Consider the following 144,179-nt stretch of genomic DNA (forward strand, 5'->3'; position numbering starts at 1 on the left):
TTAAATACTCCTGTGTTTTATTATTATTTTAATTTTTTAAATGTATTTGCTAGCAGAGACAGAGACAGAGAGAGATCGGATATGAATATGGGCTGCAAACGTGAACTCCAAATGCATGTGCCTTTTTTTTTTTTTTTGGTTTTTCGAGGTAGGGTCTTACTCTAGCCAGGCTGACCTGAAATTCATCTCAGGCTGGCCTTAAACTGACAGCGATCCTCCTACCTCTGCCCCCCAAGTGCTGGGATGAAAGGCGTGTGCCACCATGTCTGGGTGCATGAGCCACTTTCTGCATCTGGCTTTACATGGGTACTGAGGAATCAAACCTGGGTCATTAGACTTTTCAAGCTAGTACCTTAGCCACTGAGAAATCTCTCCAGCCATATTTTGTTTGTTTGTTTTTAAAGATAGGGTCTCACTCTAGCCCAGGTTTACCTGGAACTCACTATGTAGTCTCAGGCTGGCCTTGAACTCACAGTGATCTCCTATCTATGCCTCCTGAGTACTGGGATTAAAGGCTTGAGTCACCATACCCAGCTGTGTTTTTGTTTAAATATTTATTATTATTGTTATTTAATTTAGAGAGAGTGAGAGAGAAGGGGAGAGAGAAAATTGGCGCACCAGGGCCTCAGCCACTGAAATTGAACTCCAGACACTTGCACCACCTAGTGGGCATGTGCGACCTTGTTCTTGCCTCACCTTTGTACATCTGGCTTACATGGGATCTAGAGAGTCGAACATGAGTCCTTCGGCTTTGCAGGCAAGCACCTTAACTGCTAAGCCATCTCTCCAGCCCCCAGCTGTGTTTTTAATTTTATTCCCCTTCTTATATTTATCTGATTTTTATTTATTTTTAAAATATATTTATTTATTTATGGCGAGAGAGACAGGAAAAGAAAGATAGAATGGGAGTTCCAAAGCTATTTTGTGCATCTGGCTTTATATGAGTACTGGGGATTTGAACCTGGGCAGAACCTAGGCTGGCAGGCTTTTGTAAGCAAGCATCTTCAACCACTAAGCCATCTTCCTACCCTCTACTTTTTTTAATTATTCATTTGAGAGAGAGATAAAGAATGAGCACACCAGGGCCTCCTGTCACTGCAAATGAACTCCAGGCACTGTTATCACTTTATGAGGCTGGCTTTACATGGGTGCTAGAGAATTGAACCTGGGCTATCACGTATTACAAACAAGCACCTTTAATCATTGAGCAATCTCTCCAGCCCTAATTAAAAATAATTATATTTCTTTATTTGAAAGAGAGGCAGATAGAAATAGTCAGAGAAGGAGAGTGAATATGGGTGTCTCAGGGTTTCCTTCCACTGCGAACAAACTGCAGACACATGCACCACTTTGTGCATCTGGCTTTCCGTGGGTACTGGGGAATTAGCCCAGGCTGTTAGGCTTTGCAAGTAAGTGCCTTTAAGTGCTAAGCCATCTCTCCAGCCCTCTTAATTTTGTTTTTGAACTCTTTCATTATTGAGAAGACTTGTTGCATGATTTTTGGTCAAAAGAACAGGATCTTAGTTCTGCCTGTTGCCCTGGATGGAGGTTTGACATTCTAAACTGCCTAAAAGATTAAGATCACAAAGACATGCTACTGACCTTTCTTTGAGTGTTAATCCGGGACTGGAGAGATGGCTCAGCAGTTAAAGGCGCTTATTTGCAAAGCCTGACAGCCTTGGCTAATTTCCCAGTACCCATGTAAAGCCAGTTGCTCAAAGTGGTGCATGGGCCTGCAGTTCGTTCACAGTAGCAGGAGGCTCCAGGACACCCATATTCACTCTCTTTCTCTGCCTCTCTCTCTAATAAGTAAATTTTATATATATATATATATTTTTTTTTTAAGAGTTAATCTCAATGAGCCTGTCAATCACATGGATAGGAAAACACCTCTCAGGGAAGCTGTAACTTTAAGAAACATGATACAAGTGAAGGCGTGTTGAGAAGAAGGGAGGAATATCTATCCCCTTAAAGAGACGTGTATTTATATAACCCAGAAGCTGTTGCCCTGATGTAATGCCTGTTCCAGGATTCTCACTGTTAAGCCTGCCTGCTTTTCTGAGTTCCAACTCAGAAAGTGTAACACCTCCCATGCCATTTTTATCTCCCATTTTTTGGATATCAGCCCAAATCCTAAACTTGCTTGTTCTGATATTCTCATTTTTCCCCCCTCTCTCTCTCTTTTGAATACTTCACATCCTTGTGCAGCTGCTTATAGACTTCCACTGTCAAACCTGCCTCTTTCTTAGCCCCCTAACCCAGAAAGCATGGTTTTACCTCTCTTATCCAGCTCCTTTCTCCTTGCAACTGCCAAGGTCTCCAGTTTGCCTGACCTGTTGCTTTTTCTCTCCAACTCTAATAAAATGCCACTTCAGTTTCCTTCTGAGTCCATTTTAAAATTCTTTTATCTAGGAGACTTGAAACCCACAAAAGGGACCCTGTGTTCCCTGGTAACGGAACCAACAGGGGTGTGCAAAGAGAGCCAGTGGCGGGGGGCATGGGAGAGGGCAGTAAGGGAGGGGAATAAATAAGAACCAAGTATAATGACACACACATATGAAGATGGCATGACAAAACCTACTACTTTCGATGCTAACCTAAAAACTCAAAAAACGGAACATAAGTTTAAGGTTGCCACACTTCATAGGCAAGAAAGACAAAACAAAATTGTCTTGAGTATACTTGAAGAGTTGAAGGATAATACAGAGAAGCAAACCAGAAAAACAATATATAAACAAGTTAGAATATCAATAAAGAGTAATAAATTATATAAAAACAACCAAAAATGTGGGGCTGGCTCAGTCAGTAAAGTGTTTCCACATAAGCATAAGGACCTAAGTTCGGATCCCCAGTAATCATGTAAAAGCTGGGCATGGTGGAAAGTGCTTGTAATCCCAGTGCTGGCGAGGCTGAGACAGGAGGATCCTAAGGGTTTGCTGGCTAGTTTGTAGCAGCTCCAGGTTCACTGAAGGACCCTGTCTCAAAAAATAAGGTGCAGAGTTATTCAGGAAGACAAGCGGTATTGGCCTCTGCTGCACCCCTGCACATGCACATGTGAACACACATCTACAAACATATACACATACGCACACCACATATGCACATGCAATACAAACAAACAACAACAACAAAAACAACAACAACAAAAACCCAAAGAGGCAAGAAGCTGAGGATATGGTTCAGGAGTGGAGCATTCACTTAAAACCAAATGAACTCTGAAGCTGAAAAGGACACTAACTGAATTCACCGGAGGGTTCAGTGGTAGACTTAAACAGGTAGAACAAAGAATCCGCAACCTTGAAAACTGGTCGTTTGAAATTATTCAGTCTAAAGCACAGAAATTTTGTTTTAATCAGCAGAGCCTAATGACCCAGGATTCAATCAAGTATATTGGTATACATATCATGAGAGTTCCAGAAAGAGAAGAGAAAGAAAAAGGCAAGTGCTTATTTGAAGAGATGACTGAAAACTTTCAGATTTGAGAAGATAGATCAAAATTATCAATTTGCTGAGCGTGGTGGCGCATGCCTTTAATCCCAGCACTCAGGAGGCAGAGGTAGGAGGATCATCGTGAGTTCGAGGCCACCCTGAGACTACATAGTGAATTCCAGGTCAGCTTGGGCCAGAGTGAGACCCTACCTCCAAAAAACAAAGAAAAAAAAATTATCAATTTAAAAGCTCAAACATCCCCAAGGAGAATGGCTTACCCTTGGTAAGAATGTCACCTGATCTCCCTGCAGAAAGTTTGTAGTCCGCAGGCAGTGGAATGATGTGTTCAAAATGCTGAAAGAAGGTCTGGAGAGGTGGCTTAGCGGTTAAGGCACTTGCCTGTAAAGCCTAATGACCCGTGTTTGATTCCCTGGTACCCATGTAAAGTCAGATGCACAAAGTGGCACATGGACCTGGAGTTCATTTGTAGTAGATAGAGGCCCTGGCATGGCCATTCTTTCTCTCTCCTTGAAAAATAAATATATTTTTTAAAGGCTTTAAAGTGCTGAAAGAAAAACTCCTATAAGATAAGGATTCTGTATCCAGCAAAATTGTCTTCAAACATTGAGAAGAGGACTGGAGAGATGGCTTAGTGGTTAAGGTGCTTGCCTGCAAAGCCTAAGGACCCAGGTTCATTTCTCCAGGTCTCACATAAACCAGATACACAAGGTGGTGCATGCATCTAGAGTTCAGTTGCAGTGGCTAGAGGTCCTGGTATACCCACTCTCTCTCTCTCTCCCCCTCTTTCTGTTTTTAATAAGTAAATAAAAATAAATCTTCAAGACAAAATGGGGAAGAAATTAAGATATCTCACAATAAGTGAAAGTTAAGGAAATCATTATCACTAGAGAGAGAGAGAGAGAATGGGCCTGGTAGGGCCTCCAGCTACTGCAAACAAATTCTAGAAGCATGTGCCTCCTTGTGCATCTGGTTGACATAGGTCCTGGGGAATTGAACCTGTGTCCTTTGGCTTTGCAGTCAAACACCTTAACCACTAAGCCATCTCTCCAGATCCCTTCTATCTTTTTTTTATTTTTTTAATTAGGGGTGTGTGTCAGGTTCTTTTACCATTGTGCCAGATGCATGCACCACTTTGAAACTTTGCATTCAGCTTCATGCAGATACTAAGAATTAAACTTGGCCCCCCGCAGGCTTTGGAAGCAAGCTCTTTAACTGCTGAGCCATCTCCTCAGCTGCACCCCACTAGTTGTATCTTTTATAAAACAAAACTAGTTATGAGTATAGTGCTTTCCTGAGTTCTGTGAGTCATTTTGGCAAATTATCAAACCTGGGAAGCAGGTTATAGGAGCTGCCCGGAGTCTCAAGTGAAGGTAGGCCAGATGTGGTAGCTCATGCTTTAATCTTAGCACATGGGAGGCTGAGGTAGGAGGAGTGCATTGAAGTGAAGGCCAGTCTGAGGCTACAGAGTGAGATCCAGGTCAGCCTAGGCTAGAGTGAAACACTGCCTGGAAAAAAAAAAAGTAAATAAGTAAAGTAAAGGTAGTCTGTGTAACTAAGCCTTTAACTAACAGAATCCTAAGTTCAAGTCTTAGCTCTGCCATACCAGCTGTGTGACCTTGAATAATATTGTAATTAAACATAGAATTATGGGTACCTCTTCCTTATGCTGATGTTTTTTTCTTTTGGCTGTATACCCAATAGTGGAATTTTATCATATGTTGCACTGGCTACCTTTCTCATTACTGCAACAAAATACCTGACAAGAGTAGCATAAAAATGCTGGGCTGGAGAGATGGCTTAGGGGTTAAGGCACTTTCCTGTGAAGCCAACACCCAGGTTCATTCTCCAGGACCCATATAAGCCAGATACACAAGGTGGTGCATGCGTCTCAAGTTCATTTGCAGTGGCTGGAGTCCCTGGTGTGCCCATTCTTCTCTATCTGTGTCTTCCTCACTCTCTCAAATTCATAAATAAATAAAACTCCATGTCTACCATACTACCAGTGGTCCTGTCTCTTTTCATTCCTGCATAAGCCCCGGGCCACTTCGTCAGGCAAACTTTTGCTCAGGCTGCTGGGCTGTCATGAAACACCATCATTTCATCCTTTCTCAGCAGCTATGCTTTGTAACTGCACACTTACATGTGTGATGCATCGCATGGCGTTGCTTTTGTTAAGAAACTGTCTGCTCTAAGCAGGCAGAGACAGTCTGATTTACTGATGTCTTAGCACTTAGCCCAGTGTCTGGAACATGGTGGGTACCCTACAAAATCTGTTAAGGAATGAGGGTGAGTACCAGATCTTGCAAACATGTTACTGTGAGTGAACAGTATCTGCTTAATATCTAAGGCTTCCACGTTGCTCAAGAAAAGGCATTCATGATCATTTCAGCCAGCTTTCCTTTTTTGTTTGGTATTTATTTACTTATTTAAGACAGAAAGGCAAGGCTGGGCATGTTGGTACACAGCTTTCATCCCAGCACTCGAGAGGTAGAGGTAGGAGGATCACCATGAGTTCAGGCCACCCTGAGACTACATAATGAATTCCAGGTCAGCCTGGGCTAGAGTAAAACTTGACCTAAAGAAAAAAAAGAAAGAGCTGACAAATACTTTTAGCAATGTGGCAGGATACAAAATAAACACACAGAAATCAGTAGCTTTCCTATATACTAACAACAAACATGCAAACATGCAGACGATAAAATCAGGGAATCTCTCCCACTCACAATTGCCTCAAAACAAATAAATAAATAAAGTACCTTGGAATAAACCTAACCAAGAAAGAGAAGGATCTCTACAATAAAAACTTGAAAACACTCAAGTGAGAAATTGCAGAAGACACTAGAAAGTGGAAAGACATTCTGTGTTCTTGGATTGGGAGAATCAATAATGTGAAAATGTCAATCTTTCCCAAAGCAATCTATACATTTAATACAATCCCCATTAAAATTTCAATGGTATTCTTCACAGAAATAGAAAAAACAATCCTAAAATTCATTTGGAAGTGCGCGCGCGCGCGCGCGCACACACACACACACACACACACACAGAAACTCAAATAGCCAAAACAATTTTAAGCAACAAAAATAAGGCTGGTGGTATCACCATACTGAATTTTAAGCTGTATTACAAAGCCATAGTAACAAAAACAGCATGGCACTGGCACAGACAGACATGTAGATCAATGGAACAGAATAGAGGACCCAAATGTTAATTCAGGTAGCTACAGCCATCTGGTTTTCAACCAAAATGACAAAAAAAAAAAGAAAAAAAAGTCATTGGAGAAAATACAGCCTCTTCAACAAATAGTGCTAGAAAACTGGACATCTTTATGTAGAAGGATGAAAATAGATCCTTGCCTCTCTCCATGCAGAAGAATCAAGTCCACATGGGTCAGGGACCTTAATACCAGACCTGAAACTCTGAAACTGAGAAAGGAAAAAGTAGGGGAGTCAGGTGTGGCAGCACACGCCTTTAATCCCAGCACTTGGGAGGCAAAGGTGGGATTGCTGTGAGTTCAAGGCCACCCTGAAATTACATAGTGAATTCCAGTTCAGCCTGGTGTAGAGTGAGACCCTACCTAAAAAAAAAAAAAAGAAAGTAGGGAAACCCTTCAACATATTAGCATTGGCAATGACTTTCTGAATATAACCCCAAATTGCTCAGGAAATAAAATCACTAATCCACCACTGGAATCTCATGAAATTACAAAGCTTTTGTACAGCAAAGGATACTGTGAATAGAGCAAACAGGCAACCTACAGAATGGGAGAAAATTTTTGCCAACTATACATCTGACAGAGGATTAATATCCAGAATATACACAGAATTAAAAAAACAATAAGAAATCAAACAACCCAATTAAAAAATGTGCTATAGCCAGGTGTGGTGGTACCTGCCTTTAATCCCACTACTTGGGAGGCAGAGGTAGGAGGATTGCCATGAGTCCTAAGCCACCCTGAAATTATATAGTGAATTCCAGGTCAACCTGGACTAGAGTGAAAAACCTACCTCGAAAAACCAAAATAAATAAATAAATAAATAAATAAATAAATAAATAAATAAAAATGAGCTATAGAACTAAACAGAGAATTCCTAAAAGAAGAAATACAGATGGAATATAAATATTTTAAAAGGTGTTCTACATCCTTAGCCTTCAGGGAAATGTAAACTAAAACTACTTTGAGATACCATTTCACTGCTGTCAGAATGGCTATCATCAAGAAAACAAATGACAATAAGTGTTGGTAAGGATGCAGAAAAAGGGGAACCCAGTCAGGCATGGTGGCACATGCCTTTAATCTCAGCACTCAGGAGGCAGAGATAGGAGGATTGAGGGCACCCTAAGAATACAGTGTGAGTTCCAGGTCAGCCTGGGCTAACTGTGAGATCCTACCTCAAAAAAAAAAAAAAAAAACTAAAAACTAAACTTAAACTAAAAAAATGGGCTGGAGTAATGGCTTAGTAGTTAAGCGCTTGCCTGTGAAGCCTCGGGACCCTGGTTCAAGGCTCAATTCCCCAGAACCCACGTTAGCCAGATGCACAAGGGGGTGCACGCATCTGGAGTTTGTGTGCAGTGGCTGGAGGCCCTGGCACACCTGTTCTCTCTCTATATATATCTATCTACCTCTTTCTCTGTCTGTCACTTTCAAATAAATAAAAATAAATAAAAACATTTGAAAAAAAGAAAAAGAAGGAAAGAAAGAAAAAGAGAAAAGGGGGCTGGAGAGATGGCATAGCAGTAAAGGCGCTTGCCTGCAAAGCCAAAGACCTTGGTTCAATTCCCCAGGACCCCCCATGTAAGCCAGATGCACAAGGTGGCGCATGCATCTGGAGTTCATTTGCAGTGCCTGGAAGCCCTGGCATGCCCATTTTCTCTCTGTCTCTCTCTTACTCTGCCTCTTTCCCTTCCTCAAATAAATAAATAAAAATAAAGTATTGGGCTGGGAAGATGGTTTAGTGGTTAAAATGTTTGCCTGTGAAGCCTAAGGACCCAAGTTCAATTCTCCAGGTCCCACATAAGCCAGATGCTCATAGTGGCACATGCACCTGGAGTTCGTTTGCAGTGGCTAGAAGCCCTGGAGTGCCCATTCTCTTTCTCTCTCCCTCTGTGACTGTAATAAATAAGTAAAAATAAAATAAAATATTAAGGTGGACATGGTAGCATGCACCTTTAATCCCAGCACTTGGGCAGCAGAGATAGTACGATCACTGTGAGTTCAAGGCCACCCTGAGACTACACAGTGAATTCTAGGTCAGCCTGGATGTGAAACCCTACCTTGAAAAACCAAAAAAAAAAAAAAAAAAAAAAAGGGAGGGGGGAACACCTTCTATGCTATTGGTGAGAATGTGCTCTGGTATAGCCATTGTGGAAATCAGTGTGGAGGTTCTTGAGACAGCTAAAAATAGATTTACCATGTGACGCAGCTATAGCACTCCTAGGCATATATCCTAAGGATTCTTCTATTTTACAGATACTTACACAGCTATGTTTAATGCTGCTCTATTCACAGTAGCTAGGAAATGGAACCAGTCTAGATGTCCCTCAACTGATGAGAGGATAATAAAGATGTGGTACATCTATCTACACAATGGAGTTCTATTCAGTGGTATGGAAAAATGAAATTATGAAATTTCCAGGGAAATGGATGGATCTGGAAAGGATTATACTAATCTGAGGTAACCCAGGCCCAGAAAGCCAAACATCGCAGGTTCTCACTCATATGTGGATCCTAGCTACAAATGTTTTGACTTGTGTGTGAACTGGAACCAAAAATCAGTAGCAGAGGCTAGTAAGCTAGAAAAAGGCTATAAGAGAGGGAGGAGAGGGAAGGACTTAAGGGGATGGTATTGTATATATTGTATATAATATATACAGTATATTATATATATTGTAAGTGGAAGAACAGATTATAGGGAGTGGAATGGCCTTAGCAAGGCCAGGGGAAGAGATTGAGTAAGAAGGGTGGAGGAGGGTCAATCAAAATTCAAGATATTCTGAATAAGACATGAAAGCCTACTTTTTGGGATAACGGCACATCCAGAAGCCATAGAGTGTTACAAGAGAATTTTCAGTGCCAGGGATGGGTTCCAGTGAGCTTTGGCCAGGGAGGTCCCTGTTGCCTCCAAAACATTACAGGTTATTGCCAGTGTTCTTAGTTTCCCACCAAAAAACAGATGGTAAAACCTTATTTCTGAAGACTCCACATGCCTGGGCCAAAAGGTCACTGAGAAATCAAGCTGGTGCTGACCTGCAAACCTTCTCCCTGTAGACCAGCCAACTGTAAGCTGGAAAAAACCTGCACTGCATGCAGCCCTGTGGAAGACAGAAGCCATCAGCAGTGAAAAAACAGTGGACACCAGAAGCCTCAAGTTTGGCCAGACAGGCCAAATGACTAAACAGGCACAACAGTGGCATGTCTGCTCTGGGAGAAACCAACTGCTCTCTAATTGGACTGGAGGTCTGCTCCATGGGAGGGAATACATGCCTGGTACTGAAAACCTAATCAAAAGCCTATGGCAGGGAGGTCATGAGCCTTAGGAGTATAAAGCCTGTGCTTGTCTTGCTAAATGTATATATTATGCTCACCAAATTGCCCCAAAAGCACTGCATTTAATGTTCATATTCATATATTAATACTACTCTCACTTTTGGTTAGAGAAGCTTCTCTTCAGATGGTGGTGACCACTGGGATGATCCAAAAGGCAACATAGTGCTGAGAAGAAGGGATGGAGGAATGTCCAGTACTGAAACATCTCTATCACACCCTCCAAGGCTCAGGGTCCATTGCAGAGGTGGTGAAAAGAATGTAAGAGCCAAAGGAAGGGTAGGACTGCTTACAATGCAACTGTCCAGACAGAAGTTGGCCTTGATACCTTCACAAGACCCTCATAATAGGAGAAAAAGATGATGACATCAAAATAAAAGAGAGTCTAATGGAGACAGTGAGGGGATATGATGGAAAGTGGTGTGTGAAGGGGAAAGTGGGGGAGGGAGGGAATTATCATGGTTTATTGTCTGTAAGTATAGAAGTTTCCAATAAAAATATATACATTAAAGAGAGAGAGAGAGAGAGGGGATGGGTGTGCCAGAGCCTCAAGCCACTGTAAATGAACTCCAGACGCATGCATCACCTAGTGCATCTGGCTTTACATGGGTACCCGGGTCCTTAGGCTTTGCAGGCTAGGGCCTTAACTGCTGAGCTATCTCTCCAGCCTGGTTTCTTTCTTTCTTCCTTTTTTTTTTTTTTTTTTTTGGTGTGTGTGTATGTGGTAGGGTCTTACTCTAGCCTAGGCTAACCTGGAACTCAATCTGTAGTCCCAGGCTGACCTTGAACTCACAGTGATCCTCCTACCCCTACCTCTCAAGTGCTGGGATTAAAAGTGTGGACCACAGCTGGAGAGATGGCTTAGCAGTTAAGCGCTTGCCTGTGAAGCCTAAGGACCCCAGTTCGAGTCTCGATTTCCCGGGACCCACATTAGCCAGATGCACAAGGGGGTGCACGCGTCTCTCTGTCACTCTCAATAAGTAAATTAAAAAAAATTTTTTTTTTTTAAAGTGTGCACCACCACACCTAGCCTCAGCCAGCTTTTATCTTCAATGTTTTGGATCTTGCTTCTAACAGCCCTTGACTGGTATAGCACAGTAAAAGCAAAGTTCATGCTATTGCCCCCATCACCATGACAATTACCATGAAGAAATTTTACAAAGGCTTAGGGCATTGCCATTGCAATCGGCAGTTCAAATTTCCAAACTCAGAGTTGCGTAAGACTGGTCCCTGTTTATGTTTGTGTGTTGGGGGTATGGTTAGGAAGCATAATTCCTACTCTACATTCTACACCTGAGCCTCTGTAAAGTACAAATAATATTGCTTATCCTTTTGCACAAGAAAGTGCTTTGCTCATAACAGGTTGTTCACAAGTCGTTTTTGTGGTTTTTTTTGGTCAGCCTCCCTCCCCTGCTAGGGACTGAGTCCTAAGACTCAAGAATGCTAGCCAGGCCTTCTATCACTAAGACACTCCCCTCGAGCCTGGGAACTTTCTTACACAATCTCAGAGAGAGACATTGGCACTGGACGTGTTCAGAACAATAACTACTTGGGTGTTTTTGTTGTTATTGTTGTATTTTGTATTTTGCAATAATGACGTGGAAGTCCATGTAAGAGGACAACATACTGTGTGTTCTTTTTCTTAGTTGTGGAAATAACCCTGTGTTCACTGCTCAAAGCCTTCTCTCCCACCTCCCTGGTCCCTGCTGATTGACTGATACAGTGACTTAAAGGACAGCAGGAGGCTGGCCTAGTGGCAAACTCCTTTAATCCCAGCACTCAGGAGGCTCTGGTAGGAGGATTTCCATGTGTTCGAGGCCACCCTGAGACTACAGAGTGAATTCCAGGTCAGCCTGGGCTAGAGTGTGACCCTACCTTGAAAACTGGAAAAAGAAAAAAAAAAAAAAAAAGGACAGTGAGAAATGCATTTACACCATGTAAAGGTCAAAGTCAGGTAAGGCTGTGTTTGTGCGGCAGCGAAGTACTCAGAGAAGCCAAACCTACTGGAGAGTCTTGGACACAGAGACTAAATGCCTGGCTATCGAGACAAAGGCAGGGAAGGAGGCCTTGTGGACACAGGTGCTTGGGGTGGAACTACTGAGTAGAAAGCCAAACAACTTTTCAGGGCCCTTGGGATTTCAAGCTAGTGCTAACATAGGAACACTCAGCGACATCTTTGGTTTGTTTCCCTAACATCCCCTCCCTTTCACTGGTAATCGATTTATTTAATCAAAGCATTGTTAGTCTTTTGACAAGGATCGAAGCTTTGGCTTTTTATAAAGTTTCCTCCTTGAACTTTCTCCAGAACTTCATGAGGAAGGTGCTGTTATCCCCTTTTCACACATGGGAGACTAGGGTTAGAAAAGCTAAATAAGGGCTGGAAAGATGGCTTAGCAGTGAAGGCACTTGCCTGAAGAGCCAAAGGACCTCGGTTCAATTCCCCAGGACCCACGTAAGCCAGATGCACAAGGTAGTGCATGCATCTGGAGTTCGTTTGCAGTGGCTGGAAACCCTGGCATGCCCATTCTCTCTCTCTGCCTTCCCCCCTCTCTCAAATAAATAAATAAAAATAAAATTTTAAAAATGTGTTTCTTTAAAAAAAAAAAAAAGAAAGAAAAGCTAAATAAAGGGCTGAAGAGATGGCTTAGCAGTTAAGGCCCCTGCTTATGAAGCCTAAGGACATGAGTTTGATTCCCCAATGCTCACTTAAAGCCAGATGCACAAAGTGATGCATGTGTCTGGAGTTTGTTTGCAGTGGCTAGATGCCCTGGCATGCCCTTCTCTCTATCTGCCTCTCACTCTCTCTCAATTATAATAAATTTTTTATCTTAAGAAAAAGGTAAGTCAGCCGGGCATGGTGGTGCATGCCTTTAATCCCAGCACTCGTTGTGAGTTTGAGGCCAACCTAAGACTAGTGAATTCCAAGTCAGCCTGGGCTAGGGTGAGACCCTACCCAGAAAAACTAAAACAAACAAAAATGCTGTCATATGCTCCAGGTCAGATTTATAGTGTCTGTATGCAGCTATGCACATGCCATGCAGTCACTAGTTTGCATCCGGCTTTATGTGGGTGCTGGGGAGCTAAACCCAGACCAACAGGCTTTGTGAGCAAGCACCTTTATCTGTTGAGCCATCTCCCTAGATCCCTCTCCCCAACTTTCACAATCCTAATGTGAGTGCTTGTTGAAGTGTTAAGCTCTAGGCTGTTCTGCCTGAAAATTCTCAGACTCACAGGATTTCCTAGACAGGAAGGGACAAGAGAAGCCATTTAACTCAGTTTATTTTCCATATGAGGAGTCTGGTGCCAAAAGACAGAAAGCGACTCCTCTCCATTCTGTCACGGGTGTTCAACTTGTGGCATTCTAGGTGCATGTATCCCAGGATAATTATGAATGTGACCCAGTACATTTGTAGATGACACCAAACATGTTGTGATATCAAAAGAGTGGACTTGGAAATTACCATGGGATGATATTGTTTACAATTATGGAAGTTGTCGATTAAAAAAAAGAGTGGACTGGACACTCCTGCTAGATGTTAGTGTCTCAATTAGACCAGATATCTTCCATTCCTATCGTTGCATCAAATTCCACACCACCACCTAGTCTTTGCCCCACCTGCACCAGGGGACTTGTTTGCTGGATATCTTTGTCTATAATCTCCATGTACTAAACACTCATCAACAAATGTTTACTGAGTGCCTATCCTGTGCCAAAAACTATTAGGAGGAGTTGTGAATGCGATTTGAAAGAAAACAAAACAAAAAACCGGGCCTGGTGGCGCATGCCTTTAACCCCAGCCCTCGGTTGGAAGAGGTAAGAGAATTGCGGTGAGTTCGAGGCCACCCTGAGAATACAGAGTGACTTCCAGGTCAACCTGGGCTACAGTGACACCCTACCTCGAAAAAAAAAAAAAACAAAAAAAACAAAAAGCAAGAACAACAACAAAACCCACCGCTTTTGCCCACCTGAGCTTAGGAGAGTGGGAGAGGGTGCGAGTTTATGGTCATAAGTCAGTGCAAAGGGTCTAAATAAGAAAAATTCCTATGCTAGGAAGAAAATAAAACGGGAGTAACAGAAGTGGGGATGGGCTTCAGATACAGTAGTCAGGAAAAAAAAAAAAAACCTTACCATCTTGGTGTGTGGTCTTACCTCCCAAAAACTCTAGAGGTTTTCTTGTTGACAAGAACACTGAAAGTGAGAAAGGGTCAGGGTGGCATAATCAGGTCCCAGAGGCCTAACTAACCTCTACTTTCTACCAGCTGTCCTTGTGCGGCTCGTGGGGGCACCACATGGACCCGGCTGATGAAACTCGCAAAGAAGACTGCACCATCCCGCTGCTTGCAGGTGTTGGGAGGTGCAGTGAAAGATACAGGGTGGGCGTCCAGGGAGAAGCGGCAAATACCTGAAAGCTCGTAAAATCTGCAGGGAAAGACACCCTCCCCAAGCCCTGGCCGACCCTTCCAGGGTCTCCATTGAGCCCGCGCCTAGCCTAGGGCCGAGCAGATAGCCGCTCCCGCCCCCTGCCAGGTCCCCGCCTGAGCCTGCGCTATGCCCTATGGGACATGTAGTTCATCCTGCTCCTCGTGACTGCTTTGGAATAGCCGGAACAAACTACAAAGCCCAGAAGCCATTGCGCAGGCCCGAGGTGGAGTCCCGGGCGGTGGGTGTGCGAGCTGGAGGCGGGGAGTTGCGGACGCCGGGAGCCGGGATGCGGTTGCAGGCGCCGGAGCCCGGGAGCAGTTTGGGCGCGTGGTAGCTGGGCGCAGCGCGAGCGGCCGGGCGGCGACAGGCACGTTGCACGCGCACTCGGGGCGCAGCCTTTGCAGAAGCCGGTTGTGGCAGCGCTTTGGTGCTGCAGTGGCGCGGTGATGGGTCCGAGTCACCCGGGGATGGGTACCCAACCCCGGAGCTAGGCTGGCACCCTCCTCGCCCAGAGTCCTTGGCTAGGTCTTACAAGGGGGACGGGTTTCCACCTTGGGCTGTGCGCGACGTGCCTGTTCTCTCTCTTTCTGTGCCAAGGTTTCCTCCGGCAAGCAGGCAGGCAGGCAGGCGCGCGATGCAGCGGGCGGCGGGGCTGGTCCGGCGGGGCTGCCGCCCCCGAGCCCCCGGCCCCTGGGGCCGTCGCCAGAGCAGCGCGGCCGCCGAGGCCTCGGCGGTGCTCAAGGTGCGGCCTGAGCGCAGCCCGCGGGAGCGCATCCTCACCCTGGAGTCCATGAACCCGCAGGTGAAGGCGGTGGAGTACGCCGTGCGCGGACCCATCGTGCTCAAAGCCGGCGAGATCGAGATGGAGCTGCAGAGAGTGAGCGCGGGGCCCTGGGGCGGGAGGGCCGGGAGGATAGGGGGCGCTGGCTGCCGGAAGACCCCTCCCTCCCCCAAATAAAGCCTCTTCCAGAGGGTCCTCCAGCCGGACCCTCCACCCCTGCAGCCAGCGAATCCGTTCTGCCACACTGGGCTAGGACGAGAGAACGCCCTCGTCCCGCCTGTCACCCACAGTGTCCAGCACCTGGCATAAATTGCGGCCTTCTGACGGCTCACTTGTTGGACTGCATGTACTCAGTGACCGAGCCGCCGGTGTGGCCAGGCACTGCACGTCCCTTATGTGTCTTTCGCTTTGCGGGCCAAGAGCCACTGGAAGGAGGAAAACAGGCGAATAAAGAAAGAGGCTAGAGTTTCACGTAATAAATAAGCGAACCTAAGTAAAGAGAAGTCGTGGGGGGTTGTGGGATGAGCTGCTGAATGGGGCAGTGAGAGAGAAACCCTGTTAGGTAGAAGAGGCTGTGAGGCTAATGTGGTCCTGAAACCTTGTTTTCTCAAGCTGAGGCCTATTGGGTCTTTGTAGTTCATGATTTCCTTACAAGAGTGGGATGGTGGAGGAGGGCCCAGTAGAAGGCCTTCTTTTTAGGTACCTCCAGAACCTTGATTGTTCAGCAACTTATGTCCACCAACTATGGACAAAGTGTTGGGCCTGGGACTTGATCTTGGTGATTGCCGAGATCTCGGATTGAGTTCATAGCTGTTGTAAGAATTGTAGGGTGGTTTTTACGGCCCACTACTAGTGTGGTCTGGGTGGAAGGTGCTACATGCCCTTGGATGATACTGAGATTTTTGTTTTGAAACAAGGTCTGGGCTGGTCTTGAACTCTTCATCCTCTTGGCTCCACCTACCATGTGTTGGGATTATAAAATCTATAGACATGCAAACCATTCCTGCTAAAATAGTCAGCTCTAATTTGTGTGGAATTTGGAAGGCAGAGTCAAGAAGGGCTATCTAAAAGGGGATTTGTAAGAAGCCAATGAGAGTTACCCAAATAGCTCTGACCCAGAATGTGGATGGAGGGAGGGTTTCATCTTTTTGCTCCTCTCGAGTAAGGTGGTCTCTTAGTGTTCGTGAAAAGATGCGAGGAAGCCTCAGGGGCTCTTATTTCCATGGATAGTTTAATGAGAGCTTGCCTCATCAGGACACTCAGTTCTGCTGACTCAAAATAATGAGCTGGACAAGTCAGAGTCCAGTGTCCATTGCTGACTACTTGCAGGGCTAAGTTTAAAGCTTGGCTCAGAGGAGGCTGCCTCCATTTCTGTGTCTGCCTGGCCCACAGGTAAGCCAGCAGCAGACAAACATGTTTTTGCAGCTCTTCTCATTGTTGACGTCTGGCAGGTTGCAGCTGTCCCTTCTTGAGGCAGCAGTCTCCGCTAAGACAGCGCTGGGATTAAAGTGTTCCCTGTTTATCGGTCACAGCTGATTTCCCTGGTTCCAGAGTTGGGAGTGATACCAGGAATTATCTTTTCCTTCTGCTAAATGGCAACTTCCGTGTTGGCTCAGTGAAGTCAGAGTAAAGAAAAAGGACCCTGTCTTCGCTTTCAGGGAGCTGACTGCAATATTGTTAGGCTAGCCTCCCCTCCTCCAATTCATTAAGGTTTTAAAACAGCCCAAGAAAATGTGAGAACATTCCAAGAGGAGGCAGTACTGTGAGCAAAGGCAGAGTTGGAAAGTTGGTGCTCTCAACAGAATTCTTTGTGACAGAGGGAGGTAGGTGCTATAGAGAAGGGTGAACTGGAGTTTTGTGTAGCAGGCTTGGGACTTTATGGTTTATCTGGACATGGGGAGCCAGGAAGGGTTTCCTGCAGGGGTGTAGCTCAGTGATTCTAAATAGATAAACTGCCTGGTCACTGGGCTGGAGTCATCCTCTGACTTCCATGACAGATGCTCCACACCCAGGTGTCTGACCGTGGAGCTAGCTGAGAAGTTCTTTCTGTATACCTCCATTCTCTAGTGCCTTCATTCAACTACTCATTCTCAGTGAGTCTCAATAGTTCTTCTGTAGATGCCGGACATGTGGCCCTGACCTGGCTAGCATAGCCTCCCTTAAGTCTTTCATTCTTTGGAGACAGCCCCTATTCACTTAACCATCTTTAAACAAGGTTACTTCTGAAAGCCATATCTACCTGTTGTTTATTCTCTCAAAAATGTATTTTGGGGGCTGGAAAGATGGCTTAGTGGTTAAGTGCTTGCCTGTGAAGCCTAAGGACCCCGGTTCGAGGCTCAATTTCTAGGACCCATGTAAGCCAGATGCATCTGGAGTCCATTTGCAGTGGCTGGAGACCCTGGCACACCCATTCTCTCTCTATCTGCTTCTTTCTCTCTGTCTGTCACTCTCAAATAAATTAATAGAAATACAGAAAAAATGTAAAAAAAAATGTATTTGGGGGGATGGAGAGATGGCTTAGTAGTTAAGGCACTTGCTTGCAAAGCCAAAGGACCCAGGTTTAACTCCCCAGGACCCACATAAGCCAGATGCACAAGGGGGCACATACATCTGGAGTTTGTTTGCAGTGGCTGGAGGCCCTGGCACACCCTTTCTCTCTCTCTCTCTCTCTCTCTCTCTCTCTCTCTCTCTCTCCCTGCCTGTTTCTGTATCTCTCTCTCAAATAAATAAATAAAAATAACTGTTTTTCTTGTTTTGTTTTTTCGAGGTAGGGTCTCACTCTAGCCCAGGCTGACCTGGAATTCACTATGGAGTCTCAGGGTGGCCTTGAACTTGCAGCAATCCTCCTACCTCTGTCTCCCAAGTGCTGGGATTAAAGGCGTGTGCCACCACACCCGGCTAAAATATTTTTTAAAATGTATTTCTTAGCCAGGCATAGTAGCCCACGCCTTTAATCCCAGCACTGCGAGGGGTGTGTGCAGAGGTAGGAGGATTACCATGAGTTTGAGGTCACCCTGGGACTACATAGTGAATTCCAGGTCAGCCTGGGCTAGAGCGAGACCCTACCTCCAAAAACAAAAACAAAATGTATTTCTTGGGGATGGAGAGATTTCTTAGTGGATAAGGCGCTTGCCTACAAAGACTAAGGACCCAAGTTCAATTCTCCAGTACCCACCTAAAGCCAAAAGCACAAAGTGGTACATGTGTCTGGAGTTTATTTACTCTGGCTGGAAGCCCTGACATTTCCCCTTCTCTATTCTCTCACTCAAATAAATAAAATGTACTTCTTTAATATATATAATGTATATATATATATTATATATAAATATTATATTATATATAATATATATTATATTATATATAAATATTATATTATATTATAAATATAAATATTATATACATAATATGTGTGTGAGGGTGGGCATATGCATCCCACAGTAAAGTGTGGAGGTCACAGGACAAGCAACTTTTGGTTTGGTCCTGTCTTTCTACTTCATTTGAGGTAGGATCCCTTTTAATGTTCCTTTTATGAGTTTCCAGGAAATTCTTCTGTCTTCACCTTTCTTCTTGCTGTAGGTGCCTTGGGATTACACAACCCCTCCACAGCTTCCAGCTTTATTTATTATTTATTTGAAAGAGAAAGAGAATCCTCTAGCCATTGCACACAAACTCCAGAGGCATGTGCCACCATATGCGTCCAGCGTACGTGGGTACTGGGGAATTAAACCTGGGTCCTTAGGTTTCATAGGCAAGCACCTTAACAACGAAGCCATTTCTCTAGCCCAAGCTTTTTTTTTTTTTTTTTTTTTTTTTTGGTTTTCCGAGGTAGGGTTTCACTCTAGCCCAGGCTGACCTGGAATTCACTATGGAGTCTCAGAGTGGCCTCGAACTCATGGCAATCCTCCTACCTCTGCCTCCCAAATGCTAGGATTAAAGGCATGCGCCACCACGCCCAGCTTAAAACATATATATATTTTTTAATTTGCAAGGAGAGAATGAATATGGGTGTGATAGGGTCTTTTCCCAATGCAAACAAATTCCAATTGCATTTGCCATTTTGTGCATCTGGCTTTATGTGGGTACTGGGGAATTGAACCCAGGTGTCAGGCTCTGCAAGCAAGTGCCTTTGACCACTGATCCATCTCTCCAGCCCCACTTTCCAGCTTTTTGTATGGGCTCTGAGGACTGAACTAGGTAGTCAGGCTTGGGTAATGAGCACTTTTTTCACTAAGTCATTGCTACAGCCCTTCAATTATTTCATTTATTTGTTTGCTTATTTTTGGCTTGCTTTGATTGTGCATAGGTTTGGTGTTTTGAACTGTAGTGATCCAAGTTGAACTAATGTTCTCTAAGTGGTTCGCTCTGATAAGAGACTGAAGAAAAAAAAAATTGTTAATTTGCAAGGGGAGGGAAGAGGATGAATATGGGCATGCCAGGGCCTCCAACTGCTGCACACAAACTCCAGATACATGTGCCACTTTGTGCATCTGGCTTTATGTGGGTACTGGAGACTTAAGCTCAGGTTGTCAGGCTTTGAGGCAAGTGCCTTAACCACTGAATCATTTCTCCAGCCCTCATAAGAGATTTGTATGGAAAAGGAAGGCTTGAGACAAATCTCATGTATTCTGTGAGCCTCGGTTTCGCTAGTTTGTGAAAGCAGGGAAATAGCCTGGCTGGCCCAGGGTTCCTCCTTGCCCTAAGCTTTGTACCTCTGAATATGTCCTAGGGAATCTAAAAATGACCTCCGGGGGTACCAGGACCTTTATGCTGCCTTATGGAATTGTTTCAGCAGATACTGTGCAAACAGTACTGCTGAACACATTGCTCTGGTGTTTGACTTTGGGGTGGCTGGCAGGGCTTGGTCCCGTGATTTTCTTTTTCTTTTTCTTTTTTTTTTTTTTTAGCCTCTCTGATAGGACAGCCTGAAGGAAGAGGGGAGGTGGCTAACGGATATGAAGGGAGCGTTCTCCTTCAGTTCAGGTTGTTTGCGTTCAGAGAGGCCCTGTTTCTCCCTGGCAGCAACTCTACCAGAGGGAAAACCATCTTAGCTTTCCAGAATCTGGTACTCATTGGGAACAGCTCTTTTAAAATAAGCTGCAATTAAAAGAGTTTTAAAAAGATCTGACAGTTTCTCAACCTACTTCTTTTTCCCCTTGCTCTTTTGAGGGTGGGAATCAGGACTTGGCACCATGGAGACAAAGGAATGGCTTTGCTTTTCCCGTTGTAAAAGTGCACACAAGCCGGGTTTGGTGGCTCATGCCTGTAGTTGCAGCTACTTGGGAAACGGAGACAGGAAGGGGATCACTTGAGTCCAGGAGTTCAGGGCCAGCCTGGGCAACATAGTGAGAACCCCCTCCCTCCATGTCAGAAACATGAAAACAAAAGTTTACACAGGGCGGAACATTCAGAACCAGAAAAGACCGATTATGGTCCCTTTCAGCATGTGTTGCATGTAAACACAGACCAAAAAAATAAAAATAAAAAAAATAGTGTGCTAGCCCATGGCTACACGTAGCCAGGATCTAAGGCTGATCACTGGATGAACTAAGCACAGTTAGTAGAATCTTGTTGGTCATTTTCAGACTTCTGAGGCTACTTGAAAATATGGGAAATGGTGTAATAAATAAGGAAAATTGTAGTCAGTCTTGACAGGATCAATGGTGTACCCACTCACCCTTCTCCAGTTGAGTCATTGTAGACTTGTATCCTGGGCTCTGTTTTTAGGTGCAGTGGGCATCAGGCAAGCATTTACAATACAGTAACCTCAGTTTACTGTTCTTAAAAATGGGGCCAGTGTATTTCTTCAAAAACTAGTTTAGTTTTAGTGGAAATCCTTTGAACAACTAGAAGCTAATTAAAATTGTTGAGCCTTTGTTCTCATCCCTGTGTGGTAAGCTTGGTGTTCCAACTACTCTGGAGGCTGGGCAGGAGAATCACTTGAATTCAGGAGTTCCAGACCAACCTGAGCAATATAATATAGCAAGATCCCTCACTTGGCTAATAAGACTTACTTGGGGATAAGAAGTGCTGAGAACCCCTCTTTTCTTTCCTACTCCCACAGTCCTGTGGCTCTATGAACACACGGAGGGGTTTCCTGAGTCCTGCTTCTATCAGTTATGTATCTGTTTGGAGATCATTTAGTTTTTTAAGATTTTTAACTTTTTATTTATTTAAAATATTTTATTTTTGTTTATTTAGTAGAGACAGAGAGGGGGAGAGAGAGAGAGAGAGAGTGAGAATGGGCACTCCAGGACCCCTGGCCACTGCAGATGAACTCCAGATACATGTCCATGAGCATCTGGCTTATGTGGGACCTGGAGAATTGAACCCAGGTCCCTAGGCTTCGCAGGCATGCACCTTAACTGCTAAGCCATCTCTCTAGCTCAAGATTTTTTAAATTTTTATTTTATTCATTAGAGCCAGAGAGAGAGAGAAAGAGAATGGGCATGCCGGGGCCTCTAGCCACTGCAAATATATATTTTTATGGCTTAATTATATTTTACCAAATACGTACTCTAGAATTTCGTTACCTTTTCATTTGTTGACCTATACATAAGTGATCCCATATCTAGTCCCGAGGGCTGGGAGGTCTCATTATCCCCACTGGGTGTACCTACTAGCCCTGGATAAGTCATTATGGGCAGGAATTTTCCCCCTGGCTTGCCTTGGTGTTTCCCAACCCATGAAGCCCTTATCTGCCCAGAACTCCTCTGAGTGTTTGCTCTTGGCTAAGTATGGCAGTCCCTCTTGTCCATTCAAGGAGCCAGTTTCCTATCTCCTCAAGGTCATCTGTCATAGCAAAGTGTCTGAGGTCTATAGGCACAAAGACCCAAGAAGTGGGGTGCTCGATGTTCCCAGGCTTAATGGAGGCAGGCCCTGAATTGGCTGAGTAGTGCCAGGGAGAGGGCATCCAAAGCTGTGTTCTAGGCGTTATTCTCCCCTCAATTGGGCTGGCCCAGAGCCCAGGCCCGCAGCTGTGTGCTGGGTCCTGGCCTTCACAGCTGTGACAGATTTACTCCTTACTGAAGAATGGGCTCTGCCCACACCCCAGAAGTCACTGGTACTCAGCTAGCTATCTGGAGGCCTGTGAGCTGTGGTGTTTGAAAGACAGACTGAGGGCCCCCAGCCTGTGCCAGAGAATGGATTGATTGGCTTGCCTTTGTATGTAGCAACTTGGGAGCTACCTCCTACTCTCACCACCTTCTTGGCTCCCCTCTGTGGGATGAGCCTTGGGGTCCCACCCCTGTCTCTCCTTTTCTCGCCCCTGGCCCAGTCTGGTGCAGTAGGCGTTACCACCAGCCTTGGTCTGTAGACACTGGATTACTTCTTGTTGTCCCAGGAATCCTGCTCCATATTGGCCATCCCAGAGATCTTAGGGGACAGAGACAAGGCTTTACTTGGGCCCTGAAGATCCAAGGTGGTTTCCAGTGTTCCTTCCTTAGCCTGTCTTGAGTATCTAGTCAGTTAGGGGTCCTAAACTAGGGCCAGAAAGAAACCTGTTTGCTTATGTTTCTCAAGTCCACTGTGTTTCGCTCATGATGTGTACTGCTGATTCAGTGCCAGAGCCAAAGAACTGTAGCTTTACAACTTGGATTCAGGGAAAGCACCGTGGAAATGCGGAAGTGTCAAGGTCTTCCTCTCCTTACCTCTCTTCCTCCACAGTGACATCCAGGGCTCCTTCTTGGGCTCACTGTGCACTCGGTTAAGCTGTTTGACACTGTTTACCTCACATTAGTTGAGCCACCCTGGGGGGTCCTTGAACCTGCTGAAACCAGAAGCTGACTCTGGATTAACCAGGGAGCTGTGAGGCCTGCTTCGTGTTCCTGTTAACCTTCTTAGCAGCTGAGGTGTTTTTCTCAAGCTAGCCTCTCTGTGATCCTGGTTCTGTGCTCAGCTCGTTGCCCAGGCAGTGGACTCCGTTTCGCTCTTGCACCTTTCAGACTTGTCACTTTGAAAAAGCAAACAAACATGCTGGGGCTGGGAGATAGCTCAGTGGGTAAGAGCTTGCTGTGCAAGCACGAGGCCTGATTTGCCCTGAGTTCAATTCCTTAGCTCCCGTAGCTGGGTGTTGCCATGCATACCTTATAACCCTAGCCCCATGGGGTAGCAGCTCTGGCTTAGTGAGATTCTCTGTCTTAAGGAAATGCATGGGTAAGCAATAGAGGAAGAGGCCCAAGTTCTCCTCTGCTCTGGCCTCCCGACACTCACAAGGTGTGATCTTCTACACCCCCACCACACACACACATACACACAAAAATACAGCAAACATAAGAGTTAGCTCAGATGTTATATGCTTCAAAGACAGGGTTACAAGATAACAGTGCCAAGTTACCAAGGATGTGTGTCTTCTGGAGGGAGAACTCAGTGTCTGAGCTGTGCTTATGGGCAGGAAGCAGAGGAGTCTCCCAGAGTCCCTTTCTCTGACATTTTTTTTTAATTTTTTAAATTCTTATTAGCATTTTCCATGATTATTAAAAAAAATCCCATGGTAAGTCCCTCCTTCCCCACCCCCCGTCTCTGACATTTTTTATATTTTGCTTCTGACTCCTGTTATCCTATTACATTTGTCCCACGCCATTTTTATATATTTTCAAGGAGAATGAGAGAATGGGCATTCCAGGGCCCCTAGCTGCTGCAGACAAACTCGACACATGAGCCACTTTGTGCATCCAGCTTTACGTGGGTACTGGGGAATTGAATCCTGGTTGTCAGGCTTTGTAAGCAAGTGCCACTGAGCCATCTCTCCAGACTCTTGCCATTATTCTAGACATCCCTGTAAATTGATAGTTCGTAGACCTGTAGCTGTCCCAGGAGAGCTCTAGTGACTTGAGTATAAAATGTCCCTCATAGGCTCCTGTGTTGGAATACATGATCCTCAGCTCGTGGTGCTGTTCAGGATGGCTGTGAAGCCTTCAGGAGGAGGAGCCTTGCCTCAGGAAGTGTGTCAGTAGGGGCTGGGCCTTGAGTTGGGTTTTTTTCCTTTGCCTATCCTCAACTGCTGTTAGCGCTCCACTTCCCAACTCTGGTGAGGTGTGTCACAGGGGCTTTTCCCCTCTGTAGCTTGCCATGCATTTTCCTGCCACGATGAAGCTTCTCGTTGGAACCGTAAGCTGAAATAAACCCTTTCCTTCCAGAAGCTGCTTCTGGTGTGGTATTTTGGTTCCAGTAAGGAAAAAGTAACTGACTCAAGAGCTCTTCCAGTTTGTCTGGAAGGTGGGAAGCAGTGGAAAGTAAGCAGTTAAGAACCATCTTGGTTTCTGGCTTCCTGGGTTCAAATCTAAGTACTTGTTATTTGTCAGTTATGTGACATTTTGAAGGCTCTTTTTTCCTCACTTATAAAATGAGGTTAATAGTAGTTCTTCCTTGTGGAACTGGTTGTTAAGGTTAAATAGAAGCAGGCATGTCAAAGGCTTGGCACTATGCTTGACACTTCAGTAATCCTCAAAATAAGGCTGCTTATTAATGCCCATTGGGAGCACTGCTTGGCCCCAGGAAGGTAGGGTTTGAGAGCTTTTAAGCATGTGTCACCTTCTCTTTCTTCAGGGTATCAAAAAACCATTTACTGAGGTCATCCGAGCCAACATCGGGGATGCCCATGCTATGGGCCAGCAGCCAATCACCTTCCTTCGGCAGGTGAGCCAACCCTCAAGGAATAGGGGCTTCTGGGAGCAGGGAACTGGAGGAACGAGCCCAGCAAGCACTAGGATTCTTCAAGGAGGTGGTATGCAAGCAGCAGCCCCTTAGGGCCTGTTGTCCGTTGTTTCTCTCCTTTAGCTCTTCTCCTTCTCCAAGGTTGTCAAGAATTCCTACCCCACCTCACCCCTCAAAAAAGAAAAGAAAAAAATAAGCCGGGCATGGTGGCACATGCTTTTAATCTTTAATGGGATGGCAGAGGTAGGAGGATCACCATGAGTTCGAGGCCACCTGAGACTACATAGTGAATTCCAGGTCAGCCTGGGCAAGAGCAAAACCCTACCTTGAAAAAACAAAACAAAAATTCCTAAACCCCTTTTGGGGTTGCTGTGGCATGGGGAAGCCCAGAAAGTTTCTTCTGCAGTATTAGGCCTGGAATACTGAATTAAGAGCTTCTCTGGGTAGAAGAACTGGCCCAGTTTTAGACCAAAATAAGTCCTGTGGGGGCTGGAGAGGTGGCTTAGTAGTTAAGTTGCTTGCTTGTGAAGCCTAAGGACCCAAGTTTGATTCCCCAATCCCCATGTAAGCCATATGCACAAGAAAGTCCTGTGTGTGGTTAAAGTTCACAAACTAGGACAAAAGGAATGAGTGCTAAGCAGTGTACTTCCTTGCAGAAGGAGAAGTACCCCCACCTTGTTCTTTGAGGGCAAGAGCTGTTGGGGGCTGGGGACCTCAGCCCCTAAGTAGTGGAGGAGAGCATCTGGGGCTGCCCTTGGTCTGAGGAATGTCCTGGAGTCACTTCTGCTGACTTCAGAAGTGCCAGCCTCCGTGGATAGGATTCCCTGAGCTGAGCCTGGGATGCGGAGAGGGAAGAGACCAAACAATGACTCTTCCAGAGAAGTGGAGACAGGGAGGGGTCCAGGTCCCTGATCAACACAGGCTTTGGCGGGGATGGGCTGAATGCAGACCTTCCAGACACTCACCTGGGGCTCAGATCTTAAACAGACTCCATCAGAACTTACCTTGACCAGCTGTCAGACTCTTGCTCAAAACCAGCCCCGCCCTGGGCCATAGTGGGCTTAGCCTGTCCTGCATGCTGCTGGCCACTTCTAGCCTTCACTTGTCTCCACTGATCTTCACAGGTGGTTCTGAGGGGAGGGCGGGTCGTTGTTTATTGTGCAGAGGAAGGAAACCTGGCTGCTGGCAGAGGCTGTGTCTTGACCCGCCTTACTGCGCCTGACGTGGCTCCTTAGTTGCCAGTTTCAGAGTTGCCCCGCGAGCTGGGCTCTACTGCCACCTTTGCCCTTTGCCCTCATGTCCTTGCTTAATCTTCTTAATCTGTGTACTTAGGGTGATTTTGTGTCATAGGGGGGAACAGCCCCAGCTTTCAGATGTGAAAGGGGATGAGGAAGAGGAGCCCAGCAGAGGAGCAGGGTGGGAAGGGGCTCATGCTGTGGACGCGCAGGGGTCTTTCAGCCTCACCACTTTGCCGCTCAACCTGGCCTAGCCGCTGCTTAGGAGACCCCCTCAGTTCTTGTGACTCTGGATATGTGGGCCCACTCCTTCATGAATGAGGGGCTAGGTTTTAGAGAGACCTCACACTCTGCCGTGCCTCCTCCTCTGGTACTTTACTGTTGGGTCCAGGTCGCGGTGTATACTGGTCACTAGCACCTCCTCTTCTGCTGCAGTGAGCCAGCGCCTCCCCTCCCGTGAGCCCCCGCAGGCCCCGCCCGCATGGAGAGACGGGCTGCAGCATAGTCCTTGGAGCGGTCATCTTCCCACCATCCCGGTGTCTTCCGTGCTTGGGGTGTGAGCTGCAAACTCAACCTTCACTCTCCTCCTTTAGGTGATGGCACTGTGCACCTACCCAAACCTGTTGGACAGCCCCAACTTTCCAGAAGATGCTAAGAAACGAGCCCGGCGGATCCTCCAGGCGTGTGGAGGGAACAGCTTAGGTGAGGCCCAAAAATGAACGTGGCTTCCCAGGAAGGGCCTGGGTCCCATCCGTAAGCAAAACTGTGTTAAGTGTATGTGGCGTAGCTGACAGGTAGAGTCTGCAGGTGAATACGACTCCATGCTGTTACCCTCTTGATTACCAAGTTGATAGCATATGTAGCATCTTTTAGTGGATATGGCACTTCGTGCAAGTGCCCACATTCTGCTGGATTTGAGTTTTATAGGTGGGCAGAAGGCTTAGCCCAGTGACCGGGAGGCTGCGTGGTAGGGCTGTGCCCAACTTTGCCCAGCCTTTCTACCCCTCTCTGGCATTGTCTGAGAAGCGGCTGTTCCTTGCTGGGGAAGAGAAACTCCACCCATCCCTCTGGCCCCCTTTCCTGTGGATTTGTTCATTCTAACTCTTGCCTGTTACCCCTCCCCCTCTCTACTGTGCTCTAGTCACCCCCACTCCACTCTCCTTTGTGGAGAGCCCATGCCCACCTGTCTGCCTCCTGGTAGAGCACCTGGCACCACAGAGCTCCTTGGGAGGCGGTCCTGGGATACGTGAAAATGATATTCTCTCTCTCCTTCCGCTGCTTAGAATTCAGCCCTTTGCCTCGGGCTCTTTGTTCTCATCTCTTTTTCTTTCTTCTGCTTATTCCCCCAGCCCCCCCCCCCCCATTTCTTCTCCCAGCGCCTACACAGTGAATCTCAATCGGAAACCAGTTGTTCTTAAAGCTTTCTTAGGACATGTGTCCCAATGTTCTTAAACCTAGAGCCAAGAGCAAGCAGGGCTTTCTGTAGCTTGCTCAGCCAGAGAGCAGTCCCTTTGGCCTTGGTCCCTGCCTTCACCTGTCCCCCTTTCTGCTCTGTCCATGATTGCAGGACTCGCAGTGACCTTTTGCCTATGGTCACCCTTCCAGCCCTGTCCGTCTGGGTACTGTCTTAGTGGTGGCCCTGTGAGGAAGGGACCAGCACCCCTGGCTTCCCTGCCAGCCTGGATGAGGGGCAGAGCAGAAAGCAGCCCATTGTCCCGAGGCTCCTCTTCCTCCTGCCTCCCTAGGGCCTCCACAGAGGAAAAGACGCCATCTCCAGAAAGCCCAGTGGGGAGGCAGGGCAGGGGAGTTTGCCTTACGTGTTGCTGATGTCAGGAGGAGAGGGAGGGGCCCTTGGTTTCACTTACTAAACAAAGCTGCAGGTTTTTGTACCTCTGGGTCAGCCAGGGATGAGCTATGAGGTATGGAGTCCCTTCTAGCAGGAGACCAGCTGGTCATAAGGGTTTTGTGACCTGCGCTGGATTTTGTCTCAGAACTCACGTTCAGAGCCTCACCCTTAGACTAGGAAGTGTTTTCTCCTCACCTGGATTTGCATATGTGCAGGGCGTCATGTTAGTTGTGGAGAAACCTCGCCTTTATAAGGACACAGCCAGGCTCTGACCACTACAGAGGGTGGGCAGTGTGTGGTCCTTCCTATGACAGGGTTGTTAGGGTGTCACTGTCTGTGGGCTAAACCTTGGGAAGCCCAAGCCATTTTCTGCCATAGAAGTAGAAGGGAATGGAACTTGCCACTGTGTCTTAGGACCACGCTGACTTGAGTGGGAATTATTAAATACAAGCATGAAGTCATAAAGCTCAGCCAGGACATGGTTTTCCCATGTTCTTTCAAATTCTCTCCTTACTGGGGATTCCTTTATTGTCAGTTTGACAAGCAATTCAGTTCTCAGGTTGACGGGGAAACCCAGTATGTTTGTTGTCTGGAGAGGTGGGGTTTGTATGCCCTTGCTTAGCCCCGTTTGGAGCACACAGCCCCTAACAGGATACTGGCCCCATCACTGAGGGATATATGACTGAGGAGCATGGAGTTTCTGTGCTTGGGAAATGTATATCAAATTTGGTAGAAGTAAACATTAGAAATAATTCATATGAAGTGTGTGTGTGTGTATGATTCCCATTTTTTATAATTTATTGGACCAAATTAAGTTGTAGGATTACATCAGGGAATTTTAAAAACTTGTTTGAAAAAGAGGAGAGGCAGATAGAGTATGGGAGCATCAGCCTCCAGCCACTGCAAAGAAACTCCAGACACATGCGCCACTTTCTGTGTCTGGCTTAAGTGGGTCCTGGGGAATCAAACCTGGGTCACTAGGCTTCACAGGCAAGTGTCTTAACCACTAAGCCTTCTCCAATCCCTGATCTTTTTTGCTTTTTTTAAAAAATATTTTATTTATTTATTTGATAGAGGTGGAGAGAAAGAGAGAGGGAGAGAATGGGTGCGCCAGGATCTCCAGCTACTGCAAACGAACTCCAGATGCATGCACCCCCTTGTGCATCTGGCTAACATGGGTCCTGGGGAATCAGGCCTCGAACCAGGGTCCTTAGGCTTCACAGGCAAACGCTTAACTGCTAAGCCATCTCTCCAGTCCTTGAAGGGGATCTTAAGAGGACAAGCACATGGGGGAGATGTGGGAGGGAGAGCCTGCAGATGCATACCAGACAGGGAGTAAGTAGCCTGGGCAAGGGCCCGTGAGGTTTGGGAACTGAGTGTGATACAGAGGAGGGATGGAGTGTGGCAGTATTGAGGGAGGCTGGGGCATTTGGCAGTGATGGGCTAGTTTATGGACCCTGGAAGGTAGGTTGGAAGTCACTCATGGAAGTGGGTTTTAAGCAGGTGTGATGGTTAATCTCTGGTTGTCAACTTGACAGGCTTTAGAGTCACCATGGAAACAAATCTCTTGGCTATCTCTTAGGGACTTTCTAGGTCAGGTTAATTAAGGTGGGAAGGCCCATCCTAACTATAGACAGTGCCATTCCATGGGCTGGGATTCTAAAAAGGAAAAAGTGAGCTGAGTATAAGCATTCCTCATCTTCTGCTTCCTCACTGAGGACTGAACATTCTAGCTGCTTCATGCTTTGCCACCACACCTTCCTTCTCCTAATGGACTTCATCCCCCGGGACTGCAAGTTGAAATAAACTCTTCCTTCTTTCTTTCCATCAGCTGCTGCTTGTCAGCTATTTAGTCACAGCAAGGAGAGAGTAACTAATCAGCAGTTATTGTAACAGAGTGGGCCCCCAGTGGTGGGCTAGATGCTTTAGAGGAGCTGTATAGGAACAGGTAGCAGTCCCTGCACTCAAGGAACTTAGCATGGATGGAGAGGCCAGGTTTCTTCCCTGTAAAATAACAGGAGAAACTCCAGGCTGGGAGTGGAGCAGAGTCTTTGAGGCCGGCCGGCCCTCTGAAGACTAACTAGGAATGCGCCTTGAGGGATCAGTGTGGTTTGGAGAATAACTAAAGACAAAAAGAAACCCAGGGCCCCCTGGGAAAGCAGGATGACTGTCACCTACAGAAGCAGAAAGCTTGGGAATCCAAGGAAGCCACTGGGCTCGAGGCAAGAAGGGGAGACCTGGCTGGTGTGGGGTGGCCAAACTGTGGAGGGGAGAACATTGAGAGAAAGCAGATAGAAAAGGGACCTAAGGTTGGTGAACATGGGCACGCAGAGATAGCACATGAGTTACCTAACAGGCAGGCTTTCTCTAATACCAGCGTTTTCATGTACATTCCCCCTTGTAGTAAAATATATCTATCTATCTGAGGGCTGGAGTGGTTAAGGCTCTTGCCTGCAAAGCCAAAGGTCTCAGGTCCTGTTCTCCAGTACCCACTTATATAAAGCCAGATGCACAGGCTGGCGCACATGTCTGGAGTTTGTTTGCAGTAGCTGGAGGCCCTGGCTTGCCCATTCTCTCTCTTTCTGTCTCTGTCTCATAAATAAATATATAAATACATACATAAATAAAATATTTTAAAAGTACCCGAAATTTATTAGAATATGAGAAACATGTATGGTGGCTCACACCTTTAAGCCCCACACTTAGGAGGCTCAGGTAAGAGGGTCACAGTGAGTTCCAGGCCAGCCCGGGCTAGAGTGAAACCTTGTCTTAACCCCACTGCCCCCCACACACCAAAAGAATACTTGAATTTTTGTTGAAAACAGTGTAAGAGAAGCCCCTGTACTCACCATCCAGAGTTGACCCATGTTGGTGTGTGCTGCTGGGTGCCCCCTGGGTGCCATGCCTGGGCTGGTAAGTGCTAAGGCCCCAGAGAATAATCTGCCCTTAGTCTTACAAAGATGGGTTTTCTTTAAATTCAGTGGAAACATGCCTCTGACCCTCGGTGCCCTGGTTCACTTACTTAGAGAATTCTCCTTCCTAGTGTGACACAAAAGAAATGTGCCCTGTTTCCAGCTTCATTTTTTCTTTTATTTGTTTATTTACTTAGTGTTATTTATTTCGGTTTTTCGAGGTAGAGTCTCACTCAAGCCCAGGCTGACCTGGAATCCACTATGTAGTCTCAGGATAGCCTTCCCATGGTGCTCTTCCTATCTCTGCCTCCCATGTGCTAGGATTAAAGGTGTGCACCACCACACCTGGCCCTACATTTAACTTATTAAATTATTTGAGAGAGAGAGAAAGAATATTACTTATTTTCATGTGTGTGTGTATGGGTATGAGCCTCTAGCCACTGCAAATGAACTCCAGACACATGCGCCACCTTGTGCATCTGGCTTACGTGGGTACTGGAGAATCGAACCTGGGTCCTTTGGCTTTGCCAGCGAGTGCTTAACTGCTAAGCCATCTCTCCAGCCCCAGCTTCACTAAAAAAGTGGGGGGGGGGGCTGGAGAGAGAGCTCAGCAGTTAAGGCGCTTGCCTGCAAAGACTAACAACCTTGGTTCAATTGTCCAGTACCCATGAAAAGCCAGATGCACAAAGTAGACAGGATGCCAGTCTTGTTCAGCTAACTACAGCTGCTGTGGGTTCACAAGTGCAGCGGAAGACAGCATTCTGCAGCGCTCTCTCCATCCTCCGGCTCTTACGTTCCCTCGGCCCCTTTTGTTCTGTTCCCCGAGCCTTGGGGACTGTTAGAGGCATTCCATTTAGGACTGAACACTTCAGAGTCACTTACTCTCAGCACTTGACAGTTAGGACTCTCTGTAGCAACTGCCACCCCCTGCAAAATAGCTGTCTTGTTTTTATTCATTCCGGGATCCCTGCCCATGGAATGATGCCACCCACAGTTAGGGTGGTTCTTCCCACCTTAATGTAATCTAGAAACTCCCTCACAGAAACGCCCTGGGATTTGTCTCCTCGGTGATTCTGGAGCCTGTCAGGTTGGCAATCGAGACTAAGCCTCACAAGTCCACCTCTTGTTAACCTGGCATCCAAACATATCACTTTCTTAAAAAAAATATATTTATTTATTTATTTGAGAGAGGAAAGAGAGTGTATGAGAGAGAGAATGGGTGTGCCAGGCCCTCCAGCCACTGCAAAAGAACTCCCGATGCATGCATCCCCTTGTCCATCCAGTTTACGTGGGTCCTAGAGAATTGAACTGGGATCCTTTGGCTTCGTAGGCAAGTGCCTTAACTGTTAAGCCATCTCTCCAGCTCCAAACATTTCACTTTTAAGCATACCTTCCACCTCTTGTCCATCTCTCTCTCTCTCTCTCTCTCTCTCTCTTTTTTTTTTTTTTTTTTTTTTTTTTTGAGGTAGGGTCTCCCTCTAGCCCAGGCTGACCTGGAATTCACTATGTAGTCTCAGGGTGGCCTCAAACTCCCAGCAATCCTTTCACCTCGGCCTCCCAAGCAGTAGGATTAAAGGTTTGTGCCACCACTCCTGGCTTCATGCCCATCTCTTAATGCAAATGCATTCAGTCTAACTTCAAAAGTTTCCATAGTCCAAAGTTCCAGGACTGGGAAAGTGGCTCATTGATTAAAGGCACTTGCTTGTAAAGCCTGCCAGCCTGGGTTCAATTCCAAAGCTACCCACATAAGCTGGATGCACAAAGTGATATATGTGTCTGGTGTTCATTTGCAGTGGCAAGAGACCCATTCCTGTACACACACATGAAAATAAATAATGAATAAAAATTTTTAAGTCCATAGCTGCTTCTTTTTTTTTCTTTTTTAAATAATTGATTTATTTATGACAGAGAGAGAGAGTGTAGACACACCAGGACCTCCAGCCACTGCAGATGAACTCCAGGTGCATGTGCCACCTTGTGTTTCTGGCTTACAGGGGTCCTGGGAAATAGAACCAAGGTCCTTTGGCTTTGCAGGCAAATGCCTTAACCACTAAGCCATCTCCCCAGCCCCATAGTTTCTTCTAATACTCGATTTACTGAGAGCCCCTGTGAAATTAAAAACAAGGGCTGGGAAGATGGCTCAGAGGTTAATGACGCTTACTTGCAAAGCCATCTGTCTGGGTTCACTTCCCCAGTACCCACTTAAAAAACCAGATGCACAAAGTGGCACATGTCTGGAGTTCATCTGCAGTGAAATTAAAAGGACAAGTCATGGACTGGAAGAATAGCTTAACAGTTAAGGCCTTAGGCCTGTGAAGCCGAAGGACCCAGGGTCGATTCCCCAGTACCCACATAAGCCAGAGGCATAAGGTGGCACATGCATCTGGAGTTCATTTGCAGCGGTTGGGGGCTGTGGCGTGGGCATTCCCTTCCTACCTTTCTCCACCCACCCCCTCGAATTAAATACATAAATAATATATATATATTTTTTTTTTGAAAAAAGGCAAGTCACATACTTCCAACATACAATGGCAGAGTAAACACATTCCAAAGGGAAGGAAGTCCCACTTGAAATATTCAGGCTTAGCAAAGAAGACTGGACCAAGACCCAGCCGTGCAAGCCCCAATTCTCACCGCTCTCTGTCCAGCATCTGGAGCTTGGGATGGAATCACCCGGGATCTCGAGGCCTGGGGCAGTCCCACCTCTTCAGCTCTGCTGACCGCAGCAGTGCTCCTCTCCCTTAGACTTCTCCCCCGCTTGCCCTGGCTTTCTTGGCATCTCCAACATCCTGGGGTCTCTACTACAATTTAGGGTTCACACTTTGTGCAGTGGCCAGTCAGGGGACTGTGACCCTGCCACTCATTGCTTGGCCTCAGTGACACTCTGAAACCATGTAACTTCACCTCCACAAAGGAACTCACACCAGTCAAGTGCCGCGGATGGCTCCTCCAAACTCTTTTTTAGTCAGAACCCTCCCCCCTGCTTATCACTGTTCTTTTAGTGTTGCCTGGTTGTAAATTTCATATAAATAACATTCTGACCTTAACCCTAAATGCCAGCCTAAGGCTATTCTTGACGTGGGGCAGAGTTGAGGGAACATGGCCAGCAGCCTCAGCCTCTCTGGTTGGCATCGCTTAGAGCTGTCTGTGAGTTACTTGGGAGCACAGATATCAGCTTGTTTTCTCAAGCTTTATGGAACCATGTGTAGGAAATTAATAGAGGCACAGAAATCCCAGATCTAATGGATTCTGTTCTTACAAAACATGGCTAAATCCCAGGTTATGGGTACTGTTTGTCTGGCAAGAAGCCAGGGCTCTGGGTAATGCTTAATGGATAGTAAGTACTTAGTGAACATTGAGTGGAAGGAAGGACTAGATGGATGTGTGAATAGATGGGTGGGTGGGTGGGTGAAACCCAGGTAAGTGGTTAAGCAGCTTACTACAGTTCCAGAGCCCAGAGCAGTAGGAGTCAGGTCCCACCGTAGAGCACCCACTCCCCAGCTGTCCTTGTCCTTAGTCATACGTATGTCACGTGGATTTTGTGGAGCCAGATATCCTGCCTTTAGACGCTCTCTTGCTTCTTTCACAGGATCTTACAGTGCTAGTCAAGGTGTCAACTGTATCCGTGAAGATGTGGCGGCCTTTATCACCAGGAGAGACGGCGTGCCTGCAGACCCAGACAACATTTACCTGACCACCGGAGCCAGCGACGGCATTTCTGTATGTGTGACGGGGGGCCCGTTCTTACCCAGTGTTCACCCGTATGAAGGTCAGCCTTGCATGTTAGGGCCCAATGTTTGAACTGACTAGCATGGAAACGGGCCTGTTGGGAAGTATGGGTCGCCCTCTGGTCCCCCCACCTAGTAGCCTGTAGTCTGGTTTTTAGTCTTCCTGAGCCTGGATACTGCAGTAGCCTCCATTTCCCTCCAGGGGACACACGGCAGGTCCGACTTGAGGGGAGCCGCGGGAACTCTTACCGTGCCCATTGGCCTTTTCAGTACTTGGCATGCACCGGTGTTCCTCGTGGGCCAGGCTTTGTGCTGGGGGCTGGGCTCGGAGAACTCAGGGAACCAAGTTCGTCACTTGTCCTCAGCTTGCACATCAGGGCTGGGACAGAACAGCATGAGCACCAGCCAAATGATAGTCACCTGGCCAGCTTTCAGTTTCTGTTCTAGGGCACAAGGGAGGACCAAAGCAGGAACAGCGGGGACTGTGGCCTTGCGGGCTTCTCTGAGAAAAGCTGGTGCCGTGCAGGAATGGACTGGGGAAGGTGGGAGGAGTGTTCTCCAAGCTGAAGATCAGTGCGTCACACAAAGACCAGAAGCCGGGAGGAGGCTTAGTGTTTTTAAATGGAACTGGGGTGGGTAAGCACACGTAGGGAGAGACAGTTACCAGAAAGATTGCTGGAGAGGCAGGGGATGGCTTGGCCCTGAAGAGACTAAGATACCACACTAAGGATTTAGGTCATCCTAAGAGCAACAGGGAACTACTGAGGCCTCATTCGAGGGGGCAGGGGGCACATGATTCAATTAATATTTTCTTAAAAAATTTCTTTTTAATTTATTTTATTTGAGATAGAAAGAGGCAGAGAGAGAATGGACATACCAGGGCCTCTTTCCACTGCCAACGAACTTCAGATGCACGTGCCACCTTTTGCATGTGGTTTTACCTGGGTGCTGGGGAATTAAACCTGGGCCCTTAGGCTTTGCAGGCAAAGGCCTCAGCCACTAAGCCATTTCTCCAGCCCTCAGCTAATATTCTTAAGTTAACCTTTGGCTTAGCCAGGAAGAGCCTGCTAGATGTGATCAGAATTTAGAAGGTGAAAGAAGGCAGGTTTGATTCACCAGTACTCAAGTAAAGCCAGATGTGCAAGGTGGTATCTGCATCTGGAGTTCATTTGCAATGGTGGGAGGATCTAGCATGCTCTCGCTTGAGCTTGCTCACACTCACTCTCGAATAAATAAATACATATTTTTTTCTTTTTTTTAAAGGAAGGTGAAAAAAGAGGTGGCTAGGCTAGGGTCCGCAGTGACTTGGGAGCAAGTGGACTAGCAGCAATGGTTATGTCACTGAAGGAACATGAAAATCTGGGCTTGGAGGACTTGTGGCTTGTCTCCCTCTTTCCCTCTCTTCTTCCCCTCCCTCCTTTTCAATGCTGAGGATCAAACTCAGTATGCTAGGCAAATGCTGTACCACTTAGCTACACACACCCAGGCTCTCCATTTGCTTTTGGCATGCGCCTCCCGGGCCCTGGCCCCATGCCAGGTGCAATGCTATCAACTCATTAAAAAAAAATTATTTGGGGCTGGTGAGATGGCTTAGCGGTTAAGGCACTTACCTGCAAATCTTAAGGACTAATTTGATTCTCCACATCCCATGTAAGCCAGATGCACAAGATGATGCAAGCACGCAAGGTTGCACGTGTGCACAAGGCGGTGCACACCTCTGGAGTTCGATTATAGTGGCTGGAGGCCCTGGCGTGTCAATTCTCTCTCACTCTCTTGCATTAAAAAAAAAGGCCAGTCTATTGGGCTTGGCTCAAAAAAAAAAAAAAAATTGTGTGTGTGTGTAGATGTGCTCATAGTATGACAAGCATGTGGAGGTCAGAGAGCAACCTTAGCTCCTCTACTACATTCTACTTTGGGCTGACACAGGGCACAGGGTCTCTGTTGTTTTGATATTAGGAAGGCCAGACTAGCCGGCCTGGCCAATGAGCTTCTCAGGATTTTCCTCACTCGGCCTCCAACTGCTGTAGGCATTGGGATTTACAGATGCAGGAGCTACTTTGCATCTGGCTGTATGTGGCTGCTGGTGATCTGTAATCTGGTTGGCAGGCTGGTGGAACAAGCGCCTGTAACCACTGAGGCCCCTCTCCAGCCCTCATTGGGAATGTCTCTGTTTTCTCACCTCACAGGCTATTTTTGTTTGTTTGTTTGTTTTGTTTTGCTTTGGTTATTTTTGTGGTGGTGGTTGTTTTCCAAGGTAGGGTCTCACTCTAGCCCAGGCCGACCTGGAACTCTCTGTAGTTCCAGGCTGGCCTCCAATTCACAGCGATCCTCCTACCTTTGCCTCCTGAGTGCTTGGATTAAAGGCATGTACCACCATATTTATTTATCTGCAAGCTGAGAGAGGGAGAGAGAGTGTGTGTGTGTCAGGGCCTCTAGCCTTTGCAAATGAACTCCAGATGCATAAGCCACTTTGTGTAACTGGCTTTATGTGGGTACTGGGGAATCGAACCCAGGTTGTTGGGCTTTAAAGACAAGTGCCTTAACAACTGAGCCATTTCTCCAGCCCCCTTGTTTTTGATATTGCGTGCTTATTTGTTTTCATATGATTTTTCAAAAATATTTATTTATTTATTTGACAGAGAAAGAGGCAGAGAGAGAGAAAGAGAATGGGTGCGCCACTGCAAACAATCTCCAGACACATGTGCCCCTTGTGCATCTGACTAACACGGGTCCTGGGGAAGCAAACCTGAGTCCTTTGGCTTTGCAGTCAAACACCTTAACCACTAAGCCATCCCTCCAGTCCTCATTTGATTTTTTTAAGTCAAGATCCAGGCTATAGTCCAGGCTGACCTAGAACTTACTCTGTAGCCCAGAACGATCTCCACAGTGATCCTCCCACCTCTGTGATGGGATTCATGTCATGAGCCACTACACCTAGATCGAGTGTTCTGTTTCTCAAAGCCTTTGGAGTCAATATATTAAACCCTTACTGGAGTCCATAAGGAAATGAGCCTACAGCCATTTAGGTGGTCTGCACACTGTTCAATCTGGTGGCATTCTGGCCGTAAGCAATTGAGCCTGAGATAGACCCTATGTTTCTGGGTAAGACAGAGGCTCTCCCTGCTGAGGAATTTGGTTTATGTCAGTGAATTACTGCCACCTTCATCAACACCCACCGGATTCCACAGTTTGCTTTCTCAGGAATCCTACAAACGTGCATTGTGCTCTGCTTGAAAAGGGACCGAAGCGCCACCTGGTGGATTAGTGTTTCAATGGTCTCCTATTCAGTAGTCTTTCCTGCCATGAGCTACTAACACAAGAGTCTTGGCCTGGAGAGATGGCTCAGTGGTTTAGGCACGTGCTTGCAGGGCCTAACAACCTGAGCTTGATCCCCCAGTACCCACGTAAAGCCAGATGCACAAAGTGGTGCATGCATCCGGAGTTTGTTTGCATTGGCTAGAGGCTCTGGTGCACTCTCTGCCTCTCACAGTCTCTCTCTCTCTTGCTCCTTATAAATAAAATAAAACAGTCTAAAAACAATCTAAATGAGAGTTTCAGGATGGGGTCAGACTAATTCTGGAGCAGGACAAGCTTGGATACTGCTGTTGTAGAGTCTGTTGGGTTGGTGTTTTGAGACAGGGCCTCACAGTGGTAGTCCATGCTGCCCTCAAACTTGTGATTCTTCTGCCTTAGCTTCCCAAGTGCTGAGATAAGAGATGTGTGCTACCACCCCCAGCATAGTGTTGAGTCTTTTAAGTACATGCCATGCATGGTGCTAGGAACTATGAATAAATAAATAAATACACACATAATTTTTTTGAGGCAAGCCCAACAGACTGGGCTTTTTTCTTTTTTAAATGTGCGTGAGAGAGAATTTGTGTGCCAGGGCCTCCAGCCATTGCAATTGAACTCCAAATGTGTGCGCCACCTGTGTGCATGTGTGACCTTGCACGCTTGTATCATTTTGTGTGTCTGACTGATATGGGATCTGAAGTCAAATATGGGTACTTAGGCTTCACAGGCCAGCACCTTAACTGCTAAGCCATCTCTCCAGCCCTATAGTTTTCTTATTTGTATATAGTTTTCTTATCTGTATATTTGCATGGGAGGGACAAAATGGGCATGCCAGAGCTTCTTGCTGCTGCAAACAAATGCCAGGTGCACACATGCCACTTTGTTCACCTGTGTACTGCGACCTTTAAAATGTTCTATTTTGCTTACTGTTTCCAGCAGCCCTCATGTTAGAGATGAGGAGAGAGACTCGGGAAGGTGCAGCAGCTTGTGTGGGGTTTTACTGAAAGTAGGCATTGGGGCCGCTGGCGAGCTGGGCTGGTCAGGCTTGTCCGCTCGTCGGCTCCTGAAGGATTAGGAGTGGCGGGGACGCTGCAGATGTGACTTCTCGGTTTTGCAGACCATCCTGAAGCTCCTCGTCTCCGGGGGTGGAAAGTCTCGGACAGGTGTGATGATCCCCATCCCACAGTATCCACTGTACTCCGCGGTCATATCCGAGCTTGACGCCATCCAAGTGAACTACTACCTGGACGAGGACAACTGCTGGGCCCTGAATGTGGACGAGCTCCGGAGGGCAGTGCGGGAAGCCAAAGACCACTGTGACCCCAAGGTGCTCTGCATCATCAACCCCGGAAACCCCACAGGTGTGGACTTGACTCTCTCGCCACTTTCCTAGGGTATGGGGGTGCCCAGAGTACTGGACATCTGGCCACTAAAGAGTTAAAAACGGCAAGGTCCTTTTGTCCCAGTTTCCCAATCCAATTCCCGATTTGCTAATAGCCATGAAACTTGGCTCAGGCCCTCTCAAGATGTGAACATTCTTGAGTGGTGGGGTGTGTGTGTGTTTTCTAGGCAGGACTTCATTCTAGCCCAAACTGGCCTGGAACTCACTCTAGCCCATATTGCCCTTAAATTTGCCTTGATCCTCCTACCTCAGTGTCCCTCCTGAGTGGTGAGATCAAAGGCATGCACCACCACACCCAACTACCTGGGTTGTATTATTATCAAAAACAGTTTTTATTTTTTATTTTTGTTCTCCTTTCGTCTACAGAGACTTGCCTTCTTGGTATTAGTCACACACAAACTGTCACCATTAATCCTGGGCTTCATTTCACCTTTATTTCCACTTGTTTTTCTGAACGGGGTTTGTACAGTATTGGTATTGGTTGCTGTGTACCTTGAGGCCTGAGAAGGAAATGCCATATTAAAAACAAAAGCAAGCAAGCCAAGCCGGGCATGGGGCATGGTGACACACACCTTTAATCCCAGCACTCAGGAGGCAGAGGTAGGATTTCCTGCTGTGAGTTCAAGGCCACCCTGAGACTCCATAGTGAATTACAGGTCAGCCTGAGCTAAAGTGTGACACTACCTCGAAAAAACAAAACAAAACAAAAATAAAAGGGCAACAACAAAAAAGCAAGCCCAGTGAGGTGCACACACCTTTAATCCCAGCACTTGGGAGGCAGAAGGAGGAGGATTGCTATGAGTTCAAGGCTACCCTGAGACTACATAGTGAATTTCAGGTCAGCCTGGGCTAGACCAAGACTCTACCTTGAATAAACAAAAACAAAATTCAAAACTAAAAAGCAAACCAAAAAAGTGTATTTCTAGAACTTCTAAAGCACCCTGAATTTTACTTATTTTTCTTTTTTTTAAAAAAAAGTTTACAGTCTTGCCTGTTTTGACTTTTGGGCCACTGTCTTCATGAGCCTCTAGAGGTATTTGGATGCAGAGAACAAGGGCTCCTCTCTCCTTCTTTGTCTAGAGAGATTGGTTTGGGGCCAAAACGCATTAGAGTTGATTGTGGAATCGGCTTCTCCGGAACATCAAATGATGCCTCAGTCAGCTGAAAGTCCCACTCTATGTCCTGAATGCAGAAAAGAGGTGCAGCTGGTGGCAGCACTGACTCATTTACCCAGTGCCTTGGGGGAGGGATTAAGATTCTGCCCAGGATGCAGTAGGAAGTTGACAAAGAGCTGGGTTCTCAATGTGGGCTGTACATCAGAACCACAAAGTGAGCTTTGGGTGGGGGAAAAAAATCTCAGGCCAGACCACACTTCAGGCTCTGGGGACAAGGCCCAGACACCAGTGTTCTGTGCAGCTGATGAGAACTACTTCCAACATTAGCTCATTGAAATAACAGGGCGAGCCCCATGCACCAGTATTTTGATGACTGGGGTAAAGGGTTGGAGAATTTGTATGTCTAGAAGGTTCCTAGGTGTCCTTGTGCTGCAGTAGAAAGTCATGTGATATAAAGAGTCTGCTTTTTGGGTTGGGGTTTTTGTTTGTTTTTTTTCCTTTGGAGGTAGGGTCTCACTCTAGCCCAGTCTGACCTGGAATTCACTATGTAGTCTCAGGCTAGCCTTGAACTCATAGCAGTCCTACCTCTGCCTCCCTAGTGCTGGGATTAAAAGCAGGCGCCAGCACACCTGGCTTCAGAGTCTACTTTGGAGCACCTTCACCTCCCCCCACCTTTTTTGGGGTTTTGGTTTTGGTGTGGTTTTTGAGACAGGGTCTTACTATGTAACCCTGGCTGGCTGGGTACTCACTATATAGCCCAGGCTAGCCTCCCGCTCACTGGAGTCCTCCCTCTTCAGCCTCTGAGTGCTGCGATTTCAAGCCTGTACCACTGGTTTTAGAGTGAATACTTTCTGCGCAGGTGTTGACATAAACCTTTCCACTTACCTGTCTGGGAAAGAAATACCTGCACCAGAGACCTTCCTTCCTATTCTAGGTACTGGTGTTATGTGAATGTATATTAATGTAAGTAATGTTTACAGTGACTTTATAAGTGGGCTGACTCTGGCTTGCCTTGACAATGGGAAATAGAAACTTCCCCAACCATATACTGTAGTCAGCTAAAGATGTCTAATGCACTGGGCTGTGTTTTTAACTTTATTTTTATTAGGCAGAGAGAGGGAGAAAGAGAATGGGCATTTCAGGGCCTCCAACCAGTGCAAATGAACTCCAGATGCATGCGCCCCCTTGTGCATCTGGCTTATGTGGGTCCTGGATCCTTTGGCTTTGCAGGCAAATGCCTTCACCGCTAAGCCATCTCTCCACCCCCACCTGCCAATTCTTAAACAAGTAATCGCTGGGGCTCTGATAGGCCAATTTTATGTTTGTTTGCTTGTTTGTTGACAACATTAGGTCAGCAAGCAAGCTTGTAATCCTCCTGCCTCATTCTCCCCAATGCTGGAGTTACAGGTGTGTGTTTCAACACCTGGACTGGCCAGTCTGTGTTTCTAGCCTCCTGCTCATAAGACAGTTGTAGGCTGTCACAGAAGTGAGGAGGCATAGTCGGCTTGTGAGGAATTTCCTTGGCCCAACCTCTGTAATTGAGTATTTGAGGCCTGTGTCAAAACCATTACCTTATGTCTTCCCGAGCTGAGCCCCTCTAAAACTGTATGTGATTTCCCTTTAGCACTGTCATGTTTGTCTTCAGTGTCTCCATGGCTGTGCCTTAAGTGACTGCTGAATCCCAGGCACCCGGGAGACGTGCCCGTGCCGACCAAGTTTGCGTCATTGCTAGTATCTACATTCCCTGGCTCTCTCACTTCCTCTACCAGGGCAGAGGCTTTTGAGGCTCTGGGCCTTCCTCAGTTTCTCTTTGGGCTCTCCTCAGCATTTATGACTTTTTTTTTTTTTTTTTTTTTTGCATGTTTTGGTGCTCAAACCTTTGCTTGTATTCTAATAGGATATGGTTGTAGGATCAGTCTTGTGACCAGGAGAGTTTGCAGTTAGGTTCTGCCCAGGAGGGTTGCCAGCCCCTTTTTGTCTCAGAACAGTGGCTGGTTGCATGGACACACCAGGGCTTGCCATTCTCCTGGAGTCCCAGAGCCCCAAGCTTGCTTCTTTTGAAACCCAGTTGGCACTTGATTGGCAGGGGAAAAGTCAGTCCCTTAGTAATGGTATTGGTTCATTGCTAAAGTAGTGCAAGGAGAAGTACTGGCCAAATGATTATAAAATGCATGCATATATTTTTGCCCAGGCATTTTTTTCCTTATCACCTAGGCAAGAAAATACTTATAGTAAAAAGGCAACATATTCTCCATACTCTGCATTTAGACATCTGTGTGTGCATAAATAGTACATATATATATATATGTCTGTGTATATATACATGCATAAACATAGTACACACAGATACTCTCCACATGGCCTTTTTAAAGAAAATGCAAGCTTGGTGGTAGTGCTTTTTCAGACATTGCTGGTGCCACACTCTAAGCAGGTCTTAGAAAATACTGGGAGCCGGGCGTGGTGGCACACGCCTTTAATCCCAGCACTCGGGAGATAGAGGTAGGAGGATCACCGTGAGTTCAAGGCCACCTTGAGAGTCCATAGTGAATTCCAGGTCAGCCTGGGCTAGAGTGAGACCCTACCTTGAAAAACCACCAAAAAAAAAAAAATACTGGGGCAAGTCCCATTGCTACCTTCTTGCCTTTCACCACTTGTACTTACGGAGTGTCCTGTGAGCAGCTGGCTCAGTGTCCAGCAGTCTGCACACATGTCTGTGACATGGTTGGCCCTGCGGAAGGGGGATGGAGCCAAGAAGTGCAGTGTGCTCCTCGTCTCCATGGTCTCTGGTGAGGCTCAGCTCTCCTGTGGTAACAGCAGACAGGAGACACCAACATGGCTGCCAGGCTCACTTATTCGGCAAGCGTTGATGAAGCGCATGCTGAGTACCAGCTGCATGGGTAGATGATGGGTTGGCATGGGTCTGTGCTGGCTGTCTGGATGCAGACAACCCCAGTGTCTCTCTGGTAACTCACCTAGTTACTGTAGCAGCCAGTGCAGTTCTTTCGGCTGCTTGCTACTGGTGCACAATATGGTCAGACATGTGACTTGACCGAACTGCTTTTAATGTGTGTGTGTGTGTGTGTGTGTGTGTGTGTGCGCGCGCGCACGCGCGCGCGTTAGGCTGTCTTGCTACTGCAGTCAAAGGCCCATCTGGCTTACTGTGTGTGGCTGGGGAATTGAACACAGGATAGAGTTGAACCTGGATCAGTAAGCTTTGCAACCAAGCAAGCAAGCACCTTTAACCACTGAGTTACCTTCCCAGCCCCTTAACTATTTTTTATTTGTTTAGTTTTTTTTTTTTGTTTTGTTTTGTTCTGTTTTGTTTTTGTTTTTCTAGGTAGGGTCTCACTCTTGCCCAGGCTGACCTGGAATTCACTCTGTAGTCTCAGGGTGGCCTCGAACTCACAGCGATCCTCCTACCTCTGCCTCCCAAGTGCTGGGATTAAAGGGGTTAAAGGCGTGCGCCACCATGCCTGGCTAGTATTTTTTTTCTTTTTGGTGTTTTGTTTTTTTTTTTTTGAAGCAGGATGTCACTCTCACCCAGGCTGACCCGAAACTCACTATGTAGCTCAGACTGGCCTTGAACTCACAGTGATCCTCCTACCTCAGCTTCCCAAGTGCTGGGATTTTAAGTGTGAATTAGCAGGCCCGGCAACATAACACGTCCAGTTTTATTTTTCTCCTCTTTGTGCTGACCCTTCCGTGCCTTTCTGTCCTCCAGATTAGACTAGCATTGGCAAATTCACACCCCGCCTAGCAGAATTAGAAGAAAATCGGGTGTGAACCAGGGCTCCGTCTGCTTGCCTGATTTGAGTTAGGCAGGGGCTAGCCCTCTAGGCAGTTAAGAGGGTGATGACACTCCTGTAGAGCAACAGGAAGGGGGTCTCCTTGGATCTTGAGGGAAGCACAGAACACGTAAGCGAGTCCGGGTGGGATTCTGACCTGGGGGCAATTTAAATAGCATTACAACCTACATTTTGGTTTTCTTGGGGATTTTGTAGGCCAGGTACAAAGCAGAAAGTGCATAGAAGATGTGATTCACTTTGCCTGGGAAGAGAAGCTCTTTCTCCTGGCTGACGAGGTAAGAGCAGTCCCAGAGATGGGTGGGCTGAGCTCAGAGAGGGGAGGGGGCAAGCTTTCTAACTCAGGCTGTCCTCAAACTCATAGCAGTTCTCCCGCTTCAGTTCCCAGAGTGGTGAGTTAACAGGAGTGAGTCACCATGTACAGTTAGGTATGAAAATTATAATACAAATCACCTTAAACTCAGGGAATAAAAAAAAGATGGTAGAGTTACAAGTGTATGGCTAGAACGAGGGACTCAGCATATCTTTCAGATTCTGTTTTCCCTTCTTCTGTGTTGGCCTCTTACACAGGCCTGTTGTCTTCCCAACCTAGAAAGGGGCTTTTCATCCTTGTAGCCACAACAGAGGTCTCAGAGTTGCACCTCACTGGTTCTGCTTGAGTCATACTCTTTTATTATTTTTATTTATTTATTTGCAAACAGAGAGAGACGAGAGACCGAGCCCTGGGCATGCCAGGGCCTCTAGCCACTGCAAATAAATTTGAGATGCATATGCCACCTTGTACGTTGGACTTCACGTGGGCACTGGGGAATTGAACTGAGTTGTTAGGTTTTGCAGGCAAGCACCTTAACTGCTAAGCCATTTCTCCAGCGCTGCATTCTTATTTTTAAATTTATTTTTATTTATTTATTTATTTGAGAGAGAGAGAGAGAATATGGGTGCACCAGGGCCTTTAGCCACTGCATTTGAATTCCAGACGCATGTGCCACCTTGTGCATTGGGCCTATGTGGGTACTGGGGAATCGAACCTTGGTCCATAGGCTTCCTAGGCAAGTACTTTTACTGCTAAGCCATCTCTTCGGCCCTCATATATTTTTTGTATATTTTCAAGAGAAAGAGAGAACATGGGCACACAAGGGCCTCTTGTTGCCGTACCCAAACTCCAGACATGTGCCACTTTATGCATCTGGCTTAAAATGGGTACTGGGGAATTGAACCTCAGGCCATGAGGCTTTGTGAGCAAGCGCCTTTAACTGCTGGCCTATCCTGCCAGCTCTTGAGTCATATTCTGATTGCTGGACCAGTTGTGACCCAGGGGTTGCAACATGCGAATTGGTCAAGCCCCAGCAAGGTGTGAGCTTTCTGCCCTGTCCTTCCCAAACTTCCTAATGGAAAACGGGGAAGGTTATTTTCTGAGGGAAAAAAATCAAGGGACTCCCCAGGGAAGGGAGTGTGACTGCCCTGTGGCAGAAATGACTGATGTTCACTACTGATGAGGATGTGGTTCTGTGCCTCCCAGAGTTTCATGTGTTCTATCGCATTTAGTTCTTCAGAGCCTTTGAGGATCTTAATCTCGTAGCTATAGCTTTTTCTTTTCTTTTCTTTTTTTGAGGTAGGGTCTCGCTCTAGCCCAGGCTGACCTGGAACTCACTCTGTAGTCCTAGGCTGGTCTCGAGCTCACAGCAGTCCCCCTACGATTCTGCTTTCAAAGTGCTGGGATTAAGGATGTGCACCACGATGCCTGGTAGCTGTAGCTTCTTGAACCCCAATTCTGAAGACAGGGTCTGCTTGTTCTTTCCTACTTTACAGGGAAGAAATTGAGGGCTCACCACATGCAGTTCTCATCTTACGTCCACGTCTGTATCTGCTGGATAGCTGTGGCTTCTAGCACCACATTCATTGCTTTGCTCTTTAGCGTCCCCACCGGATACCCATGCTGACACGTGGCAGCATTAACATAAATGGGTGTAAAACTCTTCTAAAAGAGAAGAGGCAGCAAAGAGACCCAGTTCACTAGTTTCCCCACTGAGAGTGGGAGGAGGAAAAGGGCAACAGCACATAGACCGAAGATGAGCTGATCTAGAAAGTCCATTTCCCTCGTCTGCAACATGACTGTGGAAAGTTAACCTAAAAAGTCAAAGTAAGAGGCCGGGCATGGTGGTGCACACCTTTAACATTTTAATTAATTAATTAATTTATTTATTTGAGAGAATGAGCATACCAGAGCCTCCAGCCACTGCAAATGAACTCCAGATGCATGCTCCACTTTGTGCATTTGGCTTACGTGGGTCCTTGGGAATCAAGCCTCAAACCAGGGTCCTTAGGCTTCACAGGCAAACGCTTAACTTCTAAGCCCTCTCTCCAATCCCTTGTGCACACCTTTAATCCCAGCACTCGGGAGACAGAGGTATGTAGGAGGATTGTCTTGAATTCAAAGCCACCTTGAAGACTACGTCGTAAATTTCAGGTCAGCCTGGGCTAGAGTGAGACCCTGCCTGGGGGGGGGGGGGTCAAAGTAAGGCCACTTGTGGGCTGTGAGTGATTTGGGCAAGAACAAAACAGATGTGGCGTCTACTCTGGCAGTAAGTAGAAAACAACACAACGTAATACCACACGGGGTAAGTGTTATAAAAGTAATTCAACATAGTCAACTCCTAAAACTGGGAGGTCAGAAAACAGGAGCCTTAACTACTATTGCTGTTCATGTAATTAAAGGAAATACTGTGCTTTAGGAGAAAAGTTTTGCTTAGGAATATATGAGTCTTCAATGTCCACAGTGGTCTGAATAGTTAGGAAGGCAGCCTAGAGAGTGAGTGGAGGGCGAATATGGGAAATGTAAGGGGTGCTTCTGAGCTGTCTTAAACTGAGCATTCAGTCTGAGACCTCTCCATGCCTATTCTGGAAGGTTCCTGCAGGTATCTTCTCGCTTGTCTGTGGAAGTGGCATTGGAGGCTGGGTTGCTTGGTTGGTTCCAGCAACCTATACCTGACTACAGACTAGTCTTGAGCACGTGCGCCCCACTGTGGGCTCTGAACCTGGAGCTACCCTCAACAGCAGCCTGCAGGAGGTCAGCCTTCTCCAAAGGCCTTGCGGTGACTGTCCCCGTTGTATCCACCATGCAGGTCTACCAGGATAATGTCTACTCTCCAGACTGCAGATTCCACTCCTTCAAGAAGGTGCTGTATGAGATGGGCCCCGAGTACTCGAGCAACGTGGAGCTTGCTTCCTTCTACTCCACTTCCAAAGGCTACATGGGCGAGTACGTTGACCTCCACCCACTCACTGCCTGCTGCCTCTCGGCCTGGCAGGTCCCAGTGCTACGTCCTCCTCTCTGCCTGTTCCTTGGCTCTATCCTGTGGTCCGTCCATATAGCTGAAAAGAATGCAGTCCTTATCATTGGCTGCTGCGCACCTCAGAATCAAGAGGAGGCAGGCTTCACTCCTCCACCTGAGTCTAGTGGCATGAGAACTGACTTCACGAGAGACTCAGGTGAAATAGGGTCATATTCATAATGAAGCAGACTGCGCACAAATGATGGAAACGAAAATGAGGAGCTGCCAGAGCAGCTTCCAGCACTTGGCATCACTGTGCCCAATCGCTGATATTAACTGAAGTCGGAAAGACTCAAGCAGGGGAGGTTGAGTACACACATGCCATCAGGCTGCTGGCCTGAGTGTAAGGCTGCCCTAGCACTGGGTGGCTCAAAGGGCCAGCTTTGATCGTGCGTCTGTTAATTGGATATTTATGAAGCACTTACTGAGATCTCAGCACTGAGGACCTCTGTCCTTACAGAGCTGATGTGCTAGTAAGGAGTGAGGCCATAGATTAAGAGCAAAGTCACGAGAGAGATGGAGAACAGGGATCAGAAAAGAGGTTAAAAAAAAAAGTAAAAGAAAAGAAAACACAGGATGGGCTGAGGTTGTAGGCATAAAGTTGGGGAGGAAGGAACATATGTGGGAAAAGAGGGCTCTGGACGGAAGGAGTGGCACATTGAAAGACGGGGGGGGGGGGAGGTCGCTGGAGAGATGATGCGCTGGTTAAAGGCACTTGCTTGCAAATCTTCATGGTCCAGGTTCAGTACTCCACTACCCAGATGCACAAAGTGGCCCATGCATCTAGAGTTCATTTGCACTGCCACACCCTGCTGCACCAGTTCTCTCTCTCCTTGCAACTAAGATATTTCAAGAAAGACCCTAGTGGTCAACAAGTGTTGGTGGGATGTTGAAGGAACAGTGTGGAGGCTGGAAAGGACGAGCAAGGAAGAAAGTGGTAGAAAAGGAGACCAAAGTCCTAACAGGATAGGTCCTCTGGGATACTTGGGTTACTTTTTCTGTTTTTTTTTTTTTTTTTTTTTTTGAGGTACAGGGTCTCACTCTAGCTCAGGCTAACCTGGAATTCACTGTGCAGTCTCAGGGTGGCCTCAAACCCCTGGCTACTTTAATTTTTTTTTTTTAATATATTTTGGAAACCAGGCGTGGTGGCACACACCTTTAATCCCAGCCCTTGGGAGGCAGAGGTAGGAGGATTGCCATGAGTTCAAGGCCACCCTGAGACTACAGAGTGAATTCCAGGTCAGCCTGAGCTAGAGTGAGACCCTATCTTGGGGGGAGGGATATATATATGGCTGGAGAGATGGGGTGAGGTGCTTGCCTATGAAGCCTAAGGACTCATGTTCTACTCTCCAGGTCCCACATAAGCCAGACACACAGTGACACAAGGGGGCGCACATGTCTGGCGTTTGATTGCAGTGGCTGGAGGCCCTAGCACACCAAGTCTCTCTCTCTCTCTCATAAGAATAAGGGCCAGTCTGTTGGGTTTGCCTCAAAAATATATATATAAATATATTTTCATTCATTTGAGACAGAGAGAAAGAGGTAGGGCATTCCAGGGTCTCTAGCCACTGCAAGTGAATTCTAGATGCACTGGCTTATGTAGGTACTGGGAAATCAGACTTGGGTCCTTAGGCTTCATAGGTGAGCCCTTTAGCCACTAGCCATCTCTCCACCCCCTACTTTTCTTTTTGGTTTTTTCGAGGTAGGGTCTCCCTCTAGCCCAGGCTGACCTGGAATTCACTCTGTAGTCTCAGGGTGGTCTTGAACTCATGGTGATCCTCCTACCTCTGCCTCCCGAGTGCTGGGATTAAAGGTGTGTGCCACTATGCCCAGCTCCTATTTTTCATTTTTGCTGAAAGTGGGATGGAAGCAGAAGTGTGGCTTTGTCTGATCAGGCCCCTGCTTGCTCTGCAGTAGGTAGGGCAGCCTTGGGGATTCATATCAGGAGGCCTTTACTGTTACCTGGATGAGCTGTTGTGGACCTCAGTAGCGATGGCAGGAAGAGCCAAAATACGTTTGAAAGTGGAGTTGAGAGGAAGGGTGGATTTGCCATCAGGAGGTGGGAAAGGCCTGGGGAGAGAGAGCCGAGTTTGCCTTTGGACGTGTTACATTACAAGTGTCTGTCTGATGTTCACATACAGACAGGCGTGAGTCGAAGTCGCAGCTGGCATCCAGCTGGAGACTTAAATTTGGGAGATGTCAGCCTGGAGATCTTAACATGGAGTGAGTGTGGGGACGAGGCCAAGAACTGGGCCCCTACTGCTCAGAGGTTTGGAGGAAAGGAAGAGCCTCCAGAGGAGACAGAAGGAAAGATGGATTATTTTCTACCAAGGGTGTCATTCCCAGTGTTGGAGTTCGATGTCAACATAGGGACGATGCCCATTTGGTAGCCTGGAAGTAAAAAGAGATTTTGGCCAGGTCAAGGGAGCTAGATCTCTTTAGGTTGGTTGCTCTTCTCTTTATTTGATGTGAGGAGGAATCTGTTTATGCTCTGGATGGCAGTGCTGGAGCCTTGCTCTTTTCTATGAAGTTCGTTCTCTAAACAAATCTGTTCTCTGTTCATTTTTCAAACTCAGCATTTTTTTTTTCTTAGTTTATTTGAATTGTGTGCATGCGTGCGTGCATGTATGTGTGTGTCAGGGCCTCTTGTCACTGCAAATGAACATACTCTTGTACCATTTTTTTTTTTATCTGGCTTACTTGGGTGGTTTATGATTGGTTCCTGGGTTGGCAGGCTTTGCAAGCAAGCATCTTTGACGACTGATTATCTTCCAAGCACCTCCAAAGTATTTTTGTTGTTGTTGTTGTTGTTGCTTTTTGGTCTTGGTTTTGGTTTTTCGAGTTAGGGTCTCACTCCAGCTCAGGCTGACTTGGAATTCACTATATAGTCTCAGGGTGGCCTCGACCTCACAGTGATCCTCCTACCTCTGCCACCTGAGCACTGGGATCAAAGTTGTGTGCCACCACACCTGGCTGAAAGTGGGTTTTTTTTTTTTGTTTGTTTGTTTGTTTTGTTTTTCAAGGTGTGGTCTCTTTCTAGCCCAGGCTGACTTGGAATTCTCTATGGAATCTTAGCTGGCCTCAAACTTACAATGATCCTTCTACCTCTGTGTTGCAATCAGGTTCACATTGCTGGTAGAAATCACCCAACCAAGAGCAGCTTGTGGGGGGAAAATGAGGTTTATTTTGGCATACAGGCTCAAGGGGAAAGCTCCATGATGGCAGGGAAAACAATGGCATGAGCAGAGGGTGGACCATAGCAATAGGAGAGTGTGCCAAACACTGTGATGGGGAACTGGCTATAACACCCTAAGCCTACCCCCAACAGTACACTGCCTCCTGAAGGCATTAATTCCCAAATCTCCATCAGCTGGGAACCTAGCATTCACAACACCTAAGTTTATGAATCAAACCACCACATTCTGCCTCCTGAGTACTAGGATTAAAGGCGTGAGCCCCATACCCAGCTTTATTTTTGGTGGTGGGTGTTTGTGTTTGTGAGAGAGAGAATTGGCACACCAGAGCCTTCTAGCCACTGCAATCATTAAACTCCAGACACATGTGCCACCTTGTGCTCATGCATGACCTTGTGCATCTGGTTTACATGGGCTCTGGAGAGTCAAATCTGGGTCCTTAGGCTTATCAGGCAAGCACCTTAGCTGCTAAGCCATCTCTCCAGCCCTCCAAAGTGTTCTGTTGAGCATCCCATCATGTCAGATGCTCTGAAGCTGGAGGACACAGAGGAAGATGAGACCCTGTGTCAAGGTGCTTGTGTTTCTCTTGTCATCAGTCTGAAGATTGGTAGTCACAGACAAAAGAGCTCTGATAATAAAAGATAGTTTTTTGTTGTTGTTTGCTATTTGTTTTATATTATTTTTAGAGAGAGAGAGAATTGACACACCAGGGTCTCAGCCACTGAAATTGAACTCCAGATGCTTGTGCCACCTAGTGGACATGTGTGACTTTGTGCTTGCCTCGCCTTTGTTCATCTGGTTTATGTGGGATCTGGAGAGAGGTCAAACATGGGTCCTTAGTCTTTGCAGGCAAGTGCCTGCAAAGCCAAAGGACCAAGATTTGATTCTCCGCTACCTACATACTCGCATGCATCTCCAGGTGGTTTGCAGTGGCTAGAAGCCCTGGCATGCCCATTCTTTCTCTCTCTCTCTTTTTTTTTTTTTTCTTCAAGGTAGGTTCTCACGCTATAGTGTCCAGGCTGACCTGGAACTCACTATATAGTCTCGAACTCTCAGTGATCCTCCTACCTCGGCCTGCCCATTCTCTCTATCAGCCTCCCCCTCAAATTAAGTAAGTAAATAAAATAAATACTTTAAAAAAAATCCATATTAGCTGGGCACGGTGGTGTATGCCTTTAATCTCAGCACTTGAGAGGCAGAGGTAAGAGGATCACTGTAAGTTCAAGGCCAGCCTGGGGCTACAGAATGAGTGCCAGGTCAGCCTGGGCTAGAGTGAGACCCTACCTTGAAAAAAAAAATCCATATTGCCGAAAAGCCCATGGTTTGAGTTGCATCACCGGGATTGAAGATGGGAGAGCATGTGTTTAGCATGTTCAGGGCTCTGAGTTCCACACACAACCCAAACCAAAATCACAGAGAAAACTGATGTGACTGGAACCATTTCTCTGTACTTTTGTTTTCCTTCTTAGCTTTGCTCTCCTTCAGGTTGGACAATAGCAAAAATAGCAGCAAAAGTTGTTCCAGCAGTATCATCGTTCTGATTCCCATTAGCACTAATGAGCCCGTGCTCACTTCTGGAGGCTGCGCAGTGGGGTGCTGGCGGTGAATCTGGGGCTCACCTTGCAGGCAGAGGCTAGTGTATGAGTTGGGTTTCAGGCGAAGTTGCTATAACAAAACATCCCCGAATACTTGTGGTTTAGGCAAGGTAGAAGTGTATCTGTCTTTGATATCATGGTTCAAAGTTAGCAGGAAGACTAGAGTGGACTGTGCTTCGTGAGGTCATCCAAGGACTGGGGCAGGTGACTGTCCCTTCTCAACATCTGATGTCCACTGCTAGGAGACTGGTGCTGTGCTGTCTCTGTCGCTCAGGAAATGGGAAAGAGGACGGGGAATGCTTGTTTTTCCTTGTAAGCATGTGAATTTGTACACACCCCTTCTGTTTACCTTCCTTTGGCAACAACTCAGTCATACCTGTCATTTAATGCTAAGGGTGAGGTGTTAGGGAATCAGGCCAACTAGTAACTAGTGGGTGTGTGTCCTCTTCTCAACTTTGTAGGTGTGGCTACAGAGGGGGCTACATGGAGGTGATCAACCTGCACCCTGAAATCAAGGGTCAGCTGGTGAAGCTGCTCTCGGTGCGTCTCTGCCCACCAGTGTCTGGACAGGCCGCCATGGACATCGTTGTGAACCCCCCCGTGCCAGGAGAGGAGTCCTTTGAGCAGTTCATCAGGGTGAGTCTGCCGTCAGGATCATGGTGAATTCCAGCTGTGTCTCCTGATGGCCATACATCTGCTGGTGTATGTGGGGGGCGGTTCCCTTTCATCCTCCAGAGAGTGCGCGTGGTCCTCCTGGTGCCCGAACCACACCCGCACACGTCAAGTCTGAGATGGCAGCAGGTGTGCTTTGAAGTGGGGACCATGGCTGGTATGGAGGGCTCCTCCTTGCTTACCTGTGAGCATCATGGATGGGTGGGCACCCACAGGGAGAGCCTTGTGTCCTGCAGAGATTCTATTACCAAGCTGACAGGAACCCTCACTGGATCATGGACCCTAGAAGTCATCACCTAGCTGGTACAGGCTCACACCTTTCTGTTTTGGACACATGGTGTCATAGCCTAGGCTGTCTTTGAACTCTAGATCCTCCTGCCCTGGCTTCCTCAATGCTGGGTTTATAGGCATGCACCACCATACCTTCCTCCTCTTCTAAATACAGTAAGATAATATAAAGAGTTGCTAATTTTTACTTATTCTATATTTATTTATTTTATTCAAGATAGGGTCTCACTGTAACTTAGGCTGACCAGGCATTCACTGTGTAGTCCCAGGCTGGCCTTGAACTCACAGCTATCCTCCTTCTGCCTCCTTGGTGCTGGGATTAAAGGCATATGCCACCATGCCTGGCACAAGTTGCTGTTTTGAAATATCTGGTCCTGTGGCTCCAGTGAGGGATATGCACAGTGTTATGGCGCCATCTTCATCCATCCATCCTAGGAGCTTTTCATTAGCTCAAGAGGAAACTTCAATCCTAGTAAATAAGTCCCCACTCTCCCATTCACCCAACTCCTGGCAATCATCATTCTCCATTCTGTCTCTGTGAAGTTCCTTACTCCAAGATGCCTCACATACGTGGAATTCTATCATGTCTGATGTTTTGTGATTGGTTTATTTCACTTGGCACACCTTCCATGTTTGCCCATGACATGCAGAGAACATTAGCGGTCTCTTCAGGACTGAAGACGGTCACGTGTCACTGCACACTGTGGTTATTTGTTTATCAGCAGGCCCCCTCTTCATCTCATGTGAGGCAGAATTTGCAAAAACCTTATGTGGCTCTTCTCTGTATTTGGACACTTGTCTAGCTCTGCACTGCCTACTTTGCCTGGGTCTGTGTCCACACACACACACACATAAATACTAACCATGAAGGACAAGGGCGGTTCCCAGATGAAATAGTGGTATTTGTCTCCAGGAGGTCCTGGAATTCGTAGAAGTGGTCACAGGGTGTTCACACACTGCCAGGTCCATTCAGATTAATGGGTGCATAAAAGGACTGATTTTTCTCATTTCTCAGGAATGAGTGCAAGAATAGACTCCACGACATAGGTTATTTGGGACACAGGCCCTGTGGTGTGAACATCCCGTGTATTCATTTGCCCCAAGGTACATGGTAGGGGGAAAAAAGTCCCTGTAGAAGATTTAATCATGCTCCCATAATCCACCATTGGTAGTGCATGTACACGCACGCACGCACGCGCTCATCTTTTGTCATTCTGTCAGCATTGAAAGAGCAGCCTCCCAGTGGTAAATTCCTAGCCTTGTCCATAGATACTGACCCCTGCGTTTTTTGTCCCTCAACAGGAGAAGGAATCCGTCCTGGGTAATCTGGCCAAGAAGGCAAAGCTGACAGAAGATCTGTTTAACCAAGTCCCAGGAATCCATTGCAACCCCTTGCAGGGAGCCATGTATGCCTTTCCTCGGATCCTCATCCCTACCAAGGCTGTGGAGGCAGCTCAGGTCAGTGTGCTGGGCTGGCTGGCTGGCTGGCTGGGTTCCCTTGAGCTATGGGTCATGGGCAGATTTTTGCTTTGAGGAAAAAAGCAGCACTGGCCTTCGGGGTTCTGAACTCTATTTAAAGACAACAGGCTCTCAGAGTCTCAGCCACAGCAGTGTGTGGTGACGGGGCATTATACAAGGCCAACCCCGGACTCCAGTCTGGACTCTGTTAGCACTGGTGCTCTGAAAAGAAGGACCCAGGAGTAAGGTGACGTCGACCCGGGGGAAGCAGCAGGGCCCCTCACCTTCCCCAGCCACTCTGCCCCAGAGTAGCGCTTTCTAAGATTGAATATACCCAGGGTCTCGTGAAAGTGTCCCTTGTGGTTCATGAAGTCTGCAAGGAGCAGAATTCTGTGTTTCCAACAAGGTCGTGGATGTTGCTGCAGACCTCACTTTGAGTATCAAGGGGAGAGCAGTCTTTCTGAAAGTGGTGTCCTCACTCCATCCCAGAATCCGCTGGCTCCTTTGTTAAAACCTTCAGAATCAGCCAGGCATGGTGGTGCATGCCTTTAATCCTAGCACTCGGGAGGCAGAGGTAGGAGGATCGCCATGAGTTCGAGGCCACCCTGAGACTGCATAGTGAATTCCAGGTCAGCCTGGGCTAGAACGAGACCCTACCTCAAAAACAAACAAGCAAGCAAAAAACAAATTTAAAAAACCATTCAGGATATAGGCCCACCCTAGACATACAGAATCAGACTTCTTGGTATCGGACCCTGAGAATCCCTTGGGGGTTGGGGCGGTGCTGTTGTATAACCCAGCATAGGAGCAAGACTATACTTGTTACTTTTCTTGTTGCCATGATCAGTCCCTGAGGAGAAGTAGTGTAAAAGAGAAAGGGTGTATTTTGGCTGAGGGTTTGAGGATACAGTCAGTCAGGAGCTGCTCAAAGCTATGGAGGCAAAACTTGAGGCTGTTTGCTCGTCTCTGAGTGGAATGGGGAGACAAGGAAGCAGAGAGAGGGGAATGCTGGTGCTCAGCCTGCTTTCTCCTCTCTCCCTTTTTGTTCAGTCTGAACACCCGTCTATGGGATAGTGCCCACATTCAGGGCAAGTCTTTGGTTAATCCTCTCTGGAAAAGTGCTCATCCCCACTCCTGATGATGTGCTTCACTAATGCCCTAGGGCCCTAGACATTTCATATTTGTCATCATCATTTTTTAAGATACAGTTGCCCGGTGTGGTGGCTCACACCTTTAATCCTAGCACTTGGGAGGTAGAGGTAGGAGGATCACCATGAGTTCAAGGCCACATAGAGACTGCATAGTGAATCCCAGGTCAGCCTGGGCTAGAGTGAGACCCTACCTCAAAAAAACAACAACAAAAAAAGATAAGAGTCTTACTCTCAGGCTGGCCTCAAACTCACTATGTAGCTCTAATTGGCCTCAAATTCAACACAATCCTCCTGCCTAAACGTCCCAAGTGCTGCTATTATAAATGTGAACCATTATAGCTGCTCCTGGCTTTGATCTGTTTGTTTGTTTGTGTTGGAGGTAAGGTCTCACTCTAGCCCAGACTGACCTAGAACTCTGTAGTCCTAGGCTGGCCTCAAACTTACAGCGATCCTCCTGCCTCTGCCTCCTGAGTGTTAGCATTAAAGGTGTGTGTCATCACACATGGCTTGATTTTGTTCTTTTCATTTTGAAGCAGAGTCTCAGTCTAGCCCAGGCTGACCTGGAACTCTCTCAGTAACACAGGTTGGCTTCAAACTTACAGTGACTTTCCTACTTTAGCCTCCCAGTGTTTCAATTAAAGGTGTGTAACACCTCTCCAGCCTCTCCCCAGTCCTGGCTTTTGTTTTTTTGAGAGAGGGATTGAGGGAGGAAGAGAGAATTGGCACTCCAAGGTGTCCACCACTGCTATTGTGCCACCTAGTGGGCATGTGCAACCTTTTGCTTGCCTCATCTTTGTGCATCTGGTTTATGTGGGATCTGGAGTGTCAAACATGGGTCCTTAAGCTTCGTAGGCAAGCACCCTAACCATTAAGCCATCTCTCCAATCCTTTTTTTTTTTTTTTTTTGGTTTTTCAAGGTAGGGTCTCACTCTGGTCCAGGCTGACCTGGAATTCACTATGTAGTCTCAGAGTGGCCTTGAACTCATGGCGATCATCCTACCTCTGCCTCCCAAGTGCTGGGATTAAAGGCTTGTGTCACCGCGCCCGGCTTTCCAATCCTTTATTTTTATTATTATTATTTTTTTTAATTTATGAGAGAGAAAGAGAGAAAATTGGCATGCCAGGGCCTTAGCCACTGGCAAACAAACCCCAGACATGTGCACCATTCTGTGCATCTGGCTTATGTGGGTTCCGGAGACATGAACCTGGGACCTTAGGCTTTACAGACAAGCACCTTAACCACTGAGTCATTTCTCCAGCCCGATTTTTTTTTTTTTTTTGAATGGCATGTCAATAGAGTGTGAGCCAGGAATAATCTTAAACTCTGTCTTCTCACAGTCCCATAAAATGGCTCCAGACATGTTCTACTGCATGAAGCTCCTGGAGGAGACGGGCATCTGTGTTGTGCCTGGCAGTGGCTTCGGGCAGAGGGAAGGCACTTACCACTTCAGGTATGATAACCTCTGTGGGGGAGGGGAGGCTTGGGTCCCTTAACATGTAGCACAAGCTGGCTTCAGAGACTGGGGCTATGGAGCCTGTGTTCTCCGCCCCTTTGCCAGAGAGGGAGGAGAACCGGGGCACCCTAGCCATCGCCTCTGAGAAGTCTTCCTGGGCTGTCTGCCTCCCTGCTCTGCCTCCTCCTTTGCCCTTTAACTCTCCGTGATGGCACCGCACAGCACGGGGAGAAGGCCTGGCACGGAATAGATGCTCCACACCTCCTTGGATATACCATGGGTCATGGCACCACCGTGTACCCCAAAGTGTGCCCTGGCTCAGCTGCCAGCATGGTTAGGAATGCAGATTCTCAGAGGTGAGCTTCCAGGCAAGGGTTCCCCCCTGAGGCTCACTCCATTCAGAATGGTCTCTTCTCCACCTGTGCTGCTTTCTGAAGCCTCTTGTGGCAAGTGCTGAAAAGGAAATGTCAGCCGGGCATGGCAGCACACGCCATTAATCCCAGCATTTGCAAGGCTGAGGTAGGAGGATTGCCATGAGTTCAAGGCCAGCCTGGGCTACAGAGTGAGTTCCAGGTCAGCCTACGTGTTGCAGTCAGGTTCGCATTGCTGCCAGAAAATACCCGACCAAGAGCAACTTGTGGGAAAGAAAGGTTTATTTTGGCTTACAGACTTGAGGGGAAGCTCCATGATGGCAGGGGAAAATGATGGCATGAGCAGAGGGTGGACATCACCCCATGGCTAACATAAGGTGGACAATAGGAACAGGAGAGTGTGCCAAACCCTGGCAAGGGCAATCTGGCTATCACACCCATAAGGCTGCCCTCAACAATACTCTGCTTCCAGGAGGCGTTAATTCCCAAATCTGCATCACCTGGGAACCTAGCATTCAGAACACCTAAGTTTATGGGGGGCACCTGAATCAAACCACCACACTAGGCTAGAGTAAGACCCTGCTTGAAAAAAGGGAGGGGGGGGGCTGGACTGGGGAAATGGCTTAGTGGTTACGGTATTGCCTGTGAAGACTAAGGGCCTAGGTTTGATTCCCCAGGACCCACATAATCAAGATGCACAAGGGGCACACATGTATCTGGAGTTCGTATGCAATGGCTAGAGGCTCTGGTATGCCCATCCTCTCTTTCTCTCTCATAAATAAATAAATTAATTAAATACATAAATAAATAAAATATTTTTAAAAATTCAGTGTTGCTATCACATGAATGAACCTTGCTGGGAGATATTCACATAAGATCACGGATTCTGTGATTCTGTTTACATGAAATATTGAGCATCAGGGATGGAGAATAGCTTAGTGCTTCCTTCAGCTGAGGAGAGGTTGTGGCGGGGCATGAGTGTCAGTAAGCATGGGGTCTTAATACTTCTAGGCACAATGGAAAATTCTAATAAAACATGGTGATGATGCTTGGATCACTGTTGACATGGTAATATCATAGGCCTGCACCTTAAATGGCCAAATTTACTTAAATCATCACTAAGGCTATGTAGTGCTGAAAAGCGATTCTCCTCCCTCTGCCTCCCAAGTGCTGGGATTGAAGGTGTGCACTACCACACCCGGCTAATAAAATTTTTTTTTTTAATTTTTTAAGAGTAGGACACGGGATTGGAGAAATAGCTTAAAGGTTAAGGCATTTGCCTGCGCAGCATAGGGACTCATGTTCAACTCTACAGATTCCATGTAAGCCTGACACACAAGGTGATGCAAGCACACAAGTTTGCACATGCACACAAGGTGGTGCACGCATCTGGAGTTTGATTGCAGGCCCTGGCGTGCCAATTCTCTCTCTCTTGCATTAAAAAAAAAAAAGGGATTGTGGTGTTCAGTGGTAGAGTACCTGCTGAGTGTAATGTCCAGGTTTCCATGTCTAGTAGTCAACCAAAGTGTTATCAAAAGGGCTGCACCTGTTATCAGGAGTAGAGAGAGATGTTAGTCCTGATGACTTGGGAATGCCTTTGTAATAAAAGCTATGGCTAGAGGTTGGCTTATTGTCAGAGACTGAATGCTGAGATCAAAACAAAAGTCCAATAAGCATGAAATCTTGTTCATTGTCTGTACAAAAACACAAGTCATGCTTAGGATTAGGGATGCAATTTGTTAGACTACTTGCCTAGTATGCACAAAGTCCAAAATTCAATCCTTAGCACCACAAAACAAAACTGAGAGAGCCGCATTGTAGAAAGTCAGAAATGGGAACTGGAGAGGTGGCTTAGTGGTTAAGGTGCTTGCCTGTGAAGCCTAAGGACCTATGTTCAATTCTTCAGATCCCGCATTAGCCAGACACACAAAGGTGATGCAAGTGCAAGGTCGCATGTGCCCACTAGGTGGCGTAAGCATCTGGAGTTCAATTTCAGTGGCTGAGGCCCTGGCACGCCAATTCTGTCTGTGTCCCTCTCTCTCTGTGTCTTGGTCTCTAAAATAATAAGAAGAAAAGAAAGGCTGGGTGTAGTGGTACATGCCTTTAATCCCAGCGCTCTGGAATCAGAGGTACAAGGATTGCCATGAGTTCAAGGCCACATGTGAATTCCAGGTCAGCCTGGGCTACAGTGAAACCCTACCTCAAAAAAACAAAAAACAACAACAACAACAAAAGTCAGAAATGGTAGTGCCTAACTGTACTCTAAGACCTCTAGGAGGCTGAGGCAGTGACCACTGTGAGCTCAAGACCAGTCTGGGCAATAGAATAAACACAGTGAGTTCCAGGTCAGCCTGGCCTACATAAGACATTCTTAAAAAATAATAATAATAGAGGTGGAGAGATTGCTTAGCGGTTAAGGCACATGCCTGCGAAGCCAAAGGACCTTGGTTTGATTCCTCAGGACCCACGTGAACCAAATGCACAAGGGTGGTGCATGTGTCTAGAGTTTTGTTTGCAGTGGCTAGAGGCCCTAGCATACCCATTCTCTCTCTCTCTCTCTCCCCCCCATCTCTAATAAATAAATAAATACAAATAAATCTTTAAATAATAATCATAAGCTAGAGAAATGCCTCAGTGGTTAAGGTGCTTACCTGCAGAGCCTAATGACCTGGGTTGAATTACCCAAGACCCACATAAAGCCACATGTATAAAGTGGCACATGCATCTGGAGTTCATTTGCAGTGGCTGGTGGCCTGGCGTATACATTCTTCTGTCAGTTTCTCTCTGCTTACAAATAAATAAGAATATTTAAAAAATAATAAGAGGTCAGGTGTGGTGGCACACACCTTTAATCCCAGCATTTGGGAGGCAGAGGTAGGAGGATTGCTGTGAGTTTGAGGCCACCCTGAGACTCCGTAGTGAATTCCAGGTTAGCCTGGGCTAGAGCGAGACCCTACCTCAAAAAACAACAACAACAAATAATAATGATAGTAATATCTGAATGTAGTGGTGCACACCTTTAATCCCAGCACGTTGGAGGAAGAGGCAGGAGAATCACCATAAGTTTGAGGCCACCCTGAGATTACATAGTGAATTCCAGGTCATTCTGGGCTAGAATTGAACCATACCTCTAAAAACTAATAATAATAGAGTCCAGGCATGGTAATGCATACCTTTAATCCCTCTACTCGGGAGGCAGAGGTAGTAGGATCAAGTTGGAGGCCAGCCTGAGACTACAGAGTGAGTTCTAGGTCAGTCTGGGCTAAAGTGAGACCCTACTTTGGAAAAAAAAAAAAGTAAAAATAAAACAATTTTTTAAAACTATATGGCCAAAGAGATTGCTCAGTGGTTAAAGGCACTTGCTTGCAAAGCCTAATGGCCCAGGCTCAATTCTCCAGTACCCATATAGGGCCAGATGCACAAAGTGGCATATGTACCTGGAGTTCATTTGCAGTAGCTGAAGGTCTGGCACATCCATACTCACTTTCCCTCTCTCTGCCTCTTTCTCTCAAACAAAATAAGTGAAATAATAATAATATGATGTGGACTGGAGGGATGGCTTAGTTAAGGCATTTGCCTGCAAAGCCAAAGGGCCCAGGTTTGATTCCCCTGGACCCACATTAGCTAGATGCACAAGAGCACATGCGTGTGGAGTTCTTTGTGGTGGCTAGAGGCCCTGGCACGCCCATTGTCTCTCTCTCTCTCATTTCCCTCTTTCTCTCTGACAAATAAAAATAAGTAAATAATAATATGTGTTGCTAGTGTTCTGCAGTAACTAGTGAAGAAAATATATAAAGTTCTTAATATAAAACAAAAATACTATACCAGTTTATTGCATTAATTTACAGAAATGGCTTGAATAAAAATGTAAGTATAACCCACATGTTAGAAGTTTGGTGGGGGGCTTGCATTTTTTTGTTTTTTGTTTTTTGTTTTTTCGAGGTAGGGTCTCACTCTGGTCCAGGCTGACCTGGAATTAACTCTGTCATCTCAGGGTGGCCTTGAACTCATGGCAATCCTCCTACCTCTGCATCCCAAGTGCTGGGATTAAAGGCGTGCGCCACCATACCCGGCTGGGGCTTGCATTTTTAATCAGAACATCCTGAGCTACAGCATGAGATCCTGAGTGGTGGCTCACACCTTTAATCCCGGCACTCGGGAGGCTGAGGTAAGAGGATCGCTGTGAGTTCAAGGCCATCCTGAGACTACACAGTGAATTCTTGATGCTTCTCTGGGCAGTATAGTGAGACTGCCATGGATAGATGGATATGGCAGAAAGTAGTTTAACAAGTGTTGGACACTGTCCAGAGAAGCGAACCGGACAGGCCTCTTCCCACGTGGCTCCCCCCACCCCACTCCTGGCAGCGCCTGAGGTACTTTTCTAGTCACTTCTTCCCATCCCAGAGCAGCCAGGCTGATGCTGTTTGTTCTCTTTCCTGACAGAATGACCATCCTCCCTCCCGTGGAGAAGCTGAAGACAGTGCTGCAGAAGGTGAAAGACTTCCACGTCAGATTCCTGGAGAAGTACGCATGAGGACACCTCACGCCCCAGGAGGTGACCCCCTCCTCGGTCTCCCTCCCAGTGCCATCCAGGCCTCCCCCTCAGACTCTGCCTCAGGCCTCACAGAGGTCACTGGTCATGCTCATCGTCACCTTTCCCAAGAGACTTCTTTCTTTGTGCCTTGATGCTGGAAGTACTTTTCTGATCAAACGTGAATTCGCAACGTCTTACAGGCCCTGGGTTTTTTCCTCAAGCAACCAAAGTGGAGGTGACTCACTCAGTAGTAGATAGATGTGGCCAGGGTTCTCCGTTGTCTTTGTTGTTGCTTTTGGAAAGTTCCTGGGGCTTTCAAACAGCCAGGGCGCATTGAGTGAGATGTTTAAGATCTGGAGAAACAAGCAGGTGCCGGGGAAAATATATGACGTAACCATGGTAAGGACTGGAAACCCAAGACAGTGCGATCTATGAAATAAAACCCTCAGCAGTATGAAAATCTAGTCTTTTGAACTACAGAGCCCAGAAGCCCAGTGTGAGCTCAGAGAAGGTCTGGGATTCTGTCCTTAAGGCAGGCAGCCCGTCACAGATGAGAATGGTAAGAGCATCAGCACAGGGTCCCACCTAGGTTGTGGTGAACTCTGGGGGGGTGGGCGTGACTAAGGTCCAAAGAGGAAGTGGGTGTGAGCCAGGCTCCAAGTCGAACTGGGTCTCTGCTTTTAAACAATGCAGCAGGTGATTAGGACTCAGCTTTGGGGTACAAGGGCTTTGGGGGTACAGGGATCTCTTGTACATGATTTTAGTGAGACTTTGATTGAAGAAGCCTGCCCAGACTTCAGGGACACCTCTCAGACCAGGATCACAGGGTACAGCCCTGCATTATCCCAATTAGGCTCCGGAGTTCTTTCTGCCGGTCTTCTCCAAAGGGCTCCACTGAGCTTTTGTACACATTGCCCCCTGCAGGTGACAGCAGGGACGAACAGAGGCTCAAAAATGCCTTAAACCAGGCGGTGATTGTTAAGGACAAATGGGATTTGTTACATTTTGTCGCTTTAGTTGATCAAAGTGCCTGGTAGACTGGTTTCTGTGGAGGAGTGAATACAGTCTGATTGAAACTGTTTGGCCTTCAAGTTAGTTCCCACCTCCCCTCCCAGCTCTGTGGATGATCCTCAGTAGCACCAGCCATCCCTCCAGGCAGGGCAACAGCCACTAAGCCTGCATCTTCCTTGACATCGGCATACCTAGACGGGGCTGAGCACACTCCAAGGGAGCAGGTTGAATACTCCTGCCCCACTCCCTGTTTGTCTCCTCCAGTGGGAAGTGAGGGAAGCCATGATCAGCTCAGGAACCCCAGGGGCTGGGCAAATCCCCGCTGTGGAGCTGGAGGAGCCAGCCAGAGAAATGAGAAGGGGCTATGCAGTGAGTTTGGAACGAGCAGGGGAATGCAATAGAAAACTGAGCTGTCATTACTAACTAGTTTGTCTCTGTGAAGGAAGTAGCTACAATCTCAAATAATAAAAGGGAATGTTCTGGAACCTTTCCTTCCTTAAAAAAAAAAAAAGCTGAAGGTCTGGGGAGATGGCTCCGTAGCTAAGAACGCTTACTGTGCAAGTGTGAGGACCTGAGTTTGATCTTCAGCATCTGCATGAACGTCCAGGCATGGCCACACGTGCCTGTAGCTCCAGTACTGAGTGGGGCAGACAGTCTAGCTGAAAGAAACAATAGTTCCAGGTTCAGTGAGAGATTCTGTCTCAGGGAAGTGAGGCGGAAGAATGGCAGGGGAGTGCTCGGTGGTCTCTGGTCCATGCGCACATGTCCACGGGTGCACACCTGTGCATACGCCATGCAGATGCAACATGCACGCCCAGCAAAAATGTTTAAAGGTTTCACGTGTGTTTGCATATAAGCCAGATGTGTTTTGAGTCTTGAGGTTCTTGATGGAAAGGTTAAAAGAAGCTAGTATATTTTTTATATTTTTTGTAACAGTTGCTTTTTTTTCATGGTGGGGGTGGGGAGATAAGGGTTAATATTTACAGTCTTAACAAGTCCAGTAATTTTTATCAGTCTCTTTAGATTATAAATAATCCTCCAAACTTGGCAATGTTTACATGTTTCTTAAAAGATGCCATATACACTTGGTTTGCTTTTTAAATAAAAGGTTAGTTCTTCTAAGATTAACTTCAGGTAGGAATGTTGATTACGATAGATTGGATTTTCTACAGATTCTATACCATGCCTTTGCTGTTCCAGCACCACCAAGAAAGTTTTGTCATTTGGGGATCACACTTTGAATTGACATTTGTGCAGTTTCTATCCACCCAGAACTGCCGGTGGGTAATGCCAGGGAGCCTATGCCAGGCCATAACTCGGGCAGTCACACCTCAAGGACACTGGAATTTTCAGAACAGACGACGCACACCTGTTCTCACAGGCATCTCCTGACAGAAGGTTTTTAATAACTGCTTGAAATTTCTAAAGAATAAAATGTGTTCAAACTGTGTTTAACTTTGTCAATTAAACCAAAAAGTTGAGTAGACATCACCAATTTTACATCTTCGGTCTTTGTAATGTCTTTTGTTCTGAGTTTTTAAGAATATTTTTATTTATTTATTTACAAACAGAATGGGTGTGCCAGGGCCTCTAGCCACTGCAAACTAGCTCCAGATGCATGTGCCACTTTGTGCATCTGGGTTTACATGGGACTGAAGAACCAGACCCAGGTAGTTAGGCTTTATAGACAAGCACCTTAACCACTGAGCCATCTCTCCAGCCCTGTAATGTCTTCTTGACACCCTAGTAAGCATTGTTCCTAAACATCACAAACTATATGCGATAGCTTCTTCACTTCCACTTCTTAGGGTTTGAGCTTAAGGGCCATGAGCTGCTGAGTTGGAGAAACTTCTTTTTCTCTTTTTGCTTGTGTGTATAGTGTGATGTGGTGTACGCACATGTATGTGCCCTTGAGGTGCCCCATGTGCTTGCCTGTGATGGTCATAGCCAAACATGGGGTGTTCTCCATCGCTGTCCCACGGTTTGAGCCAGAGACTTACTGATCCCAGAACTTGCTGTGTTTCCTGTCTCTGCTCCCCTGTGGGACTCTGGTTTCAGGCACATGTGGCCACACCCCTATACTTAACAAGGATTCAGGCAGTCTCCGACCCTCACACTTGCACAGAAAGTGTACTTTAAGTGTACTTTTTTCTCCTGGGTTTGTTTTTTCGAAGTAGGTAGGAGGGATGGCTTAGTAGTTAAGATGCTTGCCTGAAAAGCTAAAAGATCCAGGTTCAATTCCCCAGGACCCACATAAGCCAGTTGCACAAGGTGGTACATGCATCTGGAGTTCATTTGCAGTGGCTGGAGACTGATGCATACATTCTCTTTATGCCTCTTTCTCTCTCCCTCAAATAAAAATAAAATATTAAACATTAAAAGTGGAAGTACAGGGTAGATACACGATGCAAGAAAGTGGATTCCCAGCCAGACTGGTGGCACACACCTTTAATCCCAGCACTTGGAAGGCGGAGGTGGGAGTAACGCTGTGAGTTCAAGGCCAACCCGAGACTGCATAGTGAATTCCAGGTCAGCCTGGGCTGGAGGGATAGCTTTGTAGTTAAGGTACTTCCCTGTAAAGCCAAAGGACCCAGGTTTGATTCCCTAGGACCCACGTAAGCCAGATGCACAAGGTGGTACCTGGTGTCTGGAGTTCGTTTGCAGTGGCTAAAGGCCCTGCCATGGCCATTCTCTCTCTATCTGCTTGTCTTTCTCTCTCTCAAATAAAAGTAAAAATAAAGTTGAAGAAAAGAATTTAAAAAAAAATTTGAAAAAGAAAAATCAGACACAAAGTGTTTCTGAGAAATTTTTCCACAGCCCCAGGCTATTCCTCAGGACTTCCTTTTATGGATCCAGGAAGGGGATGAGTTGGTTGCTAGGGGTGGGTGGAGTTTAGTGGTTGCTAGGAGTGGGTGGGGCTTGAGTGGTTTTCTGCTTTGATTGCCAGATGCGCTTTCTGCACAGATGTGGATTATACAACCCATAATTTTTTCTCCCTGAGGTAAAGGTATCACTGTAGACCAGGCTGACCTGGGATTTATTATGTAGTCTCAGGCTGGTCCCTCCTACCTGCGCCTCGCGAGCGCTGGCATTAAAGGCATGCGCCACCACGCCCAGCCAGCTCAATTTTAATCATATGTAAGGCCAGTCATGCATAAGCATAGGATGGTAAATATGGGTTTTCCCTAAAAGTCTCTCTGAGGACATAGTTTTCCTTACTGGTTCAGGCTGGATGGGCTCACAGCTTCTAGTTACAGGATATGTTTGATTACAAACTAACCACGAAAGAGGAGTTGTTAGAGCAGACTTGTGTGTTACTTTGTTTGGAGGTTGGGGGGGAGGGTGGCAGGTAGCTCCAGGCAGGTGAGGTCCTGGGATGCTAAACTATTCCGGTAAATTGCCTGCCTCACACTGAAGCCCTAATATTGAAAGGGGGGTGCTGTACCCACAAATCTCATTTACCAAGGACCTATTTATTTATTTAATTTGAGAGAGAAAATTGGCACGCCAGGTCTCAGCCACTGCAATTGGACTCCAGACGCTTGCCACCTCGTGGGCATGTGCAACCTTGCACAAGTGCCTTAAACCATCTCTTCAGCCCCCAAGGACCTTTCTTGAGAGAATGGAGGAGTACTGTGTTCAAGGTGTGGTGCACGTCATTGATGACTGGTAACCAAGAGGTGACCTGCATCTTCCCTCATCACACATACCTGCACAGGAACGCACAGACCTCCTGTCTAGAGAGTAAACTTGTAGAATACTGTACACTGAATGTATTAAATGGAGACTGAAAAATACAATGGTTATTGTAGATCATTTCCAGCATACAATTTGCCGTAACCACACCTAAACCTTCAGCCATAGTTCCATGAGGGGACCCAGTATGAGTCACAGACTTGTCGAAACTAGGATGTTTCAGGCTAGTCTGGGCTATGAAGTAAGACCTCCATCTCAACAAATTTCCTCAAATTCCTCAAGGGTAAAGTGGTTGTCTATTATGTGCAAGCAACTGGGTCTAAAGCCCAATACCAAAAAACAACAACAACAAACCAGCCAAGCTTACAGCAGAAATGTAACTGTGGACTTTCAAAACAACCAAAGGATTGAGGTAAAACACATAAAGGCCTTTGGGCCTTGAATTCTTACTTCTGATTCTTGAGTATCTTACTCTAAACCCCTATTCCGCCATGATTCTTGTTTCAGCTGAGCTTGGTGATTCATGCTTATAATCCCAGCATTTGGGAGGCTGTGTAGGATGACTGTCATGAGTTTGAGGCTAGTCTTGGATATATTATAAATTCTAGGCTAGTCTAGGTGATAGAATGATATTCTATCTACAAAAAGAAAGAAAAAAAAGGAAGAAAGAAGCAAAATAATAATTCTGCCAAGTGTGGTGGCACATGCCTTTAATCCCAGCACTGGGGAGGCAGAGGTAGGAGGATTGCCATGAGTTCAAGGCCAGCCTGAGACTACATAGTAAATTCCAGGTCAGCCTGGGCTAGAGCAAGATGCTACTTCAAACCAAAAACAAAAACAGTCTGGGTGTGGTGGTGCATGCCTTTAATACCAGCACTCAGAAGGCAGAGGTAGGAGGATTGCCATGAAACAAAATAGAGTTCTCGAAGAAATACACATCTAAATAAACATCCAAAAATATGTTCTACATCCTTAGTCATCAGGGAAATACAAATTAAAACTACTTTGAACTAGGCATGGTGGCACTTGAGAGGCAGAAGTAGAGGGATCAATGTGACTTTGAGGCCAGCCTGAGACTATATAGTGAATTCCAGGTCATCCTGGGCTACAGTGAGACCCTACCTTGATAAACCAAAAAAACAACAAAAATTTGGGCTTGAGGGCTGGAGAGATGGCTTAGCGGTTAAGCGCTTGCCTGTGAAGCCTAAGGACCCCGGTTCGAGGCTCGGTTCCCCAGGTCCCACGTTAGCCAGATGCACAAGGGGGCGCACGCGTCTGGAGTTCGTTTGCAGTGGCTGGAAGCCCTGGCGCGCCCATTCTCTCTCTCTCCCTCTATCTGTCTTTCTCTCTGTGTCTGTCGCTCTCAAATATATAAATTAAAAAAAAAAAAATTTGGGCTTGAGAGATGACTTCGCAGTTAAGGCACTTCCCTGCAAAGCCAAAGGAACCAAGTTCGATTCTCCAGGACCCACGTAAACCAGATGCACAAGGTGGTGCATGCATCTGGAGTTCATTTCCAGTGGCTAGAGGCTCTGACACACCCATTCTCTCCCTCCCTTTTTCTCTCTGTCTCTAATAAATAAATAAAAATAAAATGGGCTGGAGAGATGGCTTAGCGGTTAAGCGCTTGCCTGTGAAGCCTAAGGACCCCGGTTCGAGGCTCGGTTCCCCAGGTCTCACGTTAGCCAGATGCACAGGTGGGCGCACGCATCTGGAGTTCGTTTGCAGAGGCTGGAGGCCCTGGCGCGCCCATTCTCTCTCTCCCTCTATCTGTCTTTCTCTCTGTGTCTGTTGCTCTCAAATAAATAAATAAAAAATTTTAAAAAATAAAAATAAATACTAAAAAAAACCTAAAAACCTAACAAAAAAGGAAAAAGACTACTCAGATTTCATCTCACTTCTGTCAGAATGGCTATCATCAAGAAAACAAATGAGGGGCTGTGCATGTTAGTGCACAACTATCATCCCAGTCCTTGGGAGGCAGAGGCAGGATAGGATAGTCAGAGAAAATTACAGGGACATGAGAATGAGCTCCCATCACTTTGGAGTCTGATTGAGCCAGACTGAAAATCAAGTATTGCTGCACAATTAACATCTGCTATAAAGGTTGCCAATATAGAGACAATTATTTCTTTTAAAATTTATGAGAGAAGTGGGGCATGGTGACACACACCTTTAATGTCAGCACGCAGGAGGTAGAGGTAGGAGGAGTGCCGTGAGTTCAAGGCCACTCTGAGACTACACAGTGAATTCCAGGTTAGCCTGGACTAGATTGAGACCCTATCAAAAAAACAAAACAAAAAAAAATATTGAGAGGGAGGAGCAGATAAAGAGAACAGGCACCCCAGCACCTCCAGCCACTGCAAACAAACTCCAGATGCATGTGCCACCTTGTGCACCTGGCTTATGTGGGTACTGGGGAATCAAACCTAGGTCCCTTAGGCTTTGTAGGCAAGCACCTTAACCACTAAGCCATCTCTCCAGCCCAGTATTTGTTTTTATATTTAAAAAAATGTATCTTATTTATTTTCTTGAGATAAAAATGCAGCTAGAATGAGCATGCCAGGGCTGCTGGCCACTGTAAACAAATTCCAAATGCATGCACGACCTTTGGCTTTACATAGGTACTGGGGATTTGAACCTGGGACTTTAGGCTTTGCACACAAGCACCTTAACCACTAAACCATCTCTCCAACCATGATAATATTTCTTTTACATACAAATATTTTCAAGTAAAATGAGTAGCAAGCAATACACTGTGCTTAAGCTGAATGCATGTCCTTTGGGTAAGTCCTTACCCTTCTCCCAGATACCTTCTGGGCATCTCATAGGACTATTGTTTTTGTTTACAGTAATATCTGACTTCCTGCATCCAGTGACCTTTTTTACCTTATCTCAAGTATCACCTTGTAATTTCACTTAAATTCCTTAACAACCCTTTGAAGAGAACTTCGAAAACCATCTAAATCCTGACTAGGCCCATGCCCATACTCATAGTAGTTTCTTTCTTCCCAAGCTCCTTTCTCTAAGCCCTCTATTTAAAATGCCTTTTTGGGAGCTGGTGTGATGGCTTAGCAGTTTAGGTGCTTGCTTGTGAACCCTAAGGATCCAGGTTCAATTCCCTACTATACACTTAAGCCAGATGCACAAGAGCCTGGCATGCTCACATAAAAATTTTAAAAGTACTGTAGAAACTTGGCCGTTTCTCAAGATTACTTTATAATCCAATCCCACACCCTCACACAAGACTTGCACATCAATGCTCACATTTTTCATAACAGACCCCAAATAGCCACCAATGAGCAAATGTGTGGCATACCTATATGAAGAGATATTCAGTAATAAAAGTGTAAATGTATAGACAAGGATAAACTTGAAAACATACTTAAATATAAACCAAAAGATTGACATTACGAAGGATTCCATTTACAAAAATGTCCAAGATAAGCTGGGTATGGTGGTACAAGGTTTTAATACCAGCCTTCAGAAGGCAGAAGTAGGAGGATCACTGTTTGAACCCACCCTGATACTATAGAGAATTTTATATCAGCCTGGACTATAGTGAGATGCTACCTTGAAAAACCAAAACCAAAATAAAATAAATGGTTGCGCTGGAGAGATGGCTGTGGTTAAGGTGTTTGCCTGGAAAGCCTAAGGACCCATGCTCAACTCTCCAGGTCCTACGTAAGCCAGATGTACAAGGTGGCATATACATCTGGAGTTCGATTACAGTGCTTGTGGAGGCCCTGGCATGCCTTTTATCTCAGCTCTCTCATATTGAAGAAGGTTGAAGAGATGGCTTAGTGGTTAAGGCACTTACCTGAGAAGCCTAAGAATCCAGGTTCAAATACCCTGTACCCACGTATGTACAATGTAATGTACAAGGTGTTGCAGACATCTGGAGTTCATTTGCAGTGGCTACAGACCCTGGCATGCCTGTGTTGTATCTGCCTCTCAAATATAAAAAAATAGTCCAAGATAGGCAAATATTTAGAAATAGAATTGGTCTTGCTGTCTGATCACTTGGGAACTTCCAGCTGTGGGTGTTTTTTCCCTTGGCTGGGCCCCCTACCCTTACTCTGTGAGTTCTTTATACCCTCCAGCTCCCCACATGACAGGAGCTCCTCTAACTTTTTGTCTTCTTTCCATGCTTTTTTCCCTACGTACTCTTCATGGGATCTCTAGCCATGTGGGTGCCTTTCCTTGGCTCTACTTCACTCAATAAGGTTAAAATTTGGCCAGGCATGGTGGTGTACACCTTTAATTCCAGCACTTGGGAGGCAGAAGTAGGAGGATCATCTTGAGTTCGAGGCCACCCTGAGAATAGAGTGAATGCCAGGTCAGCCTGTGCTAGAGTGAGACCCTACTCAAGAAACCAAATAAATAATAAAATAAATTTGAGGCCAGATGTGGTGGCACATGCCTTTAATCCCAGCACTTGAGAGGTAGAGGTAGGAGGGTCGCTGGGAGTTCAAGACTACCCTGAGGCTATGCAGTGAATTCCAGGTCAGCTTGAGCTAGATCGAGACCCTACCTCAAAAAAAAAAAAAAAAAAGATTACCAGTGATTGCATAAAGGCTGGGGAAGAGAATGGAATGGGACTAAGATTCAGGGCTTTTTAAATTTCTTGGTGTAATGGTCCTAGAATTACAGTAGTACTGATTGCAGCACAAATCTAAATATAAATATCCTCTTAATGTCTTTTCTTAAATTTTATGGGTATGAAAACTAATGCTGCCTATGTTTATTTTCTAGAGAAAGTCAACTCAAAGGAACAGATCTAACAGAAGTTCCCACTCTTCCAAATAGTTCTTTGCTCTAGTCAAAAAGCCTGGGAAGCTGGGATGCAGCTCAGTTGGCAAGGCATCAGCCTGCCATATACAAGAGATTCAGTTCCCAGCACCACAAAAAAATCAAAATAAAAAACTCCACAACCAACCAACACAGATGTGGGTAGAACTGAAAGAAAGACTGCTGAACAACTGTTTTATAAACCTTTATTGGAAAGGCTACAAAGTTTATATTGCCACTGCATTGCTTAGGCTTAAGTCTTGTGGGGAAGTAACCTCAAATACAAAACTACTATGCTGCTGAATTTTGCCCAGGCTTGTTGCAAAATATTTTTGTACAATGGAGGTAGAGTGGATAGGGCAATTAATTTAAACCTCACAGGTCTCAATGTCAAGACATCTTTTTTTCATTCAGGTTCTAACAGAACTAGAAATAAACTACACATACTATTATTAGGCTCAGAGATGGCATAATACAGTTAAAGTGTTTCCATTTTCCTTCTCCCTTTGTCCCCTTACAAATGTAAAAGGTGCACCTGGTATCTTCGTTCAGATAAGCATGTTCTATAAATACCTGCTCCAGGAGTAAAGAGGTAATCATCAGGAAAGAGATACAGCATCCTTATATAGGAGTTAACCTGTTTTTTGTCATTAGTCATTTTTGTTTTCTATATAGCAAAATCCATGTTAAAAATCAATGTTTTCCCAATTTCAGATAGTGAACTTAATGGGAGACAGAGCATTTTAATAACATTTAGTGAAAACAAGCATTTCAACAGGTTCTGTGCAGACATGGTTCTAGTACTGTTTTTTTTTTTATATATATATTTTCAAAAGGAATGGTGGGAGGAGATATGAGAAGGCCTGGGCTAGCCCTTATATTCAGTATCGTCAACTTAGAAATTATACAACTTAGATGTCCTTGACTCTACAAAGTATCAAATTAACTCAAGTCTTTTTCTACCAACCTTGGTCTTTTAAAACTAAAATGGGCAGGTACTTGAGGCATAAGCTTTAGGTCAATGGGTTTTAGTGAACTAAAGCTTCACTCTTCAGTTTAAGGATACTTTTTATAGTTCAAAATATGCTCCTTTCTAAAAATGTGACACAGAATAATTTACACCAACTGCTTTTTATTATCAAGTTTCAGAAACCTTTCACAAAATGGTTAAAAAAAAAAAAAGCCAAAAACCTTACAACCATGGCTAATGCAGTTTTTCCCATTGTTCCCAGTCAGCTCCAAACCCATTGTGTGCAAAGCCCATTTCCCATGCATCTAAATGATAGATACAGGCTATGAAATTCTTTATTCTATTTGTAGCAGCTTACGCAGGTGCAGCCAAACACAAAGCTTCAGGACAAACAATACAAACTTTACAATGTGGGATTTGAATTTAAAATATGAAACATGAAATCTACACAAAACTGATAAAAATCAAGCACAGACACCAGGACTGGAACTTACAACCCAGGTGTAAAAAGGAGTCTTGTTTCCTTGCAAGTGCTTTATTCTGCTACAGAACGGTCGAAATGAAGATGTACAGCTTTGTGGTTAGTGTAAATTATACACTCTGCGGATACTATACCAATTTTAAAAGTTACACATAGATCAACAGATGTCCATCAGTTTATCTGGACTGACCAGACACTCCAGCAGCTGGCAAATCCGGCAAATGTGGAAAGAAAAATCCACCTGTGCAATATGTCTGCAGAATTTACTGATGGGCACACTGCACACCAGGTCCATGATGGCTGCTGCTTTCTTCATCAGAGCTGTCATTATAAGCTTCCCGTCTCTGACCACCTCCAGAGCCTCGAGTGCTATCAAATTCTTGAAGTTCTACCTCTTCTGTTTCACCAATTACACTAGGAACTTCTGGTCTAGATGGCAGAAGATCTTCTAATTCCTTCATTTAAAACAAAAACAAGGTCTTAGTATTTTCATCAACTTCCCTTTTGATAAAGGAAGTGCTTTTTTGGGAGTTAAAAACATGAGAGTCACTATAAATCACTGCCCACAAAATGACAACCCACAGGCCAAATTTGCAAACATCTTTGTAACAAAAACTTAAATACTGAGAACTTCACAGACATGCCCTCCCGTGCTTCTCAACAGAACACCAGTTTAGTTTAAGAATCATCCCTTGATGTCTTCAGAAGAGGGATTTGCTCTCTAGGGATTTCCAAGCCTCTCCCTCCCCCACACCCAGACTACTTCACACCTTTACAAATCCCTTGCCTGATGCCATGAACATTTATTATTAGTCATCCTCATTTTCAGAACCAAGAAAATCCAACAATCACACAAATATTTAAAGAATGCAAAATTTTAATTTATAATGACAAAGTAACACAACTATTAAGCAAGTTCAAGTTGTTCAACACTTTTTGGAGGAAGGGTCTCACTCTAGCTCAGGCTGGCCTCAAACTCATGGTGATCCTCCTACCTCAGCTGCTGGAGAGCTGGGATTAAAGGCTGGCACCACCACGTTGGGCTGTGCTTAGCAATCTTGGTGCTGAGGTAGGCAGACTGAGAATCTGAAACCATCATAGCAACATCTCATTTCAAAAGGAGCCATGGTTGAGCCGGGCATGGTGGCACACATCTTTAATCCCAGGCACTCAGGAGGCAGAGATAGGAGGGTCACCGAGAGTTCGAGGCCACCCTGAGACTACGGAGTGAATTCCAGGTCAGCCTGGGCCAGAGTGAGACCCTGGGGGGGGGGGGGGGGGAAGAGTCGTCAAGGGGGTATGCCTACAATCCCATGGGTTTACAGATTAAAAAAAAAAAAACCCTGTTTCCAAAATGCTAAAGGAAAAGGGAAGGGAATGGAAGAAAGAAAGGGAAAGATCAAGAGGGGGAGAGAAAGAGACTTACAGAAAGCTTGTCTGGGTTGATCCAGTTGTTTTCAGGAAACTGAACATCAAACTTTATGTAAAGATCACCTTTTTCAAAGGGGTTACGATACTGTGGCATTCCTTCACCTCGAACTACACGAACACATCCTATTATTTAGGCAAGAAGGAAATAGTGTCAGAATTTTCCCAAGAAGCTAGGGAATAGTTGGATCCTCAATAACCATGTTGAGATTTACCTGGTTCAATTACTTTGCCAGGTGGGTATTTCACCACAATCTGACGAGCATCAAGGTGCTTGAATGTAAACTGAAATCCACATAAAGCTTCAACAAGTCCTATTTTATATGTCATGTGCAAATCATTACCATCTCTCTGGAACACCTATGAACAAAAGCATATAAAAAGCACATTTATAATTATTATTTTTGGTTTTCTGAGATAGGGTCTCGCTCTAGCTCAGGCTGACCTGGAATTCACAATGTAGTCTCAGGGTGGCCTTGAGCATATGGCAATCCTCCTACCTCTGCCTCCCAAGTGCTGGGATTAAAGGCGTGTACTACCACATCCGCTGCAAGAAACACATTTAGAAGAAAATTATGAACCCATACTATCCTGTTGCATAATCCTTCAATTTCAAATCCTGAATTCTACTGTTTGCTGCAACAACCAAATACTGTCCCTAATTTCCTAAACTTATGTTAGGAAAGTGCGCTATTCCTAAGTCATATGTTAGAAACTTCTCTTAGGTCCTCGAATCAGGCAACCTGCCACACAAAGAAAACTGAAGCACCAAAAGAGCACCATATGAGGAACACACTGTGACTGTGGTTTACTTTCCCAGTCAGCCCACATGTAGAAAGTATTACAAAGTCCGGGCTGGAGAGATGGCTTAGCGGTTAAGCGCTTGCCTGTGAAGCCTAAGGACCCTGGTTCGAGGCTTGGTTCCCCAGGTCCCACGTTAGCCAGATGCACAAGGGGGCGCACGCGTCTGGAGTTCGTTTGCAGAGGCTGGAAGCCCTGGCGCGCCCATTCTCTCTCTCTCCCTCTATCTGTCTTTCTCTCTGTGTCTGTCGCTCTCAAATAAATAAATAAATAATTAAAAAAAAATTATAAAAAAAAAAAAGAAAGTATTACAAAGTCCAATGGGCCTCTATACAACAGACCCATACCAGAGTGTTCCCCAGACGTGAGATCCGGAACAGGGGAAGGAGACAGTCTTCATGGTCAACATTAAAAAGCTCAAGTAGCTAGATGCACAGCTTTAATCCCTGCACTCAGGAGGCAGAGGCAGGAGGATCACTGAGTTCAAAGCCAGCCTACGCTAGAATGGGACTCTATCTTGAAAAAATTAGTTCAGCCAGTAGATTTCACCTCATCAAGTTAAGGGTTTCAATCCCTGGTTTCACATACATACAAACAAGTTTTAACTTTTAACCTGAGGCAGAGACTTCCTGGTAAGATCAAAGCCTTACCAACAAAACTTGGGGAAAGAAAAACAAGGTAATGTATAATATGCTCTTTTACTTCAAGAGGGAAATTTGTAAATGAACGTATTAATAAGCCAGGTGAGCAGGCCACTGGGAGGTGCTTCTCCTGGCACACAACAAGCTCTACTAAAGAGAGCAGTGGAAACTATGAAGTTCCACTTTTCCCTACATACACCAAGCCTTGTTGCGAGATTAGAAAAACCAGAAGGACAAGGACCACCACCTGGCATCAATCTACATTTTCCCTTCCCCCATATGCCAGCACCAGGGAACACAGACTACCTCCCACTTGTCCCTCTCCCACACAGCACCAAGTTGACAGAACTGATTCTAAATGTTTGAACTCGAAGTACAAATCACATCACCCATATATCAGAGTAGGTTGCTAAAAAACGTCACTAAGAAGGGAAGGAATTCAAAAACTATCCTTTAAAGCAGAAATACTAACCAATGGAATAATTCCCTTTTTAATTGTTATTTTATTTGCAAGCAAAGAGAGAATGGGCTGGGCCTCTAGGCATGTAAATGAACTTCAGACACACATGCCCCCTTATACATCTGGCTTATATGTAGGTACTGGGAAACTGGATCTGGGTCTTCTGGCTTTGCAGGCAAGTGCCTTAACCGCTAAGTCATCTCTCCAGGCCCAATTTCCTTTTAAACTGAAATGTATGTTCAGTTTACTTTGACCTTTTTGATCATTTCTATATTAGGGTTAGCATTTTAGTATTTTAAATATCACTTTTAGTCAGGCATGGTGGCACAAGCCTTTAATCCCAGCACTCAGCAATCGGGACGCAGAGATAGGAGGATCATGGTGAGTTCAAGGACACCCTGAGACTCCATAGTGAATTCCAGGTCAGCCTGGGCCAGAGTGATACCATACCTTGAAAAAAAAAATCACTTTTATCTTTCCTCAGTCACCTACATAGAGCTGAATAGGCTGCTTGCCATAATGAAACTGGCTCACCCACACACGTGTGCAAATAGGACCAAGGTTCGATTACCCAGTACCCACATAAACCAGATGTACAAGGTGGTATATGCAACTAAGAGTTCACTTGCAGTGGGGCTGGAGGCCCTGGTATGTGCCCATTCGGTATCTCTCTCTCTCTCTCTCTCTCTCTCTCTCTCTCTCTCTCTATATATATATATATATATATATATATGTACACATATATATATATGTATATATATACATACACACACATACACATATCTGCCTCTTTCTCTCACTCTCATAAATAAATACAGGGCTGAGGAGATGGCTCAGTGGTTAAAGACACTTGCAAAGTCTGCAAGCCTGAGTTTGATTCCATAGTGCCCATCCATGCGTGGTAGTTTGAATGAATGCACTCCACTGACTCAGGTGTTATTGCTGCCAGATTTTGTGTTTCTTACTTTTTGATGTTTACTGGATGGTGGTGGTTTTCCTCTGTTTGGATTTATGGTAGGAGCTAGATTCTCCCCCATTAGTGAAAGTTACCCTAGATCTGTAAGCTTGAAATAAATCCCTTCCTCCCATAGCACTGTGTCTGGTTTGGAAGTTCATCTCAGTAACAAGAAGCTGTCTACAACACCATATGAAGCCAGATGCACAAAGTTCACTTGCAGAGGCAAGAGGCCCTGGGGAACCTATATTCATTCTCATTCTCTCTCATAAATAAATGATAAAGTAACCGTGAGAAATTCAGCTAGGTGTGGTGGTTCACACTTTAGTCCTAGAACTCCAGAAAGCTAAGGTAGGAGAATCTTGGGTGATATTGTGACCCTGCCTAAAAAAAAAAAAAAAAAAGCTTGTGGTGACACGGTTTCAATCCCAACAGAGATAGGAGGATTCCCATGAGTTTGAGGCCACTCTGAGACTACATACTGAGTTCCAGGTCAGCCTGATCCTCTCACAGAACAAACAAAACAAAAAAACAAGCTAGGCAATGTGGCACACTTACACCTTTAATCCCAGCAACTCAGGAGGCAGAGTTAGGAGGATTGCTGAGTTCAAGGCCAGCCTGGGACTAGAGTGAGTTCCAGGTTAGTGTGGGATATAAAGTGAGGTTCTCCCTAGAAAAAACAAAAATTATTTTTGTGTGTGTTTGTATGGGTGCGCCTGCTGTACACCAGTCATGTGCTACTTTTGCATCCAGCTTGCGTGCTGGGGAACTGAACCTGGGCTATCAGGCTTTCCAAGCAACTGCCTTTAACTGCTGAGCCATGGCACTCCCAAACCCCTAAGCTTTTATTTTTACTTAGAAGAATTTACAAAATCTTATACTTCAGTTCTGAAATTTAAACTGAGATAAAATTAACTCCAGTGAAAAAAGGTCATATAAATTTGTTCAAAACAATGTCAGTCGAGTGTGGTAGTTCATGCCTTTAATAGCGGCACTCTCAGGAGGCAGAGGTAGGAGGATTGCCTTAAGTTCAAGGCCACCCTGAGACTATATAATGAATTCTAAGTCAGCATGGGTCACAGGGAGACCCTACCTCGAAAAACCAAACCAAACCAAGCATCTTTGTTACCCTAAGTACTGCCTAGATGACCCAGCTTAATTTCTACCCCAACCTGATCTTGCTTTGATGCTTGTAGACTAGAAGTCCTTCTTCAAGTGTGGTCAGATCTAAGGTAGCTGCCGAAGTAACTGAGATAACCTGTAACTTCATTATAATCCTATCTGCATGCTAAATTGTACACCCACCAGTGCCATGACAGTTTGATATGGTAATCACCAGAAATAAACATGAAAGTAGTAGTCCCTGAATTCCTGGAAATTATTTATTAACTTATTATTCTCTGTTTTAAAAAAAGTTCTATAACCTTCAGCTTCCCAAGGTTTGAGAAGGTGAAGTTGATTTGCAATAAAATGAAAAACTACCTTTCATTACTCAATTGGTACTCCCTCACACTGGTTCCACAATTCTGAGGGAAAAAGAATTCAGTTTGGGGTTGGGGAGATGGCTTAGCAGTTAGGACTCTTTCCCTAAATTTACTTATGAAATAAACTATCATCTTAAATGATTCTCTTCAGCGTGGCTCTGGAACCGCTGACTCTATAGCAGCACTAGAGGCATGCAAGAGTATACATTCTTGGGCCCAGCAATCTGTATAAACTCTTCAGAGGATTCTAATGTGATGCTCAAGTTTGAGGACTAAGAATGTAGATTAATTACAGCTAATTTCAAGTGGCCATCTAATGAGATCAATAAGGTTCCTTTAAAGCAGATTTTTTTAATTAAAAAAAATGTTTGGAGAGACTATTAGATTAATGAGAAGAGAGATTATGAAGAGTTCCTGCCCATGGGAATGCAGGGGAGGAGACTCAAATTGGGATCATTAATAGTTCTGAATGGGGGCTGAGTTAACCAACCACAATGCCAGGTGCAGGTTTAATCCTTCCAAATAAAACAGAATTTTATTATTTATTTTTTGTTTTTTCAAGGTGGGATCTCACTGGAACTCACTCTGTAGTCCTAAGCTGGCCAAGAACCCATGGCCCATGCAATTTTCCTACCTCAGCCTGTGAGTGTTGTTTATTTGGTAGGGGCTTGACAATTTGATCCTCAAGTAAATAAATAAAACAAGCTGAAATGCCAGGATTTGTCTTTGTTTCTTTCAGTTGACAGAGAATTTCTTAAGATTAATGAAGAACTATCACGCACCACATAGTAAAACATCTAAGAATGCCAATAATTCCTTAAAAACAGAAATAGAGATTGTAGAGAAGGGAATGTGGTTGTGCTATAGAAATGCATCAACACAGGGAAGAGTAGTATAGGGAGATGACTGCACCTAACAGCACTCCCAAATCTGAATTTTTTTTTATTAGATTTGTATTGTTTCAGCCATTGTACCACCTATGTTATCATGGCCCAATTCCTGTAGCACAAGTATTGGGGGGCGAAGAGGGGCCAAAACAAAATACCACGTTTTCCTTGAACACACAATAAAAACCATGTTCTACTTTAAACTATTCCCATGATCAGAACACTTTCAAGATTCTAAATCTGGGCTGGAGAGATGGCTTAGCGGTTAAGCGCTTGCCTGTGAAGCCTAAGGACCCCGGTTCGAGGCTCGGTTTCCCAGGTCCCATGTTAGCCAGATGCACAAGGGGGCGCACGCGTCTGGAGTTCGTTTGCAGAGGCTGGAAGCCCTGGCGCGCCCATTCTCTCTGTGTCTGTCACTCTCAAATAAATAATTAAAAAAAAAATGGAAAAAAAAAAAGATTCTAAATCTCATCTTCAATTCCAATTTACTTTCCTGGTCACAGTAAAACCACAACCTGCACAGTAACTTTCTGTCAACTTTTACTTCTACCCTAGACAACCAGCTACATCTGATGTTTGTCACCAATTACCAGCGAATCTATTCCAAACACCTTTTTACATCTTATTATTGGCTTATTTCCAAACACCTTTCTACATCTCATGGACTCCTGTGATACTGTAATAGTCTTCCTGAGGGGCGAGTGTGTGTGAGAGAGGAGAGAAGGGGAAAAATCTTGAATAAGCAAGCAAGTGAAATCCAGGGAGGCCAAAGTTAAAAAATGGGAGACCTACTTTTATTTATTTATTTTTTGGTTTTTCGAGGTAGGGTCTCACTGTGGTTCAGGCTGACCTGGAATAAACTATGTATTCTCAGGGTGACCTCGAACTCACAGCAATCCTCCTACCTCTGCCTCCCGAGTGCTGGGATTAAAGGCGTGCACCACCACGCCCAGCTGAGACCTACTTTTAAAATCCCAATTTAATCACACATCACCACTAAAATCTAAAACCTAAGAGTAGATTGGAGCTGGAGAGATGGCTCAGCAGTTAAAGGCTCTTGCTTATAAAACCAATTCCCCAATAAACACACTTAAAAGCCAGATGCACAAAGCAGCATATGTTTCTGGATTCATGAAATGGCAGGAGGCGGCCCTGGGTACACACATGCTCCCTCCCCCTTTTTCTGTATCTCAAATAAATTAAAAGAAAATTTTTTAAAGGGTGGAGGGGCTGGAGCTATCTGGATTAGCAATTAATGAGCTTCGGTGCAAAGCCAAAGGACCCAGGTTTGATTCCCCAATATCCATGTAAAGCCAGATACATAAGGTGACTCATGCACCTGGAGTTCATTTGCAGTGACTGGCACACCCAAGGTGGTGTATGTGTCTGAGTTCGTTTGTAGTGGCTAGAGGTCCTAGCATACCCATTCTTTCTCTTGCTCTTTCAAATAAACAAATAAATAATAAAATAAAATATATTTTAAAAAAAGGAGCCTGAAGAGATGGTTCAGAGGTCAAGTGTGCTTCCTGTGCAAGGATGAAGGCCTGAGACTGCCCCAGTTCAAATCACATAAGCAATGGAGTGTAATCACATGTACTGTAACCCTACACTTGCAGGAGGATCTTTGGAGGGGCCACAGACTCCAGAATTTAAAAAAAAAAAGTAATGATAATAGAAAAGACAAGTCCAGGTGGAAGAGCAATGGAGTGGGACTCCTTATGTTCCACTCCAGCCACTACAGGCAAGCATGAGGTTCTTTCTACAAGGGCACATACCTGTGCATACATCACATATAGAAGGCAACAAAACCAAAAATAAACCCCAACTTTTAAAAACTCTGGGAGCTAAGGAGATGGCTCAGCAGCTAAACACACTTGCTTGTAAAGCCAGATGCACAAACACCTGGAATTTGCTTGCAAAGGCACAAGCTCCTGGTGCTCTTGTGCTGGCACACTTGCTCCTTCACACACACACACACACACACACACACACAAGCCAGGTGTGGTGGCACACACCTTTAATGAGGTACAGCTCACTGTAAGTTCGAGGCCACCCTGAGACTATACAGTAAATTCCAGGTCAGCCTGCACTAGACCAAGACCCTACCTCGAAAAACAAACACAACAAAAACACTCCAGAACTTTCTTCTAAGAAAATCTTACCTTGCTACCCTGTAAGTACATTAAAACTATCAAGACTAATAAAGGCCCTATTCACTTATCAAGTGTCAAAGAATTTTTATAATGAAATGCTACCCAACAACTACTGGTCTAATGTCCTTATTTACATAAAGAAGGAAAGATGAGGTGAAGAAACAAGAGAACATGGGCATAATGCTGCAGCAAGGGCAGAGCAGGGCAAGCACTAGTTCTTACAGCGCTACACCTGACATTCACAAGTCAGTTCTATGTAAGTGAGCCATGCTCCTTGTGAACTGGGTCTTAATTCAGCTCTGCTCCCTCAACAACTTCATCCATGTTTAGTGTTACTCCAGATTATCTAAACAGGTCTATTTCTCACAAGCAATATCAAATACTGAATAAAACAAAATGCAAAAAGAAAAAAAAATATTACCTCATGTTCTTTCTCCTGTAGCAAAAGAACAATATCTCCCGGTTCCACGCCTGGGGCCTGGTCTGCTTCCCCAGTAAATGTAATTCTTTGTCCATGCTTCATGCCTTTGTCTACATGAACTTCAAGAATCTTGACTTCTTTAATCACCTTCTTCCCTTCACATTTTTTACAGCGGTCCTTTTCATTAATTACCTCTCCTGTAAAGAGAAGTCATTCAAAGCTTAAGAAAGATGTGCCAGTAGATACATTTTGTCTATCTTTACAACAATTTTATTTTATTAAAGGCCGCCTAAAGGATCCAGCTACCCATTGTTACAGAGTGAATCTCTGTAATCCTTTTGTTCTTGACTTTACTTTCCAAAGTTAAAAAGAAGATATCTGGGTAGTCAACTGCTAGAGGTTCTACAACTACTTCAGGAAAGTCTTTTTCAATTTGTATTTCAAGTAGCTTAGCATTGGACAGAGACACGCCAAGTAAAATTGTACATACTCACTCTCTGCAGTCTGGGGGTAATGAACCTAGGAGTGCTCTACCACTTACATCTCTTTTCTTTTTTGAAGTAGGGTCTCACTCTCACTCTCAAACTCACAGCAATCCTTCTACCTCTGCCTCCCAAGTGCTGGCATTAAAAGGCCACCACACCAAGCAATTGCCTTTTATTTTTTTGGAGACATGATCTTGCTCAGGCAGGCCTGGAACTCACTGTCCTCCTGCCTCAGCCTCCCAAGTGGCTAGGATTATACAAGCAGAAACCACTGAACCTACCTCAACTGTTAGAAGATATATGTCATAAATAACTTTAGATTATTATTTTTTTTAGGAGTAGTGCTTTTCACAAAGTGTATTTGCCAAGGTATTGTTTCCTTGAAGTCATAATGGGACATACGCATAGTTTTCAACCGTAGTTTCTTTTTATGTGGGTACTAGAAAATAAAACCCAGTCCATCAGGCTTTGTAAACAAGTGCCTTTAACTACTGGGCAATCTCCCTAGACCTCAGCTATTTTTTCTTGACAGTGGAAATGGAGAACAACTTTAAAAAATATATATATGAATGAATGAATACTGGGTATACCAGGGCCTCTATCACTATAAACAAACTTCAGACCTTAGTGCCACCATGTGCTTATGTGGGTTCTGGGGAGTCAAACCTAGGTTCTTAGGCTTTGCAGGCAAGTGCCTTAACCTCTAAGCTATCTCTCCAGCCCAAGAACAACTTTAGTAAGATAATATGCAGAAATACTTCAGAATATCCAGCTTCCTACAATTACCTCATCATATTCAGGGACAATTTAGAAAGAAAAGCTGTAGGAATGTACTGATACAACTGCCATATGTGCTTATTAAACTAATTAAAGAGGGGCGGGGACTATGGCTTGGTGGTTAAGAATCTGGGGTTTAGTACCTAGCACCAGGGTTGGGATAGGGATGAGTAGGTAGACAGGTAACAGTAGTAGTGATTTAATCAAAATGAGGGATATACTTGGGCTCAATCCCCAGTATTGGAAAGGGGGGAGGGGAATCCTACTACCACCATTAATCTGATCAAAAACTGAATTCTTCATGCATACTAGCCTGCTTTCCCTCTCTCTTGATTAACTTTCTTTTTTAAGGTAGGGTTTTGCTCTAGCCCAGGCTCACCTAGAATTCACTATGTAGTATCAGGTTGGCCTTAAACTCCTATCTCTGCCTTCCAAGTACCGGGATTAAAGGTGTGCACCATCATGCATGGCTTTGATTAACTTTCTTTAAAAGCTAAAATATTAAAAATAAATTCAGAACTTGACTAGGCTTTATAGAATGTCTCCACTAATTCCTACAAGCTAAGAGATAAAGAATATGGCTCTAGGTTAAATCTCTTAACACTCTTACCACCTATTGCCCAAAGACCAACTTTTCACTGTATATACATTCATTGTTTAACAGAATCAATGCATATTGGAATGATTTATTTTAGAGCTGAATTTTTAAAAAATTTTTTGTTACTTTATTTGAGAGCAACATAGAGAAGGGGGGGGGGGAGAGGGAGAGAGAGAGAAATAGAGAATGGGCGCACCAGGGCCTCCAGCCATTGCAAACGAACTCCAGATGCGTGCGCCTCCTTGTGCATCTGGCTGACATGGGTCCTGGAGAATTGAGCCTCGAACCAGGGTCTCCTTAGGCTTCACAGGCAAGTGCTTAACTGCTAAGCCATCTCTCCAGCCCCATTAGAGCTTAATTTTAATAAAATGAATAAATATACTTAAGAGCTAAAAACTGCAGATGTCTCAAATTTCTGTGTTCCCAATCTATTTCAACATTATAAAAAATAAAGAAATATTGACATACATACCTTCTCCATTACAATCAGAGCACACCGACTGCATCTGTTGCACCATTCCAGGAGCCAGTTGTCTGATCATGATACGCACACCTCGACCTCGACAAGCACTACACTTCTGAACAGCTCCAGACTTTCCACCTTGGCTAAATCAAGCAAAGGTATAAATCAGTTTTGCCTGTAAGCCATTCCAATTAGCCATTAACAAACAGAAATTTTCACCCTCCAATAATGAATAAGTTGCCTTTTACATGTATCAGAAAATTGCTGTTGCTTATGAATTTTTAAATCAAGTAACTTTTATCTGGTATAGCTTTCAAGCATGACAAAGAACAAAAAATAAAAATATACTGCATAAACCACAACACATACTTACCCACTGCATGCGCTACACAGTACATTCTTACTAAGCTGCAGTTTGGTTGTCTTGCCATTATACAGATCTTCTAAAGATACCCTGGAGAGAAAAGATCCAGGCTCAACCAAATTGTGTCAAAAAATCTTAAAAGATATGTTATTTGCACAAGTGTGTATGTCAGGGCCTCTTACCTACTCAAATACATTTCAGATGCTTATGCTATGGTTTTTTGTGCTTAGCTTATGTGTGAACCGAACCAGGGCTGGCAGGCATGTACTTTTAACCACTGAGCCCTCTTCCCAGCCCCAACTCTTAAAACAAAGAATACAAGACATTCCCACTTTAAATCAATTCAACTGACTGAGGTTTCATTTTTGTGGTTCAAATGTGCAGAATTATTTTAAGAATATGGATAATCCATATGACATCCAAAGGCTGGACCTATAGCACCAGCCAACAATTTGCTATGGTCCAATTCCTGATAGGGCCAATGACTACAGCGTCATCACAATCATTTTCTCCACTTAATTCTTTTGAGATAGGACCTCATGTAGCCCAGACTGACCTCAAACTTCTAATATACCTTCCCAGTGTTGGGATCACAAATGGGAACTACCACATTCAGTTTTATGCAGTGGGAGGATTGAACCCAGAGCTTTAGGCACGCTAAGCAAGCACTCTCTACAACTGAGCTACATCTCCAGTGCCCAATTCTTGCCACCTTTTGAAGTAGGGTCTTATGTAGCTGGCTTGGAACTCAATATGTAGCTGAGAATGACTTTGAATTTTTGATCTTCCTGCCTCTACCTCCTAAGTGCTGGGATTACAGGTATGTGCCACCACACCATATGTGTGTGTGTATGTATATACAAGTGTGTCTATGTATGTATATATGTTAATTCACTACGTAATATCAGGCTGGCCTTAAACTCACAGCAATCCTCCTACCTTTGCCTCCAAAGTGAAAGGATTAAAGGCATGTGCAACCATGCCCTAACACACCATTTTATGCAGGGTAGGGTATTGTACCCAGGGCTTTGTGCATGTTAGACAAGTACTCTACCACATGAGGTAGGCAGTAATTTCACTCTGAATCACAATCAGATCCTAATCACAATCATCAGTACCAATTTTATGAGGTAACACTGAATCACCAAAATCATGCAAGTAAGCATAACACTCAAGAATTGCAACTCAACTCTACAAGTCTTGTCTGGAAAATTAGACAATTAAGTTTATATTACAGCTTAAGAAAAGCACTTAGATTCTGTATATTTCCAAAAAAGTGACCTTATTATTGTGCTAAGACAGAAAAGAAAGAATGTGTTTTCAACTGAGTCACTTTCTACTTTTAGTTTATTTTAGATTTTTTTGGAGGGGGTGACTGACCTGGAATTCACTATGTAGTCTCAGGGTGGCCTCGAACTCATGACAATCCTCCTACCTCTGCCTGCCAAATGCTGGGATTAAAGGCATACCCTACCACACCTGGCACTTTTCTAGTTTAAGAACCCACCAAATCATAAACACTGTATTTGGACAACTTTTATCAAATTTTCAAAGGTCTATGCCACATGAAGTTGAATAACAATCCCATTATCCAGGGGTTGGGAAAGATGGCTCAGCAGCTAAAAGCACTTGCCTGAAAAGCCTGCCAACCTGAATTCAATTCCCCATATAAATTTAATGGGTATTCTTTTGTAGGTAGCATCAAGATATCTTGGCATGCATGCTCATATGCATGAAAGCATGCACACACACACCACATTATTCAAACTCATCTTGTAGGGCTGGAGAGATGGCTTAGCGGCTAATCGCTCGCCTGTGAAGCTTAAGGACCCCGGTTCAAGGCTGGATTCCCCAGGACCCACGTTAGCCAGATGCACAAGGGGATGCATGTGCCTGGAGTTCGTCTGCAGTGGCTGGAAGCCCTGGCGTGCCCATTCTCTCCCTCTCCCTCACTCACTCTTTCTCTGTTGCTCTCAAATAAATAAAATAAAAATAAAAAAATTTAAAAAAATAACCCGCTCTACCTTGGAAAATGAAAAAATAAAAATAAATTTAAAAAAATCTTGTATACATCAAATGGGTCTAACTGGGGCTGGAAAGGTGGCTAAGTGGTTAAAGATGCTTGCCAGCAAAGCCAAAGGTCCCAGGTTCCACCCTCCAGGACCTACATAAAACAAGGGCTGGAGGAGATGGCTTAGCAGTTAAGGTGCTCGCCTGCATAAGGACCCAGGTTCAATTCCCTAGTACCCAAGTATGTCAGATGCACAAGTATGGGCAAAAAGAGTACCTCAAGTTCAGAGTCAGTTCTTGCTAAATAGGGAGGCTGACTCTAACTATGCAGTCTCAGGGTGGCCTCGAGCTCATGGCAATCCTCCTACCTCTGCCTCGCCAGTGCAGGGATTAAAGGCATGTGCCACCACACCCAGCTTCACTTTTATTTTTACATAGTATACTTCAATTATTAAGACCAATTTGCCAACTAATATAAGAAACTGGGGCTGCAGAAAGCCAAACACGGCATGTTCTCTCTCATATGTGGATCCTAGCTACAAATGTTTGGACTTCTATGTGAGAGTTGGAATAAAACTCAGTAGCAGAGACCAGTAAGCTAGAAAAGGAACAGAACGGGAAGGAGGAGGGGGTTTTAAGAGGATGGTATTGTATATATGTAAGTAGAACAGATTAATGGGGGTAGAAAGGCCTAAGAGAGGTCAGGGGAAGACACTGAGTAATGAAAAGGTGGAGGGAGGGCTAATCAAAATCTAAGAGGGTATGAAGAAGTCATATGGAAACCTACTTTTTTGGACATTGGCACACCCAGAAGCCATAGATTGTCACTAGAAAATTTTCAGTGCCAGGAATGGGATACCTTGTAGTGAGTTGTTGGCCAGGGAGGTCCCTGATACCCCCAAAACATTACAGGCCATTGCTGAGGCTCTTGGTTTCCCAACAGGAATAGATAGTAACACCCTTATTGCTGAAGACTCCAGATACTTGGGCTACAAGGTCACTGAGAAATCCTGCTGGAGCTGAACTGAAAACTTCCTCCATGTTGACCAGCTGACAGGAAGCTGGAGGAAGCTCTGCTGCATGTAGCTCATGGGAGAGAGAGAAATCACCAGTGGAGATAAACAACAGTGGACACTGTAAGCTGTAAATCTGGCCAGCCAGAACAAATGAGCTACTGGGTATACAATAGTGGCATGTCTGTTATGGGCAAACCTAACCACTCTATAATTGGACTGGAGGCCTGCTCCACATGAGGGAATACATGCCTGATACCGAAAACCTATGCCAAGGGAAGTCATGAGTTGTAGGGGTATAACGTCTGTTGGTGTCTGGCTAAATGTATATTAACTATACTCACCAAACTGCCTGCTAAGCACTTCTCTTATGTTCATATCCATATATTAGTGCTACTCTTACTTTTGGTTACAGAAGCTTCTCTTTTCAGATAGTGGTGACCTTGGGATGACTCAGATGGCACCACAGTGCTGAGAAGTGACAGAGGAGTGCTTAGCATTGAACCATCTCTATCACACTCTCCAAGGCTCAGGGTCCATTGTGGAGTAGGTGGCGCAAAGAATGCAAGAGCCAAAGGATAGGATTCCTTACAACACGCTCCTCTAGACACAAAATGCCCTGGATATCCATGACCTCACAGCACCTGACAATACCTACACAAGATCATCATAATAGGAGGAAAAGATGATGGCATCAAAATAGAGAGACTGATTGAAAGGTATGATGAAGAGTGAAGTTGCAAAGGGGAAAGTATCGGGGGAGCAAATTACCATGTTTTATTATTTTATTTATGGAAGATGTCAATAAAAGATAAAAAATTTAAAAAAATTTTTAAATGGGGCTGGAAAGATGTCTCAGCATTAAAGGCACATTTCTTACAAAGCCTAACAGCCTTAGTTCAATTCCCCAACACTCGCATAAAACCAGATGCACAAAGTAGCACATGCATCTGGAATTTATCTGGAGCAGCCAGAGGCATTGACATACCCTTTCCCATTCTCCCCCCTTGCAAATACGTAACACTACTTTTTAAAAAATTGTGGGGCTTGGGGAGATGGCTTAATGGTTAAATGTGCTGCTTGTAAAACCTACTAGCCCAGGTTCAATTCCCCAGACACCCACACCCTATAAACAAGTAATTTTTCAAAAATTGTATTTATGAAAAGCCTAGTCATTTAGGATTAGACAGCACAACATTTAATACTTAATTTTACCTCTTCTTATGTTTTTAAATCTCTTTTATTATTTGCAGAGCTGGGAATGAACCCATGGCCTAATGCATGCTAATGAAGTGAGCTTAGCTACTGAGCAACACACTTTAAAACTTTATTACTTTAAAATCCTGTGAGTTAAAGGAACAAAGAAAACGTCATTCTTAAAGACACGCACATTTTGTGCTATGCAATTTTTTTCAAAATTACTCTTTTAAGCTGTCATACACTTTAAGCAGCATAAAAATAACACTTATAGATGAAACATTTCCATCAATACATACAAATAATGACATACTTCTTAGTTCAGACAAAATCATTTTGTTGCAGGTTTTTTTTGAGTTGCACTTTTTATACTCCAGGTAATTATCTGCAGACCAAACATGTAGGTATTTCCCCCCTACATATTAAATTACAAAATAGTATACAAGCCAGAAAAATCCACATTCAGCATACAAGAAAAAGGATGGAAAAAATGTAAGCCATGGTGTCAAAGCTCACACTTTCCACTGAGGCTTAACTGGCACAATTCTTCTATAATCACTTTAGTTGTACTTATTAGATTCAGAACACACACCAAGTCAAGTGGGATGGGTGCACTTGGGAGGTGGAGGCAAAAGGATCAGTGAGTTCAAGACCAACTTGGGCTACATGAGACCATCTGAAACACACACACACTTCAATTTCTTTTGCTAGTAAAACCATTATTACTCCATGAGAAAATTCACAAAACAAACTGCACATGCAAAATGAAAAGGCTATTTTCAGACTGTAGAGGGCTTGTGGATTCTTAGTCCAAGATCAAGGTCGCCACCATTCATATGTTGGCAAGTTAATGCCAGGCTGGAAGCCAGTAAGCTCCATGGAAACCATTTTAGGAGAGTTAACACTGAGGATAAAGTAATAAGGGACTTTAATATGTAAACAATCTAGGCAGACACTCCTTAATAAGTTTTTTCTTTTTTAAACTTGGATGACTTAAATCCCTCCAAAAAAATAATCTTAAAATACTTGAAATTTTAGGTCATATAGCAAGTAGCCTCTGTAGAATATTAAAAAGCCACCTTCCTTTTCAGTAAATAACATCAACTATTTTTAAGGTTTTTTTTTTTATAGCAAGGTTTTATATCCCAGATTGATGGTGACCTTGAATTCCTGATCCTTTTGTCTTTACCTCCTGAGTACTATATGCATGCACCACACCAAGCCAGGTTTATGAAGTGCTGGGGATTTAACACAGGGCTCTGTGAATGTAGGCAAGCGCTATACCCACTAAGGCAAAACCTCCATCTTTCAAGATCTATAATCATTTATGAACATGTACAGTTAAGGTTCTTTCTTTATCTGACAAAGAACAATAGTCGTCGTCATCTCCCCCCCCCCTTTTTTTGTTTTGTTGAGGTAGGGTCTCACTCTTGCCAAGGGTGGTCTTGAACTCTTGGCAATCCTACCTCTGCCTCCTTAGTACTGGGACTAAAGGTTTGTGCCACCATGCCTAGTGAAAGAACAATATTCTATGATAATGACCTTCTGAGTATTACTACTTGAAGAAAAGTACTTGGTATTTTCTAAAAAGGGAAAACATACTCACTTTAGTGGATGCATCATGTCCTCTCCTCTCCTCCTACCATTTCGACTTCTGCTTTGATTGCCCATGAAGCCAAACAACCCTCCACCAAAAATATGAGAGAAAATGTCATCCATGCCACCGCCTCCTCCGCTACCTTCCCGAAGACCTTGTTCTCCATATCTGTCGTATAACTCTCGCTTCTCTGGATTTGACAATACTTCGTATGCAAAGCTTATTTCTTTAAACTACAAAGAAAAAGTAAAAATGAAAACAATTGAATTTCCAAATGGAAGAGTGGAGAAAGACTGCTGAAAATCAGTAGCCCATTTTAATAAGAATTCTTAGTTACCTTTGATTTGATTCTGGTTCTAACTACACCACCAATATTGCTCAGAATGTCAGTATGCCCACTATAAAAACTAAAATATTATGAATGATAAAAATTTGGCTCTGAAGACTTTTCCCTACAACATTCCTTGGGGGTAGGAGGGAGTTGAGGCAGGGTTTCATCCTAGCCCAGGCTGGCCTTGAATTTACAGCAATTCTCCTACCTCAAAAGCTCTAAGTACTGGGATTAAAGACAAGCCCATCAGGATGGACTCAACATTTCTCTTTTCAAGGAGAGTAATTTGAGCTTAAAAATTAAAATTTTAGGAATAAAAAAAGTTAAAAATAACTTACTTTATCTCCAGCATTTGGATTCTTATCAGGATGGTATTCCTTGGCTAGCTTTCTGTAGGCCTTCAAAAAAAGATTAAAAAAAATTATACACACACATCAGTTTAAAAATACCCACTTTAAATTTTATTTATTTATTTATTTGAGAGTGACAGTGAGAGAGAGAGAGAGAATGGGTACACTAGGGCCTCCAGCCACTGCAAACAAACTCCAGATACATGCACTACCTTGTGCATCTAGCTTACATGGGTACCGGGGAATAGAGCCTAGAACTGGGGTCCTTATGTTTCACAGGCAAGTGCTTAACCTCCAAGCCATCTCTCCAGCCCCCAAATAACTACTTTTCTAAGAAGCAATGTTCTCAAGTCATAGCATTCTAAAAATGTCAACTATTATTAGAACCATTTGGCACTTTCCATCTCTATTGTTTATTTGCTAAATCAGGTACTATAACAAAATAGACAATAATAGCTGAAATTACATTATACTGAAGTCAAATACAAATAGTGTTACAAAGAAAACATAATACTGACATTATTCTTGGGGAAGGATGAAAGCACACGCGGCATGCAAACAGGGGGGAGCCTACAAGGGTGGAGTGGAGGAAGATATAGGAGAGGCAGGATAATCAACTAAATTAAACTATTTGACAATACGTTAACATTTAATACTTTGTATCCTAACTAAAAATTTAAATACGCCATTAGTTTTACAATACAAACATGTTTTTACTACTGTAATATTTTATTTTCATTTACTTGAGAGAGATAATGGGTGTGCCAGGGCCTCCAGCCACTGCAAACAAACTCCAGATGTGTGCGCCCCCTTGTGCATCTGGCTTACATGGGTCCTGGGGAGTCGAACCTGGGTCCTTTGGTTTTGCAGGCAAGCGCCTGAACGGTTAAGCCATCTCTCCAGCCCTGCCAACTGTTTTTATGGCCCTAACTAGACCAAGACGACCACAATAGCCCAACTATTCCAAATAAGTTATTAAGCTTTACAGGAGAAAGCAAAGCATTACTATGAATTAAGCTAAACTCTACACATGACAGCTCTGGTCTCTAATACCAAGAAAAAAAACCGAGATGGACCTAAGGAGCGTTTTATTGATACACGGTGGGGTAAATGGAGTCTGGAGTGACCTTAGCGGTATGGAAGTTGCATAAATCTCAATTAGGTATCTGAACATGCAGCGTTTAAACCTTCACACAGACTCATGAATTATATAACACAGCCTAGCATTTCCGGTAAGGTAACAGGAAGTCCTTTTTTTTTTTTCCTTTCGACTCTACCGGTGCCACTGCCTAAGTAGCATTCTCTCATTTTTCTCAGTTTACAAATCCGGATTGGATAACCACAGCCCAGGGAGATGCTGAGGTTTCTTTTTCTTTTTTTTTTTTTTTTAAATAAATGCCTCACGTGCTTTGAAATCCTGAGTTGATTCGGCAGCATTGCAAAGGACGAGACCGAGAGCTGTTTATTTTTAGTCAGCGTCCACTCAGGTGTTTGGCTGGGACCTATGCACTCATTCCCGAGGCCGGCCCCGGGTATTCACAACACCTGCCCCACAGAACAATGCACGCCCGGGGACTCACGCGACCTCCGGGCTCAGTGGGCGAGGGAGGAAGAAAGGGAGGAGCTTCGGGAGGGCGCCGGCTGCGCTCCCGAGAAACAAAAAACAAAACCCAAAACCCCACAGCCTGGGGAGGCACCCAGCGGGGGCGGCCTCGACCCGGCCCGGCCCGGCCCGGCCCGACCCTCCCGCCGCTCCGCCCCGTGGCAACCCGGGAGCCGGCGCCGGCGTCGTGGGTAGCTGCTTCTTGCCGGCCCGGGGATGCGTTGGACATCTCGGTCAAACCTGTTTTTCCGGGGTGATGATGTCGAGCGGCGCGGGGAAGAGCTGGACCGGGCAGCTGCCTCCCCGGGAGCGCCGGCCCCCGCGGACCGCGCGAGGGAGGAAGGAAGGAAGGGAGGAGGGAGGGAGGGCTTTCGTCGCCTCGGCGCAGGGGTGGGTTTGCCACGCTCCCCGGGGAGAGGACGGCCGGGCGGGCGGGAGGCCCAAGGTCAGCCGGGGCCAGAGTGCGCGGCCGCTCCCGCCGCCCGCCGTGCTCTCCGCCCGGGCTCGCCGCACAGCCGGGGGCCGGCGTCGGGGCTGCCCGGCAGTAGCGTGGCCTTGGCCGCCCCGGCCGCGCAGAGGCCCCCACGCCTCACACAACCCCCTTCCGCCGGCCTGCACCCGTACCTTCTTCAGCTCATTCTCGCTGGCGCCCGGGGGGACGCCGAGGATGTCGTACAGCTTCGTGTCGGCCACGTTCGCCATGGCGGCCTCGGCCGGGTCAGCGAGCGCTCGGGGAAGAAGGCGGAGGAGAGGAAGGAGCGGAGACGCGGCGGCAGCGGCGGCGGCGGCGCAGGCCCAGGGAGACAGCGAGGGGGGGGGGGAGCGGAGGCGGGACTGAACTTTGACCCGGCGCACGACGCGCCGTGACGTCACGCGGGCCCGCCTTCCGGCGTTCGGCCCCGGGCGGTTGGGTGGTGGGAAGCGGCAGGTGTTCATGGGTGTTTTGGTTTTTTTTTTTCCCCTCATCTCCATCTCTGGCCCGCGAGGAGCGTGGGACGCGGCGGCCGAGGAAGAACTGCCCGCGGAGCTCCTCCGGCGCCGCGCTCGGGGCCGAGGGGTGACGAAGGCCGGCCGCGCGCCTCTTCAGCTCCGAGCCAGGCGCCAAAGAAACCGGCTCGGGGAGGCTCCCTGCGGACAGGCTCAGGGCGCGGCTCGAACCCATGGCCCCTGCGGGCCTGGTTCCTGGGGATTACGGTGAAAACTGCGCGTGCGTGCTTGTGTGTGTGTGTGTGTGTGTGTAATTCTCATGCATTTTCCAAAAGTGGCACATTACACCCCACTATGATTACCTACATTTTACTAACTTATTTCATAATACTTTTATCTCACCCTTGCCCTCCAGTACCTTCAGGGGAACAATCTTACTTATAAATATTCTTTAAGCATGTATCTCTTTTTTTTTTTTTTTTGAGTCATAACCCAGTCATCACGATGGATGAAATGAACAACAGCTTCTTGCATTTTTCTTATTCATAGCCTTTTACATTGGCTTGGTGCATCTAGATCAAACCAAGGTCAGCCCGTTCCACCTAGGTCATGTGGTAAAGTCTCTTACTTGACAACTTTAAAATTAACCAGCATTAGACGTCCGGGTGACAGAAGGCAGTACGTCTGCGAATACTGTCACCTGGTGGGGAATGTCGGGCGATTTACATTGGTGTGCGCCCAGAAAATGTTTGCTGTGCATCTGCCGCGCGCTAGATGCAGGAACACTTGCCTTCTGACCACTTGTAGGGAAACGATCTTTATTTTTTGAGGGTTGGGGAGGTTGGAACCTGAACTGGTCACAAAGACTTTATCATGAGCTTGTTACTCAGGATAGCATTTCTTCCTTGTCATTCTCCCTGCCCTAGTTGTAGAGCGCCTTCAGCGCCAAGCCAAGGTCTTTGAAATTTAGTCTGAAAACGCTCAAGAGTCTGATGGGAAACTATAATACTCCTTCCATCATTGAAAATGCTACTTCCTCTGTGAAGGTTGCTATCTCATTTGAATTCCCACTACCCTTGCCTTGTGGACAGGTATGATGACATGAGCGCTTTTGAATGCGAGCCTGAACTCAAGAGAGTAGACTATGCACCTGGCTTTGACTATCACAAACACCCCAGTAATTCAAGTGTGTGAGTCCCATTACCATTTAAATGCTGACTTGGGTTTGTCTCAACAGTTCTGTGAAATACCATTTCCCCACCTTTCTTTCTTTGTTTTCCGAGGTAGGGTCTCACTCTAGCCCAGGCTGAGCTGGCACTCACTCTGTACTCTCAGGGTGGTCTCCAACTCAAAGCGATCCTCCTATCTCTGCCTCCCAAGTGCTGGGATTAAAGGCATGTGCCACCACACCTTGCCTTTTTGTTTTTTAATTTAAGATGCTTTTAAGGGACAGGTTGAAGTGAGGTTGTGTAGTCTGCTAGCCTGGCTGATTGCCTTTTATTAATGTGACCTGTAGCAAGTTACTTAACTTTTCTGAGGCTATTTCCTCAGTGTCAAGTGGTATAGAGTACTTAGGAGCCAAAAGCAATGAAGTATTAACTTTGTTTTGGTTCGTTTTCCTACAGGCTGTTGCTCTATTTATGTTGTCTTTATTTAGATTCCTGACTTCAGGCTGAAGAGATGGCTCAGTAGGTAAAGGTGCTTGTTTATAAAGCCTGCTGTCTCAGATTTAATTCCCCAGTACCCACATAAAGCCAGATGCGCATAGTGGTACATGTTTCTGCAGTTCTTTTCCAGTGGCTGGAGGCCCTGGCATACCCATAATCACTCTGTCTGACCCCCATCAAATAAATTTAAAATTACATAGATACAGATAAATAAATTCGTGACTTCTCTAGTGGTATTCCCTAACTCCCTTCATTATGTATGTGAAGCCCCTTAGTCCTTTTTATAGTCTCGTCTCCTGCTTAATTAATGCCATTTTCTTTTTCCTCATTTCTGTTTCACATGAACAGAATCTTTATCTTATTTCTGTCTGTGACCAGTTGAGAAGAACTGGATTTTCCTTTTGGTTCCACTTTGCTTAAGTTTTTCTTTCCCCTAAGGTGAGGGAAAATCTTTACTTGATTCAATTTTAGTTTCTGATACACTAGTGAACATTAGAGTAAATTCCCCTCAATTCTGTTATTTTATTAACTTTTTTTTTCCTAACCCTAAACTAGTAACCACAGTTCCTTTTTTCTTTCTTCTTTTTTTTGCTGAGTAGGGTATTGCTCTCTAGCCCAGACTGACCTGGAATTCACTATGTAGTCTCAGGATGGCCTGGAATTCACAGCAATCCACCTCCCATGCTGGGATTAAAAATATGGGCCACCACACCCAGTTTACAGTTCCTATTTTCAAATTTTGTTTTCATTTATTTATAATATTTTATCCATTTCTGAGTGTTAGTTGGAGTTGGCATTATTTACTACTTTTGGAAGTCTGTAAATTACTTCAGAACAGCTTCAGCTGACATGGGCTCTACTCCCTGACCTCACAGACCATTAAACCTGCATTAGTGTGAGCCTGTAACACTCCACACTGGCTGCTTTTGAGCTGCTTCATCCATTTTAGCTCCATTATTTAGCTGACATTACAAAGGAGAAAAGCTCTTCCTCTCATTTCATATCTCAGGAACCATAAACCGCTGAGTCACAGTGCACCTGAGGCCTGTTTGCACTCGGTTCAAATGATGTCAGATTTCTACAGGCGTACATTGTTGTAATCCCTGTATTTTGATTCACTCTGCTTGTGGGACTGAGGGTTGGAGTTGGAGAGGGTGGATGGAGACTAGGGAAGGAGCCTGTGAACCATAGTACTATGCTTGTGAAGGCCATTCTTACTGCTCACAAGTAATTGTGTACAGAAATGGGCAGTTATTTTAGGCAGCCCTGTATAGATCATTCAGGCTGCTCAGAGAGTAGTTTTTCTTTCTACCTTAAGCTAGCTTTTAGTGTACAGAAAGTACAGAAGACAAAACATTTTCCAGGAATGTAGCAGAAGGTGCTATTGGTTCTTGTTATGAGGGTGTCAGGACCACAGCATTGATGTTGGTGGTATTCTGAAGTGAAAACTGTGAGATTGGGATCCTTGGATAATGTCTCAAGGGAGTGTTTTATAATCTAGCACCACTGCTAGCTTTTCATATCCTGCCATGTCAATTAGCATATTGTACAGATTCAACTTTGCCTTCCCTTTCTTCCTTCTTCCTTTTTCCTTTTTAGTTCCCCCACTCCCCCTTGATTTTTCTAGGTAGGGTCTCCCTGTAGCCCATGCTGACCTGGAATTCACTATGTAGTCTCAGGGTGACCTCAAACTCAATGGTGATCCTCCTACCCCTGCCTCCCAAGTGCTGGGACTAAAGGTATGTGTCACCACACCCAGCTAAAAATATTTTTAAATTTGGGCTGAAGAGGTGGTTTAGTGGTTAAGCTACTTCCTTGCAGAGCCTAATGACCAGAGTTCAGTTCCCCAGTACCTACATGAAGCCATATGCACAAAGTGATGCATGTGTCTGGAGTTAGTTTGCAGTCCTAGAGGCCCTGGTCTGCCTGTTCTCTATGTCTGTCTCCTCTTTCTCATCTCTCTCTGCTTGCAAATAAATAAAGATATTTTTAAATTTAACTTTACAGTTTAAAAAAAGATAGAAAATAATTGAAAATATTTATGAGGTATGCTGTGATGTTGTGATATGTGTACACATTGTGAAATTTGATGTTAATTAACATACCCATCATGTCTTTTTCTGGTAGGAACATTTAAAATGAGTGTGTTTAGCATGCATGGGGCCGTGGTTCAATCCTCAGCACACACAGTAAATAGATAAAGTTAAATCTATTTATTTTATTTTATTTTTTGTTTTTTCAAGGTAGGGTCTTATTCTAGGCCAGGCTGACCTAGAATTCACTGTGTAGTCTCAGGGTGGCCACAAACTCACGGTGATCATCCTACCTCTGTCTCACAAGTGCTGGGATTAATTTTTCTTTTTGAGATAGGCTTTCATATTGCCCATGCTGCTATAATGTCAGTTATATTAGTAAACTGTCATGTGTTGTTTCAGCTTACTGAGTGCTTACTCTGAAAATGGGGATCTAATCTCACATCCAAACATGTTTATCCCAGTCCTCTGAGACTCTTGGTCTTGGGGCAGGCTAGCTGTCTGGTCCTATGACAGGGAGAAAGGACAACTACTCAAGGGTTAAAAACACAGTGTCCTTAGCCAGGCGTGGTGGCGCATGCCTTTAATCCCAGCACTCAGGAGGCAGAAGTAGGAGGATCACTGTGAGTTCGAGGCCACCCTGAGACTACATAGTGAATCCCAGGTCAACCTGAACTAGAGTGAGACTCTACCTCGAAAAACCAAAAAATAAATAATAATAATAGTAATAAAAGCAGTGGAATGTAAACTATTTCCCAGACTGTCTGGTTTTTCTCCCACCCTCCCCGTATCTTAAGACTTAAGTAGAGATCAGCATTGTTTATCCCATAATATAAAAATGTCTGGTAGAAATGGCTCATTATAAGCCTCATGAGAGGGGAAGACAGTCCGCTTGAAACTCTTGATCAATTGGAAATGACTGCTTCTCTAGTCATTTCTACTGAATGCAGTGAGTGCCCCCATCTGATGTTCTGTTATTTATCTGCTGCTTGCCATTTGTTCTTTTAGCTTTGCTTGTCATACCCTTAATAAACTCACTCAAAACCAAAAGTATGGCTATCATAGAACATTCTTCTGGATGGAGCATAACTGGTGTAGTCAGCAAGATCTGTTAGATGCCATTTTTTGTTTTAAAATATTTTTATTTATTTGTTTGTTTATTTATTTGACAGAGGGAGATACACAGAGATAGAGAATGGGCCAGGGCCTCTAGCCACTGCAAACAAACTCCAGATGGTACCAGTGAATTAAACCTGGGTCCTTAGGTATTGCAGGCAAGCACCTTAACCCACTAAGCCATCTCGCCAGCCCCATTAAAAATATATATATTAGCCGGGCGTGATGGCGCACGCCTTTAATCCCAGCACTCGGGAGGCAGAGGTAGGAGGATCGCAGTGAGTTCAAGGCCACCCTGAGACTCCATAGCGAATTCCAGGTCAGCCTGAACTAGAGTGAGACCCTACCTTGAAAAAAAAAAAAAAAAAAATATATATATATATATATATATATATATATTGATTTTTATTTATTTGAGAGAGAGTGGCAGAGAGGGAGAGAGAAGCCACTGTAAATGAATTCCAAACATATGTGCCACTTTGTGCATCTGGTTCATGTGGGTCCTGGGGAATCGGACCTGGGTCCTTTGTCTTTGCAGGCAAGAGTCTTAACTACTAAGCCATTTCTCCAACCCCATTTTTTTTTCAAGGTCGGGTCTCACTCTATCCCAGGCTGACCTGTAATTCACTATGTATTCTCAGGGTGACCTTGAACTCATGGCACTCCTCTTACCTCTGCCTTCCAAGTACTGGGATTAAAGGTGTGTGCCACCACACTTGACTCCCAGTTTTGGTTGTGTGAGGTAGTGTCTCTAGCCCAGACTGACCAGGAGTGCACTTTAGCCAGGCTGGCCTCAAAATCATGACCATCCTCCTACCTCAGTTTCCCTAGTGCTGGGTTACAGGCATGATCCACTATGTTTGGCTTGCTATTTCTGTTTTGAAGGAGGTGTGACTGTTCTAAGGTTGACAGACACTGTCCCTGGCTGGGAAGACCTTCCTTTTGTGCGTGCATGCATGCGTGCGTGTGTGTTTAGTAAGCAAAGAGAAAGCAAATGTAAAGTACATCTAGGGATGGAGAGGTGGCTTACTGGTTAAGGCACTTGCCTGTGAAGCCTAACAACCCAGGCTTGATCGCTCATGTAAGCCAGATGTACAAGGTGGTATGTGCATCTGGAGCTGGTTTGCAGCAACTAGAGGCTCTGGCGCGCCCACTCTCTCTCTTCTATCTCTTTCTGCTTGCAAATAAATTTAAAAAAAATTTTTTTTAAAGAGAAAGCAAATGAGTGCTGGGTGTGGTGGCACACACCTTTAATTCCAGCTCTCAGGAGGCAGAGGTAGGAGGATTGCTGTATTTTCTTGCTTACAAGACCGCATACTCTATAAAGTCATTGATCTTTTTTCTTGGCCAGCTCTTGCTGGAAAGTAACATTCTGTAATTCTTAAGCTTTTGTGAGAAAAGAAAAAAACGTGTGTAAGAGAACTTTTTAATTTGTTACATTATGCCATAAATATAATTTAAATTATATTCTTTTAATAAGTTGGTAAATTTATGTTGCCTTATTTCGTTATATTAAGAAAAAAATAAGGTTAAAAGTCAGTAAGTACACAAGTGAAAAATATCAAAAGTACTTATGTTTTGGTAAAAAACTATTTTAAAATATACTGTTTTAAGGTAAAGTGCTAAAATAGAAAAAGACAAGGACTAGGGAGATGGTGCAGTTTTTAAAGGCTCCTGCTTGCTTGCAAAGCCTACTAGCTCAGGTTTGATTCCCCAGTATTCATGGAAATCTAGACTGTACAAAGTGGTGCATGTATCTAGAATTTGTGAGCAGCATCAAGAGGCCCTGGCATGTACCCATACTGAGTCTCTCTGTCTTACTCAAGTAAATAAATACAATTTTAAAAAAGAAAGGAACTAAGCCAGGCATGGTGGCACAAACCTTTAATCCCAGCACTTGGGAGGCAGAGGTAGGAGAATTGCCATGAGTTTGAGGCCACCCTGAGACTACATAGTGAAATCCAGGTCAGCCTGAACTAGAGTGAAACCCTACCTCGGAAATCCAAAAAAAAAAAAAGTGTGAACTAAATGAGGAAGTTTAGGCTTGTCACCAAAAGAGTAAGTCACACAAGGTTTGGGGAAGATAAAACTGAAAGATGGCATATCTATGATGATTTATTATTAAAATTCTAAAAGTCATGAGCATAGTGACTCATGCCTTTAATCCCAACACTTGAGAGGCTGAGGTAGGAGGATTGCCATAAACTCAAGTCTAGTCTGTGGTACCCTGTGAGTTCCAGGTCAGCCTGAACTAGGTGAGACCCTACCTCAAAAAAGATTCCTAAGGACAAAATACACTTCACTTATATTAACATCCCTATTTAAATCAGTAAGGTTCCCAAGATACTGATCTGTTCATGATAAAATTTATAAGAATTGACTTTAAAAAGAATTTATGTTTGGGCTGGAAAGATTGCGTAGTGTTAACAACTCTTGCCTGCAAAGCCAAAGGACCCAAGTTCGATTCCCCAGGACACATAAACCAGATGCATAAGGTGGCACATATGTTTGGAGTTTGTTTGCACTAACTGGAGGCCCTGGCACACCCTGTCTGTCTCTCTCTGCCTCTTTCTCTCTCTCTCTAATAAATAAAATTTCATTCAGGGAATTCAAAGTCTCTTCAACTGTTTTGTGGCAGATTCCTCCTAACTGAATTTCTTTCTCCAAAAGAGAGGAGGGAGGCTCTGAGAATTCAAGAAATCAAGTTTGGGAGACATGAAACTTAAGTCACACAACCACTTCCTAAGGTTATGTTAATTAGAAACTGAAACGATGGGCTGAAGAGCTGGCTTAGTGGTTAAAGCACTTGCCTGCAAAGCCTAAGTACCCATGTTCGATCTCTGTCCAGATCCCAGGTAAGCCAGATGCATAAAGGTGAGGCAAGCGCAAGGTCGCACATGCTCACTAGGTGGCACAAGTGTCTGGAGTTTGATTGCAGTGGCTGAGGCCCTGTTGCACCAACTCTCTCTCTCTAAAAAATAAAACTGCCAGGAGTGGTGGCACATGCCTTTAATCCCAACACTTGGAAGGCAGAGGTAGGAGGATCACCATGAGTTCAAGGCCACCCTGAGACTACATAGTGAATTCCAGGTCAGCCTGGACTAGAGTGAGACTCTACCTCAAAACAAAAAAAACCCAAATCTGGCAGTGTTTCAAGACTGCCCTAAGGCTGTATAAAAATGGAAAACTTGCTTGCAAAGGTCTCACTGAGCTGTCTGCAAGTTATGTAGTATACTTGAGACTGACCAGCTGAGCTGCCTGCAGGTTGTGTAATGTGTTCGAGTAACTTGCATGAGTCCTCACCTCTGCTGGGGTGGGCATTTCAGTGATGTAGCTGGTTTTGAGGGTACTTTGCTCTTAAAAGTATCCCCTCACCCTGCTCTGTAAGCAAACCCAATAAACTTATTTGTTCACCTAATGGTTTTTCTGAAATTTTTCTTTGGTCTGTGATTTGTGAAAAGACATATGTTCATATATGTGGTTCCTGGCCACCCTAGGGCCACTGCGCATCAGTTTCCCAGAGGTGCCTAGGCAACTTTGGAGCAGATTCTTGAGTGGATGTGAGTGCAACAGGAAAAAAAAAAAAAAAAAAAAAAACCAACCCTGGGAGACTGTTAGAGGACAGCTCCTTTATTTGTTAGGGGAATGGACTTGTAAATGTTCATGTAGTGGTGGGAAATGGTATGGGGTATGGGTCACAGGGGGATTGACTATGTGAAGGTTGCTGGCTGATACGTCATTAACATATAGAGTTGGGGGGGTACAGGTCACATGGGGATTGGTTGAGTGAAGGCTGCTGGCTGATACTTCAGTAACATATAGGAACCTTCTGGATGAGTGGTAAAAGGTCACATGGTTAAGGGGAAACTGAAACCTAAGTTTTATTAGGACATCGAGGTACCCCAGGTAGGGGGACGGAGCGGCCTCACTCCTGCCAGTCTCAAGGGGAGATTACCGGGCCCTAGGCCTGCTAAAACCTCCTGTGGCCTGGGCCCCTCAACTGTGCGCAACACACATATGTTCACATCACCCCAGGGGAAAAGTTTCCCATGACACCAACCAATAAAGTGGGAAGGAAGTCTCTTGGTCTCTCTTAGACTACTCCCTTCATCAGCATGGCATAGTGTGGATGATTGAACAATCATTCCTCATTGACTCCCCAGATTTCTAGGACTAGAGCTCTTGTGGGGTAAGGATTGTGACAGAATCAAAAGAGGGTGACATTGGGCTGGAAAGATGGCTTAATGGTTAAGGCACTTGCCTGTGAAGCCTGAGGACCCACGTTCTACTCTCCAGGTCCCATATCAGCCACATGCACAAGGTGACACAAGTGCACAAAGTCACACATGTGCACAAGGGGGCGCACGCGTCTGGAGTTTGATTACAGTGGCTGGAGGCCCTGGCACGCCAATTCTCTCTATCCCTCTAGCTCTTGCTCTTACTCCCTCTCATAAAAAAGGGTAGTCTGTTGGGCTTGCCTCAAAAAAACATGGGACAAGGTGTCTGGTTAAGATGGCAGAATAGGAGCCACACCAAAAACAATAGGGGAAAATAGAAACAAGATTCTATATGATCTCTTTTCCCAAACCATGAATGTCTGTTCTGTAAGTAACCAGCAAGCCACAAGAAATCCTGGCACTGAAGTGGAAGGAAGCGAAAAGCCAGTGTGATTTCTGCTCCCTCTGCTGCTGGGAAGGGCAGGCTGTGGGAGGATCTCAGCCAGGCAAGCTCTTGCATTGGAACTTTGGGGCTTGGGAATCTGGCAGCACCAGGCAAACGCCAGCCTGGACCTGGGGAGTAAACTCGAACAGGTAAGGTGTGGGTGGAGAGGCCAAATGTCAACTGCCACCTGAGGGAGGAAGCTTAGAGGGGAACCTCAGGGCAGCCTGCATGGCACAGGAAACAGGCAGCCCCAGACAAACACCAGCCTGCACCTGGGGATGGAAGCATGAGGGAGGTAAGTGAGAGTGAGAAGAACCTAGAGGGATCAGAGAATTCTGCCTGAGCGGTGCCGAGGCACATGGGGAAGCAGTGCTCAAGGGTGAGTAGAAACCAGCAGGTAGGTGCTGGGAACATGGTCCTCTCATCCAGGCTGGCCGTCCCTTAGCCAGCAATAGCTGATTTACTGGAATGATTCATCCTACCCAACCCACCCTGTAAGATCAAAAGTTGGGGCTGGGGGAGGTCTGGAGAGATGGCTTAACAGTTAAGGCATTTGCCTGCGAAGCAGAGGACCCAGGTTTTATTCCCCAGGACCTACATAAGCCAGATGCATGAGGTGGCACATGTATGTATCTGGAGTTTGTTTACAGTGGCTGGAGGCTCTGGCATGCATGTTATCTCTCTCTCTCTCTCTCTCTCTCTTACACACACAAAATAAATATTTTTTAAGGGTGAGAGCAATCTGAACGAGGGAAGAAATAGGCCAACTGCATCTCCACTCCAGCACCCAGAACAAACTTGGAGCTGATTCCTCTCCAAAGGCTCAGATGGTGAGCACCACTGGAGAACAAGTAGGACCCAGCATAGTCACTGAGCAAGACGGGCCTCCCAAGGTCTCACCCAAACCTGTCTGCAGGTGGCACACACAAGGTGGACCCTGCACAGGCTCAAGTGCACCCACCCCACTCAAAATCCTGGACTGCTAGGGCACACCCACCTTGATCAAACTGGACCAGGCCACCCAACATAGGCCATAAGAGAGCTGCTATTCTTGGATTTGCAGCAAGACAAGAGATCCGTCTCAAGACAGGCAAACCTCAAGGCAAGACAAATAATGCAAAACACCAAACCAAGAAATCCCCACCCAAATTGCCTAGTAATGGAAGCCCCAATGAAGACACAGAATCACAAAATGAAATTATAGTAAGCATATTAGACAATTTTTATGAGGCCATGAACAAGAGCCTGGATGAAATGAAAGAAAATGGTTAAAAGCTACTCAAAGAAGATCTCAAATAATGGCTGATGGAGATGGAAGCTAATATACAACAAATTCTTCAAATGCAAATCAAAGGAGGGCTCACTGAAATGGAAGAAAACTGACAAGTAGGATTGAAAGAAAGGTTTAAGGAATTGGAAGAAAACCAACAAGAGCAAATCAATTGAGAGTTGGATGAAATCAAAGATAACTTGATAATTTCACCAGAAGGCTCAGTGAAATTGGAGGCATTCAGAAAGAGCTCAGTAGATGGTTCAATGAAATGGAGGAGAATCAATAAATAAATGAGCTCATAGGTCAATGGAATAAACTCAGTGAGAACAGGACCAAATGCAGGAATGAAAGCCAAAAGTTCAAATTGAGAAATGAAATCAAAATTCAAACAAAAGATGGAAACACTGAAAACAAACATGAAGTAGCTTTATTAAAAAGGTTCCCAAGAAACCCTCACCAACAAAATAGACCATATAGAGGACAAAATATTGGAAGTTAAGAACAGGATAGAGGAAATGCAATGATAGTCCAAAAGCAATGGCAACTTCAAAAAAAAATCATGCAAACAGAACATGAGGGAACTGTGGGGCACCTAATATTTGGATTGAATCATAAATCTACATGAAAGGGAAAAATACACATCAAGGGCATAGAAAATACTTTCAATGAAATTATTGAAGAATAATTTCCTAACCTTATAAAAGAGACTCATCCAGGTTTAGGAGATGCACAGAACTCTAAACAGACAAGACCAGAGAAAAGGTTACTCATGTCACATTATAATTAAAACACTAAACAGAAAATAAAGAGTACTAAAAGCTGTAAGCTGCACTTACTCTTTGTTGGAGAATCTGGTTTTTTGTTTTTATTTTTTTAACAGATGGCAGAAAAAACTGAAGAGATCCAAGGTCCATCAGTACTACAAGAAAAGATTGCTGACTGCCTACCATAAGATGCACCACCTCAACCACATCTTTTGGGGCCCATGAGAAATTACAGAGGGAGGAGCGAAATGAATACTGTTTCCATTGCTAGCCTGACATTCAGCTCCAAGGGAACGATGACGGACACTGTGGTCAATCAAAATACATTTAACCAGAAACCCAGAGGCTACAGACAACACTGACCTAGACTACTAACAGACCTGCCAAAGCTCAGGGACCATTGCAGAAGAGTGGGTGGGAAGATTGTAAGACCCACAGAGTAGGTAGAAATGTTCTGAGGCCCAACCCTCCCCATTCACTGAGTAAAGCCAGAACTGGTGGGGGGATAACATTGCAATCTTTGTAAAAAAAAAAAAAAGGGGGGGGACTAGAGAGATTGCTCAGTGGTTAATGCACTTGCCTGCAAAGCCTAACAACCTGGGTTCGACTCCCCAGTACCCACATAAAGCCAGATGCACAAAGTGGAGCATGCATCTAAAGTTTGTTTGTAGTACAATGACTGTCTGGGAGCCTGAGAGAGAGAGAAAAAAAGCAGGGGGGCTGAAGAGATGGCTTAGCAATTAAGTGCTTGTCTGTGAAGCCTAAGGACCCCAGTTTGAGGCTTGATTCCCCAGGATCCATGTTAGCCAGATGCACAAGGGGGCCCACGGGTCTGGAGTTTGTTTGCCGTGGCTGCAGGCCCTGGGGCGCGCATTCTCTCTCTTTCTCTCTGTTTCTGCTTCTTAAAACATAGGAACTTATAGTGAGTGATCCACCAGAAATAAAATTTAATTATGAAAAAAACAGGGAAAGATTAGTGAAGAAAACATAGAAGAACCAAGATTTTAAGACAAAAAAAATAGCAAAATGTCCACCATAAGATGTACCACTTCTACTAAATCTGCCAGGGCCCAGGAGAAATTGCCGAGGACTGGCAACATGAATATTCCTCTTCCTGCTAGCCTGACAGCCAGCTACAGGAGGATGGTGACAGACACAGTGATCAATCAAACCCTATCAATGAAGAAATCCAGAGGCTACAGAGAACTCACACTAAATCAGACTGCCGACTGGCCTGCCCTGGCTCAGGGAACATTGCAGCCACAGAATGGGTAGGAATACCCTGAGGCACAATCACACAACTCCCTCCACCGGACTGAGAGAGGCCTTCATGACCCCACAGTGAATACCATATCCCCACTGAGGAGAGCCCCCAGGGTAACAGGAGCAGGGGCAATTGTGTAAAAAAGTATAACTTGTTATGATATATACATAAATACAGAATTAAGAAAATCAAAAGTTCAGCATTGGTCTAGGGAGATGGCTAAGTGGTTAAAGGTACTTGCTTACAAACTCTGTTGGCCTAGGTTTAATTCCCCAATACCCATGTAGAGTCAGACATACAAAGTGACCTGTGAGTCTGGTCTGGAGGTCATTTACAGTGGCAAGAGCCCCTGGCATATGTATACATATTCATTCATTCATTCTCTCTCCTTCCCTCCCTTTAATAAATACAAATTTTAAAATACAGATTTTCTTTTTCTTTTTTTTTTGGTTTTTCAAGGTAGTGTTTCACTCTAGCCCAGGCTGACCTGGAATTCACTATGTAGTCTCAGGGTAGCCTCGAACTCATGGTGATCCTCCTACCTCTGCCTCCCCCAGTGCTGGGATTAAAACTGTGCACCATCACACCTGGCTGAAATAAAGATTTCTTTAAAAATAAAAATAAAACAGATCAGCATGAATAAAGGGGACAGCAGAAAACTGGAAAACTTCCCAGAGATTGGCACGTGTAACAATAGTATAAGCCTGCCTCAGGACAAAGGGTCTCAGGACTACTGGGATACGTGTTTGGTTCTCAGATGGGGGATGGGGGTAACCCCATATTCTGAGTCAGGTTTCAGCAAGCTTAAATAGCACATGCTAACTTGCTATACAACTTACAGCAGTCTGGTCTATATGAATTCCCGTCTCAAAAAAAAAAAAAATATATATATATAGTTTTAAATTTTTTTACTCTCTGGTGCTGAGGATTGAAGCAATGTCTCAGACATAGATGCTGAGCACACTCATTTTCAATGTTCTTACCAGAGAAAAGGGAGTGTAGGCGTAGTAATATCATAGCAGCTGCTCATCATTTTCCACAGCAAACAGAAGTATTACTTGATATTTTGTCCTGCAGGGGCAGAGTATCATATCCCACTGCTGCAGTCAGGTTCACATTGCTGGTAGAAATCACCCAACCAAGAGCAGCTTGTGGGAAAAAGAGGTTTATTTTGGCTTACAGGCTCAAAGGGAAGCTCCACGATGGCAGGGGAAAATGATGGCATGAGCAGAGGGTGGACATCAACCCCTGGCCAACATAAGATGGACAATAGTAATAGGAGAGTATGCCAAACACTGGCATGGGGAAACTGGCTATAATACCCATAAGCCCACCCCCAACAACACACTGCCTCCAGGAGAAGTTAATTCCCAAATCTCCATCAGCTGGGAACCTAGCATTCAGAACACCTGAGTATATGGGAGACACCTGAATCAAACCACCACATTCCACCCCTAACCCCCATAAACTTATAGCCATACATGATGCAAAATACTATGCATTTGCTGGGCATGGTGGAGCACGCCTTTAATCCCAGCACTCAGGAGGCAGAAGTAGGAGGATTGCCGTGAGTTCGAGGCCACCCTGAGACTCCATAGTGAATTCCATGTCAGCTTGGGCTAGAGTGAGACCCTACCTTGAAAATAATCCAAAAAAAAAAAAAAATTGAAAAAAAAATACTATGCATTCAATCCAACTAAAATCCCCATAGTTTTTATCAATCCCAATGATGTTCAAACATCCCCATAGTCCACATAGTCCAAGATCTTTTAACTGAGCCATAATACCAAAAAATTTTTTAAAAAAATACAAAAGAACCCTAAAAAAAAAACATAATGGCACAGAATAAACATTTACACTGCAAAAGGTGACATTGGGCAGAGCAAAGAAATATTCAACCAATACAAGATTTAAAACAACCAGGGCAAACATCAAACTCTGTAGCCCCAAGTCCAACAACTCTAAACAGTGACAAATCTCCAAGTCTGACAATTCTAACCAGCAACAAGTCTCTGACATTCCAATTCCGCCCACCAGCTAGGCTACTAACAGTCCTGGAAAACTTCATCAAGGTGGCAGCTTTCCTGAGCAGCCATCGTGTGGTCCCAGCATCTCCACTGGGTCTCCACTGCAATCCATGGTTCATCCTCATGGCCCCATGGAGTCTCCATGCAGGCAACCAGCAAACCTGCTTCACACTGCCCATGGCCATTTCCAAAACACAACACCATGTTGCAAACTCAATGACCCTTTCTTTCCTGCATTTCGTATACTCCACGATACCATGTAGGGTGCCAATTTGTTATTCCAGCGGGGAATAAAGCAGACTTTGAAGAACAGGACACTCCTTGAGCACTCAGACCCCTTCAAAAGAGTCTACATTCTTCCTGTTGCCCCAGTGCAGGTCAGCTAGCCCAATCTCAAAGGTTGTAATATCAATTGCAGCTGAACAGGCAGCAATTCACCCAAAGATTTTTTTTTCCTGTGCCATATCCCTCTACTCACACTAGTCCATTTCTTTGCAAAGCAACCCTGCACAACTTCTCAGGACACGGGCACAAGAGCAAGCTTCTCACACAAACTGCTAACTCAGTCCAAGCAAAGCTCTTTCTCACCTTCATAAGCCAAACCTCACAGTCCATAGTTCTTACTGCATTCAGGTCTTTCAACTCTGACCAGAATAGTCCATCAAGCTGTACTTACAGCACTGCAAAGCATTTCTTAGACTAAAGTTTCAAATCCTTCCACATTTCTCTTGAAAATCAGTTCCCAAAGGCCAAAGCCACACAGTCAGGTGTCTAGCAGCAATCCCACTCCTCGGTACCACTTTACTGTTGCAGTCAGGTTCACATTGCTGGTAGAAATCACCCAACCAAGAACAGCTTGTGGGAAAAAAAGAGGCTTATTTTGGCTTACAGGCTTGAGGGGAAGTTCCACGATGGCAGGGGAAAATGATGGCATGAGCAGAGGGTGAACTTTACCCCCTGGCCAACCTAAAGTGGACAATAGCAACAGGAGAATGTGCCAAACACTGGCATGGGGAAACTGGCTATAACACCCATAAGCCCACCCCAACAATACACTCTCTCCAGGAGACATTAATTCCCAAATCTCCATCAGCTGGGAACCTAGCATTCAGAACACCTAAGTTTATTGGGGACACCTGAATCAAACCACCATACCCACCAAAAGGAACACCCACCATTCCATATTTGTCTTCATATTTTCTCTTTAGCTTCCCCTGGGTAGAAGAGGCAGGTTTTTCTATATGTTGAGGTTGAGGGTCTTAATCCTGCCAGCCTTACAAAGTTAGTAGAAAACATAAACAATTACCTTAATAAAACATATAATTTATTTTTCTTTTATTTTTTGAAGTAGGGTCACTATGTAGTTAGTCTTAGGGTGGCCTCGAACTCATGGTGATCCTCCTATCTCTGCCTCTGAAGTGCTAGAATTAAAGTCATGGGCCACCACACCCAGCTAAAGCATAGAATTAAAAATATGTTTTTATTTATTTATTTGCAAGTGGAGAGAAAGAAAGAGGGGAAAGTATGGGCATGCCAGGGCCTCTTGCCACTGCAAAGGAACTCCAGACACATGTACCACTTTGTGCATCTGGCTTGCAAGGGTATTGGGAATCAAACCTGATCCTTCAGTCTTTTCAAGCAAGTGCCTTGGACTACTGAGCCATTATTCCAGCCCCACGACACAGAATTTTGATCATTTTATAATGTACATACACAGTATGGTGGTTTGAATCAGATGTCTCTCATAAACCTCTGTGTTCTGAGTGCTTGGTCCCCATTTGGTGGCAATTTGGGAGGTGGAGCCTTGTTGGAGGAAGTGTGTCACTGGAGGTTGATTAGCCCCCAATTTACCATTGCTAGCTTGGCTCACTTTCTTGTTGCTGTTTTTCATGTTCTGTGGCAGAGGTGAAGTCCTGTCTCTGCACATGCAATGCTTTTCTCTGACAGCATGAGCTTCCCCTGGAAACTAACCCTGGGATGGGGATCTATAACTATCAGTCTAATAAAAGGACTTGTAATATTAATATGAAACTTGTAAAGAAACAAGGTGGGGCTGGAGAGATGGCTTAGCAGTTAAGGCATTTGCCTGCAAAGACAAAGGACCCACGTTCAATTTCCCAGGACCCACATAAGCCAGATGCACAAGGTGGCACATGCATCTGGAGTTTTAAAACATGTTTTATTTATGTGAGAGAGGGAGAAGAGGCAGAGAGCAAGAGTGAGAGCAAGAGAGAAAGAGAGAGAGAGAGAATGGGTATGCCAGGGCCTCTAGCCACTCTAAACAAAACTTGACACGTGTGCCACCATCTCTCCAGCCCCACATCAGGAGTTTGTCTGAAGTGGCTGAAGACCCTGGCACACCCATTATTTCTCTCTTTTTTCCTCTGTCTGTCTATCTCTCTATCTCTCAAATAAGTAAATAACTAAAAATATTTTTTAAAATTTCAAAAAAGAAACAAGGTGTATTTAAGCTGGGTATGGTGGCTCACACCTCAGCAATGGAGAAGCAGAGGTAGGAAGATGACTATTATAGACAGCTCCAACCAAACATCCAACCAAACATAGTTTATGGGAGGAACAGGATTTATTTCAGCTTCCAAATCCAAGGGAAGTTCCATCAATGGCGGAAGAAGCCTCTGTTCCTCCTATAAACTGTGTCATCCCAGCAACGTGAAGCTGACTGCCACACCAAGCCTGACAGCCCAGGTTTGATTCCCCAGGACCCATATAAAGCCCGATGCACAAAGCGGCACATGTGTCTGGAATTCTCTCTCTCTCTCCTCATAAATAAATAAATAAGGGGAGGGGATATGATGGAGAATGGAGTTTCAAAGGGGAAAGTGGGGGGAGGGCATTACCATGGGATATTGTTTATAATCATGGAAGCTGTTAATAAAAAAAAAATTGGGGGCTGGAGAGATGGCTTAGCGGTTAAGCGCTCGCCTGTGAAGCCTAAGGATCCCGGTTCGAGGCTCGGTTCCCCAGGTCCCACGTTAGCCAGATGCACAAGGGGGCGCACGCGTCTGGAGTTCGTTTGCAGAGGCTGGAAGCCCTGGCGCGCCCATTCTCTCTCTCTCCCTCTATCTGTCTTTCTCTCTGTATCTGTCGCTCTCAAATAATAAATAAATAAAAAAAAAATTTGAAAAGAAAAAAATAAAATATTTTCAAAAATACTACTAATCTGTTTTTTTGTTTGTTTGTTTTTCGAGGCAAAGTCTCACTGTAGTCCAGGCTGACCTGGAATCAACTATGTAGTCTCAGGGTAGCCTCGAACTCATGGTGATCCACCTACCTCTGCCTTCCAAGTGCTGGGATTAAAGGCGTGCGCCACCACGCCCGACTTAATCTAGTTATTTTTTATGGCTCTAAGCAATTGTAAACATAAAGTAAGTTTATAGCTGCTGATAGATTTGTAACGTAATATGTAATTAGAGTGTCTATAACCAAAATGTTATTTATACACTTTTCTAATGATTTAAATTCAGAGCAATTGGATTTTCTTTCTTTCTTCCTTTTTTTTTTTTTTTGAGGTTAGGGTTTCACTCTAATCCAGGCTGACCTGTAATTCACTATGTAGCCTCATGGTGGCCTTGTACTCATGGCAATCCTCCTACTTCTGCCTCCTGTGTTCTGGGATTAAAGGTGTGTGCCACCACACATAGCTAATGCACAAGGTGGCACATGCATCTTAAGTTAATTTGCACTGGCTGGAGACCCTGGTGCACCCATTCTCCCTCTATCTTTTCCATAAATAAATACAATAAATAAATTTAAAAAGTAGAATACAAAACCTAAAAATGCTTTACCAGGGGTCTGGGGAGATGAGAAGCTAAAGGCGCTTGCTCCTAAAGCCTCCTGGCCCAGGTTCAATTGCTCAGCCTCTATGTAAAGCCAGATGCAAAGTGGTACATGCATCTGTGATCCCAACATACCTAAGAATGGGAGAGGAGTCAGGAGAATGCAAAGCTACAGGGCCAGATCGTCATTTGCAGTCTGGCAGTTTGTTTGCAGCAGCAAGACTCCAACTCAAAAAAGACAGAGCACAGACACTCCAAAGTTGTCCTCTGACATCCACATCTACACACACACACACACACACACACACACAAAATAGATAAAAAATAAAATAAAAAATCAAGTTTTTTTTAAAAAATGCCTTAACATCCTGTTGTCATAATAAAATTATAAAACAAACATAAAATCAGTGGTTAGAAGACCATTAGCTTTATTCCCTTTCTAGTTAATGCCCCATTCTTCACTGACAAAGTCAATCTCAAATATTTTAGTGTCTTGGCACAGTTGCGCCATAGACCTTGAAACTTCATAGTCTTTGCCAAGTGTTAGAGCCTCAGAATCTCCTTCCATCTGGCCCAGACTGAGGTCTTCAAAGGGCTCCTCTCGCTTGCTGGACTGGGATCCAGCCAATCGGTCTCCTTCCCGGAGCACTGGCTCACTCCCTTACAAGCCTCTCTCCTACTGTGCAGTCCGCCATGCCTCAAGGGCTTGGACATGGAAGGCCTGGTCCCATTCTTTTGCTGTCTTTCTTTTGAACTCTAGGTGTGTGTATTTTTGTCTCTGTATCTGTTTCCACCTCAGCCTACTATTCTATTTTCCTTATATAAGCATCCTTTCTGCTTTTCTCTCTCTTTTTCGCCCTCTTACTCCCCTTCCCCTCCCCTCCCTCTCTCCCACACTTTTTGGCTTGTACCTGGTCCCTAATTTCTGCCAGTGTGTGCACTAGCAGCTGCCTGTATCCAAGGGCTCCCTTGCATTGCTTTCCTTTCTTCACCAAGTGTGCTGGACCTCTTGTCTGCCCCTCTGAAGCCATGCTGCTCTGAGTTCCAGTTGCCTGACCCAGGCTCCCTGCCCCTTCTCCTCTCCTCCTGGAAAGGCTATGGAGAGCCAGGTTGGCTGGCTGGCTTTCTTTCTTTCTTTCTTTTTTGTTTTTATTTGAGGTAGGGTCTCACTCTAGCTCAGGCTGACCTGGAATTCACGATGGAGTCTCAGGATGGCCTTGAACTCACAGCGATCCTCTTACTTATGGCTTTCATGTTCTGGGATTAAAGGCGTGCGCCACCACACCCGGCTTCAATTTTTTGACTTTTGTAGACACTCCATGCTGATTTCCATATTTGCACAATTTGTACTTCCAGCAACAATGGGTAGGGCTCCTCTTTCCTCACATCCTCACCAGCATTTGTTGTCATTTGATTCCTTGATGACAGACATTCCAACCAGAGTGAGATGGACTCTCAAAGTCACTTTAATTTGCATTTCCCAGATGGCTAAAGATGTTGAACATCTTTTTAGATATTTTTTGGTCATTTGTATTTCTACATTTGAGGTAGTTCCTTGCCCTGTTTCGTTTTTAAATTTTTGGATTTGTATTTTATTTTTTCCAGGTAGGGTCTCCATCTACCTCTGCCTCCCGGGTGCTGGGATTAAAAGTGTGTGCCATCAAGCCTGGCTAATTTTTGGATCTTTTGAGGTAGGGTCTCACTCTAGTGCAGGGTAACTTGGAACTCAATTTGTACTGTCAGGCTGGCCTCAAACTCATGGCAATCCTCCTTCCTCTTCCTCCTGTGTGCTGAATTAAAGGTGTGTGCCAACACTCTTGGCTTTTAATTTTTTGAATGAGTTTATTGATTTTTTATTGCCTAATTTTTAAAGTTCTTTGTATGTTTCAGATATTAATCCTCTGTCCAATGTATAACTGGTGAAGATATTCTCCCATTTATAGGTTGTCTATGGACTCTGTTGATGTTTTGCTTAGCTGTACAATTGTTTTTAAGTTTCATGAGATGCCAGTGGTGAAGTGTTTGTTGTATTCCCTGTGCTATTGGGGTCTTGTTTAGAAAGTTTTCCCCCATGCCTACATCTTGGCATGCTCCCCCTATTTTTACTTCTAGGTCTTTTAGAGTTTCAGGTCTTATATTGAGGTCCTTGATCCATTTGGAGTTGATTTTTGCTTAGAGTGAGAGAAGAACTAGATTCATTCTTTTTTTTTTTTTCCTTTTGGTTTTCCAAGGCTGTATCTCACTCTAGCTCAGGAATTTACTATGTAGACTCAGGGTGGCCTCGAACTTATGGCAATCCTCCTACCTCTTTCTCCCAAGCGCTGGGATTGAAGATGTGCACCACCATGCCTGGCCTTAGATTCATTCTTACATATGTGGCTACCCAGTTTCTTCTGCACCATTTGTTGAAAAATGCTGTCTTTTCTCCAGTGTGTATTTTGGTCTTTTTGTCAAATATCAGGTGGCCTGTAGTTCCTTGAATTTATACCAGGTTGTTTTATTCTTGTACATCGATCTATGTTTTTGTGTCAGTATCATGTTGTTTTTATTACTATAGCTTTATAGTATGTCTTGATTAGCTATGGTGATATTACATGTCAGTAGTTGGTTTTTAAATTTTTTTCAAGGTAGGGTCTCAATCTAGCCTAGTCTGACCTGGAACTTGCTCCATAGTCCTAGGTTGGCCTTGAACTCACAGCGATCCCCCTACCTCTGTTTCCCTAGTGTTGGGATTAAAGGTGTGCGCCACCATACCTGGCAGTAGTCTTCTTTTGCTGAGGACATTTTTAGTATCTGAGGTCTTGAGTGCTTTCATATGAGTTTATGGCTCATCTGATTCAAACCACCACAATACATTCCAATATATCTGTATAAGTATGTTCTTATGCACAAACGTATTATTTCAGGTATTAAATATTTCAATGACCATTCAAAAGTGAATGGGGCATGTTAGGATGGAGTTCTGAGAGAATTTTCATTGATCTTCCCAAACCAACTTTAGTATACATATAATTATTTTGTCATGTTTTTTAAAATTTTTTTGTTTTTAATATTTATTTATTTCTCTGCACGCATGTGACTGCATGTGTGCATGCACACCCAGGTCTCTAAGTGTGGCAGCTGTGTCTAGCCTCACGTGTGTGGCTGGGTAATTGAGCCTGGGCTGGCAGGCCTTGCAAGCAAGCGCCGTTGGCCATTGATCCATTTCTCCAGGTTCCAAATCTTTAAAATTTCTTTGTGTGTAAGTGTGTGTGTGTGTATGTGTGTGTGTGTGTGTGTGTGTGTGTACATGTGCCCACCCCAGTGCTCCTTGCCATTGCAAATGAATGCCAGATGTTTGCACCCCTTTTTATGGCTTATTTGGGCAGCTTGGGAATTAAATCCTGGGCCCACAGGCTTTGAAAGCAAGCCCCTCAATCCCTGAGCCATTTTCTCAGCCCTTGCCATATATTTCACTCTTATTGTCAACATGGAAGATTTATATTGTGTTCACAGTATAATATACAAGAGGTTGGCAAATGATATAATGTCTATGGGTCAAATCCAGCTCTATGGTTTTATCTTTTTTTTTTTCCTCTTTGAGGTAGAGTCTCACTCTGGCCCAGGCTGACTTGGAAATCACTCTGTAGTCCCAGGCTGGCCTTGAACTCACACTGATCCTCCTACTTCTACCTCCTGAGCACTGGGATTAAGGTATGTGCCACCACACCCAGCTTGGTTGTTTTTTTTTTTTTTTTTTTTGGTTTTGCTTTGTTTGGAAACAGGGTCTCATGTTCTATGTAGTTGAAGGTGACCTTGAAATTTTGATCTTCCTGTCTCCACCTCCCACATGCTGGGAGTACAGGTATGTGTAATTACATTGGTTCAGTTTCTGTTTTTGTAACTAAATTCTATTGGAACACAGCCGTGACTGTTCATCTACACGTGGTTTCTAGTTTTACATGCATTGCAGCAGTAGAGTTGGGTAGTTGGTACAGATACCAAAGGTTTGAATAGCCTAAAGCATTTGCTATTTGGCACTTTACAAAAGGTGTTTGTGAACCCTTGAACTTGTTAATAAGTCAAATTTACCATCATGTCGGGCGTGGTGGCACACACCTTTAATCCCAGCCCTTGGGAGGCAGAGGCAGGAGGATAGCGGTGAGTTTGAGAGCAGCCTGAGACTACAGAGTGAACTCCAGGTCAGCCTGGGCTGGAGTGAGACCCTACGTCGAAAACCCAAAAATAAATAAATAAATAAAATGTACCATCATATAGACATCTATTGTAGCAGCTATATTAGCCAGATGAACCAGAAGTCAGCCCCTGTGTGTGTTAGACACAGAGTCAAGGGAAGGCAGAAAATAGGCGCTTCTGATGTACACATATAAATGGCAAAAACAAACAAACAAATAAAAAGACAATGATAAAAAACTGTGAATCTGGGCTGGAGAAATGGCTTAGTGATTAAAGTGCTTGCTGGTAAATCCAAAGAACCCAGGTTTGATTCCCTAGTACCCACATAAAGCCAGATTCACAGGGTGGCCTCTTTTCTGTTGACCAGCAGTCAGGATGCTAGAAAGACTTATGCAGACTGTTGGGAGAGAAAAGTCATCAGTGATTTTAACCAGAAGTGGACGCTGCAAGCTTTATGGATGGGCAGCCAGGCCAAGTGTGCCAACTGGTGCAGTGGTGGTATGTCTGTTATGGGGGAAACCAACAGCTCTCTGATCAGACTTGAGGTCAACTCCAGGGAAGGGAATTCCTGCCTGGTACTGCAAACCCAATCAAAAGCTTATGGCTGGGGAGGTCATAAGCCCTAAGGGGAAATTACTACTGTTGTTTCGATAAATGGATATATTATGCCCACCAAATTGTCCTCTATACACTTATGTTTATGCCCATATATTAATGCTATTCTCACTTTTGGTTAGAGAAGCTTCTCTTTTCAGATGGAAGTGACCATTGAGGTTATTGAAAACCCACCAAAGGACTGGAGAGATGGTTCAGCGGTAAAGCACATGCCTGCAGAGTTTAACAACCTGAGTTTGATTTCCCAGTATCCACATAAAACCAGATGCACAAAGTAGCATATGCATCTGAAGTCTGTTTGCGGTGGATGGAGGCTCTGGCGCAGCCATTCTCCTTTTCTCTCTTCTCTCTCTGCTTGCAAACAAATAAATAAATAGCCGGGCGTGGTGGCGCACACCTTTAATCCCAGCACTCGGAAGGCAGAGGCAGGAGGATTGCTGTGAGTGTGAGGCCACCCTGAGACTCTGAAGTGAATTCCAGGTCAGCCTGGGCTAGAGTGAAGCCCTAACTTGAAAAACCAGAAAAAAAAAATAAATAAATGATAAAAATAAATAAATAAACCTTACCAATGTGCTGAGAAGTGACAATGGAGTGTTCAGCACTAAGTGAGACATCTCTATCACACCTCCAAGGCTCAGGGACCACTGTGGAAGAGGTGGTGGAAAGAATGTAAGAGCGAAAGGAAGGGGAGGATGGCTTACAGTACCATCCTCCAGACACAAAGTGGCTTAACATCCATGACCTCACAGTGGATGACACTACCTACACAAGACCTGCCTAATAGGAGGAAAAAAATGATGACATCAAAATAGAAGACAGAGTAGTCAGAAAGAAGGGGTTCGGTAGAGGGGGACTTTGGGAAGGGGCAAAGGAAGGGTGGTAGAAGGGAATTATGATCATGGCATATTGTCTGTATTTATGGAAATTGTCAATAAAACGTTTTAAAAAATGGTCAGTAGAAATGGTTTAGTGTTTAGGATGTTTGCCTGCAGAGCCTAAGGACTCAGGTTCGATTCCCCAGAACCTACATAAACCAGATGCACAAGGTGGCTCATGTGTCTGGAGTTTATTTGCAGTGGCTAGAGGCCCTGGGGCACCCATTTTCTCCCTCTCTCTCTCTCTTTCTCTCTCTCTACCCCCTTCTCTATCTTTCTCTCACAAAGAAAACAAGCCAACAAAGAAACAAACAAAAAAGATAGAGAGGTCTGGATATGGTGGTCCATGCCTTTAATATCAGCACGCAGGAGGCAGAGGTAGGAGGCTCACTGTGAGTTGTAGGCCAGCCTAAGATTACATAGTAAATTCCAGGATAGTTTGGGCTAGAGCGAGACCCTATCTCAAAAAATCAAAAAAACAAAACAGATAAACTCAATTCTGGAAAGATGACATTTTGTGGGAAACCCCCCACCACTTTCTCAATCAGCTGTCCTTGAGACCAGAAGAATCAACAAAATTTGAAAGCAGAGCTACTATTTAGGCATCTAGAAAGAGGTCCCTATATCTTCCATTTCTATAGGTTTCTCTTTGAAACTGAGTCTTTTTTTTTTTTTTTCCGAGGTAGGTGGGGTCTCGCTCTATCCCAGGCTGACCTGGAATTCACTATGTAGTGTCAGGGTGGCCTCAAATTCATGGTTGTCCTTTTTCCTCTGCCTCCCAAGTGCTGGGATTAAAGGCATGTACCACTATGCCTGGTGAAACTGAGTCATTTTTATATTTTAACCAGTCTCATGAGATTGCGAGACCAAACTCCTGACTCAGAGTAACATCCAGGAACCTGCCTATATTGGGACATGTAAAAGCACCAGCAGACCCCTTCTGGTGTGCTTGCCTGCCTGAACTATATATATGAAAGGGAGAGAGAATGAGAATAGGTGTGCCAGGGCATGTAGCCACTGCAAACAAACTCCAGACACATGTGCCACCATGTGCATCTAGTTTATGTAAATTCTGAGGAGTTGAACCCAGGTCATTAGGCTTCACAGACAAGTGCCTTAACAGCTAAACTGTCTCTCCAGGCCCTGAGCTCTTTTTTTTTTTTAATTTTTTTTAAATTTTTTTGAGGTAGGGTCTCACTATAGCCCAGGCTGACCTGAAATTCACTCTGTAGTCTCAGGGTGGCCTCGAATTCACGGCAATCCTCCTACTTCTGCCTCCCAAGTGCTGGGATTCCTGAGCTCTTTTTATAAAACTACCTTGCCAATATACTTCAGATTGTGTGGTCACTCTCAGACTCCAGGCTAATTTCTAATACAGTGACAATATCTTCATTTCCTGCATCTCTGTGATCGAGAGTTTGACTATCCATTGTAACCCTGTCCAGGGAATCATAGGAACCATTCTTAGCAACCCTTTGAAAATAACTGAAGAATCAATCACCAAAATCTTATACCTAGACATTGTAAAGACAGTGAAGCGAGAATTCCCCTTTGAGAAGTCCATATCCAAACTCGATAAACACCTCTTTTTCTATTAACCCCTCCTCTTAAATCTGTTTTCTTTTTTACAAGGCTTTTAATGAACTCCAAGTCTGCTCCAAACTGGCTCATCTTGAAAGTTTTTGTGGGGGCTGAAACATACCACCAAGAATCTGGAGCCATTCTTGCAGAAGCTGCCATTGTGACACCTCATGCTGTCCTGATTGTTTATTTATTTGACAGAGAAAGAGAGAGAGGGAGAGAGAGAGAGAGAGAGAGAGAGAGAGAGATGGGGGCGTGCCAGGGCTCCAGCCACTGCAAACTGCAAACAAACTCCAGACGAGTGTGCCCCCTTGTACATCTGGCTAACGTGGATCCTGGGGAATCCAGCCTTGAACCAGGGTCCTTAGGCTTCACAGGCAAGTGGTTAACTGCTAAGCCATCTCTCCAGCCCTAATTTGTATCATTTTTATGTATTCCTCTTGCCTTACTGCTATGGCTAAGACTTCCAGTACTGTATTAAATGAAAGTGGGGACAGTGAACACCTTTGTCTTGTTCCTGATTTTAGTGGAAAAGCTTCAAGTTTTTCTCCATTTAGTATTATGTTAGCTGTAGGCTTGTCATAAATGGCCTTTATTATGTTAGATATGGTCCTTCTATTCCCAGTTTTGTAGGACTTTTATCATGAAGGGATGTTGGGTTTGGTCAAAGGCTTTTTCTGCAACTAATGAGATGATCATGTGATTTTTTGTTTGTTCCTCAGTCCATTCATATAATGTATTACACTTATCAATTTGCATATGTTGAACCATCCTTGCATCTCTGACATAAGCCTACTTGGTCGAAGTGAATATCTTTCTGATATATTCTTGTATTCTGTTTGCCAATACTTTGTTGAGAATTTTTGCATCTATGTTCATTAGGGAGATTGGTCTGTAATTTTCTTTTTCTTTCTTTCTTTTTTTTTTTTTTTTTTTTCGAGGTAGGGTCTCACTCTGGCTCCTGATGACCTGGATTTCACTATGTAGTCTCAGGGTGGCCTCAAACTCACAGTGATCCTCCTACCTCTGCCTCCCAAGTGCTGGGATTAAAGGCATGTGCCACCACGCCTGGCTCTGTAATTTTCTTTTTTTTGTTCTGTTTATCTGGTTTTGGTATCAGGCTTCAGAGAAAGAGTTTGGTAGGTTTCCTTCCTTTTCTATTTTATGGAAAAATTTGACAAGCATTGGTGTTAACTCTTCCATGGAGGTCTGGTAAAATTCACCAGTGAACCTATCTAGGCCTGAGCTTTTATTAGTTGGGAGTTTTATATATATATCTGCTTGGATCTCCATAATTGTTATAGGTCTATTGGAGTGGTTAATCTCATCTTGATTTAATTTAGGTAGGTCATATAAATCAGAGAAATCATTTCTTTCAGATTTTCAAACTTAGTGGAGCACATGTTTTTATAGTATATCCCTATGATTTTCTCAATTTCTCTGGTGTCTGTTGTGATGGTGACTTTTTCATTTCTAATTTTGTTAATTTGTATCTCTTCTATTTTTCTTTTGGTCAGATTTGCTAAGGGTTTATCAATCCTGTTTATCCTTTCAAGAAACTGTTTATTTCATTAATTCTTTGGATTTTTTTGTTTCCATTTTATTAATTTCTGCACTAATCTTTATTATTTCTTCCTGTCTATTGATTTTTTTAAATTTAAATTTAAATTTATTTATTTGAGAGAGATATACAGAAATAGGCAGGTAGAGAGAGAGAGAGAGAGAGAAAATGGGTATACCAGGGCCTTCAGCCACTGCTAATGAACTCCAGATGCATGCACTCCCTTATGCATCTGGCTAATATGGGTTCTGGGGAGTCAAACCTGGGTCCTTTGGCTTTGCAGGCAAGCACCTTAACCACTAAGCAATCTCTCCAACCCCCCATCTACTGATTTTTTGCTTGCCTTGTTATTCTTTGTCCAGGGCCTTAAGGTAAAGGATTAAGTTGTTTACTTGAGACCTTTCTAATTTCTTTTTTTGTTGTTGTTATTGTTTTGGTTTTTTGAGGTAGGGTCTCACTCTAGCCCAGGCTGACCTGGAATTCACTATGGAGTCTCAGGGTGACCTCAAACTCATGGCAATCTTCCTACCTCTGCCTCCTGAGTGCTAGGATTAAAGGCATGTGCCACCATGCCTGGCCTCTAATTTCTTTTTATTTATTTATTTTTAATTTTTTAATTTTTTTTGGTTTTTCGAGGTAGGGTCTCACTCTAGCACAGGCTGACCTGGAATTCACTATGGAGTCTCAGGGTAGCCTCGAACTCACGGTAATCCTCCTACCTCTGCCTCCCAAGTGCTGGGATTAAAGGCGTGCACCATCTAATTTCTTAATATAGGTACTTAAAGCTATAGATTTCCCTCTTAGGATTGTCTTCATTGTGTCCCAAAGGTTTTGCTCTATTGTGTTCTCATTATAATTTGATTGTATGATTTTTTAACTTTCCATCTTTATTTTGTTTTTTTGAGGTACTTATTTATTTTATTTTATTTTTTAATTTTTATTAACATTTTCCATGATTATAAAAATATATCCCATGGTAATTCCCTCCCTCCCTCCCCCAATTTCCCCTTTGAAAATCCATTCTCCATCATATTACCTCCCCATCTCAATCATTGTACTTGCATATATACAATATCAACCTATTAAGTACCCTCCTCCCTTCCTTTCTCTTCCCTTTATATCTCCTTTTTAACTTACTGGCCTCTGCTACTAAGTATTTTCCTTGTCACGCAGAAGCCCAATCATCTGTAGCTAGGATCCACATATGAGAGAGAACATGTGGTGCTTGGCTTTCTGGGCCTGGGTTACCTCACTTAGTATAAACCTTTCCAGGTTAATTTCCATCTTGATTTCTTCATTGACCCATTCATAATTTAGTAGTGTATGTTATTTTTATTTTTTTATTTTTTGGTTTTTCGAGGTAGGGTCTCACTCTGGCTCAGGCTGATCTGGAATTCACTATGTAGTCTCAGGGTGGCCTTGAACTCTCGGCGATCCTCCTACCTCTGCCTCCTGAGTGCTGGGATTAAAGGTGTGCGCCACCACGCCCGGCTAGCGTATGTTATTTTGTTTAGTTTCCATGATTTTGTGTATGCTCTATAGTTTATAGTCTTCTATTGACTCGTAGTTTAATCTCATTGCAATCAGATAGAGTGCGAAGAATTATTTCAATTTCCCTGTATTTGTTAAGATTTGCATTGTGTCCTAATATATGGTCCATGTTAAAGAATGTCCTATGTGTTTCTGAAAAGAACGTGTATTCTGCAGCATTTGGATGAAATATTCTGTAGTTATCTGTTAGATCCATTTGTTCTATGACCTCATTTAATCCAGATGTATCTTTGTTTATTCTTTTGCTGGGATGACCTGTCAATTGACAAGAGTGGGGTGTGGAAGTCATCCACTACAACTGTGTTTGGTGTTATCTGTGACCTTAGTGTTTTTTGTTTTTTGTTTTTCTCCAAGGTAGGCTCTCACTCTAGCTCAGGCTGACCTGGAATTCACTATGCAGTCTCAAGGTGACCTCGAACTCATGGTAATCCTCCTACCTGTGCCTCTCAAGTGCTGGTATTAAAGGTGTGCATGTCTATGCCTGGTGACCGCAGTTCTAATAGTTTGTTTGATGAAATTGGGAGCCCCCATGTTAGGTACATGTATATTTAGGATTGTAATGTCCTCCTATTGGAGTGTTCCTTTAATCAATATAAAGTGACCTTCCTTATCTTTCCTAACTAATGTTGGTCTGAAATCTACCCTGTCAGATGTTAGGATAGCGAACCCTGCTTGTTTTCTAGGCCTTTTTGCTTGAAGCACCTTTTTCCAACCTTTCACCCTAAGATGGTATCCATCTTTTGTGGAAAGGTGAGTTTCTTGGAGGCAATAAATTGAAGTATCCTGCATTTTAACCCAGTCTACAAACCTGTGTCTTTTTGTTGGGGCACTGAGGCTATTGATATTAAGAGTTATTATTGAAAGGTGTGTGTTTATTTTTCTTTTTTTGTAGTTCTTCCAGTTTTACCTTTGCTCTTTTGTGTTAACTAGTATTTGAGTATGGCTTGCTTTTTCCAGGTTCCTTATGTGTATGCTTTTCTTTCTCTTCAGCATGGAGGATCCTTTCAAGTATTTTCTGTAGAGCTGGCTTTGTCCTCAAATATTCCTTTAGCCTGCTTTTGTTGTGGAAAGTCCTTACTCTGTCTACTTGAATGGATAGCTTTACAGGATAAAGAAACCTTGGTTGACATTTGTTATCTTTCAGAACTTGGAATACATCATTCCAAGCCCTTCTAGCTTTTAAAGTTGTGTTCAGTAATCTGTTGTTAACCTGATGGGCTTGCCTTTGTATGTGACTTGATTTTTCTCTCTAACTGCTTTCAGTATATTTTCTTTGGTTTGTGTGTTTTGTAGTTATTTATAATAGGATGGTGAGAGGTTCTTTCCTGATTTCATTTGTTTGGCATTCTATAGGCTTCCTGTATATGTATTGGCATCACTACTTGGGGGAAATTTTCTACTATGATTTTGTTAAGAATACCTGTTATGTCATTGGAGTGAATTTATTTTCCTTCTACTATGCCTTGAATTCTTTTTTTTTTTTTTTTTTTCCTGAGGTAGGGCCTCACTCTAGCTCAGGCTGACCTGGAATTTATTATGGAGTCTCAGGGTGGCCTCTAACTCATGGCATTACTCCTACCTCTGCCTCCCAAGTGTTGGGATTAAAGGTGTATGCCACCCTGCCTGTCAGATGCCCTGAATTCTTATGTTTCTTCTCTTCATAGTGTCCTGAATGTCTTGAAATTCCCATTCACACCTTCCTATTAGTTTGTCCTTCTCTTTGTTGGACTGTATTAGATCTGCCACCTGGTCTTCTAGTTTAGATATTCTGTACTCTCCTTGATCCATTCTGCTGGTGAGACTTTCTACAGTTTTCTATTTGACTTACTCTGTTTTTCATTGCTAGTATTTCTGATTGGTATTCTTTTCATTATTTCTATTTCATTACTCATGTTTTGTATTTACCTACTTATTTCATTAAATTAGTTTCCTGTGTTTTCTTGGGATTCCTTCAGGAGTTGATTTTCTTCTTTGGACATAATCATTGTTTTAAAACTCTTTGTCAGGCATTTCCTCTAAAGCAGTCTCACTGGCGGCCATTTCTGATGAATTTATAATTTTTGGTGGGACTGTATTGTCTTGATGTTTTTGTATTTCTTGTATCATAGTGCAGAGATTTTTGCATCTTGAGTTAATTTGATACTCTGGTTTTCTAATTATCTGTAGTGTAAGTCCAATTTTATATGTCTTCAGTGTAGGAGTTTAAGGTACCAGGTGTAACTCTTATACTCCAAGAGAAACAACAGAAGGGACCCTAGGTGTTGAATTTGCCTGCTATTCAAGTATTGTAGTAGACTGGGTGAAGCAAATGACTGGCAAATTCTAAAATTCAACTGATCAATATAGACATTCAATCAACATTCAATCAAAACCAACACAGAGTATTTACACAAGGGTGGGATTAAACTAAACAGGTAATATAGTAAAGCCAAAATCCATAGGGGCATGTGTCACCCCACACCCTTAATTCTGTCATCTAGGAGGTTGAAATTTCTAGTCTGAAATGGGTTCTAAGTCAGCCTGGAGCCAGTCAGTCCCTGCCCCCAGTAGTGACTTAAGAAAAAGCGAAAGGCAATAAAAATCACGAAACATTAAAGGCAATAGTAGTCAACACCAAAATATAGCTTATAAGAGAAGGGTAAAGCCAACCAATAATATATCATTCAAATGTAACACATAACCTTTTCTGACACGGAAAGAGAGATTAGAACTTCCAGTGTAGGTCTATGTATCTGGCTTTGTATAAGTTGGCCCTGTTATCTTTTGGGTAGCTTCCAATCTCACCAATGCTGAGGGCCCACCTCCATCCCTCTCCGAGCAGGGCTGCTGGGGTTGAATGAGTTCTCTGGACTTTCATGGCCCTGACGGTTGGGGAATGAGAGACTTAAAGGGTGCCTGGAGTCATACTAGAGCTGCTTAGCTGGTCCGTTTGTGTTCTCCTTCAGCAGCTGCTCAACTGGTCTCTGCTGTCTTCCCCTTTAGGTTTCTTGTCTTTGCCAAGAGGCCGATGTGAGTGGAAAATCCCCTCACTTTGTTTCTGCTCCTGGAGCTCTGTGCCGCTGGCCAGACAGGCTTGTGGATCAGGGCTGCTGGCGCCTTGCCAGGATTCTATGTGGTTTCCTCCTTTCTGGAAGATCTTGGTCTCTCTTGCTTCTCTGCTGTGGTTGAAAATAACTCATACACCTTTACTTCTCAGTAGAAGAGTGTATTTTGCTGTGTTTCGGTTTATTTTCCTCCCTAGGCTGCTTTGGTGTGGCTAGTATGCTGCCATCTTACCTGAAAGTCCCCTGTTTTTTGGGTTTTTTTTTGGTTGTTGTTTGTTTGTTTAGCCACTTCCTGTATTCCTCTGGTAGTTTTGACTTAAAAAATGGCTTTCAGAGCTGGCTTAGTGGTTAAGGCACTTGACTGCAAAACCTAAGGACCTTGGTTCTATTCCCTAGGACCAACGTAAGCCAGATACGCAAGGTGGCACATGCATTTGGAGTTCATTTGCAGTGGCTGGAGGCCATGGTACACCAATTTTCCCTCCCTCTGTCGCTCTATCTCTGGCTTTTCCTCACTCTGTCTCTAAAATAAATAAATAAAAATATTTAAAAATGGCTTTGGGTTTAAAAAAACTTATTTCTGATGTTTTTATTTACTTATTTTAAAAATATTTAATTAATTTATTTATTTGGTAGAGAGAGAGAGGGAATGGGCGCACCAGGGCCTCCAGCCACTGCAGATGAACTTCAGGTGCATGCGCCACCTTGTGCATCTGGCTTATGTGGGTACTGGGAAATCAAGCCTTGAACTGAGGTCCTTATGCTTCACAGGCAGCCGCTCAACTGCTAAGCCATCTCCCCAGCCCTTATTTACTTATTAAAAAAAAATTGTAATTTATTTATTTGAGAGAGAGAAAGAAGCAGACAGTGAGAAAGGGGTGTACCAGGGCCTCCTGCCACTGTAAATGAACTCCAGATACATGCACTACTTTGTGTATCTGACTTTACATGGGTACTAAGGAATCAAACCTGGCTCCTCAGGATCTGGAAGCAAGTGCTTTAAACCACTGAGCAATCTCTCCAGTCCTATGTCATATTTATTTAAATTTTTTAAAGTCTTATTATTTATTCGTGTGTGTGTGTGCACATGCACATCCAACGCTCACTAGTGTCTCTTGCTGCTGCAAATCAATGCTAGACACTTGTGCAACTTTTGTGTCCAGACTATGTGGGTGGCTGGGGAATTAAACCTGGACGGGCTGGTTTTGCATGCAAGCACCTTTAAACACTGAGCCATCCCATACCCTGAATTGCTGATGTTTTTAAAGTTAAAGAATAAAAACTTCCTCCACACACCCAGATTTCATGTGCAGGAAACAGTTATAGTTAATATTAATCTCTTAGACACCATCTCAGTCATTTCTTTTTAAAAAATATTTTTATTTTTATTTATTTGAGAGAGAGAGAGAGAGAGAGAGAGACAGAGGCAGACAGAGAGAGACTGAGGGAGAGGGAGAGAGAATGGGCACACCACGGCCTCCAGCCACTGCAAACGAACTCCAGATGCATGCGCCCCCTTGTGCATCTGGCTTACATGGGTACTGGGGACTTAATTGAACTGTGATTCTTAGGCTTCGCAGGCAAATGCCTGAGCTGCTAAGCCATCTCTCCATCCCTTAATCATTTCTTCTACACATACATTCCCATTTTATATTTAGGCAAATACTTTTAATGCAGAGCTTTCTATATTAACATAAAAAAATTTTTTTTGAGACTGAGTCTCATGTAGTCCAGGCAGGCTTTGGACTCACTGTGTTACCAAGGCTGGCTTTGAACTCAGCCTTCCAAGTGCTATGATTACAAACATTCATCACTATACTCAGTTTTTAAAATTGTTTTAAAATTTTGCTTATTTAAGAGAGACAGAGAGAAAGAGGCAGATAGAGAAAGAGAATGGGCCCTAGCCATTGCAAACAAACTCTAGATGCATGTGCCACCTTGGGCATCTGGCTTACGTGGGTTCTGGGGAATTCAAACGTGGGTCCTTTGGCTTCGCAGGCAACCACCTTAACTGCGAAGCATCTCTCCAGCCCCATACTCAGTTTTGACCAAATTTTAATAAAAAATTATACCCAGAACGAGACTGGTTTCCTACATCAGCTCCTGTGTGAAAAGTCGAGTTCATATCAGAACAGGTCACGGCATGGTTTCCATCTCTCTACAGGTTATTTATTCTTTTTTGTTTGTTTTTCGAGGTAGGATTTCTCTCTACCCCAGGCTGACCTGGATTTCACTATGTAGTCTCAGGGTGGCCTCAAACTCATGGCGATCCTCCTACCTCTGCTTTCCCAGTTCTGGGATTAAAGGCATGCGCCACCACACCTGGCTTCATTCATTCCTTTTAAATTGCCCAAATTAGACAAGACTGTTGGGAGGCATAATAAAGACTTTTGAATTTGGATGATAAATCAACTCATTTTCAGTAAGTAGTACACCACCATGTCAGACATGACCATGGGTGTGTGTAACTTGGGAATGTCATCATTAAAGATTTACAGTGCTGTTGTCCTTGACTAAAACTAGCTCAGCTTTTTGTTTTGTTTTGTTTTGTTTTGAGTATGCAAATGTGGTGTCCATGAAACAGGCCTGCCCCCACTCTTTAAAAAAAAATGTTTATTTATTTGCAAGCAGATAGAGAAGAGAGAATGGGTATTCCAGGGCCTCCAGCCACTGCAAACAACTCCAGATGCATGTACCACTTTAAAAAATCTTTTTCGATTCTTTTATTTTTTATTATTTATTTATCCCCCCCTCCTGCGCGCCAGCTCAACGAGGAACAAAGGAACATAGGTGTATGTATGCACGTTTGCTCGCCCGCACGCCGCCACATGTGTGCGCACACAGCAACAGCATTCCTCCTACCTCTGCCTCCGGAGGTTAAAAGTGTGAGCCTCCACGCCTGGAACTTCCTTTACTTTTTTTTGTTGTTGTTGTTTTTTCGAGGTAGGGTCTCATTCTAGCCCAGGCTGACCTGGAATTCACTATGGAGTCTCAGGGTGGCCTTGAACTCACGGCGATCCTCCTACCTCTGCCTCCCAAGTGCTGGGATTAAAGGCGTGTGCCACCATGCCCGGCTACTTTTTTTAAAATCCCTGTTTGTTTTAGATTTTGCAGGCTGACCTGGAACTCATAATGATCACCTCAAACTCACGGCGATCCTCCTACCTCTGCCTGCCTCCCAAGTGCTGGGATTAAAGGCCACATGCACCACTTTGTACATCTGGCTTTACGTGGGTATTGGGGAACTGAACCCAGGTCATTAGGTTTTGCAGGCAAATGCCTTAGCTGCTAAGACTTTTCTTTAACCCAGACCTTTATTTTTTGTTCTATAACTTAACCTAGCTTCTACATCAAAACTTTGCTTGGTTAAGGTATGGAAGTATGGGGTTTGTTCCACTCCTTTGGTTTTCTTTTTTAAAATTTTTATTTATTAGCCGGGCACAGTGGCGCACGCCTTTGATCCCAGCCCTCCGGAGGCAGAGGTATGAGGATTGCCGTGAGTTCAAGGCCACCCTGAGACTACAGAGTGAATTCCAGGTCAGCCTGGGCTAGAGTGAAACCCTACCTCAAAAAATAAATAAATAAATAAAACAACAACAACAAAAAAATTTTATTTATTTATTTTTGTTTTATTTATTTGAGAGAGAGAGAGAGAATGAGAATGAACACATCAGGGCCTCCAGCCACTGCAAACTAGCTTCAGATGCTTGTGGCCCCCATGTGCAACTGGCTTACCTGGGTCCTGGGGAACTGAACCATGGTCCTTTGGCTTTGCAGGCAAATGCCTTAATCACTAAGCCATCTCTCCCCAGCCTTTGGTTTTTCTTTAAGCTCTGGGGGCTTTATAATACCAGAAAGGTGGGCTTTGTCCTTTGTGTTGCCTACCGTGTGTCCAGGAAGCTGTCCTTCCTGTCATCTGCCTGGCCCTTTCAGATCGGATGAATGTGTCAAGGCCAATGTTCCATCACTACTCTGCCCAGGATCTAGAAGCAATTCTCTCTCTCTCTTTGATTACATCCAAGACTACTATGTAGTCATTTCCTCTCTGGGGTTTTGCAGAGTCTGTGATGGTTAATTTTGACTGTCAACTTGGCATGATTTAGAATCACCAAAGAAAACACACTCTAAATGTGGGTGACACCATTCTGTAGGCTAGGGTCCTGGGCTGAATAGAAAGGAGAAAGAGGGTTGGAGAGATGGCTTAGCAGTTAATTGCTTGCCTGTGAAGCCTAAGGACCCCAGTTCAAGGCTCTATTACCCAGTACTCATATAAGCCAGATGCACAAGTTGGCACATGCATTTAGAGTTCATTTTCAGTGACTGGAGGCCCATTGTCTCTCTGCCTCTTTCTCTCTGTCTCTCTCAAATAAATAAAAATAAAAATAAAAGGAGAAAGAGAAGGTGTTGGAGAGATGGCTTAGCAGTTAAGCGTTTGCCTGTGAAGCCTAAGGACCCCAGTTCAAAGTCCTATTTCCCAGGACCCACGTTAGCCCCTGTGCACCCATTCTCTTTCTCCCTCTGTCAATCTGTCACTCTCAAATTAAAAAAAAAAAAAAGAAAGAAAGAAAGAATGAGAAGGGCTGAAGAGATGGCTCAGAGGTTAAGGTACTTGAGTGTGAAATTGAAGGACCCAGGTTCTATTCCCCAGTACCCATGTAAGCCACATGCACAAGGTGGTGCATGCAATTGGTGTTCATTTGCAGTGGCTTTAGGCCCTGGCATACTGTAGCAGATGGCTTCAGGTTCACTGAGATGAACTTCCAAACCAGGCACAGTTTTGGAGGAAGGGATATTTATTGACACCACAGATCCAGGGGAAGTTCCATAAATGGCAGAAGAAGCTGGCCTGCCTTCACAGGACCAAGCAGAAAGAGAGAAGTACAAGCCAAAAGCCAAAAAGCCACACACAGCACAGCACGCTTCAGGAACTCCAGCTAGGTACACTTTGCATATCTTTAGATTGAAATCTGAAACCTACCACCACACCTTAAGATCCACCCAGTGATACTGCCTCCAGCCAGGTGGCTGCAGATGCAAACTACAAACAAATAAGCAACTGAATATATTGGGGGCCATCTATTCTAGTCAAACCACCACACACACCCATTCCCTCTTCTTCTCATTGCTTATAAAGAAATAAACATATTTAAAAATTTTTTGTTTATTTTTGTTTATTTATTTGAGAGCAACAGAGAGAGAAAAAGGCGGAGAGAGAGAGAGAGAATGGGCACGCCAGGGCCTCCAGCCTATGCAAACAAACTCCAGACATGGGCGCCCCCTTTGTGCATCTGGCTAACGTGGGTCCTGGGGAATCAAGCCTCGAACTGGGGTCCTTAGGTTTCACAGGCAAGTGCTTAACCACTAAGCTATCTCTCCAGCCCTAAACATATTTTTTAAAAAAGGGAAAGAGAGCTAAGCATGAACTTTCATCACTCTCTGTTTCTTTAAAATTTTTTTGACAACTTCTATACTTACAGACAATAACTATCATATTTCCTTCCCCTCCCCCACTTCCCCTTCACAACTCCACTCTCCATCATAACCCTCCCCTCTCTCTGTTAGTCTGTCTTTTATTTTGATGTCATCATCGTTTTCTCCTAGTAAGAGGGTCTTGTGAAGGTATTGCATGGCAATGCAAGGTCATGGATATCGAGACCAATTTGTGCCTGGACAGTTGCATTGTAAGGAGTGGTACCCTTTCTTTGGCTCTCACATTCTTTTGGCCATCTCTTCTGCAATGGACCCTGAGCCTTGGAGGGTGTGATAGAGATGTTTCAGTACTGGACACTCCTCTGTCCCTTCTTCTCAGCACTATGTTGCCTTTTGGGTCATCACAGTGGTCACTGCCATCTGAAAAGAGAAGCTTCTCTAACCAAAAGTGAGAGTAGCATTAACATATGAATATGGCCATTAAGTGTAGTGCTTTCAGGGCAGTTTGGTGAGAGTAATATATGATTTATCCAAACAAGAGCAGGCTTTATACCTCTAAGGCTCATGACATCCCCTGCCATAGTTTTTTTGTTTGTTTGTTTGGTTGGTTGGTTTTCCAGGGCAGGATCTCACTCTAGCCCAGGCTGACCTGGAATTCAGTAGGTAGTCTCAGGGTGGCCTCAAACTCATGGCGATCCTCCCACCCCTGCCTCCTGAGTTCTGGGATTAAAGGCATACGCCACCACACCTGGCTTCCCCTGCCATAGGTTTTTGATTAGGTTTTCAGTGCCAGGTACGTATTCCCTCCCATAGAGCAGGTCTCTAGTCCAGTTAGAGAGCAGTTGGTTTTCCCCAGAGCAGACATGCCGCTATTGTTCTCCTTCAGTCATTTGGCCTGTCTGGCCAAACTTGAGGCTTCTGGTGTGCACTGTTTTCACCGCTAATGACTTCTATCTTCCATAGGGCTGCATGCAGTGCAGCTTTTTCCAGCTTTCAGACAGCCGGTCTACAGGGAGAAGGTTTGTATCTCAGAACTAGCTTGATTTCTCAGTGACCTTGCCACCCAGGCATGTGAAGTCTTCAGCAATAGGGTCTTACCATCTCTTTCTCATGGGAAACCAAGGGGCCTTGGCAATAGCCTGTAATGTTTTGGAGGCAATCGGGACCTCCCTGGCCAACAACTCGTTGGAAGGTGTCCCATCCCTGGCACTGAAAGTTTTCTAGCAGCAATCCATGGCTTCTGGATGTGCCATTATCCAAAAAAGTAGGTTTTTGTATGTCTTATTCAGAATATCTTGACTTTTGATTAACTCTCCCCCCACCTTTCTCTTACTCAATCTCTTCCCCTGGCCTCACTTAGGCCATTTCATTCCCTGTAATCTGTTCTTCTACTTACATAGATACAATACCATCCCCTAAAGTCCTTCTGTCACCTCCCTCTCTTATAGCCTTTTTCTAACTTACTAGCCTCTGCTACCAGTTTTTGGTTCCAGCTCACACACAAGTCTAAACATTTGCAGCTAGCCTTCACATATGAGAGAGAACATGAGACATTTGGCTTTCTGGGCCTGGGTTACCTCACTTAGTATAATCCTTTCCAGATCCATCCATTTCCCTGAAAATTTAATAATTTCACTTTTCTTTACTGCTGAGTTGAACTCCATTGTGTAAATTTACCACATCTTTATTATCCATACATCTATTGAGGGACATTGAGGCTGGTTCCATTTCCTAGCTATTGTGAATAGAGCAGCAATAAACACGGTTGTGCAAGTATCTCCAAGGTAATGAGAAGAGTCATTAGGTTATAGGCCTAGGAGTGCTATAGCTGGATCATATGGTAAATCTATTTTTAGCTGTCTCAAGAACTCCACACTGATTTCCACAATGGCTGTACCAGATTACATTCCCACCAACAGTGTAGAAGGGTTCCCCTTTTACCACATCCTCAGCAATATTTATTGTCATTTCTTTTCTTGATGGTAGCCATTCTGACAGGAATGAGATGGAATCTCAAAGTAGTTTTAATTTGCATTTCCCTGGTGGCTAAGGATGTAGAACACTTTTTAGATGTTTATATGCTATCTGTATTTCTTCCTTTGAGAACTGTCTATTTAGTTCCATAGCCCATTTTTTAATTGAGTTGTTTGATTTCTTATTTTTTTTTATTTCTTTGTACATCTGGATATTAATCCTCTATCCAATGTGTAGGTGGCAAGGATTTTCTCCCATTCTGTAGGTTGTCTCTTTGCTCTATTCACAGTGTCCTTTGCTGTATAAAAGCTTTGTAATTTCATGAGATCCAGTGGGTGATTAGTGGTTTTATTTCCTGAGCAATTGGGGTTATATTCAGAAAGTCATCGCCTATGCCAATATGTTGAAGACTTTCCCCTACCTTTTCCTCTAGCAGTTTCAGAGTTTCACGTCTGATATTAAGATCCCTTATCCATCTGGACTTGATTCTTGTGCATGGAGAAAGACAAGGACCTATTTTCATCCTTCTACATATAGATGTCCAAATTTTTACCAGCACCACTTGTTGAAGAGGCTGTATTTTCTCCAATTAATACTTTTGGCATTTTTTTTTATCAAAAAAAAACAAACAAAAAAAAACCAAAAAAAAAAAAACAGATGTCTGTAGCTGCCTGGATTAACATCTGGGTTCTCTATTCTGTTCCACTGATCTGTCTGTTTTTGTGCCAGTACCATGCTGTTTTTTTTGTTACTATGGCTTTGTCATATAGCTTAAAATTGGGTATGGTGATACCACCAGCCTTATTTTTTTTATCATTTATTTATTTTTATTTTTTCTCAATTTTTAGTAACATTTTCCATAATTATAAAAAATATCCCATGGTAATACCCTCCCTCCTCCAACTTTTCCCTTTGAAATTCCATCATATACCCTCCCCATCTCAATCAGTCTCTCTTTTTTTTTTGATGTCATGATCTTTTCCTCCTCTTATGATGGTCTTGTTTAGGTAGTGTTAGGTACTATGAGGTCATGGATATCCAGGCCATTTTATGTCTGGAGGGAGCATGTTGTAAGGAGTCCTACCCTTCCTTTGGCTCTTACATTCTTTCCACCACCTCTTCTGCATTAGACCCTGAGCCTTGGAAGGTGTGATTGAGATATTACTCAGTACTCCAGTCACTTCTTTCCAGCACTATGATACCTTCTGAGTCATCCCAAGGTCACTGCCATCTGAAAAGAGAAGATTCTCTACCCAAAGTGAGAGTAGCGTTAATACAAGGGTATAAATATTAAGAGAAGTGCTTACTGGGAAGTTTGATAAGCATAGTATATACATTTTTCCAGACATCAGCAGATGTTACACCCCTAGGGCTCATGACTATCCCTGTTTTAAGTGTTTAGTATCAGGGATGTATTCCCTCCCATGGAGCGGGCCTCCAGTCCAATTGGAGGGCAACTGGTTTCCACCATGACAGATGTGCCACCATTGCACCCGTTGGCTCATTTGGCCTGGCTGGCCAATTATAAGGCTTACAATGTCCACTGTTGAGTATCTACCAGCCTTATTTTTGTTGCTCAAAATTGTTTTGGATATTCAAGGTTTTTTGTGCTTCCAAATGAATTTTAGGTTTTTATTCTGTTTCAGTGAAAAAATGCCATTGGAATTTTAATGGGGATTGGATTAAATGTGTAGATTGCTTTTGGTAAGATTGACATTTTCATGATATTTATTCTTCCAATCCAAGAACAAAGGATGTCTTTCCATTTCCTACTGTCTTCTGCAATTTCTCATTTGAATGTTTTAAAGTTCTTATTATAGAGATCCTTCACTTCCTTAGTTAGTTTTATTCCAAGGTATTTTGTTTTTATTTATTTATTTATTTACTTCTGTTTGTTCGAGGTAAGGTCTTGCTCTAGCCCAGCTGACCTGGAAATCACTATGTAGTCTCAGGATGGTGCTGGAGCCTGCCGGCTGAAAGGGTTCGAGCCTGATGGGGAGTGAGGATTAAGGAAAGAAAGAAGAAAGACTGAAAGCATGGACCCCAGTCCAGGGCTGAAGCAAGGCCTCAAGTCAGGACTGAAGACATGGTTTATTTCACAGCATTCCTTTTTATATCTTTTACAAACAGTTTTTCCATGGACAAAGATTTTATGAGCTTCACAAGTTTCTATCAAAAAACCCTTCCTGTTACAGAGTTTTTGCATTTCAATCACTTCTCAGTACAAAAGACCAGCCAAATGGCTGAATATACATAATCTTGCTTACAGGAAAGCTGCTGTAGTTTTGCTAATGTCTGGCTGCCAGAAGCCCAGAGCTATGGATACAAGTCCAGCCAAAATGGCTCCCGACAGGGTGGTCTCAAACTCACTGCGGATCCTCCTACCTCTGTCTCCCAAGGGCTGGGATTAAAGGCATGCGCCACCACAAATAGCAGCACTTTATTTATTTTTTTGAGGCAATTGTAAATGGGAGAGATTCTCTGATTTCATCCTCTGCATGTTTGTTGTTAGCATATAGGAAAGCTACTCAGTCCTGTGTGTTTATTTTGTATCCTGCTACATTGCTATAAGTGTTTATCAGCTCTTTGCTGGCAGTCTTTAGGGTCCTTTATAAATAGAATCATGTCATCTGCAAACAATGATAATTTTATCTCTTCCTTTCCAATTTGTATCCTTTTATGAGTGTCTCTTGCCTTATTGGTATGGCTAAGACTTCCAGTGCCATATATATATATTTTTTTTAAATTATTTATTTATTTATTTGAGAGCGACAGACACAGAGAGAAAGACAGATAGAGGGAGAGAGAGAGAATGGGCACACCAGGACTTCCAGCCACTGCAAACGAACTCCAGACGCGTGCGCCCCCTTGTGCATCTGGCTAATGTGGGACCTGGGGAACCGAGCCTCGAACCGGGGTCCTTAGGTTTCACAGGCAAGTGCTTAACCACTAAGCCATCTCTCCAGCCCCTTCCAGTGCTATATTAAATAAAAGTGGGGACACCCTTGTCTTGTTCCTGAATTTAGTGGAAAAGCTTCAAGTTTTTCCCCATTTATTTATTCACTGGATTTTTGAGGTAGAGTCTCACTCCAGCTCAGGCTTACCTGGAATTCATCTCTAGTCTCAGGGTGGCCTTGAACTCACAGCGATCCTCCTACCTCTGCCTCCTGAGTGCTGGAATTCACGCCCAGCTCCTCATTTATTATTAGGTTGGCTATATGTTTATCATAAATACCTTTTATTATGTTGAGATATCTTCCTTCTCTTCCCAGTTTCCATTGGACTTTTACCATGAAGGGATGTTGGATTTTGTCGAATGACTTTTCTGCATTTATTGATATGATCATGTGACTTTTGCCCTCCAGTCCATTTATTTTGCTTCTTTTTTTTTTTTTTGGTTTTTCGAGGTAGGGTCTCACTCTGGTCCAGGCTGACCCGGAATTCACTACGGAATCTCAGGGTGGCCTCGAACTCACGACAATCCTCGTACCTCTACCTCTCGAGTGCTGGGATTAAAGGCGTGCCCCACCACACCCGGCTCCTCCAGTCCATTTAGATGGAGTATTACATTTATCGATTGGCATATGTTGAACCACCCCTGCATCTCTGGGATAAAGCCTACTTTCTGATATATTTTTGTATTCTGTTTGCCAATATTTTGCTAAGAATTTGTGCATCTCTATTCATGAGGGAGATTGGTCTGTAATTTTCTTTTTTTGTTCTGTCTTTGTCTGGTTTTGGTATCAGGGTGTTTCTGGTTTGTAGAAGGAGTTTGGTAGAATTCTTTCCTTTTCTATCTTATGGGAAAGTTGGAGAAGCAGTTGTGTTAGCTCTCCCATGAAGGTTTGGTAAAATTTGCCAGAGTTTTCATCTGGGCCTGGACTTTTTTTAGTTGGGAGATTTTTTATAACTCCCTGGATCTCCATACTTGTTATAGGTCTATTTAAATGGTTTATCTCATCTTGATTTAATTTTGGTAGTCATATGAATCAAGGAAATCATCCATTTCTTTCAGATTTTCAGACTTAGTGGAGTATATGTTCTTAAAGTATGTCCTTATGATTATCTGAGTTTCTTTGGCATCTGTTGTAATGGTGCCTTTTCATCTCTAATTTTATTAACTTTTGTCTCTTCTCTCTTTCTTCTGGTCAGATTTACTAAGTGTTTGTCAATGTGGTTTCTCCTTTCAAAGAACCAACTCCTTGTTTCATTGATTCTTTGGATTTTTTAAAAAATTGATTTCATTAATTTCTGCCATAATCTTTATTATTTCTTCCCATCTACTGATTATTGGTTTGCCTTGTTCTTCTTTTTCCAAGGCCTTAAGGTGATACATTAAGTTGTTTACTTGTGAATGCTCTAATTTCTTAATATAGGCACTTACAGCTATAAATTTCCCTCTTGGGACTACCTCCATTGTGTCCCAAAGGTTGTGGTGTATTTTATTCTCATAATCATATGATTATATGAATTTATTGATTTCCTCAATGAAATCAATACTGTACTGTTTAGTCTCCATGAATTTTTGAGTTTCCCTGCTATAGGAGTATTCAAGCAGGCTGAGTGGAATAAAATACAGGTAGATTCTAAAATTTAACTAACCACTGTACACATTCAATCAAAAACAGCCCCGAGTATGTATGCAAGAGTAGTTATTATAATGACCAGATCCTCTATCAACAAAGAGGTTTAGATTTCTGGTCTGTTGAGGGATCCAAGTCAGCTTGTGACCAAGTGAGACCCTTCCCTGGTGCAATCCCAGTTACCTTGGGTGATTTTGGTCTCAGTCAAGTTGCTGCCTGGGTCGTCGGGCTGCTGTTCTGATTTCTGGAGCTGGGCACTTGCTTTTCCTACGGGGCAAACCGAGCCGCTGCTGCTGCCTCTGCTGCTGCCGTAGCTGCCACCACCGGAGCCACCACCGCTGCTGAAGCTGCCGCTGCCGTGTCCACCGCCGCTGCTCCCCCCGAAGCCACTGCTGCGGGATCTGCCGCCGCTGCCGCTCCTGGGTCCGCTGCTGCTGGGGCCGCTGGTACCGGTGCTGGAGCCGCTGAAGTTGCTGCCGAACTCTGCTCCTGCTTGGGTCCCGCTGTCAGCCCAGGTTGGCGTGGCCGGGTCCCGGGCCGCTGCTGTGTTCGCTGGAGCTGGGTTCAGGCGTTGGGGGAGGGGAGGGAGCCGCGGCTGCTCTGGATCTCTCGCTGCTCCACGTGTTCTTCTACCTTGCGGTCTTCTCCTCCGCTGCTCACTGCCGCTCTCCCCTCACGTTTCCCGAGTTGTGGAGAGCGCGGTGTGAGGGGAAAATCCCGCACCTGGCTTTTCCTGCAGCTCGAGCCGAGAGTCTGGCGGCTTTCTGCTGCGCCGCGGCTGCGGCGGTTGGCCGAGCTGCCGGAGCCGCTTTTCCCGCCTGTGCAGGCTCTGGATGCTCTATAACTCTTCTATTTCTCCGCTGCCGCCTCAATTTCCTATACACCTCACTTTTTAGTAAAAGTGTGTATTTTGCTGAGTTTTTTTGGTCTTTTTCCCCCCTAGGCAGCTTTGGCGTGGTACCTACGCCGCCATCTTAACCGGAAGTCCCTCTCCATGAATTTTTATATGCTCTGTAGTTTTTCTTGTCGATGATTTGTAGTTTAATCCCATTGTGGTCAGATAGAGTACAAGGGATGATTTCAATTTTTCCTGTATTTGTTAAGATTTGCTTTGTGTCCTAATATATGGTCTATTTTGGAGAATGTTCCATATGCTGTGGAGAAAAATGTATATTCTTAAGCATTTGGATGGAATGTTCTGTAGATACCTATTAGGTCCATTTGTTCCATGACATTATTTAATCCAGATGTCTATCTGCTTATTTTTTGCTGGGATGACCTATCAGTTGATGAGAGTGAGTTATTAAAGTCGCCCACTACAATTGTGTTTGGTGTTATCTGTGACCTTAAGTCTAATAGTGTTTGTTTGATTGAAATGGGAGCCCCCATGACAGGTGCATATACTTTAGGATTGTAATGTGTTCCTTTAATCAGTATAAAGTGACCTTCTTTATCTTTCCTCACTAATGTTGGTTTGAAGTCTATCCTGTCAGATATTAGGATAGCAACCCCTGCTTGTTTCCTAGGTCTGTTTGCTTGAAATACCATTTTCCATCCTTTCATCCTAAGACCTGTCTATCTTTTATTGAGAGATGAGTTTCCTGGAGGCAACAAACAGCAGGATCCTGCCTTTTAATCCAGTCTGCAAGCTTGTGTTTTTTGGTTGGGCATTGAGGCCATTGATATTAACAGTTATTATTGAAAGGTATGTATTCTCTCCATTCTTGTTTTGTAGTGCTTCCTGTTTCCCTTTACCCTTTTTTTTTGAGGTAGGGTCACACTCTGGTCCAGGCTGACCTGGAATTCACTATATAGTCTCAGAATGGCCTTGAACTCATGGCGATCCTCCTACCTCTGCCTCCCAAGTGCTGGGATTAAAGGCGAGTGCCACCACACCCGACAACCCTCTTGTTTTAAATGTTATTTGAATATGGCTATTTTTTCCTATTTCCTCATGTGTGTGCTTTGCTTTCTCTTTGGCATTAAAAATTCCTTCAAGTTTTCTATAGAGTTGAATTAGTTGTCATAAATTCCTTTAGCCTGTTTTTGTTATGGGATGTCCTTATTTCTCCTCCAATTTGGATATATAGCTTTGCAGTATAAAGTAATCTTGGTTGACAGTTGTTATCTTTCAGAACTTGAAATACATAATTCCAAGCCCTTCTGGCTTTTAAAGTTTGTGTTGAGAAATCTGTTATGATCCTGATGGGCTTGCCTTTATAGGTGACTTGCTTTTTCTTTGTAAATGCTTTCAATATACTTTCTTTGGTTTGTGTGTTTAGTAGTTTAATTATAAGATGGTGAGGAGAGGTTCTTTCTAGCTTTTGTCTGTTTGACATCTCTTTCCCAATTTGGGGAAAATTTTCTTCTATCATTTTGTTGAATATGGCTACTAAGCCTGAGGATTAAAATTCTTCTTCTTCTTCTACTATACCCTGAATTCTTATGTTTGGTCTTTTCAGTGTCCCAGATATCTTGAAATTCCCATTCATACCTTCCTATTAACTTGTCTTTCTCTTTGTTGGACTGTATTAGATCTACTACCTGGTCTTCTAGTTTAGATATTCTGTTCTCTCCTTCACCCATTCTACTTCTATTTCCTTGCTCATGTCTTGTAATGACCTCCTTATTTCATTAAACTGGTTTCCTGTGTTCTCTTGGAATTCTTTCTTTCATGAGTTTGTTTTCTTATTCAGTCCTTTGATTTCTTCTTTGAACTCTTTGAGTATAAATAAAATCATTTTTTTGAAATCTTTGTCAGACATTTCATCTAAAACAGTTTCATTGGGGGTCATTTCTGATAGATATATAATTTTTGGTGGGGTTGTGTTGTCTTGATTCTTTGTGTTTCTTGTATTATAAAGTAGTGAATTTTTGCATCCTGAGTTGATTTGATGCTTGGGTTTTCTAATTATCTGTGGTGCTTTTCCATTTGGAAATCCAACTTTATGTATCTTCACAGTAGGAGTTTGAGGTGCCAAGTATAGCTCTTGTACTCCAACTCAATCGCAGAAGTAATCCTAGGTGTTGAGTTTGTCTGCTGTTCAAGTATTCTAGTGGTCTGGGTGGAGCAATTTACTGGCAAATTCTAAAATTCAACTGAGCAATATGCACATTCAATAAAAACCAGCACAGAGTATGCAAGTGTGGGGATTAAAACAAACAGATTAAAACAAACTTTATAAAGCCCAAATCCCTAAGGGGGGTGGGTTCCTGCTCAACACCCTTAATCCTGTCAACTGGGAGGTAGAGATTTTTGTTCTGAAATGGGTTCCAGGTCAGACTGGGTGTGAATCAAACCCTGCCCCAATAACAGAAGAAAAAGACAAAGGCATTATGAATCTGAAAGCATCAAAGGCAACAATAGTCAACCTCCAAATACAGCTTAATTGAGAATTGTAAAGTCAACCAAGAATAGATAACCCATAAACTGCTTTGACATGGTAAGAGGGATTAACACTTCCAGTGCAGGCCTATGCACCTGCTTTTTTGTCAGCCAGCCTTGTTACCTTTTGGGGAGGCTTCCAATCTCACCAATGCTGAGTTGCCCACCATGATCCCTCTGTATTGTGCTGTGAATCTGGTGTTCTGATCAGCTGTGCTGAATGAGTTCTCCTGGGGTTCCTGGTTCTGATGGTTGGGGATGGGAGAGTGCAGGAAGCCTGGAGTTGTACTGGAACTGCTCAGCTGGTCCTGCCTGTGTCCCTTTCAGCAGCTCCTCAGCTAATCTCTGCTGTCTCCCCTTCAGGTTTCTTGACTTTGTGAGGAGGCTGATGCGGTTTGAAAGTCCCCTTGTTTGGTCTCTGCTCCTGTAGCTGGGAGCTGGGCAGGCTCACGGATCCACCTGTATCAGTTCTGGGTCTGCAAGTGCCTCAGTGGGATTCTGGCCAGTTTCCTCCTTTGTGATAGATCTTAGTTTCTCCTGCTTCTCCCCTGTGGTCAATAACATCCTATACACCTTCAGTTTTCAGACGAAGAGTGTACTTTGCTGTGGTTTTGCTTAAATCCCTTCCTTGTCTGGAATGGTATGATTCCTACGCAGCCATCCCCCTCAGCCCCGGCTTCTTGACCATGGGTGAAACGTGACCAGATGCTTCATGCTACTGCTGCCATGCCTGACTGTGTCCCCCTCGACTATATCCTGAAATAAACCCTTCCTTAAGTCACATTTCCAGGTATTTGTTGCGGCAATAAGAAGAGTAACTTGTATAGCATCATAATACACTGTGGTCTCAGATCCTGAAGGCAATGGATTCTGTTCTCTGTTCAGGAAAAAGTCTGTGGTAATGGTCAAAAACCTGGTCATTTTCCTAGTTGGCACCACTCGCCTGTGATTGCATGGCACTTATGTAGTTGCCTTCATGTTGCTAGGACAAAGCACCCAGGCAAAAGCATCTGGTGGAAGGAAGAATTTCTTTTGGCTTACAGTCTTGAGGGGAAGCTTCATGATGGCAGGAAAAGATGGAAGACATCACCTCTGCCACAGCAGATGAAAAACAGCACCAAGAAAGTGAGCTGTTCTGGCAAAGGGGAGCTGGCTGGCTATAACACCCCTGAGCCTGCCCCCAGAAACAAACCTCTTCCGTAAGGATCCACTTCCCAAACTGTCACTAGCTTGGACTCAAACAACCCATACAGTTTTATGGGGAACATCTGATTCAAATCACCACAGCACCCGTTCACATTACAGGTGTGTATATCTTCCCCATCTAGTATAGGCAAATGCACACGCTAACCTCAAACACCTACACAGATGTGCCCTAAATACTGTGTTTGGGCTTTCAGAATAGTCTCTTTTAAAATTTTCTTTCCATCTTTCTTTTTTTAAAATATTTTATTCATTTATTTGAGAGAGAGAGAGACAATGGATACACCAGGAAACCCTGTCATTGCAAAGGAACTTCAGACACATATGCCAGTCTGTGCATCTCTAGCTCTCTCTCTCTCTCTGTTTTCTTTGTAAGACTAGATCTTGGGTATAACTCTGGCTGGTCTAGTGTTTGCTGTGTAGCTCAGGCTGACCTTGAACTCTTTTTTTTTTTTTTTTTTTTCGTTTGTCTGCTTGTTTTTTTGAGGTAGGATCTCACTCTAGCTGAGGCTGACCTGGAATTCACTATGTAGTCTCAGGGTGGCCTTGAACTCACAGCGATCCTCCTTACCTCTGCCTCCTGAATGCTGGGATTAAAGGTGTGCACCACCACACCCAGCTAGCCTTGAACTATTGACAATTCTCCTGCCTCAGACTCCAAGTCATTACAGGTATGTGTCTCCCTTGGGACATTCATTACTTTAGTCAGGTTGGAAGTTAAAATGATCAATCACATAATTTAAAGTTACTAGTTCTGGAGCTGGAGAGATGGCTTAGCAGTTAAGCACTTGCCTGTGAAGCCTAAGGACCCCAGTTCGAGGCTCAATTCCCCAGGACCCACATAAGCCAGCTGCACAAGAGGGTACATGCATCTGGAGTTCGTTTGCAGTGGCTGGAGGCCCTGGTGCGCCCATTCTCTCTCTCTCTCTGCCTCCTTCTCTCTCTGTCTGTCACTCTCAAATAAATAAATAAAACAAAGAAAAAAACTTAAAGTTACTAGTTCTTCAGAGACCCATGGCAATTGGGAAGGTACTGGCCATGAATACCATCATTCTAAGAACTGCAAAATTTGGCTACCACTTTAGAGGATATTATTCTTTCTTTTTTCTTTTGTTTGGTGGGGGCTGATGTACAGTGTCACTGTAACTCAGGCTGATCTGAATTTCACCATGTAGCCTCAGGGTGACCTTGAACTCATGGCGATCCTCCTACCTCTGCCTTCCAAGTGCTGGGATTAAAGGTGTGCACCACCACACCTGGCCAATTTTTTTTGAATACTATGGAAATTAAATATGGTGGCTTGAATGAAAATGTCTCCATAGCCTCAGATATTTGTGACTAAGTTTCCTACATATCCCAGCTAGCAGAGTCTTTGAGAGGAGGAGCCCTGCTGGAGATGCTGTGTTGTCAGGGATGGACGTTGACGTGGAGTCCAGCCGTAAATGTGTGTGTTTGCTGGTGCTTGGAGCTG

The 144,179-nt window shown here is 44.4% G+C and overlaps 2 protein-coding genes across 2 annotated transcripts; one reads left to right on the top strand and one right to left on the bottom strand.

Annotated features, from left to right (window-relative positions):
• Positions 1-15,051: 15,051 nt before the first annotated feature.
• Gpt2 (glutamic--pyruvic transaminase 2) lies at positions 15,052-64,746 on the top strand. Its single transcript, XM_004664831.3, has 11 exons — positions 15,052-15,294; positions 24,742-24,831; positions 26,678-26,786; positions 34,432-34,562; positions 38,982-39,225; positions 44,383-44,462; positions 47,307-47,443; positions 52,767-52,941; positions 54,568-54,723; positions 57,213-57,325; positions 62,143-64,746. Exons 1-11 carry the CDS (start codon positions 15,052-15,054, stop codon positions 62,231-62,233), a joined length of 1,569 nt encoding a protein of 522 aa, XP_004664888.2. The 3' UTR covers positions 62,234-64,746.
• Positions 64,747-71,923: 7,177 nt separating this feature from the next.
• On the bottom strand, positions 71,924-93,982 carry Dnaja2 (DnaJ heat shock protein family (Hsp40) member A2). Its single transcript, XM_004664832.3, has 9 exons — positions 93,825-93,982; positions 91,586-91,645; positions 90,926-91,149; positions 85,109-85,189; positions 84,745-84,878; positions 82,413-82,609; positions 74,826-74,970; positions 74,609-74,736; positions 71,924-73,637 (listed from the first exon to the last, which is right to left on the bottom strand). Exons 1-9 carry the CDS (start codon positions 93,900-93,902, stop codon positions 73,446-73,448), a joined length of 1,239 nt encoding a protein of 412 aa, XP_004664889.1. The 5' UTR covers positions 93,903-93,982; the 3' UTR covers positions 71,924-73,445.
• Between the last annotated feature and the right edge of the window lie 50,197 nt (positions 93,983-144,179).

This window comes from Jaculus jaculus, chromosome 1 (genome assembly GCF_020740685.1).
Source record: "Jaculus jaculus isolate mJacJac1 chromosome 1, mJacJac1.mat.Y.cur, whole genome shotgun sequence".
Taxonomy (NCBI): domain Eukaryota; kingdom Metazoa; phylum Chordata; class Mammalia; order Rodentia; family Dipodidae; genus Jaculus; species Jaculus jaculus.

Excerpts from the sequence above, each read along its gene's own strand:
- Gpt2 (XM_004664831.3), top strand. The coding sequence starts at position 15,052 with ATGCAGCGGGCGGCGGGGCTGGTCCGGCGGGGCTGCCGCCCCCGAGCC. Across the intron at positions 47,444-52,766 it reads TCCAAAGGCTACATGGGCGA|GTGTGGCTACAGAGGGGGCT; the intron begins GTACGTTGACCT and ends TCAACTTTGTAG. Across the intron at positions 52,942-54,567 it reads CCTTTGAGCAGTTCATCAGG|GAGAAGGAATCCGTCCTGGG; the intron begins GTGAGTCTGCCG and ends GTCCCTCAACAG.
- Dnaja2 (XM_004664832.3), bottom strand. The coding sequence starts at position 93,902 with ATGGCGAACGTGGCCGACACGAAGCTGTACGACATCCTCGGCGTCCCC. Across the intron at positions 91,150-91,585 it reads ATCCAAATGCTGGAGATAAA|TTTAAAGAAATAAGCTTTGC; the intron begins GTAAGTTATTTT and ends TTTTCTTTGTAG. Across the intron at positions 74,737-74,825 it reads TGGCAAAGTAATTGAACCAG|GATGTGTTCGTGTAGTTCGA; the intron begins GTAAATCTCAAC and ends CCTAAATAATAG.